This window comes from Barbus barbus (genome assembly GCF_936440315.1).
Source record: "Barbus barbus genome assembly, chromosome: 24".
Classification (NCBI taxonomy): Eukaryota; Metazoa; Chordata; class Actinopteri; order Cypriniformes; family Cyprinidae; genus Barbus; species Barbus barbus.
This window is the reverse complement of record NC_136752.1, coordinates 1884221-2028399: the sequence shown is the minus strand read 5'-3', so window position 1 is coordinate 2028399 and position 144179 is coordinate 1884221. Positions and strand designations below refer to the sequence as shown.

Genomic DNA, 144179 nt, shown 5'->3' with positions numbered 1-144179 from the left:
ATAGTGCACTATTTGAGGGTATGGGGGGCCATTTCGGATACAGCCCTGGTTTTTCTGTCTGTTCCTGAGTTTCCTTATTTGGTTTTAGCTCCTAGCTTGTTCATTCTGTTACCTCGTTAAGTCATTATTAGTTAATCCCTGTCACCTGTGTTTTGCCTGAGTTTCTTCCTATTTAAAGTCCCTGTTCTGTTCAGTCCCGGTCGGTTATTGTTAATGTTACTAGTTCCTACTTTATGTTATTAAACCTGTCGTGTTTTGATATTCCTGTCTGCCTGTCTCTTGTTCTGCCTGCCTGGAGGAATCGTAACAGGTGAACAGTGCAGGATGATTTGTAGTGCATGAGCATGTAAACATACATATATAGAGTCTTTTGTGGGATTATGTACACGCAGCAGTGTGTGTAAGTGTCCATAGTGCACATAGAGGAGAGTGTGTTACTACAGGTGGTTTGTACAGGCCCCCTCACCTGTGTGTAGCACACTTCCAATTACACAAAAAAAGTTCCATACAGTTTTTTTCTTTGGTGTGGTAAGGTTGGGGGGGGGGGGGTGTTTGGGGTGGGGGGTGGCCCATGTTTCAGGAGGTAGGGGTTTGCATGGGGTTTCAGAGGGGTGCGGGGTGGTTTGAGTTCAGGGCTCTCACAGCCTGGGGGAAAAAGCTGTTGAGCAGTCTGGCGGAGCGGGCTCTGATGCTCCGGTACTGTCTTCCTGATGGTAGGAGCTGGAAGAGATTGTGGGAGGGATGGGTGGAGTCCTTCACGATGCTGTTGGTTTTGCTGGAGCATCGTGTAAGGAAGATGTCCAGGATGGGGAGAGGGGCACCGATGATCTTTGCAGCTGTGTTCACTGTCCGCTGGAGGGTCTTGCGGTCAGCAGCACTGCAGTTCCCGTACCAGACAGTGATGCAGCTGGTCAGCACACTCTCAATGGTGCCTCTGTAGAATGTGATGAGGATGGGTGGAGGGAGACTTGCTCTTTTCAGCCGGCGGAGAAAGTGTAGGCGCTGTTGTGCCTTTTTGGAGAGTGACATGGTGTTGGTGGTCCAGGTGAGATCCTCTGTGATGTGCACCCCCAGGAATTTAGTGCTGCTGACTCTCTTCACAGTCGAGCTGTCGATGGTCAGTGGGGGGGTGGTCAACGGAGTTTCTTCTGAAGTCCATCACAACCTCCTTTGTCTTCTCCACATTGAGGGACAGATTGTTAGTGCCACACCATTCAGCCAGCTGTGCCACTTCCTCTCTGTAGTGCGTTTCATCGTTGTTGCTGATGAGACCTACCACTGTTGTGTCATCAGCAAACTTGATGATGTGGTTGGAGCTGAACTTGGCAGTGCAGTCGTGGATCAGCAGTGTGAAGAGCAGCGGTGGGTAAGAGCCAGGTGGAGGGTGGAGGAAATTGCATCGTCCGTAGAGCGGTTTGGACGGTATGCAAACTGGAGCGGGTCGAGTGTGTTGGGGAGGCTGGTTTTGATGTTATGCATGACTAGCCTCTCAAAGCACTTCATCATGATTGGAGTCAGTGCTATGGGACGGTAGTCATTGAGACAGGACACAGGTGATTTCTTTGGTACCGGTATGATTGTTGTGGATTTGAAACATGTGGGGACGACTGCCTGACTCAGCGAGGTGTTGAAGATATCTGTTAGGACATCTGTCAGCTGTACAGCACAGTCTCTCAGAACATGGCCAGGTATGTTGTCAGGACCCGCAGCCTTGCGTGGGTTAATCCTAGATAGGGTCTTCCTTACGTCGGCTGGAGACAGACAGAGCGCCCGGTCGTTGGGAGGTGTGGGCAGTTTTTGTGCAGGTGTGTCATTCTGCATTTCAAACCGTGAATAAAAGTGGTTGAGTGCATCGGGGAGAGATGTGTCCTCATCACAGGCCTGTGGCGGGGGCTTGTAGTCAGTGATGGTCTGAATGGCTTGCCACAGGCTCCGTGTGTCTCTGCTGTCTGTGAAGTGGTTGTTGATTTTTTTGGGCATATGACCGTTTAGCTTTTTTGATGCCACAGGACAGACTGGCTCTTGCTGTTTTGAGGGCTGCTTTATCTCCTGATCTGAATGCTTCATCTCTGGTCTTTAGCAGCCCACGAACCTCTGCTGTCATCCATGGCTTCTGGTTTGCACGTGTGGTGATGGTCTTGGTGACTGTCTCATCATCAGTGCACTTCTTGATGTAAGCAGTCACAGTTTCAGTGTACTCATGCAGGTCTGTGTGGTTGTTGTAGGTGGCTGCCTCTTTAAACATGTTCCAGTCTGTGTCCTGGAAGCAGTCCTGCAGTGCTGAGGTAACATTGTCTGGCCATACTGTGATCTGCTTCTGAACCGGTTTGGTGAGTTTGAGAAGTGGTCTATATGCTGGGATTAGCATAACAGTGATGTGGTCTGACTACCCGAGGTGGGGGCGGGGTTCAGCCTTGTAAGCGTTCTTAACTGTTGTGTAAACAAAGTCCAGTGTGTTGTTTCCTCTTGTTGCAAAGTTCACATGTTGGTAGAACTTTGGCAAAACTGTCTTTAAGTTTGCGTGGTTGAAGTCACCGGCTATGATGAAAAAGCCGTCAGGGTTCACTGATGGCGCTATACAGTTCACGAAGCGCGTCCTTAGCGTTTGCACACAGGGGGATGTAAACCACGACAATAACAATGGCCGTGAACTCCCGCGGCAGATAGAACGGTCGACACTTCACAAACAAACTCCACCAGCGATGAACAGTGTTTTGATAATACCGCAGCATTGTTACACCAGTCTTTGTTGATATACACACACAAGCCACTTCTGTGGGTCTTACCAGACAGTGATGAATCTCTGTCCGCTCGGAAGCTGGTTAGCCCGTGCTGCTGAATGGCGGAGTCCGGGATGTTGTTGTTTAGCCATGTTTCGGTGAAAACAAACACACAACAATCCCTTGCCTCATGCCGTGTAGACTGACTGAGTTGAATTAAGTCCAGTTTGTTTTCCAGAGAGCGAGCGTTTGAGAGCATGAGTGTTGGAAGAGCCGGTCTTGAGGGGTTAGCTCTTAGCCTAGCTCGTATACCTCCGCGCTTACCGCGCTTCCGTCCTCTCTCACACCGCTTGCGACGCTGCCTTGTGCGGATAGTGTCAGTAGGCGAGGCCGCGGTCTCGAGGTCCGGCTCCAGCAGTAAACAAAGGCCTCGTAGCTTCTCAGTAGCCGCCGGCGAGAGTTGTTGTTCGTTTGCGTTGCCGATATCCAAAAGGCTTTAGCGATCATAGATGTGTTTTGGATTGATTTCCTTTTGAGCTAGCGGTAATTTTACACTATTTGGAGACAAACAGACGTCATTAAAAGACATAAAAGCACCGTCTTTGGGACCCGGAGCAGCCGCTGCGACTGATCGCGCCGCCATCTTGAGTCGAGGAATTCAACAAAAATCACAACAAAAGAAGCTGAGATTTTGTGTGAACACAAACAGGCAACATCTGACTCATAATGCGAGATTAAGAAAAGTTATCTTTTGGATAAATGTTTCTCCCTTGACTCATGATGCTTGGAATTCCGATGGGAATCAGATATATGTGTTTAGCTCTGAACTAGCTCTGTCTCCGCAACAAAGAAACTTACTTTTAGCTGCTATCACTGCTGCAAAGAAAATGATAATCAGTCGCTGGGTTCCTCCCCATTCAATGACCAGACGTGTATGGGGCTTATCTTTGCTGGACATTGTTTCTGTGGAACTATATACAGCTCTTATTCATGGAGCAAAGACAAAAACTTTGAAGAACTGGAGTGCCACTTTTGACATTGTTAAATCTTTTGTTTCTTCTTTTTGATGTATAATTTATTTTGAATTTATGTATGGTGTGGGTCTGCCTGGTGGGTGGGTTTTTATTTATTTTCGTATTTTTATAATAATAAAAATAATTGTTCACAAAAAAGATATGTTTAGACACAGGTCAGATGTTCAGATATCGAATATGTATCTGATTTAAAACCACATTTGGAAGTGGCTCAGAAAAGATGCAAAAAAATAAAAAAAAAATCATGTGCTGATTTTGTGACCCGTGTAACACGTGAGTAAAAAATCTGATTTGTTTATGCCAGTGTAAACGCAGCCTCACGAGTAGGACATCCTTCATCCTGCTAAAGCTTTGTCATATGCCAACGGTTTAGACTGAATCAAACCATCTGGCAGACTGATCTGTATTATTTCACGAATTATAGATGTCATAGACTCACAGATTCACCCCAGTCAAGCCAAACATTGGTTTCTAACTCGTTTATGTATCTTACGGAGCTAAAAAGCTTGTTTTTCAGTAATGCAAGGTCAGTCACGTACTTGACTCTGTGAAGCAGGTGATGGTTTAAAGATCTCTCGAACATCCGGGACACTGTACGGTTTGTTGCGTTTGCGTAGTGTCTGTTTGAGTGTCTCCACACGTCTCTCCACGGCGGCCGCTTGCGTTCGGGTCAGAGTCGACAGCAGAACGATGCTATCCTCGCCGTCTGAAGCGGATTCGTCGAACAGCGTCGCAAGCCCCGCCTCCATCAGCCACGCCTCCTCCTGCTCACCCTCTGCAGAACACAACACAACACAACACAAATATATCTGACCCTGCAGCACAAAAGCAGTCATCAGTAGCACAGGTATATTTGTAGCAACAGCCAACAATACATTGTATGGGTCACAATTATACATTTCTCTTTTATGCCAAAAATCATTAGGATATTAAGTAAACATCATGTTCCATTGAGATTTTCTGTAAATTTTCTACAGTAGATACATCAAAACTTAATTTTTGATTAGTAATATGCATTGCTAAGAACTTCATTTGAACAACTTTAAAGGAGATTTTCTCAATATTTAGATTTTTTTGCTCCCTCAGATTCCAGATTTTCAAATATTGTTCTAGCCTAACCATACATCAATGGAAATATTATTTATTCAGCTTTCAGATGATTATAAATCTCAATGTCAAAAAATTGACCCTTATGACTGGTTTTGTGGTCCAGGTCACATATGAAAGATAAGCCTGGACATTTCTGACACACAGCGCTGGGATTCACACTGACACTCGCTATTAAACTCAACCGCACTCGCTTTATTGTATTCTCCTCATGAATGATTTAAAACCTCTTATTAATCACACAAGCGGTGCAGTGACATATGTAGCATGTGTCACATTGTGTTATTTTCATCACAGTCGTGGTGAGGAGGAAGGCAATAATCCAGTTCTGACAGGAAACAGAAATATCTCCCCTTTCCGGTAACTTCACAATTTAGACACTCACAGAAGTTAAGGAAGTCGCAGTTTGTTTTTCCTTTAGGGGCAAGCAATTCCCACTGCTGTCGCTGATCTCTGTCTGTGGTTTTTATTGTTCTTCCTGTAAGTTAAGCCTATTGTTCTTACACATGGAGGAACATAAACATAGTGCCACATACAGTGCCTCTGAAAAGTTTTCAGTTTCATATGTTGAAAATATTTAAACCTATGTTTCCTGCAGGTACCATAACACAAAGGTGAGAGTGAGTTTAATACTTGTATGATGTGTGTGTCAGCAGTGTGACAGAGATGTAAGTGCAAGTCATGTTTTAATCTTGCTTCACGCAGCATGCTGAACTCAGCAGAAAACATGTTGAAAATGTACAAGAAACACATCAGTTACCACAATCTTTTGCAATATAGCCTTTTACATGGAGCAAGGCAAAATAATGGAGCGAATGACTCACCACTTGTTTGAAAATTTAAAAAAAAAATACTTCTGTTGGTTTTAATCCACACACAGAGACACAAAAACTGTCTAATTAATCAATCTGACTAAATCCAGATGATTTAAGGCATTTAAAACAGGGTTATTATTGTAAAACTAAAACCATAAAAATCTTAGGGAAAAAAAACACTTAAAGGAAACTTTATTTCATTAATTACTTTCAAATAATATTATACAACAAAATAACTAAATCAATTAAATTACCTAAAAACTGTACAGACATTAAAAAAGTTCAATTGATCAACTTCATATTTTTTCATATTATTATTATATAAATTATTATAATTATTTATTTTCTAAATATTTATTTCTAATTTACTGAATATTACATAATTTCATGTCACCAATTGTTATGCATGTTTTTACTACATATTACAATTCAAAATATTAACAAAAACTATAATAGTATGCCAATAATACTAAAATAATAATACTTATTATTTCAGCTGCATTATTATTATTATCATTATTATTACAGCTGAACTTTGGGCTTTATGTAGATTAATCATCATTTAAATTTAAATGTGATACTCCTCATGTGATTAGTTTTAATGACATCATGGTTTGTCATAATTCAACAGCCAATAATTATTTTAGGTAATACTTCAGTTTGGGGACCAATTCTCACTATGAACTAGTTGCTTGCATCACTAGCAAATTGTCTGTGTATTAGTACATATAAAGCACATATTAATGCCTTATTCTGCATCATATTATAGATTCCTCAATCCGACCCCATACCTAAACTTAACAACTACCTAACTATTAATAAGCAGCACATTAGGAGGCAAAAGTTGTAGTTAATAGTTAGTTAATGGAGGGAATTGGTCCCCCAAACTGAAGTGTGACTCTTTTGTAGTTTTATGTTCATTTTTGAAGGCAGTCTTTAATGAAATGTGACCCTGGAGCACAAAACCAGTCTTAAGTCTCTGGGGTATATTTGTAGCAAAAATACATTGTATGGGTCAAAATTATTGATTTTTTTTATGCCAAAAATCATTAGGATATTAAGTAAAGATCATGTTCCATGAAGAGATTTAGTACATTTCTTACCGTAAATATATTAAAACTTCATTTTTGATTAGTAATATGCATTGCTAAGAACTTCTTTTGAACAACTTTAAAGGAGATTTTCTCAATATTTAGATTTTTTTGCTCCCTCAGATTCCAGATTTTCAAATAGTTGTATCTCAGACAAATATTGTCCTATCATAACAAACCATACATCAATGGAAAAATTATTTATTCCGCTTTCAGATTATGTATAAATATCAATTTCGAAAAATTGACATGTGACATGTGGTCCAGGGTCACAAATAATCCAGAAATGGTCTTATTTTCTGTACAGAGCTGGCTCTGTCAGGTCTGATGGTAGTTGACCCTTGTATTGCAGTTAAAGAGCCCCTATTATGTATTTTTGAAAATGATCTTTCATGCAGTGTGTAACAGTGTGTAAGTGAATGAAAACATCCTGCAAAGTTTTATATCTGAAAGTGCTCCGTGTATAAAGTTATTGTCTCTCAAAAGAAAGAGTCGTTTTTAAAACGAATCGCAAGCCGTCTCGTGTTGAAGTCAACATGAAACATTAGCATATTGCCGCACACTTGTTGGTCTTTTAGCGTTGGTCTGAATGAAAATGCAAATTCATTCTTTGCCATTAGGTGCCGCTTTTGGAGCTGTTTCCCTGGTAACGCTGTACACAAAGCAGCACTGCGCTCACAAACACTGCTTTATCAGGCATTACTGGCGAGATGAGATGAGACCAATCAACCAATCACCGCAGATTAGCGTCACGCAAACGAGGGGTTTGGAAAAATGAAACGTTGAGCGAATCGTTTGGGAGTCGTTGAGCAAGTAAGGTAAAAATAAATGCATATTATAAGACACTGAAAGTGTTTTTTGTCCTTGCATGCATGTCAACCTGTTGTTGGGGACTCCCAAAACCAAAATATGAACCTTTCATTACCCATAACAGGGCCACTTTAACGCAGTGCGGACAGGCGCGTCTTACCATCAGCCACCTTCAGCTGCAGGTCCTCCTGCGTCTCTGCGTCTCCGCTGCACTGGATGATCTCCACCTCTTTGAAGTAGTCCAACATGGCCTGCTCGTCCAGAGAGTCCTGGGAGCTGCAGCGCTGGTATGGTGCTTTCCCTGAGCTCGAACCCAGAGCCGCACCGGCCGCTTTCCCCCGCTGGACATTATACTGGCCGGTTCTGCGGCTGCGTGAACACAGAGAAAGAGACAGAGGTGTGAAATACACCACATCATCATCACATTCAGATGCTTTAATCACACTCATGCTCAGACCATCGCTGCGGTCTCAAACCCAAACACCAGCACTTCTCCGTTTGCACTGGACTCAGTGAATCATCAGCGTCTGGTTATAGTCTGGAGGAAATGTATTTCTAATGATGGAAACTTCATGATTGTAATGATCATTTCTGTTGACTGATATTCAGCACCTAGAGCTCGGGGCCATTTTTAAACCCTGAACACCAAGATTGCAAGATCTTTATTATAATGTTTCTTACAAGACAAATATTACATGGCTCATCAGGCTCAATTTTTTGTTTCATATTTGTGTACATTCTTTTTTTATCCTTATTTCTGAATTTTGGTGAAGCAAAGTTTGCACTAGAGATGCAACTAAACATTATGCATTTATGTTTGTATGTATTTATTTATTCAAAATCTAAAAATGCTTAGACTAAATATTAAAAAATATAATTTTGAAAATTATTAAATATTAATAATATTTAATAAGTTTGCACGAGGGATGCAACTAACAATTATGTAGCCCATTTAAAAATGATTAATTTTATTATATTATTTATTAAAATGTTATTCCACGTCCTGCCCAATGTTGTCATTCAAACGATGTCTGATATGTCCAATGCAAAGAAATACAGTGAATGTATCTATGCTGTTAAGCACCAATTAAATTTTTCTAATCATTTGTAATGTAGACGTTAAATTGAATCTATATTAAAAATGATAATAAAGAAAAACAAAAGCACAGACTAAATGTTACCTGATACAAGGTAGGAGAAACACACATATTCACTCATCTGAACACTGTAATTATATTACATTTATACTCCATTACATCACTCCCTTTGCTGTTACTGCTCTAGAAAAACACCAGTACTTAAGAAACCTTGACTAGCATTATACTGTAAGTGGACTTCAGGGAGAAATGCTACAACAGTGCAGAATATGACTCTTTGAGCCGTTCTTCTCATTCGATGCATGACACAGCAGGCATGAAGAGTCCCGCTGCTCACCCCGCCAGAGGGATCGAGTCCGGAAGCGAGAAAAATAAGCCTCTGTGCTATAAGGACATAAAGATGCCATTGTCAGGCTGATTGTGTGAGGCAGGATGGTTTAAACATGCTGCTTTATTCCCTCTCAGGATGAGCGTATGAAAAAATGCTCAAAGCTCAGCACTCTTCACTGGACACAGAACTACTGGACGTCGTGAAGCAGGTCATATCTGAGATTTCAGTACAGTGAGGGTATAATGGGGCGTCTGGAAAACGGTGAGTGAGCAGAACTGTGCTGCCAGGGACTCTCCAGTTTCTGGGTCACGGCCGCTTTAGGACTGAACCCGTAACTGTGCGTTACTGGCCAGTGGTGGACAAAGTACACAAATCAAGAGCTTGAGTAAAAGTGCACGTATTAATAAAATATTACTCCACTTGATGTATTGAGTACTCCTTTTCATTTTTACTTGAGTAAAAGTACAAGTAGCTTTTAATTTTTAATGTACTTAATTATTAAAGGTAAAAAGTACTGATTGATGATCATTTGAATCTGTGAGTTGTTGACTTGAGACCAGTGTTAATTTTGACAGCAAATTTTGATTCAGTTTTAGTCATATGAATTGTATTAGCTTTAGTCGACTAAACACTGAAAAAAATGAACATAGCAGGTCTTTGGAATGACATAAATGAAGCATGCATACAACACAATTCATTTATATTTCTGTTGTGAACATGCTTTAATCCAATTGTTCATATTGAGCGCTGAATGTACACATTTCTCTCACGTTGATTGAAATTGACTGAATCTAAAACTGAAATCAATGTAATTAGGTTTTGACACAACCGGGGCACTCCAGAGCAGATGGTGGCGGTATTGCATCATTGAGAGGGATGACAAACTGCCATAAAAAAAAGAAATTGAATTGAGCGCCAAACTGTGAAAGATTCAGCAGCTGAGCCAACAGTCGCCTCAAGTTCAATAATTTGTCTTATACTTGTTTTGAAGTAGGCGATACCCATTTTCGTAATGTATAACAATTACAATGGCCAATTACCAACACTTTAACACTCTCTGCTAGTTCATTAAGCATCAACAGCCCGTGGACAACAGTAGGCCTTAAAAAAAAAGTAGTGATTTTTCATTAAAGCAAATATACTTTCCTCAGTTAGTCAGTAAATTGAAATGTTGCTGACCGTGTGAACTGGCCTTCCATTTTAATCCCCATTTATCATAATCAGTGTCTCTGAACAAGCTGTTCACAGAATCTGTACAATGTGATGTCATTTTGCACAGGCTCCTCCCACGACTGTTGACAGACAATGGTGTATTAGCATTATTCAAGTAAGAAATGTCTTATTACAGCTACAGAAGTTGTTCAGTCCAGGGCAGTGAGTGATTTTCTGCTTTTATTTTATTGTTTTGGTCATATTAACAGTGTAGACAGCAGTAAATACTGTAAATTACGCTGCTTTCACTTAATAAGGGGCAGTCGTGGCCTAATGATTGGCTTCATCACTCTGTCTCCTCTCCACCAGTAAGCTGGTGTGTGGTGGGCGTTCTGGCGCACTATGGCTGCCGTCGCATCATCGAGGTGGATGCTGCACATTGGTGGTGGTTGAGGAGATTCCCCCCCTTCTATGTAAAGCGCTTTGAGAACCCAGAAAAGCGCTATATAAATGTAACTAATTATTATTATTATAATAATGGATAGAGTGTCGGACTTGTAACCCGAAGGTCGTGGGTTCGAGTCTCAGGTCCGGCAGGGATTGTAGGTGGGGCAGTGAGCCCCACCCATTATCCACCCTCAATACCACGACTGAGGTGAGACCCTTGAGCAAGGCACTGAACCCCCAACTGCTCCCCGGGCGCCGCAGCATTGGCTGCCCACTGCTCCGGGTGTGTGTTCACTACTGAGTGTACACTTGGATGGGTTAAATGCAGAGCACAAATTCTGAGTATGGGTCACATACTTGGCCACACACCACTTCCCCTTTCCTAATACACAGATCTAATATAAACATGCAATTTCTTTCCCAGCTGTTTTCTTTCTCAGACATAACAGACTGTGTTTTTGTAACTCGTATTTTTAACAAACTTGTTTGTCTTCATCAATTTGATAACAAACACGCGCTGCAAATGCTCACAACTCAAACAAATAAAGAAACGAGCTGCAAATATAAATATAGTTCATTTTAATTTTGTTGAGGTAATTTTGTTGTGGTTTGAGCTACTTTTGTGTTTCTTTATTTGTGTTGTGAGGATTTGCAGCGTGTTTTGTATTTGGTTGTGTTGCGAGTATTTGCAGCACATGTGCTGTCAAACTGAAGAAGATGTTTTATTTTGCTGGTGCTTTTACTATTTGCATGTGTTTTCTGAAGTTGCAGCGCGTTGAGCTCTCTCGGCCACCGTAGATACGGCTTTAAAACACTTTTTCAGCAAGATAGACATGATAATCAAAACCAAGCAGATGTTTTTTAGCAGAGTATCTGAGGTAGGAGGAGTAAAGACACAACCCTATTCTGGAAAAGGGGGCGGGGAGCAGCAGTTAATTTGCATTTAAAGAGACATGCATTAAAACAGTGTGTTTCTGCTTCCACTCAATATAGGCATTTTCAAAATGATGTAATAAATGATCTGTGGGGTACTTTGAACTGAAACTTCACAGACACATTCTGGGGACACCTGAGACTTATATTACATCTTGTAAAAAGGGTCATAATAGGTGCCCTTTAAGAGTACACTAGCATATAACAACTACCAAATGTAACTTCATGCAGTCTTTAAACAGAAAAAGACGCCACCCAGCCAGAACAAATCAAACATTTACTCTTTAACAAATCACACTTCTTCACATTGGTTGAGGTGAAATTGCATTTGCAGCCAGTCAAATAAAAGTAGCTAATATTGACATGTGAAAGCAGTCACAGTAAACACATGCATCTCAAATGAAACAAGAGGAATGCTTTTTCCCCTTGCATTTCTTCAACAACCCTTCCTCTGTCATAAATGTGGATGACGCTCGGTTGATGGTTTAGCTATTAACCGTGGGGAACGGAGCGGTCGCTACATGCTAAAGGTCAGACAGCACACAGAGCATTGCAAACGAGTGAAACCCGTGCCCTTGGCCGCAAATAAAGAAAGAGAAAGAGGAAAAAAAGGGTCAAGCGCCACCGTATTTCTCGTTTTATATACACAAACAAAAGAGGCAGAGCAGCAGACAGAACACTAATGTGTGTCGCAGTCTGAAGTTCAGCAGTTAAGACTCAATGGAGTCGAGTTGAGGGGCAAAAGCAATGCAGGAGTATGGGCTGCTATGACGACCAAAAGCATACCTGTGGAATGTGGCTGCTTGGAGACGGTGAGCGGCCATGTAGTGTTTCAGACAGAGAGGACGTGTGCATTCATGTTCAACTGATGAAATCGGTCTAAAAAGTGAGCTTTTGAATCACATTTAATGTGCATAATGCATTGCATTTCAAAGTGAAACTGAACATTCATCACAATATGATGATAGAGGATGGTACAGCATGGAATTTATTTTCACCTGTATTGCTTATGATGGTTATAAATGACCTTTGCCCCCCTTTTTTTCCATGAGGTGCTCTTTTGAATTGACATTGCAGGAATTCCCCCAGTGATGTGTTGTTTTCTCATTTTATTGTCTTATGTTATTTTTATCTTCTTTTTTCCCAAATAAGGGAATTTGTATAGTTGAATACATTATGTGGGTCAAAAAGCACTATTACTGTTTACCATGGTATTCAAAGCAATGAAACTGGTACTACATTGGTGGTACATTTTTAATGTTAAATGTTATGTAATGTAGAATGCAACCTACAACTTTCATTTTGGGAAACTATACATGATGCATATTGTGTTTTTGTGTTGCAGAATATTCTGTTTCACCCCTATTAAAATGTGGAAAGTTGGAAAAATAGGAAAGTTGAGGCATTTAATTTAGCATCAAATATGGTAAACCCAGAAGGTCACACTTTTCAGTTTTCATGCTTATTAATTCTGAATAAAAATAAAATTAAATGCATGAATAAGTATGTAGTCAAGGACAGAGTGCAAGCATGCGTGTCTAATATAATTCAATATTTTTAGCTAAGTAGAATCATGACTATTTTAATTCTAGTGTGGTCATTGGCCAAGTCTAAATCTATTAAAGTTCACAGCTGATAGCATTTTAATAACAGCACTTTTTGTTAACTCTTTACCACACGTATTAAAAGTAATAATTTAAAAAGCACACCATTTTAACTCTATTTTGGCTTTGTTCAGAAAGTATTGTGAAAGTAGCGCGTATCAAACCGAATCATGACACGAGTGAATCGTACACCCTACATTTTAGTGAATAAGGGTCGTTATTTCACTAGCGTATTACCAATTTAATAGTAAGAATTATTTGCTTTTATTCTTTTTCCATCTTTGCATGTGTTTGTTTGGGTAGTTCAGACATGTGTACTGCTGTCTGCATAAAGAAATCCACTTTCCATGTGTGTGAAACATTCAAAATAAACACTTTCCCTCGTGTTTTAGATGGAATAAGATTCTAATTTTCACCACGCATTTACATTTCATAATCAACACAGCTGCACATAATGGCAGTTTAGCACTGGTTGACTCAGCAGCTGGTCTCTGGGGATGCAGGTGATTTTAGAGTTCACACTGCTCTACAGGAAACAAGTCTGTTTTTGGCTATGGAATATGAGTTGGGCTTCCTGATCCTGCGGGAAACACTCTCAAATCCTGCTGCTGTGTCTACAGGAACGGCTCAAAATCTGGGTTTGGCCAGACTTGAGTCGGAGCGAGATCTGAGCCGAGGAGCACAGCGGTCTGATACAAGAGTGTGAACTTTATACTGTGTGTGTATTTGATGCTCAGCTTAGTTTATCACATCTTCATGTCAAATGCCCAAACACGGCTGTGCTGATCAAACTCCCAGCCGTCAGAGTTTACAGGTCTCAGCACGCTCAGTGCCGTGAGTGGAAACTATTTCCTGCCTACCGTTGTTTCCTGCAGGAAGAATTTAAAGCCGATTCTCAGTGACTGAATTGATATGCACATGCAGCATTTTGTGACCCTGGACCACAAAACTAGTCATAAGGGTCAATTTTTCGAAATTGCTGAATAAATGCGCTTTCCATTGATGTATGGTTTGTTATGATAGGACAATATTTGTCTGAGATACAACTATTAGAAAATCTGGACGCTGAGGGTGCAAAAAATCACCTTTAAAGTTGTTCAAATGAAGTTCTTAGCAATGCATATTACTAATCAAAAATGAAGTTTTGATATATTTACTGTAGGAAATTTACAAAATATCTTCATGGAACATGATCTTAATATCCTAATGATTTTTGGCATAAAAGAAAAATGTATAATTTTGACCCATACAATGTATTGTTGGCTATTGCTATAAATATACCCAGCGAGGGTCACATATTCTAATTTACATGAAACACTTCATATGAGCATCCACATATTACACGTAATCTCAGCTTTTATACTTTCAGGTGAACTTTCCAAAAGGTGCACAAGAGCTGTGTACTGTGTCAATGGAAAAGAGATAAAGGCCCGGCTATGATAACGCTTGTTGATTTTGTACCGTTATCCGCAGTGTGTACACTGCTGTATGTGTTACTAGACATGACAGTCAAGAGGCATCATCATCAGAGGCATCATCATCACTCACAATGAGCACAAAGCATGCAGCGCACGCTGAATTAAAGATTCATTATGCAACTGTACAGCCATACAGGACAGTCTAATGATGTTTACCAGGTCAGCACAGGTTAAACCATCAACACACACACTCCTCATGGGACATTTTCCTTACAGATCTCATGAACTACATCTGCACGAAGAGACAATGACCCCAGAATTACCTGATGATACTGTATGTTCATTACAGTGATGCCTCACACTGACTGACACAGAGTGTCCTAAAATCAAAACTCACTTGTTTTATTTCTATACGTCTTTAACTTTATACAAGCTCTTTATTCCAAAGATACTACAAGTTAGTCTGTGTATTCAGTAGCTGTAATGCATTGTAAGTTGCTTCAGAGGTATTGCAAGTATTGCATACAACAAAAATAAAACAGTGCATTGACATAAAAAAGGAAATTTACCTTTGGTACTTGAGTACTTTTAAATGCAAGTACTTTCACTTGTAATGGAGTAATATTTGACCAGCAGTATCTGTACTTTCGCTCAAGTAATGGACAGCTCCACTCACATAGTTAGGACCCTATGAAATGCTTTATTTTTTCTCAGCATGTGTTTTATTGTTACCAAATTCTGTATTTTAGCATGTCTAAATATTTATATGCATAAAAACTTAAAAACATCCTCAGAAATTCTGTGTTGTGTTTAATTTTTTTCTGGTTATTAAATGAAGGCATAAAACATTAACTTAATTTATATTTATTTACATTTATATATTTTATTTATATAATTATTGAAAATTAAACAAACTTTTTTTAGCAAACAATGGGGATTTACTATTAAAATTAAAACATGGAAGAAATGTGTGATTATTCCTTGAAAAATAAAGTACAGAGGTGCAGAGAACAAAGAATTCATATTTAAATATTCTTTTTGGGGCTTAATATTCAGATACTTGTCCATTTTGGGATTTGATTCAAGTGTAATGACCTACTTTTGATTAAATCATTCAAAACTTGACGAATTTTGTCGTGAGAATCCGTGTTATACAGTAAATTACAGTTTTATAGCTGGATTCCACGATTCTGTCTGAGTTTTTCGCATCGCGGAAACCACAGGGCCCTACACAGTATTCAGTTACAGGTGCTGTATGTAATTAGTTTGACTGTGTTTAAGTATAGAAACACTATAACATGTGTGCAGACATTTAAGAAACATGATACAGTACCTTTCTTAACGCTGCAGTCAGTTATTCTGCTTTGAAATGAGTGTTTTGTGTCAGAATGTCTGTTTTTGTTTTGGTCAGTGTGACTCCGCCCACTGAGAGTTTAACCAATAGTATTTTGACACCCGTGTTGCCAGGTCGGCTGAAAACACAGCGCATTGCAGCCATGGAAGAGTATTTTGTTCTAAGGCTCTATGAAATCACAATCTCTTTTTTTTTCCTTACTAAATTCTGTTTTAAATTTACTGGATTCAGTTTAATAGTTTAATGACCTGTCTAATCAATTAAATTAATATAATTTGAACTTTTCGCAATAATAAGGTTGTGTGAATTTTTTTTTTTTTTTTTTTTTATTCTATGTTGTTTGTTTGAATTTTTCTGGGTTTATAGTTAAATTGACATTTCTTACCCGGGTAATCAAATAAAGGCCTAAAACATTAACAATTCATTAATCTTTCACAATGTAGTCAAATGAAAATTTCACAAATTATTTGGCAAACAAAGTTCTGCACAACAGAGAAAAAATGTGTGATTTTCTCAGGGCACTTTTGTCTGGCAGTTCTCATCCAGTGGGCTTCATTTTTTATTTAGTTCATCATGTAAGAGTTAATCTCCCAAAAACAGAAAGGGTTATACTGTATATCACTCCAAAAACAAAATATCATATCATATTTTGAAGAGAGAGAGACGTCATTGGACTTCCTGACAACTACCCAGCAATGCTAAATATCACTGAGGCTGCATTACAGCAATGAACATCATCCGTGGGGAAACTGTCATCATAGCAATGTCACCACACACAAAATGTTAAATAGGAAAATATCAGTTTTCCTTTGATTTTGGGCTGAACTATGACATAAATTTGCAGCTTTGGATGGAAACCTGGCTTAACTTGTGTGCAAAATTGGATTATTGCATGAAACATTTGCAAATAAGCACTGTTTCCATCCAACAAGTCAAAGAGAACAAAATAGTCACTTCCTGATAAACTGGTACTAAATATAAAAGTAGGAGAACTCACTGAATATAATATTTTTTATAATAAATAACTTGTGCCTCAGAGCGAGCAGACGAAACAATAAATGCGGTCGTTGCTTTTGAAGGTGGATGCCTGCTGTTTGGGAACGCAGTTGTGTAAGAAAACTATACAGAAATACTTTAATGACAGATTAGCTCGGGCATTTCAGAACGACCATGACAACATTTCAGATGCTGTGCAACGCAATCAGTCCACTGGTTAGTCAGGTTTTGCCATCCCATTGCACAAAGTCACATGCCTTTTTTGATGTGCATGGAAGAATTTATTTGCAAAATGCATTCCCATTATTCGCATCAACCCTTTTTCACACAATTCAAAAACCACCTCAAGCGAGCACAAAATCTTTTGTGAATTAAGGGATTTTTTTCCCAAGATTTGGTGTTTCCATCACTCCTTTCTGATGCCATACTTAAAAATGTGCATAAAAACAGGGTGATGGAAACATAGCTATAGACAAGTCTTTGTGGGATTCACCCAAAAAGTCCAATGTTAGATCCAAATATAGAAGTGTCTTGTTTAAACATGCTTCTTCCATGCTGAATCTAAACTACCGCTCTGTCTGCAAACAACCAGCAAAACGCAGATGCTTGAGCAAGCAGGCCAGTTGGCAGAGCAGACCCACAAACACTCAAACAAAGACCCACACACACACACACACACTCAGAAACCTCGTCCTCAGGCAGCGTGAGCCGCTGAGCTCCGGCCGGCAGAATCCATGAGGGAATTCTGCTCGCAGCTGCTGAACGAGGAAGACACCTGCGCTCCATCTGAGGACACAAATAACATCCCGCTTCACGAGGCCTTCAGACAGTTTGTGTTCAAACTAGTCACCGACCGACGTGGGGCTTTCAGTGATGCATCATCATCAAAGCTGTTCAAATATGATGTAAATGGCTGCAGTGACAGCCGCAAAATCAGCAGCTGTGGCTGCCAGAACTTTACCGTAAAAGATACAGTAGCAACATTTTATAGTTTTATGGATTGTATTTAAATTTACAGCAAAAATATATATAGTTCAATACCTGACAAAACGCAGATGGTAATGAGAGGAGGTAAATACTAGAAGGTGTCATTCACACAAACACTAAACACCATCATAGTAACATGCATGACAGTAAAATAATGCAATAAACATTACGTTAACAACATAAAATGTAGATAAGACAAAAACTAGAGGAATGTAATAATTTAAATGAAAAACCATTCAAGTGTCACACAGGGAATTCTGGGGACGTCAATTTATGTTTTTTTCCACACTGTAAAAAATTACCGTGATTTTAACCGTAAAAAACTGTGAAAATGCTACAGTAACAACCTGTTAAATGGTTAATGGTAAGTAAAAACCTGTTAAATGTTAATGGTAAGTTCCTGTAAAATTTAAACTGACATTCCCAGAATTCCCTGCGGTGCATTTCAAATTTTGTTTGAATTTGATGTTATTCTTTGAAATAACAATGTTTCTTAGTTTATTCTTATCAGTTATGTTTATTAGGGTTGTATGTTACATCTAATGTTGTTAAATGAATGTTTATTGCATAATTTCAGTTTAATGTGTCTCACCATGTTGGTGCTTAGTGCTTGTGTGAATATATGTTATTATTTAAAAGTTGCTTGTTATTGGTGGTTTTGTGATTGGTTTTGGTTCATCATGTGACTTTCTCATCATCACCTGCATTTGGTGTTTATCAGTGTATTTCAAAAGTACAAAACAGATATCAGTACTTCAATAGGTTGGTATATTAACATTATAGCAGTTAATGGAATTACAGTATTTAACTGTAAATTTAAGTTAAAACCGTAAAACCTAAAATGTTGTTACTATATTTGTACGGTAGAATTCCTGCAACCATAGCTGCCGGTTTTTTACCGTAAATTTTACAGTTTTTTTTTTTTTTTTGTTTTTTTTACAGTGCACAGTTTACTGTAAAATTACATGAAATGTCCCATTCAAATAATCAGAGTTTTTGACCATATATTGTAAGGGCATTTACCATTAACCAATGAAAAGTCTTTAACCAGAGCATTTTTACAGTGTTTTCCCTGCTGCATAAATTACAAACATCTTCACAAGTTGAGTTTGAGTCAATGAACTCTAGTTCAAGTCCAGGATTAAGTTTGTAGACCATCATATTTTGGTTTTGTACTAAAACAGTTATCTTAATAGCACTTAACTTGTAATGTTGAGTAAGCCAACTCAGTATACGCAATGACAGATAATTAAGCTTAAGTGTCCTCTTGTGCCTGTATTCACACTACTAAAAAAATAAATAAATAAACACTTAAAAAGCCTTTGAAAAAGCTGTCTGTAGATTGTAGATAATCACATCTATTAACTGGCCACGCTGACGTGGTTATGGCAGATTATCCACTGACAGCCTTGTCAACTTTAAACATTTAATATTTGGATTGAATTTTAATTTAATATTTTGGTGCATTTCATTTCCATTTATGCATTTAAGTAGAAGTTTTTATTTAAAGTGACTTACAAATGAGGAACAACAACAGATTCATCATAAAGAGGCATTAAACGCAAGAAGTGCTGGTAATATGAAGTTTCAGACATTGTTTAGAATGGAACAATCTAGAACAGGGATTAGGCACAACTGAAAGCAACAACTTAATTTCAGGAATATAACATAAATCGTATCACTGCAATTCACTGCAACAAGAGGCTTATTTTACTAGTCTTGTTTCTAGTCAAAATATCTAAAAACTCATAATTAAGATGCATTTACTAGATAAGCAAAATTACATAACATGCTTAATCTTGTTTCCGGGGTGCATTTTGCTTAAAATAAATAAATATCTGCCAGTGTTTCAAGAATATTTTACTTCCCCCACTGGCAGATAATCGTACTCTTTTAACCCTGGAAACAGGACTAAACGTCTTGTGTCATTTTGCTTGTCTAGTAAATGCATCTTGTTTAGTTTAGTTAAAGATCTGCTGAGAACTGAAGGGTTGTAGTTGAATTAAACGAATAATACTGGCCGATATATCGGTCAGTCGATACTTAAAACAGCTCATATAGCAGTGATTAAAGCTCTCTGATACTACAAGATCCCTCAAAAGACCACCTACATATTAAACATAACCCAACCATCCAATTCAACCCATTATCAGGTTACCAAACTGACCAGCAGCTGTGCACCTGATGAACCCCTGCAGAGTAAACAGCTGAGGCTCGGACCCGTGTAAAGCGGTCTAGTGCTGGGTGTCGACACGCAGTTGCTATAACCAGTCATAATAAATGCGTTGAAGCGAGTCCTCACCTCGCTCCTGGAAACTCGGTTTGTTCTGTGCTGCTGATAGCTGGTAAGGCTTCGCTGTTGCTGGTGTAGGCGGTTAACACGACGCCCTGCTCGTCCTGCTGGCGACTCATCTTTAGCGCTGCATCATCGGGAAAGTTTCGGTGTAACTCTCCTCTAACAACATGACTAACCAGAGCCGTACAGCTCCGCCCCCGGCGGCGACGTGATGACCAATCCTAGTGCGGGGAAGAGTCGGCTAATGAATATTAATGACGTTAAGTAACGCTGACCGAACACGCCTTGCTGATTGGTTGAAATGCAGACTTTCTTTAAATGAGCAGGCTTGGTTCATGAATATTAATAACTTTACATAACCCGACGTTCCAGAAAAGGTTACTAGGCAACCTACGTAACGTAAATAATATACATTAGATATGTCTTTAGCGGAACAGAAATTAATTCAGAGAATGACGCGGGGCGGAGACTTATATTTATTTTTATTTTTTTATATATATATATTTATAATTTTTTTTTAAATGTAACCGGTTGTAAAACTGAAATCTATAATATTTTTAAATTTGACTTTAGTAAACTTCAGTCAGCCCCTCGAGAGATTAAGTCATATTTTGACACTGTTGCACAGAGCATCCCCAGTGATTTACCTAAGCTTGTATCTCAGATGCTTATTGATGTGTATTAATTTAACGACCTTGGTTCCATTCATTAATTATGGCACCTCATGTCTAAAACAGTCAAGTTGATGTGAAAAATAACTTTGAAATAAAGCAATATTCTGTGAGGCTGAATTTCAGTACAGTTGTTTCATGATTATAAATGAGATGAAACCGAAAATAAGGCAAGCTCACACCTGTTTAGAGATTTTCCAGTCAAAATGTTCTTCTGCTGATGTGCACAGTAAAGCCAGCAGCATGCAACAAAAGCAGCGATGCAGGTGTATCAGATGATTTGGTTAATTAACACACATGCATAACGTGACACTACAACCTTAAGATGTCAGGTATGAAGTTTTCTTCATTTGCCAGTAATTTGCCTTTTGTGTGTCAACAGTGTGCCCCACGGTCCAGATTAAATGACATCCTTCTCTCTGGAAAAAAAAGTGAGGCTGGTGGCTGTTTTTAGGCCGAGCCAAGAGTGAAGGGAAGGAAATATGACGTTGAGCCAAACGCTGGCCGCACAGGTACACTGGAAACCATTATTTATTTACTTTAGTTCCTTAACACTCTTCAGAACACAATCGAACACGCCTGCACGTTTCCATTACCATCACAGCACGTCTGTCTCTATATGAGCGCCTGCAAGCTGTTTCCATGTGCTCCAGATCAGACACTGAATAAAAGTGCATGTTTATTTTGATAAGCTGTATGTCAGTGTTCTGCTATCAGACACATCCAATGTACAGAAAACACATTCAGTCATACATGGTGTGATACTGATGCAAATAAAATAGTTACTAATTAAGCATTAGTTGAATTGTGCAATTTCTGCACTAACAGAAGGACCAGTTAAAGAGTGTTGAAGCTAGGGTGGTTTTTAGGGTGTTGCAATGTGATTCCTGAGTGATTTTCACTGTGTTGATGGCTGCTATGGCTATGTGCTGCTGCTGGTTAGGAACTGGTTCAAATCAAAAGAGTTGCTTTGTCTAAAATCACATAGGTGCTGCATTTGATGTGATCCTTAAAGTATGTGAGAAATGTGCACACATACTATAGCTGTATGTGGTGCAGACCCTTCACCACAGGATAAAAAAATAAAAAGGTACAAATCTTACTATTTTCTCTCAATTCTGTGAAAAAGTTTAGAATTAAGAGGAAAAAAAGTCAAAATTGTGAGATGACGATTTAAGCATTTACCTTTTTTTCACATGCATGGTGGAAACAGGCTTCTATACTGACTTACTAAATCCACTAAACTGGAAAAGTGATGTGACCCGTAACACTATTCACTGCCATTTACAAATCCAACCCTAATGAAAATTAACCATGTTTTTACTGCAAATTAAACAAAACAAAAACATGGTTACTATAGTTAAACCATGCTAACCACAAATTAACCATAGTTTAACCATGGTATTTGTAGTAAAACTGTGGTTATACAAATGGTAATCAATATGCCAAAAGCAGTAGCTCATACAGGTATTTGTCACAAACTCTTTCATGACTGCTGCATGTTTGGATAAAACACTCATTTGATGTGCTGCTTTCCTCAACAAGACACATGAATAGAGAAATCATTCATGTCTGAAGCATGGTGGGATTGTGGACTAAAGTTTAATACAGTACTTAGGCTCAAGGGCTTGGCATCGTTTAGGCCAGAAGTTGAGGTCTTGGGCAACACAAACACAGAGCAATGTTTTGCTAAAGACCCAGCTTCAGTCGATCAGTTATGGTGGGAGGTCAGATCCTGCCCTCTAGTGTTCAGACACACCTCTGCCAGTCTTTGTTTGACCATGTGACTTCACACAAGTGTAAAGCACACATATCCTGTAGATTTATCCCTCAATTCTGATTGGTTGTTGAGATGTTGATCCAGGAACATTTTGTACTTGTGAATAAATCACGTTCACCGTATAAGGATGCTAGATTCTGAAAGTTTCACAATTCAAAACAAATGTTTTATCGTTATTTCGTTAAACAATAGTGCAATCCATTGAAGGCACTGTCCTTCAGTCCCTCACAGCCTCGTTTTTATTCCTGACAAAAATGAAAAATGGCGTTACCCTGACTGAGGCCTGTAGACTTTCCAAAAACTAGGTACAAAATAGAGCTGGAAACTCTACAAAAATAGATTAAGGATTATGTTTATTTTTAACATTTACTTGGTAATTTTAGTTTAGGGACCAATTATTCTCACTTTGAACTAGTTGCTTATTAGCATGCCTATTACTAGCATATTGTCTTATTAGTATTTATAAAGCACATATCAATGCTTTATTCTGCATGAGCATATTTAATCCACCCCATACCAAAACTAACAACTACCACACTAACTATTAAGCAGCTAATTAGGAGTTTATTGAGGGAAAGGTCGTAGTTAATAGTGGATAAGTGTTCCCTATTCTAAAGTGTTCCCAAACCCATAAATAAATGTTTTAATCTACAATAAAGTTTCATCAGTTAACTACTTTAGTTAAGATGAACAATGAACAATACTTCTACAGCATTTATTAGGCATACCCCCGGTTTCACAGACAAGGCTTAAGCCCAGTCCTAGACTAAAATGTAAGTCTTGGCTGTTTCAAATTAAATAAACTTGCTCTGACTGATCTTAAAATACATCAGTGCCTTTGTTTTGTCTCAACATGCACCCCAGTAATGTTTTTTTCTAAGCATGTTTATAAAAATGACTTAAATGTCCTAATTGAACAATGGCTTAAGCATGTTTATAAAAATGACTTAAATGTCCTAATTGAACAATGGCTTAATCCTGGTTTAGTCTAAGCCCTGTCTGTGAAACCAGGCCTTAATGTTTATTTCTAAATTTACTAATACATGTTTAAAAGTTGTAGTTAAGTAAGTGACCTTGTATCTGTTAACATGAGTGAATGCACTATGAACTAACAAGAACACACTATTCTAGGCTCTTATGAATGCAGAAACGATTTCACTTCCTGTGTGTCTCAATTGCATGGAGCGCTCCATTTGTTTAATAGGGGGGTCATTATGCTGTGACAGGGTTGCATGATCAGTCTGGCACTCAGCTAGATAACACATTTCTGGTAAATGCACTTATTTAATTAAAAATGTATATATTTTTCTATAATATATTAAATATCAATCAGACGATTTCATAATTATTGCACCGTTTGTGGAAAAACAACCCTTCTTGTGGAAACTGGTCCAATGTTTCTCTGATACAGACACTAACAGCCAGTTACACAACATCACATCTTCTTTTGATCACATCACATCACAAGAGTGAAGGTGCATCTCCCAGATACAGCACATCTCATTGGAGTCTGCAGTTCAGTTCACCAGGTAGACGGGGGAACACCAAACACAGGACAGTGCTGCTCAAAATCTCAGGGTGAAACAGATACAGGCCAGATGAAGAATAGACTGAAATATTATCTGTTCATAGCAGAGGTGTCACGGCCTGCTTCCACATGCTATTGTGTTCTCAGTGAGCTCTTTATTGGCTGCTGTTTTTCACACGTTTCTTGTTGATATGTGTGACATTTATAACATAGGGGACACATATCCACTATTAACTAGGCCTTTTCCCTCAATAAACTCCTAATTAGCTGCTTAATAGTTAGTGTGGTAGTTGTTAGTTTAGGTATGGGGTGGATTAAATATGCTCATGCAGAATAAAGCATTGATATGTGCTTTATAAATACTAATAAACAGGCATGCTAATAAGCAACTAGTTCAAAGTGAGAATAATTGGTCCCTAAACTAAAGTGGTACAAAAGGTACAAAAAAATACCATCATGAAGTTATCACGCCACATTTCCATTTGCATCGTCAAATACATTCACGTTTGTAATTATTTCAACAATTGTTTCAGGCAGAGAAGAAGTTGTTTTTAAAACTGTACGACCACTACTGTAAAGAAAAAGAAGGATTCAGTAATATTTAGATTTACGTATCTGGATACATTTAAATGGGTCTGAATGTCTGTGCAATATGTAACAAAATACCAAAACAAGTGTCACCGATGATCGGAAAGAAAGATGCACAAACACACTTTACAATCTGCTGAAAACAACAGATGTTAAAGTCAGTCAGCATTGTCCCTTACGAAAATTAACCGTGGTTTTACTACAAATTAAACCTAAAAAAAAACATGGTTACTATAGTTAAACCATGGCAACCGCAAATTAACCATAGTTTAACCATTCTCTATGAACGTCATACTTCATGCATCCATTAAAAAATCACCAGCAGATTCAAACACACTCAGACTTCAAACATAATGTAGAAAAGTGAAGGGTAAAGATCCTGCAGCATTGACTCACACAGAGACACTTCGTCTAATGCACTGGTTTTTAAGCATGGCTCAAATATCCAAATGTCAGTTTGGGGCCACTGTAGGAACACCTCATGGTCTAGAGGAGGACCTCAGCGCCTCACAGAGAAGGGAAGAGCCAGAGCACTTACCAGAGCTGCAGGTAACACAGGAGTTTGGTCACCATGACCTCAGGCGGGTCGGAGGGGCGCTGGAGCCCGGCAGCAGCAGCACTGAGCGCTCCTCTCCTCCTGTGCATCAACTCATTAAATCATTGATGAAGCTTTGACACCCGGGCGCCTCCGGAAAACCTGACACAGACCGCACTGCTGCGCTAATGCACTTATTGTCACATTTGGGTTTAATCAGTTTAGTGTTACCAACTTATTTTCAGGCAAAGCTGCCGTTTTGTTGCTAAAAGTTGCTAAATGACACTGTGACATCATTGGATGGTGATGTCATTATGCAGCTATGCCGCAAAACTGCATCATTGCGTAGAATACACATTGAAATGACTCAAATTACTCAAAAATAATACAATTTGAAATATGGTCATTTTGATTTGTTTGTAATATATATATATAGGCCTATATATCCTCCTGAGACCCCCCCCCCCTAAAAAAAACCTTTTGTGAATTTAGTATTTTTTCATGTCATTACATTGTTCAGACCATAAGATAAAAATTGACAAATAAAATGTTTGAAAAATGATATTTTATTCATATTTTATTCGATGTCCTCTGTAGAGAAAATAAAAATAAAACGGCATAAATAGACATCAAAAAGGCAAAAACAATGGGATTTTGTTTTTTAAATCACCGATACATTTTTAGGTTTCAGGATTTTTTTTATACTAAACTTTATTTAAGAATGATTGTCAAATATGTTATAAAATATATAACAAAATGATTTGATATACCATTTAGTTTTATGCAATATGTGTGTAAATATTTCCATAAACTGGTTTTCCCATTAAACACAGTGTATCTATACTGTATCTAATTTGCATATTAATGTGTTGCTGTTGGGACAGCATGTTGAAAAAAGAATGGGAGTAATAATTGGCCAGATTTTCATAATAATATCTAATATTTCATAAGCAAATAGATATATAATTTATTTTCCTATTCAATTGGTATGTCTACCAAAAGGCGTAATAAACATGCTTTTAGTCCCGGTGTCCTCTACAGTGGACATGTATGAAATGATGTCCTGTCTCATAACAGGAAGTCATATTTAATGCTTTATAAATATAATTGCTTTATGACAAACAATTTGAAAATGATTCAGATTTAAATGACAATTACAAAATATAATCAGATTTCCATAAGGAGTTTCACTGAATTAAATGTATCCATCTTTAAAGAGCTAGGAGAGGGTGTGGTCCTGGTCAAACTTCCAAACATTTAGTATCTCTGTAAAGCCCTGAATGTGCTCTGTACAGGACATCCAGACTTAAAACTGTGACGTGTGGTCTCACTAAAATATAATGTCCACTACAGAGGCAAAAACTCCATAGCTGGGTCTCAGGAGGATATATATATGTGACCCTGGACCACAAAACCAGTCATAAGTGTCTTTTTTTTTCAAAATCAAGATTTATTTCCATTGATGTATGGTTTGTTAGGATCGTACAATATTTGTCTGAGATACAACTATTAGAAAATCTGGAATCTGAGGGAGCAAAACAATCTAAATATTGAGAAAATCTCCTTTAAAGTTGTTCAAATGAAGTTCTTAGCAATGCATATAACTAATCAAAAAAGAAGTTTTGATATATTTATATTTATATTTATATATTTAATGATTTTTGTCATAAAAGAGAAATGTATAATTTTGACCCATACAATGTATTGTTGGCTATTGCTACAAATATACCTGTGCTACTTGGTTTTGTGCTGCAGGGACACATATTAACATTTAATTTAAACTATTTGTAAAAGTAATAAACCTATAAACACATTTTTATTACATATTTTAATCTGCATTTCTGAATTAGCAATTATAGTTTAAAGCAGTGTATTGGTAGTAATTTAAATGCTACACTTTTAAGTAAAGTCCATAAAATTAGGGCACAGTGTACTGTGTTATCATGAAGGATTTTACCTGTATTTTAAATTGCACATTGCATTTTGATTTAGATTTTGTTCAATAGCTTATTCTTTTTTGTGTGGTTAAGAGGAAAGATGCATGTCTTTTTTATGAATTGAGTCACTTTTAAAAGGTGGCTAAAAGTGACCAAATACATAGAGTTTAAAAATAGCTATATTTGTTTCTAGGTGCTTTAAAAAACAGTTGCTAGGCAAATCTAGCAACAAAATTGCTAAATTGGCAACACCGAATCAGTCATTTTATAGCTGCTTAAGTGTGTTACGCTTATCAGAAAGCCTGTATCTGAAAGAGCTGATCATGTGTTGGATCTGTTTAGTAATGTGCACTGAGATCACTGAATAAACCAGATAATGGACACCGGTTCAGTTTGGTAATGCTTTCAGCCGATCTAAAGTGTTCCTGAGGAATCGTAATACTTCATGCACTTAATCCAAACCAATTAGAGGACAGCAGCTGTTCAGGATTACAACGAACTATAACTGCATCACATCCATAGTCCCTCTTCTAAAACACGTCCAGGTCGCATTTCACCACAAAATCAAGAGAGAAGCGATACGGTTTCATTGCCTGCTGTAGATTTCTTGCAGTGTGACAGTAGTTGAGCTGGTTTTGCTTCTCTTTGATACCGTAGGTCTATAGTGAGTCTCTTTAAATTCAAATCAGCATAATTACTGCCATGATATGTAAATACGTCACAGTTAATATATCATTATTCTCTCATATTCTTCTCTCATGAAAATCATTTTGAAATGAAATATGTCTCAGACATAGCTTTTGAGGTTTACCCTAAAATATTTACCTAAAGAAAACAATTACAGGTCCAATAAAATAAACATTTAACAATGCTGCTAATGGTTGCAGTTTTCATTACACAAATGTTTGTTTGTGGTTACTGATAAACTTATATTTGCCATAAATTAGGGTAAATTATTTATTTGATCATTTCAGAGATGGTGAGCCGCATTCATACACAGACTTGCAAAGGCTATGCATTCATTTTGATAATGGCTTGTATTAAAGGAGCAAGAGGTTTGTTGTTATCGCTCTAATTGCATCCTCAGGTTCAGCTCCTGACGCTTCTTGATTTGAGGGTTGTTGTAAATGAAGCCACACTACAGGACTGTGCCTCAAAACTTCATCGAAGGTCAAATTCAGATGCAATGGTCATTAATCAGCTGTCGGCGAACATGTCAAACTAGCAATCGAAGACTACAGATTTTGGCCTATGTCAGGAGGATCTTTTAGGATTCACAAAATTTGTCTCAGACAGCCACAATAATACAGAGTTCATCAGATTTAAACACCCCAAAATCTTTCCAATTCAAATCATTTAAAATATACAAGACATTGCTGTATACAGTAAGTGAAGCACATGTAAATTTGCATGTAAACACTGACAATAATATTTCCATCCGTTGAGATTTCACCATAGGATGTCACAAAAGGCCACCAAAATAACACGGTTTACTGGAATTAGTTTATCAGCATGAGCAGACAGTTTCACAACAAAATATTGTGTAGGAACAACAAAGCTATTTCAAACTACTCATGATGTAAAAAAAGAAATACAAAACTGAGAAAAGTTATCCCTGTACATGTTCCACAGCGTGTCAGAAATTCTGAAGATCTGCCGGATGCACAAAATTACTTCTGAAGAGTTTGTAAGCCAGGAGCTGCCCACCAAAGATCATCATCAATAACCCAGAGCCTGCAAGAGACCGCCAGCATTACATTATTACCAGTCTGTGATGTGTTTAATACAAGACGAGAGCCCTGATTTCACTTTAATGCATTGTCTCTAAAGCGAAATGATCAGGGAAAAAGCCCTTTGAGCTTTAACAGGGGTGTCCAGTCCTGCTCCTGGAGACCCAACACACTTGCACTCACATTTCTGAAAGGAATCTTTTTAAAATCGTCATAAATAAATTAGGATAGCCTCAGACTTGTCTTAAATCCCAAAGGTAAGAATGATTTTGTGAATTTATTGTTAATTAATTGTTGTAATTAAGTACTACAACGTAACACTACACTGTAAAAAAAATTCTGTAAAATTTACGGTAAAGAAACGGCAGCTGTGATTGCTGGAATTCTACCGTAAAAAATACAGTAATAACGTTTTAGGTCTTAACTTAAATTTACAGTTAAATATTGTAATTTCATTAATTTATATAATGTTAATATACCAACCTATTGAAGTACTGAAATCTGTTTTGTACTTTTGAAATACACTGATAAACACCAAATGCAGGTGATGATGCGAAAGTCACATGATGAACCAAAACCAATCACAAGCAACTTTTAAATAATAAGCTATATAGAAGGTGCACAGTGTCATTCACACAAACACTAAACACCATCATGGTGCGACTCATTAAACTGAAATATGCAAGAAACATTAATTTAACAACATTAGATGTAACATACAACCCTAATAAACATAACTGATAAGAAAAAACTAAGAAACATATTTATTTCAAAGAAAAAACATCAAATTGAAACAAAATTTGAAATGCACCGCAGGGAATTCTGGGAACGTCAGTTTATGGTTTTTCCCTGTAAATTGTACAGGAACTTACCGTTATACACAGGTTTTTACTGTAACATTTTCAGTTTTTTACCGTTAAAATCAGGGTAACATTTTACAGTGTAGCAACATTTATTAACCACTGACTTCAATTCAGAATTCAGCAACAACTCTACAAAAACCTCTTGATTGCCCAGATCGCTGCATCTAGAGACAGGCTCTTTGAAAGTAACTACTCAAAACTGTGGTCATGACTAAAACCGTGTGTGCGGTTATTATGATCATTACGGTAATCTGCAGGCGCTGCTAAAAGACAAGCCTTGAAGTATTTTTCATACCAGTGAATTCTTAGCAAGAACTGGCCTTTATTTAATCAGATTTAATCAGAATGGCCTTTATTTTATCTGAATATCAGACAAACAATATAAGATGTTCTTTAGAACATAGGAACTTAAAGAGGATTTTTTTCAAGAATTGCACTTAGGAACATGTTCACAAACTTCTTGGAAGTGATCTAAATTTATTTCTTAAGAAGTCTTAAGAAGTTTATTTCTTTTTGAGAATCCGGCCCCAGTGTGCTTAATTGGGATTGCAGCTAAACGCTCCAGGACAGGTCTGGACCCCCGACCTATAAGCAATTCAACAACAGACGACTGAGTGGCACTAGTGGTGCATTCACATGCTGTCAGAATTGTCAGTGATATGTGATGGTGACTTAGAAGTTGTGGATGATTGTCCCTTCAGACTGTACATTTTGGGAATAATTTGGATTCCAGAGTTACCAGATTTGATGACCCATAACCTTTCATAGAGAAAAGAGGAGCGAATTCAGCAGTGAATTCTTGGTAATTATTTATTTTCTTGGTCATATACAGTATTCTGTATGCTTAATTGGTTTTATGTGATGCTAAACTATATAACAGAGGCTAAAATGACAAATGTTTCAGGTACAAAACTTTTCCAAAAGAGAGAACCTACCGAGAGCAATCCACCAGTGCTCTGTCGAGGGAAAATCAGCCATAACTGAAACAAAATCACAGTGAAAACAGGTTCAAAAACCTTAAATATACTATTTTACAAAACATCATAAACACATGCATATCTTCAATACAAATATTATAAGTACATGTAATGAAAACTGTCAATAGATACAGTTTTGTAAACACATTAATTAGATATAAAAAAAATTGATTAAATTAATTGCAATAAATCACATCTATCGATCATTCATTCAGACATTTGCCTGCATTATTACATTTATATTAGATTTACATTTAACCATTTAGCAGATGCTTTTATCCAAAGCGACTTACAAATGAGGACAATAGAAGCAATCAAAACCAACAAAAGAGCAATAATATGAAAGTATATGCCTGCAGCATGACAGAGACACGTCACGTTTATGTATGGTATTGATCTCATATGTTCAGCAAATGTTCACTCTTAATCCAAAGAAAACATTTTTAAGGTCAAAGGAACTAAAAGAGAAAATTATGACTTTTTCTTCTTTTTTTAATTGAATTATTTCAGTCATCTGACCTGTGTTTGGTGCAAACACATCAGCTGCTGTTCAATGTCTGTAGTGACCAAGTACAGCCAGTAAGCATGGTAACTCGGATGATACACACAAGGACACCAGAAAGGAGCAAATCCATATGAATCATATCACTGAATGGTAAGTGGTTGCAATCAATTTATTTTAGCTACATTTAAATTTAGTTGACTAAATATCAACATTTTTTCATTTTTATTAAATATAGCTAAAATAAATTGTTTGCGACCACTTACATTAATCTTTTTTTTTTTCAGTGTAATGCGTTACCAGAAGTGTATCCATATAGAAGACACTAAACAGATGATTTAGACACTTTTCAAATTATAACTATAACAATATAACATATTATAACATATGGGTCATTTCTGGGATTCGGTCATATTTCAGTCCCCCAGAGTTTTTAAAGTGGTGGTTCACCATAAATGAATTGTTAGAAGCTTTTGACAATACTTTGGCATGCCCATTATAATTAATAACAATAATTACTGAATTTTAATCATTTTTAGCATAAAATAATGTCTTATTAAACCAAGCATTTTGTCATGTCCATGAGTCACTTAGAAAATTATTAACAAAATGTGCATAGTTTCTATGATTTTTGGCAATAATGTAAGCATTTATTTGTCTTCCTTTCTTTTTTCTTAAAAAAAGCAAAAATATTTTGTAAAAAAAACAAACTTTATAGCTATGTCTCTCAGTCTGAACTCAACCCCGTCACACTAATAATTCTATGCCCATAATAATTTCGACTCTGCTCATATGTGTTACGGGGCTGACGAGACGTGAGACATGCGGATCCATGTGCAAAGCTTTATTATAAAACATGGTCATACAGGCAGGGTCGAGAGACAGCAAACAGGTATGGCAGAGGCAAGACAGAGCAATCCGTGGAGCAAGCGTGGGTCAACGATCGGCGTACAAAATCCAGACAGGGCAAGGCAGAGAGAATAATCCAAGAACTCGGGCAGGGTCAGACACAGAAAGGAAAACAAGGCAAGACTATGAAAACTAGGAACGCTTTGTAAGGTAGCAGGCTAACAATACTCGGCGGTGTGCAAGAGCAAGTCCCAGGCTTAAGTAGTGAGTGGTGGTGATTGTGAAATGGTGATCAGGTGTGGGTGTGATAATTGAGAACAGCTGTGCGTGATTAGGGAGTGCAATGGATGGTGGGAAATGGAGTCCAATGTGCTTGTGAGTGAAAATAGTCACTGTGGTGAACGGGTGACCTCTAGTGGTGGTTGACCGGGAGAGCATGGACCAGATTCATGACATAGCCCCCCCCCAAGGAGCGGCTTCCAGACGCTCCTACACAATCCAGGAGGGCGGTGGAGCAGAGGCGGAACAGGGGGAGGGACGGAGGGCCAGGTCCTTGAGGAAGTGGGAAGACCGGGGATTGGGGCAGAGCAAGACATCCAGCCGGAACCGGAGACCAGGACAGAGCAAGAGCCCACCAGGGCGGAGCAGACGGACCAGGAGCCCACCAGACCCGAGCAGAAGACCACCAAACCCGAGCAGAAGACCAGCACGGCGGAGCAGACGACCACCAGTCCAGAGTAGAAGACCACCACGGCGGAGCAGACGACCACCAGACCCGAGCAGAAGACCACCACGGCGGAGCAGACGACCACCAGACCCGAGCAGAAGATCACCACAGGGAGGCAGACAGGGCAGGAACCCATGACAGAGACTGGGATCTGGGCGGAGCAGGAGACCCCCAGAGCCAGACAACTGACCACCACGGCAGAGCGGACTGGTCAGGAAGCCATGACAGGATCAGGGATCTGGGGAGAACAGAGACAGACACCACAGAGAGAGTCCTCATGGTCACAGGAGCCGTGACCGAGCAGGTCGAGAGTTCATGGACGGTCTCTATGGCTGTGGCAGGACAGGGCGAGAGCTCACAGACGGCCTCTTTAGCCGTGACAGGACAGGGCGAGAGCTCACAGACGGCCTCTTTAGCCGTGACAGGACAGGGCGAGAGCTCACAGACGGCCTCTTTAGCCGTGACAGGACAGGGCGAGAGCTCACAGACGGCCTCTTTAGCCGTGACAGGACAGGGCGAGAGCTCACAGACGGCCTCTTTAGCCGTGACAGGACAGGGCGTGAGCTCACAGACGGCCTCTTCGGCCGTGACAGGACAGACAGTGAGTTCAGGGGCGGCCTTCATGACCGTGACAGGGCAGACAGTGAGTTCAGAAACGGTCTCCATGGCCGTGACAGGGCAGACAGTGAGTTCAGGAACGGCCTCCATGGCCGTGACGGGGCAGACAGTGAGTTCAAGAACGGCCTCCGTGGCCGTGACAGGGCAGACAGTGAGTTCAGGGGCGGCCTTCATGACCGTGACAGGGCAGACAGTGAGTTCAGAAACGGTCTCCATGGCCGTGACAGGGCAGACAGTGAGTTCAGGAACGGCCTCCATGGCCGTGACGGGGCAGACAGTGAGTTCAAGAACGGCCTCCGTGGCCGTGACAGGGCAGACCGTAAGTTCAGGAACGGCCTCCATGGCCATGACAGGGCAGACCATGAGGTCAGGAACGGCCTCCGTGGCCGTGACAAGGCAGACCGTGAGTTCAGGAACAGCCTCCGTGGCCGTGACAGGGTAGACAGTGACGTCAGGAACGGCCTCCATGGCCGTGACAGGGCAGACCATGAGGTCAGGAACGGCCTCCGTGGCCGTGACAGGGCAGACAGCGAGTTCAGGGACGGGTGCCACCACTTCAGGAGGTTCTGCAGCGGAAGCCGCCACCTCTGGAGGCACTGGAGCAGACTCGTGGACAGGAGAGGCCTCAGGAGCACAGTGTGCAGCCCACACACTCAAAATGGCAACCGCCATAACGGGAAGTACTGAGGTCAGGGGAACAGTCTCTGTAACAGACAGGGTTGAGGCCCTGGGAATGCCAGCTACTCGCACTGACATCAGTGGTGGGTCCATCACACTGGATATCAGACAGGGAACTTGAAGGACTGACCTTAAATCCTTGGGTGTGACAGACTCTGGCTGGAGCACTGTGACGTGGTGTGACTCTGGCTTGACAGCGGAGATGTGAGCAGACTCTGGCTTGACAGCGGAGACGTTAGCAGACTCTGGCTTGACAGCGGAGACGTGAGCAGACTCTGGCTTGACGTGAGCAGACTCTGGCTTGACGTGAGCAGACTCTGGCTTGACGTGAGCAGACTCTGGCTTGACGTGAGCAGACTCTGGCTTGACGTGAGCAGACTCTGGCTTGGCAGGCATGACGTGAAGGGGTGCTGTTGCTGCCGCCATTTTGTGAGTGAGTGAGGTGTCGCGTTCCTCCGCGACACCCACAGTAAAAGAGGAGCCCACACACAGTAAAGCATAGTCCATAAATTGACTGAGAGATGAACGGGGACCCTCGCGGATTAACCTTGACCGGAGCGGCTGATTAATGCCTTCACAAAAAAAGTCAATAAGTGCGTAGTCCGGCAGATCAGAAAAATAGGCGAGGTCTAAGTACTCCTGAATATAATCCTCGAGCGGTCGCGAGCCCTGCTCGAGGGTTAATAACAGTCGTGCACAGTCCATACCTGGCCAATGTCCTCTTGAAAAGCCGCTGGATCCTTGTGTGGCCGAGTATTCTGTTACGGGGCTGACGAGACGTGAGACATGCGGATCCATGTGCAAAGCTTTATTATAAAACATGGTCATACAGGCAGGGTCGAGAGACAGCAAACAGGTATGGCAGAGGCAAGACAGAGCAATCCGTGGAGCAAGCGTGGGTCAACGATCGGCGTACAAAATCCAGACAGGGCAAGGCAGAGAGAATAATCCAAGAACTCGGGCAGGGTCAGACACAGAAAGGAAAACAAGGCAAGACTATGAAAACTAGGAACGCTTTGTAAGGTAGCAGGCTAACAATACTCGGCGGTGTGCAAGAGCAAGTCCCAGGCTTAAGTAGTGAGTGGTGGTGATTGTGAAATGGTGATCAGGTGTGGGTGTGATAATTGAGAACAGCTGTGCGTGATTAGGGAGTGCAATGGATGGTGGGAAATGGAGTCCAATGTGCTTGTGAGTGAAAATAGTCACTGTGGTGAACGGGTGACCTCTAGTGGTGGTTGACCGGGAGAGCATGGACCAGATTCATGACAATATGTGACATTATTTACCAGAAATTACATCATTCCGGTCTCTTTAATAGTGGTGCAGAAAATGAGTAGAATCATACTTTTTATTCATATTTGTGAGGCATATTATAATCTGGGATTTTAACAACTCAACCCCGTCACATAGATTTAAGATGGAACATGATTATTTATCAATATTTAATTTTAATCCATAAGTATATACAATGTACTTATTTTATTGCTGTCATATATGTGTCACGAGTCCGGGCCCTGCGCTTCTCCCTGTCGCCACCAGAGGTCACCATCTCCCTTCCTCCCGGACTCACCTCACGTAATCACGTACACCTGCCACATCACGTACACCTGCCACATCACGTACACCTGTCACATTACACACCTGTCGCGCTCATTACACCCGCAGCTGTTCCCCATCCCCACGGACTATATAATCTCCCCTCTCCTACCACTCTGTCTGGTTGCATTATTTGATATTTGGTGTGTGTAGATGTGTTGCAGTGTTTTGTTTCGAGTGTTTGCTCTGGGCTGGGATACACGCACCTCGTTGCCATTTTTGTGTCCCAGTCCTTTTATGTTTTGTTTTTTTGTGCAGTGTTGGCCTTTTTGTTTCTTATTAAAAGCACCTTACCTGCACTTGGACCCTGATCCGGTCTTTTCACGCCATTCCCGAGACGTACCGTGACAATATGGTCTACTCTTCTAGCTTCATGAGGAGCAGTGGGCATTTTGAGTGAAAAACCACAACCCTGTCAAAAATACATGTACGGGGTTGTAAACTTGTGACAGGGTTGAGTTATTTATATAATTTATCACGTTTAAGAATTTTAATTTATATATATATAATAGTCATGGTTTCAGTACATATACACTTACCAAAATCAAGAACTCGTATTTTTGTTATAAATATAATTTTTGATGTAATATGTCCACTTAAGCTTCAGAAGTTGCACCCACATTTGCAGCAGAAAGATAATGTTGGCCATGCAGATATGTTGACCCAGAAAGAAGGAGACAATATGAGAGAGAAACAAAACCACAAATTAAAATTGAATGCAATGTATCCCTTCCAATATGTTAGAGAAGACAATTAAGAATGAAAGCATTTCTTGCTGATTACCATCTGACATGTTAAGGACTAAAACAATAAAATTGTGGTTTTAGTTAAACTTCTAAATTATTATTGTTTCTTTATAAAAATAAAGCGACCATATACACACAATTTGTGTATTTTAGCTTGAATCAGTCCTATAAAAATGTGAAAATTATGATAAATGTTACATTTGTTATCATTAGATTGTTATCCGGCACACATGAGCAGTAGATGTCTGTGATTTATACCACGTTTCTGAGTAAAATCCCATTTTGTCCGTTACAGGGTTGAGAAAAAAAGGGTAACACTTTATTTTAGGGTCTCTTAACTAGACCCTAGTTAACTTATTAGCATGCATATTACTAGAATATTAGCCAGTTATTAGTAGTAATTAAGCACATATTAATGCCTTATTCTACATCCCTAATCCTACCCAATACCTAAACTTAACAACTACCTTACTAACTATTAATAAGCAGCAAATTATTGAGCGAAAAGCCATAGTTAATAGTGAATAAGTGTTCCCTATTCTAAAGTGTTACCAAAAAAAGTGTCTGAAAAACAAAAACAAAACTGAAAAAAAAGGTCTTTAATGCCTGCGGTGGGAAAATATGATTTTTGGAGGTGTGATATGTGCCTAATGATGGGGTAATTTGAATATGAATCGTATGTAGTATATTCCAAGTTGAAATGTTATCGAATCCCAGGAACGACCCATATGCAACCCTATTACAAGTAAATTGGCCCACAGTCTTCCATTGCAAGGACATTTCCATAAACATGATTTTTGCTCTTGACGAGAGATGATTTTTTTTCTGTGCTTGTTGACAGCATGACACAGCATTGTTTGATTTGCTCTCGTAATGTTCCTTTATCAAGCGTTCAAGGTTAACTGATCGAACTGATTTGATCAAGTCTTCAACATGTATGTGGATGTTCTCACCTGCTCCGGTCAGAGCGACGTGCAGCAGTGTGACCGTGATGGCGTAGTCCCAAACCCACTCCTCCACGATCCACGCGAAGATCAGACCGCCCAGCACATACGTCACCTCCGTGGAGATCACGCTCACTGCACAACACACACTAACACGTCTAACTATGCACATGATCAGTAACATCAACACTTACTCAACTGCACAGCCATATAACTAGACCCACAAGTTGCCATTTATTGGTTGTTATTGAGTGTTACCCTCTTTTACCAACAGCCATATTCTGTCTTAAATAACTTCCAGTTTCAATAGTTGTTAATGTACAGTATGTGTGCTTTAGCATCACTGAATTGTGTCACAATGTAAACATAAATCTGCATTATATCATCAGTCTGCAACCCTGCTCTAGACATCAACAATCAGCATCGGCCTGTAATCAGCACACAATGGTGAAATAAGAAGACATAATGCAAAGCTTGTATGACTCTAAGTGACAGTCTTGAGCCAGTATTTAGATGACTAAAGCTTTACACAACACAAACTATGTACTTTACATTTGAAGCCAGCTTACCTAAATATTTGGGACTCTGCCATGACGGTTGAGTTGTGTAGTCAAACGGTGCTAACAAGCTGTCCACCTCTTCCACCCTGATAACAACAAATCAACTAATTATTTCTGTGTTTAGTTCTTCAAATCAATCATTTTAATGAAGTTGTGTAAATCTTGTATGTTGTTTGTATTGTGTAATGGTGGCAAATGAGTGTCCCTTCACGGGGATTAATACAGTTTTCTAATCTAATCTCTAATGTGATGCTGCTATCATGTTAATAGTTTTTATGACTGCTATAAAGTTTATTAAAAATAAAGCAATTACAGCAATTGATAACTATTTTACATTTTTGTGAATTTGTGGCTAATTTGCATTAATTCATATAATCCCATTTGTATGTTTTCATACGATTTGCTTAAGCCTCACAGGTTTAGGGCTAGAGCTTCATGCATGCCTTAAAAAAACATACATATGAATGGTATGAATTCATACAAAATTGCACCTCATAAAACAGTTCTCATGAGATCAGGTGGAAGACCACATGGCTTATGAAAGTCAACACAAACCCATCCTGCTCTACTACAGTGAATATCATGCTTATGATTTATTCTTATGGTAATTTTGCAAAATTTAGGATCCAGATCTTACATTTTACATCTACTAGTTATTATAGTTAACTAAAACTAAAACTGAAACTAAAATTAAAACCATTAAAAAAATTTTCATTATTTGAAATAACATTAGTGTCAACTGATTTTAAATATATATATATTATTGCTGTCAAATGATTAATCACGATTAATTGCATCCAAAATAAAAGATTTAGTTTGCATACTATTTGTGTTTGTACTGTGTACATTTATTATGTATATATAAATACATACACATACAGTATATATTTAAATATATATATATATATGTATTTACGTGTATATATTTATACTGATATAATTCATATTATATATAAATATATATAAAATATAAACATAACTTACTGCATGTGTGTGAATTTATATATACATAATAAATATACACAGCACACATACATATATTATGTAAACAAAACTTTTATTTTGGATAGCACTACTATATATTTCAACTAAAGGCAATATTTTAATTTATTTGAATTTGATGTAATACAATAACTGAAACTGAAATAAAAATAATAAAAAGTATACAAAAAGGACTAAAACACATTAAAATTACACACACTCTCACACACATATATATATAACAATCTCTCAGATACAAAATCGTTGCTTGCACAAAATGTGAAAAAAAAAATAATAATAATCTAACTAAAAAAAAACTGCCCAGGCCCAACATGATAAACTGTTCATAGGTTGTACAGGAAACTGACAATTTTGTGAATGCAATGCATATAAAGAACAGCAGCAGTGATTTGGGACTAATATTACAAGTGTTGAGAAATACTGACGTAGAATATGTTTTTTCTGTACTACAGGAAGTCCGTAGACACATCACCACATAAGAGGCAGATGCACACAGAAAGACAGACAGAGAGAGAGAAAGAAGTGCTGCTCAACGTCAAAAATCTCACCTGAGAATGCCGATGCAGAGACTGACCACAATATAGTAGAGAGAGTAGAAGCACACCATACACATCAACAGATTCTGAAGAACAGCCTGACCACAAACACAACCACACTCAGTGCTTTCGGGAAACACAGATGGTATTATTCATTTAACGTGCTCTATTGCTGTAGAGGCCTGGACTATTCCTGTACATGGTCACTCTTTCACAATCTTTGCAGAAAATCTTCAGATTATTAAAGTCAAAATTGATTTCTGTAGCACATTTAAAAGCAACAGAGTTGCGCCAAAGTGCTGTACAACAAAACACAGTATATAAAAAGCATAAAAGGAAACATGCATCATATGAAAAATAAACAGTAAAAACATTTAACATAACAGATTTACATTAAAAGTTGTCTGAAAGTAAGGCCTATAGAAATACGGCTGCTGTTATAAATGAGCAACAGTGGATCCCTCAGGAGTAGATAACCAGACTTTACCCAGGTGTCTTGCAGCTTGCTGTTGATGGGCAGCTGGCCATGGCGTTTGATCAGCGTGGTCCCACAGCACCGGCAGCAGTAGTCCAACAACATGAATGGCCTGCGAGTCTCTGATCGGCGCTCTCGCAGGTAGCATAGGACTGAATCTGCGCATCTGTCATGGCTGCTCTTAATAAGATTAGCAACACTGTAAAACGCTTCTGTAAATCTGGGCAGGATAAAGCCCACCTCCAGGCCCAGGCTACACTAATTACCCACACACACTAAAAATACTCCTCGTTAAGTATGGCTGTACTAGAATACCTCACATTAGCATCCCGCTAGCACAGTCGGCTGTAAAAACATTGCTTTGCTTAGCACTGATAATAACTTACGAGCACATTTCAGAAATGGTGCAGGTTTCAGATTAACTTGGCTAAAACTATTTGGGCCTACTTGTTTAAAATAAAATCTGGGTCATTCCTGTTGGTAAGCAACTTTTGGATCATTTTTGAAAAAAAAAAATTAACGTGCTTGTGTTGAAATTTAAAGAATTATTTGTTTAAATAAAGGAAATTCGGTCACACTTTATTTTAAGGTCCAATTCTCGCTATTAACTATGGCTTTTGCCTCAGTAAACTCCTAATTTGCTTATTAATAGTTAGTAAGGTAGGTGTTAAATTTAGGTATTGGGATTAGGGAGTTAGATTATGGTCATGCAACATATGTGCTTTATAAGTATTAATAAACAGCACACATGTTAATAATAGGCATGCTAATAAGCAACAAGTTAATAGTGAGAATTGGTCCGTATACTAAAGTGTTACCGGAAATTCTTACAGCAAAAAAAACACAATTCTACCAAATGTAGCTATTTTCCATTCAACCCTCTGATCACGTACTACTGTGATTAAAAAAAAATAAATGAATGAAAACTGAAAATTTTGTCCACATGTTAAGTCAAAAGTATGTGGCCACTCCCTTGTAATGAATAAAGCAGTAAAGAACTTTCTCAGTGCTACACATACTTTGAGATTCATACTTTGAGTACATGTAGACATCATTTCTTGAGTTTGTGCAGAGGAACTAGGGTGGTCTGCACAAAGCCCTGACCTGAACACCTTTAGGATGAATGCTGACTGCAAGCTGGTCCTCACTGATGCTCTGATTAAACATACTTCATAAGCCTGGAGCTTCTTCTCTTAAAAATTTAATCAAGGGATGCCACAGAATAACCATTTTGGGTTCCCCAATGAACCTTTCAGTGCACAGTTCTTAAAAGAACCATTATATGTTTAGTGTGAAGAACATTTTAATAACCTGAAGAACCTTGTGTGCAACGGAAAGGTATCATGGATGTTAAAGGTTGTTCATGGACCCATTAAGGCCAATGAAGAACCTTTAAAGGAGCAGTTCACCCAAAAATGGGAATTAGCTGAAAATGTGCTCACCCTCAGGCCATCTGAGATCAGGATGAGTGTGTTTCTTCATCAGGTTTGTAGAAATGTGTCTCTGCATCAGTGTCTCAGCAATGGATGCTCTGCAGTGAATGGGTGCCGTCAGAATGAGAGTCTGATAAAAACATCACAATAATCCACTCCACTCCAGTCCATCAGTTAACATCAGCTGTTTGGACTCATTCTGACGGCACCCATTCACTGCAGAGCATCCATTGCTGAGACACTGATGCAGAGACACATTTCTACAAACCTGATGAAGAAACACACTCATGCCTTTGAGCTCAATTTGCAACATCAATTCTTTAGGGGAAGTTGTGGCCTAATGGTTAGAGAGTCGGACTCGTAATCGAAAGGTTGCGAGTTCGAGCCCCCGGCCGGCAGGAATTGTAGGTGGGGGGAGGGAACGTCCAGCGCTCTCTCCACCCTCAATACCTTGAGCAAGGCACCGAACCCCCAACTGCTCCCCGGGCGCCGCAGCATGGCTGCCCACTGCTCCGGGTGTGTGTTCACGGTGTGTGTGTGTGTGTGTGTGTGGATTTGTTCACTACTCACTGCTGTGTGTGTGCACTTGGATGGGTTAAAGGCAGAGCACCAATTTCGAGTATGGGTCACCATACTTGACAATACGTCACGACTTTTTTTTTTATGTTAGCGTGACACTGAGCCATTGCAAGTGGCCAAATGAAAACTAAAACCAAAACCAGCTGGCCGTGCAACACATGACTGCACTGATTATACATGATCACAGTCCTTTTAATAAAGTAGCAAATATATTTAGTCTAAATGGACTACCTGACAAACAACCAGAGTATGATTAGATAACTATAGTTAAAGGAGTGCACTAATAACATCATAAATAAATAAATAAGTCCGTCTCTGCTTGGTTGGGTAAGCTATATGGCCAGCTTATTTGATCATAAGTTTGTCATTTAGTGTTTTATCAGCTATAAGATCAATTCTACTTCGTCAGCATCCTTTATTTGTTGTGAGCCTGTTATTGTCAGGAAATGTGCATCATTCACACAAGCATTAAACACTTTCAACACATAAAGGTTTGCAAAAACTAACTCATTTTAAGACTGAACTTAGGCTATAATTCAGTATACTTTAGTTTAGTGTTGCTCAGCTGAATATGATTTATTTGGGTGTAGTTGAATATTTTTGATGTTATACAGATCGATGTAGTTCTTAACAGTACGGTGTAGCTCAAAATAGTCTTATGTTGTTCTAAATCCAACATTTCTGAAGAGTATAGGGTTGTTTTGTAGCTCTGTACAGTAGATATCTGAGAGCAGAGCACTGGCTTTCTCCATCTCTGCGCAATAAAAGCAGAACTGCTCGTATTTACTGAGTCCTTTCTGGACATTTAAGGCTGGGGTCGCACGCAGGAATTTATTTTTAGCAACAAAACAGCACTGGCGATGTTTTACTGCACCGGACCCGGTCGCCGGTCGCTCAGGGAGCCGCAGGCCGGTCTGAAGAGATCCGATGAATGGTTTCAGCGCAAAACTTTCGATCTTGTGATGATGGGAGCGCGACGGCTGCTCTGCGCATGCGCACTGGAGACGCCTGGACAATTTCTCAGTACTCGTGGGAGAATTTGGGTAAGAAACAGACAAATTAAAACAATCGCACGCTACAATAAACTGCTCGCCTCGCATTTTATACTCTGTAATAAACCTTTACGCGCCGTCTCAGACTTCCGCGGGAGGTTTAATGCGAAGCGATAAGAATGAAAGTTAGATTTAAAGTAGAAAACGCCTGGACGTGTCATCAATAATATGAGCAGCAGGAAGAGAGTAAGAAATAAAGAACAACGCTAATGACCGACACCGCACATACACGCAGGCGACAGAAGGGACTAAAGTGTGCATGTGCGGCTGATGCCAGGAATAAAGCATGTATTTCTGAGTCATAGTGTGTGTGTGTGTGTGTGTGTGTGTGTGCTGGAGACGGCAGGAACTGGTCGTGCCGAACAAAACACGTCTCGATCAGCTCTACGATCAGATCAATCATTCAGTTTAAATGTCATTGATCAGCAATAATGTCGCGATCCGCCAGCCCGTGTCTTTCAGTTATATACTGAATATATTCCTGCTCCGCCATCTTGAGAAACTGCCTTTAAAACACATTAAAGAAAGTGTTTAATATCTGATCCAGTGCAGTCTCAAATATATCAGCACAGCTCATCGACGACATTTAGGAGAAATAATAAATAAGAAGTGCAAACTATTTCATACAATAGAGATCAAATAGCACACAAACCTTGAAATAAAGGCGTTTAACAGAAAAGCCCTGCGCTGGAAAACTCAAGGTAGAAAATTAACATGCATTTTATTTTTTCAGCATCATCGTCGGCTTCAAATTTCATCTAAATCATTATTTTAAAAAAACTGTTATGCCGAAATATTGCACTTTACGTAAAAAAGTAAAGCATTTGCACGGAGATTTCAATTATTTGTTGCGAAAATTAACTTTGTTTAATTATATAACATCATAAATACCTATAAATACCAACTACTGCTGCAAACATCGCTTCGTGTCAGATATGCGACGGTTCTGACTCGGGTGTTTCACGCGAAGCCGTGTTCAAATCAATCAAAACATGACAAAATGTTGCAATATGTGACAATATCGCGTGCATTTCTTATTGATTTGATTGTTGAACAGAGCTTGAAAGTTTCCAGCGCCGCGGATGCACGGCGGACAACAGCGCGCTCTGCTGGCGGATCCGGGAATAACACACATGCGCTAGGCCTCATGCGGCACTCACACACACTCACTCTCTCACACACACTCACACTCACACACACACACACACACACACACACACACGCCTGGAACTTGCCTGTGTGCACTAAAGATGGCCTGTTAATGCAATGATTATGCCGTCTTCCAGGTTAGCTTGTTACCTGCTCTACAGAAACAGTGTTTGTGTCGTGCTGCTTCCTGCTTGTTCAAGGCTAACGCTGGCAAAAGAAGATTTGACATTGATTTGAAGGACAGATAAGAAACAATGAGTCTTCTTCTAATGTTTTTATTTTATGGATTATACATTCAAGTGAGTTTACTAATGCGTACTGTCTTAATGTACAAAACTGTAGTAAAAATGTAGTATTTGAAGAGTTCACATGCAAAAGCCATCTGAAATTTTCTTCTAAAATGATCTGTTTATGTTCAGTAATTTCACTTTAATGCAAGTGAAATAATTGAACATAAACATAGGAGTCTAAGAAAAATGCTATTTTTTCAGACGGCACTTTTGCATCTGAACTCTTCATTTGTTTAGATGAAGCTTGCTAATTGTTCTTTGAAGTAACTTGCAAAATAATTCTGAGTGTTTTAAATGATTTTACATTAGTATATGGATCTGTCAGGAATATGTCTGGGCCATATTTACCCCTAAGACTAAAGAAAAATACATTTTATGCTGATTTAATTGTCATTAAAATGACGTTGCAATGCAGTTATCTCAAAAAAGGCTTAAAAATTCTTCTTTTTTTTGGTATGAAATGTGAATAATGAGATTCGGTCGTTATGGATTCTGATATGAAGTTGCATGCATGTTTACATGCACATACAAACCTTAAATCACTACTAAATCAGAACTGAGCTTTGTTTCTCTGTAGTAAAATCACACAGAAGAGTTTGAGTGTGGTTTGTATTGACTTCAGTGGTATATTGTGAGTAAGGCTGGCGGTTGTGTGTGTTTCAGGTTAGCTGTGTGCGGGTGTGATGGAGTCGTCAGGCCCGAGTACAGCCGCTCCAGAGTTTGACGTGTACGGGGCGATGGACTGGAAGGACGGGGTGGGAACACTGCCTGGCAGCGAGCTCAAGGTTAGCAAATACATATACGCCTTTATTACACTGCCTTTATTTCTTACTTTGTATTTTTGTCTTGTTTTCTAGTACAAATATCTTATCATTCTTAAATCAAGATGCATTTATTTGACCGGTAAAATGACTTAAGATTTTAAGTTTTTGCTTAAAACAAGCACAAATATCTGCCAATGGGGTAAGAAAAGTAATCTTAATTCAAAGGCTAAACAAGATCATTTTTCTATTGGCAGATATTTGTGCTGGTAAGAAAACCATTGTTGCAGTGTATATATAAACTAGTGCTGTCAAACGATTAAATAATAAAAGGGTTTGTTTACTAAATATATGTCTGTGTACTGTGTATATTTATAATGCATATATAAATACACACATACTGTAAGTATTTAGAAAATATTTACATGTATATACATTTAAATTATTCGATTGTTTATTTTATACAAATATATTTAATATATAAACAACATATTTTTCTTAAATACGTGAATGTGTTTGTATTTATATATACATAAATATACACAGTACACATATATTATGTAAACTAAAACTTTTATTTTGTATGCGATTAATCGTTTGACAGCTCAAAACACAAGACTGAATATAAAGCTAAACGTGACCGGTTTACGGCATTAAATCTTTATGATGTTTTAATGACGGTCATCTGGTGGGAGTGTGTAGGTTGTACGTTCAGCACTGCAGACAGTGTGTGAGCGTCTCCGTTATGTGTGTTTTAGTTCCGGGTGAATGAGTTTGGGGTCCTGGAGGTGATAACGGACGAGATGGAGGAGGAGAGGGGCAAGAAAGCTCACGCCACCACCACATGGAGCGTCCCCACTGCTCAAGAGGGTAAACACCATCATACAGCATAGATTTCTGTGTCCTGACAGATCCCTCACATCCAGCCAGACACCTCTTTATGCCTCTTCCTTCAGGCAGACGCCTCAGAGCATTTAAAACTAAGTCTACACGCTTCCTGAACAGCACTTATTGTAGGATTCTGCATGCTCTTTCAACTCCTCTGGTGTCCATTCATCTCTATTTCACTCCTTGTAATTGATATGACATATACAGTGGGGAATAAATGATTTGATCCCCTGCTGATTTTGTACGTTTGCCCACTGAAAAAGAAATGATCAGGCTATAATTTTAATGGTAGGTTTATTTAAACAGTCAGAGACAGAATAACAACAAAATCCAGAAAAACGCATTTCAAAAAGTTATAAATTGATTTGCATTTTAATGAGTGAAATTAAAACCTGCTATTGTTAAAGTATTGTTAAAGTAAAAATACAAAAATGAAAGTGGAAACCTGCTATTGTTAATACTTCTGCCTGTTTTAAGCCATATAAATGAGTTTTGTGGTTAGAAATAAATGTATTTTGGTTAATTCAGTGATGTTAAATAATATTTTCAACTTGAATAATCCTATTTTTTTCAGTGTATAACTATGATGCTTCATGTATGTAAAATAAAAAAACTTAAGAGTTTACTTGCAGTATAAAAACTATTAAACTAGGCTAGTAGTTTACTGTGAGAGTACAAACAAGTACTATATATAACAAGTAAAATAACAGTATATTTATAAATTCATCTATAAGTTGTTAATAAAAAAAGGTTAAGCAAATTTGACAAGATTTTACTTGCTGTTTCTTTGTAATTCTTTGTCAAATTTAATAGCAAGATATAAAATAAAAATGTAGATGTAAACTAACTGTAGATGTAAACCAGCTTACACGTAAAATTACTCTTTAATAAACTAAAAAACAGGACCAATTTTGTTCACATACGTATTGAAATAGTACCCTTGCAAGTGTACAGTGCTATTTCTCTTCCATCTTTATTTGACCCTATAACTCTAGAACTCTCTATTCTAATTCTATTCTTTATAAAAAAAAAAAAACTAGCTTCTCTATTCTTTCATTTATTTCATTATATTCATTTATTATACAATTAACAAAAAAACAAAACAAACAAAAAAGGCCTCTAACCCTAGCTTGCTCTATTCTTTTTCTATTCTATCGGTTTTCTTTTTATTTATCATATAATAATTAAAAAAAAACATTATACATGTACTGCGTTAGGCTAACTGAGACTTGTTATAGCACTTGCATATTGCTCTTTTTTAATTTTGATTGCTTCTATTGTCCTCGTTTGTAAGTCACTTTGGATAAAAGCGTCTGCTAAATGACTAAATGTAAATTTATACTACTAGTATGCTAATTTTTTAATAATTCTGACATAAAAGTAATTGGAATGCTTGAACTTTTAAGTTTGTTTCAAAAACATTAATGTATCAATTTTTCGTAAGAGTAGTGACACTGACTGACAGTGGAGCAGATGTAGAGGATATTACTGATGTCCTGCGTGAAAGCAGGAACATCTGAAGATTCAGTAAACCCTGAGTCATTTAGTGCCAGGCAACAAGGTTTAGTGTATAATGGCATTTTAAATGGATCCAGAGACTTACATTTGAATAGAGCACAGGCTTGTCTGATATTGCAGGTGATGATTGGTTATTGATCTATTGATTATTTAATCAAAATTTGTGTTGATTTCCCTCAGCTCGCTCTGAGAGGCCAGTCTCAAGGGAGGAGACGGCGTGGGCCCAGCGGGGTCTGGTGTGTGTCCGCTGTAACAGGAAGGGCTCCGTGGTGGACTTCCTGTCTAACGGGCTCCACTGCAGCGAGCGCTGTCTGCAGCAGGAGCAGCAAGAGTAAGTCCTTCACTGCACTGCCACTGAGGCTTCACTATCACTGCTGATCATCCATAGTGTTACTGATGAGCTGAACAAGTGTTAAAGGAACACTCCACTTTTTTGGGAAATAGGCTCATTTTACAACTCCCCAAGAGTTAAACAGTTGAGTTTTACCGTTTTTGAATCCATTCAGCCGATCTCCGGGTCTGGTGGTAGCACTTTTAGCTTAGCTTAGCATAGATTATTGAATCGGATTAGACCGTTAGCATCTTGCTCAAAAATGACCAAAGAGTTTCAATAATTTTCCTATTTGGGGAGTTATAAAATGAGCCTATTTCCAAAAAAAGTGGAGTGTTCCTTTAAATGTGTTAAAAGTTTTTGAGCGCGTGTGTGTCGTCCTGCAGAGTTTGAACCATTCCTCAGATCATGTGTTGGGGGTAACGCATTACAAGTAACAAGAGTTATGCAATCAGATTACTTTTCCAAGTAACTACTAAAATAATGCATTCCTTTTAAATTTTCAATTAAATACCTGAGAAAAAGCAATGCAAGTTATTTTGTTTTCCCATTGATTCACTGATGCCTCTCCTGTCCCTGTGATGAGAGAAGTGAGTTGCAAAGGCACTTCCTCCTGATGCTTATTCATTTCACTTTTGGTGTGAAAGGGCCTTTACAGTTGCCAAAAATATAACTTTTGTGTTTTTTATTATTAAAAAACAAATAAGCTGCCCAGGTGACAACCCGTAATGCTAAACGTAAAATGTTACTTTCCATGAAAAGTAACTAAGTAACACAATTTGTTACTTTTTCGTGGAGTAATGCAATTTTGTAATACATTACTTTTAAAAGTAACTTTCCCCAGCACTGCACTAAAAGTGATCAGATGTGCCATTTACACCTGCTGGACCAGAAAACAGCTGAAAAAATTTAATGATATGATAAGGTCTTAAGGTCTTAAAAAGTCACATATGAAGGCCCTTAAAAAGGTCTTCAGGGATGCAAACTTGATTCTGTACCTGCTCAAACTCACCCGCTATCAAACGGTCCTGCTTGTTTTTTTATATGTGTGTGTGCTCTCTGATTTTGCAAGTTTACTTAGTTCTACACATTCGCAGATCTTTCCATTATAACAAAATGAAAACAAAAGCATACATGATGTACTGTGCCGCAATATTGCAAATATTTCTGTTTTACCATGAAGGCGAGCCAGTGGATATCACACAAGCAACGTGCAAACTTTGCGCAAGAGTTACGCTGAGTTTTAACCTCAAAACTCAGTAAGTCAATTCACTATACAGAAAGTGAAAGTAAAAAAATCTGACAGAGCTTAACGCTGCATTAATGGCGCATATTCTCTCAGAGACAAAGTGTGGCGAATCTACTTCAACTGATAATGGTATATAACTGTCTTAAATTATCTTTAATATTTCTCTTGTGGCCCGTATAGTGAAAAACATGAGAAGAAACATTTTGCGTTGAACAGTTTATTTTTGAAAATCGGTGCATGAAATAAAGCTGCTCTTAATTTTCATTGAACACTTAAAAAAAAATGTAGTGAGCTAATAACCTAATCTTTTATTATCGCGGCGAATTATTATTGCAGAGTTGCAAATCCCTGCCTAGTGTGGAAGAGCACAGCTATGGCAAGAGAACAGAAGAGCCTAGAGTGGCTCGTAAATCTACGTCATAGAACCTGATGAACGTGAGGGGCGTGGACCATCCCGCAGCGTAACGGATGTCCTGCATAGGTGCACCTGCCAGAAAGACCTTGGAGGCCGCCAAATTTCAATTTGAGTGAGCCTTGACCCCCATAGGCGAGTGGGGGATCAGAGGACTCATGGGCAATAGAAATGGCATCTACTAGCCACCGGCTAAGTGTCTGTTCAGAAGCTGGAAGACCTCTCTTAGGGGGACCATAGCACACAAGCAGTTGGCTTCACAGGTCATTGTCTAGCTCAGTTTAGTTTAAATAGTATCTGTGAAATCAAATTGACTATAATCGCTAGAAATCAAGTGTCCCCAACTGAGCAAGCCAGAGGCGACAGTGGCAAGGGACCAAAACTCCCTCTGTGACAGAATAGAGAAAAAAACCTTGGGAGAAACCAGGCTCAGTCGGGGGCCAGTTCTCCTCTGGCCAGGATATTATTGTTTATTTATTGTTTAATTATTCATTTAATTAAAATTTTAAATGTATAAATGTTTTTTATTTCTATTTTTATATTGTTGCAATTTCTAACAATAATAGTATTATGTAGTTAGGTATTTTATTATGTTTTTATTTATTTTGTTTTATTTTTATTTTTATAGTATTTTTAGTCGAGGTCTTCACTGGGGATATGTCCCCGGGGCTAATCCAGGTGTCCGGCCTCCGCCGACGATCAAGGCCGCAGACATCATCTCCCGGCGCCGATCCACCATCTGATCTGGACACGGACTGAGAAACAGAATAAGATAGAAACAGACAAATATTAGCGTAGATGCCATTCTTCTTACGATGTAACGAGTGCATCGTGTGTTATGAGGAGTGTTCCTGGTTCCGGTTGATCTAATAATTGCAGCCTAACAATCCTTTAACCGATTTGAATAAATACGTTTTTTATATCGACTATGCATTCCGTTAGTTTCTCAATTTGGTGTGTTTCACCAGGCCGTGAAGAAATATAGAGCTGAGCATCATCAGCATAACAGTGAAAGCTAACACCATGTCTCCTGATAATATCTCCCAAGGGTAACATGTAAAGCGTGAAAAGTAATGGCCCTAGTACTGAGCCTTGAGGTACTCCGTACTGCACTTGTGATCGATATGATACCTCTTCATTCACTGCTACGAACTGATGGCAGTCAGATAAGTACGATTTGAACCATGCTAAGGCACTTCCACTAATGCCAACAAAGTGTTCTAGTCTATTTAAAAGAACGCTGTGGTCGATAGTGTCGAACGCAGCGCTAAGATCCAGTAGAACTAATAAAGAGATACAATCACGATCAGATGATAGAAGCAGGTCATTTGTAACTCTAAAGAGAGAAGTCTCAGTACTATGATACGGTCTAAATCCTGACTGGAATTCCTTACAGATACCATTTTTCTCTAAGAAGGAATATAAATTGTGAGGATACTACCTCTTCTAGTATCTTTGACAGAAAAGGGAGATTTGAGATCGGTCTGTAATTAACTACATCTTTGGGGTCAAGTTGTGTTTTTTTAATGAGAGGTTTAATAACAGCCAATTTGAAGGTTTTGGGGACATTATCCTAATGACAATGATTAATTAATAATAGCCAAAAGAAGATCTATGACTTCTGGAAATAGCTCTTTTAGTAGTTTAGATGGAATAGGGTCTAACATACATGTTGTTGGTTTAGATGATTTAACAAGTTTATACAATTCTTCCTCTCCTATAGTAGAGAATGAGTGGAATTGTTCCTCAGAGTATCTATAGTGCATCTGATGCGATACTGTAGCTGACGGATGCATGGTTACAATTTTATCTCTGATAGAATCGATCTTGGAAGTAAAGTAGTTGATAAAGTCATTACTGCTGTGCTCTTGGGAAATGCCAACACCTGTTGATGCTTTATTTTTAGTTAATTTAGTGACTGTATTGAATAAATACCGGGGGTTATGTTTGTTTTATTTTAGAATAGACAAAAAGTAATCAGATCTAGCAGTTTTTAATGCTTTTCTGTAGGATAGGGTACTTTCCGGGTGAACGCTGTCGCTGTTAGCTGCTGCTGCCTAGGGAGAGAATTTTTTAACTTTACTATTTGTATTTTCATGCACTTATCACTGCATGAATACATTTATGAACTGTTTTAAACTGTTTTAAGGAGTCACACTGATTTGTGTATCTACACTGATTTGGTGGCTCTGTGTGCTGGTTGATCTGCGTGTTCATGCTCTCTGCGGTTGTTGGTCTGCCTGCTGGTTATTGACCTGTTTCTTCGTGGTACCTCTGTCACGGGGAACAACTATGAAGATTGAGTTACTGGTGTGGTTGAATTACATCTGGGTCGTCCTTTCTGCTGTATACCATTCTATGGTATGGATGATGCCCCATTACTCGGCGGCGGAACTTATTCAGCTCCGTTTGCATCCTTTTAATCTTCCATTAACTCTACATCTTCCCTCGGATATCGTGTTCATACCACGTCGGAAATATATACATTGTGGGTCTCGGAGTTATAACATTGATGGCTCAAGTCAGATACGGTCCTTTTGGTCATCTAAACCACGCTCAGTGAGGAGGATCACACGGACTGTTGATCCTGGTGTATTAACCAACTTGGCCAGATCGGTTGGCAACGATTCTGGTAGGGATGCACCGATACCACTTTTTTGGAAAACGAGTACGAGTACTTGCATTTCAGTACTCACCGATACCGAGTACTTAATAAAAACATGATTTCAATTTACAGGTAACAGCTTTAAAAAAACAAGGGACTAGTTTGGAATTAAGAACATTTATTTAAAATGAAAAGCATGTTGCATGCAACATATTACAGAATAAATAATTATAAAAAAAAAATTTAAACAGTGACAGTGCAACTCAAGTATTTTTTTTCAGTTTATTGTAAACTCTGCCGCTTTGGACAACACAAGGGGCATTAATAAACATCTTTGCTATTTAGTGCACAATATTTGAATAAACTAACAACATCCACCAACATAGAACTGTGGCAGTCAGTGCAACTGAGGTAGGTATTAACATCAAGTCTAAGACGACTCACTTAATGGAGCCTATTTAGAAAAAGTGAGTGGCAGATTTTTTTTTAAGAAAAGTAGCTTTTCTGCATTATCAGCAGTCAGCCTGTTTCTGTTTTCATCTATAATTTGTGACACTGAGCTAAAAAGCCTTTCACTTTCCACACTGCTACATGGGGCTGAGAGGTATTTATGGGCCATTTTAGCCAAAGTGGGGAACCTGATTTTGTTGACACCCCAGTACTTCAGAGGACTGTCTTCACGAGGGCTTGGGGCCTCTCCGAGGTATGTGTCGAGCTCAATGGCAGCACCTGCTGCCAGCGGCTGTGCTGCCTGGGGCTGCTCCTTAGCGATTTCTTCAAATAGAGTGTCCAGACTGCTGCTAGTGCTGGCCTGGGCCTTGAGGAACAGTTTAGCAGGAGGTTCTGCAGCTTCTGCCCGACTCCCCTCTGCCTCAGCTCTGGACATCATCTGCAGCTCCTGCTTCAGGTGCAGCTTGGCCTCCGGAGCAGTGTTGTTGGAGAAGAAGCGATCTTTATACCTGAACAAAATTCATGAATGTATTAATATGTGGAAAAATAGGACAGATTTTAGTTTCCCCTAAACCACTGTCACAAATGCCAGCCATTTGGCTTTCTGGTAGTAATAAGGGAAATATATTTCATATTATATATATTGCATACATTTGTATGTGTGTATTTTAGTTACAAAATATAATATAATATTTCAGATGGAAATTAATCTTACATTTAGTACTGTAGTTTATCATTGAATACCTATAGCACACAGACTTTACCTTGGGTCAAGTATGGTGGAGATGAAGTACAGTGGGTTGGTCTCGACGTCACTGAAGCGCTTCTTGACAGCTGCCAGTAAGGTTGCTTTCATTGTCTTGACGCCGTGGTGCTCGTCTGTTTCTCTGTTTAGAAGTCTCACTAGCACAGTCACAGCTGGGATGACATCAGAGGCTAGTGCGTCGTAGCTGCTCACTTTTTTAGTTAGTTCCACAAAGGGGGCGAGGATGGCAACAGTCTTCTCCATAAGAGCCCATTGGTGAGCGGTGAGATAGTCAGGGAGTTCATGCTCGGACACATACACCCCCAGCACTCGCTTTTGCTCAATGAGGGACTGGAGCATGTAATACGTGCTGTTCCAGCGCGTCTGTACGTCCTGCTGCAGTCTCTTTATTGGCTGGTTGAGCTGTCCCTGAATGTCCTCGAGGCGGGAGTAGGCTAAGGCGGAATGTTTAAAATGCCCAACTATTTTCCGCCCCACTGCTATAGCATCAGCTATGCTTCTCTGTGCTAATAAGTCCTCGTGAACAGCCAGTTGGAGCGTGTGCGCGACACACGGCAGACTTGGGAGCCCTGCGTCATTCATGGCTTTAGTCATGTTTTTGGCATTGTCACGAAGCACAACATGTACTGATGTTTTAGGTATACCCCATGTCTGGAGCATTTCCTCAAACACATGCGCTATAGCCTGGCTGGTGTGCGAGCCGCAAAATTGTTTCGCATGTAATATGGCTCGTTTCGGCGTGAAACTCTCGTCTATCCACTGGGAGGTTAGGCTAATTAGCGACACAGGGCTAACACTGCTTGTCCAAATATCCGTGGTGAAACTAAACGCAGAGGAGGCTTGCAGTAGGCTGTGGATATGTTTTTTCACGGAGTCGTGCAATTTAGGCAGCTCCGTGTCAGTCATGTAGCGGCGGCTTGCGACATCATATCTGGGCTCCAGAACATGGAGGAGACGCAGGAATCCCACATTTTCTACCTCCGAGAGTGGTTGGTCACTCAATGCAATGTAGTCGATAATTGCCTGTGTTATTTTCACAGCACGTGGATTGTCTCTGGACATTTTCTCTCGTCTTGCAAGAGTTTGCTGCAGCGTGGGTTGTGTTGGTTTAGCAGCGTGGGTAAACTCTTTGTACTCGTTGTCGTGTTGGTATTTTAGGTGCTTGATTAAATTACTTGTGTTAAATGCGCTACCTTTTGAGCCTCCTCTGGACAATTTTGTTGAGCACAATTTGCAGTCCGCCTTTGTTTTGTCGTCTTCATTCACTTTGAAATAGTTCCACACGGCTGACATGTCTCACCTCGCCTTCTCCCCGCTCTGAGCTGCAGCCGGGGCCTGGGGGTGGGCACTCGGCGCCTGTGATTAACCCCTTACATGCCGCTCAAACATAGACATTTCTCAGACCGTGGTATCGGTCCCCGGTATCGGGGGACTTTTAACGAGTACGAGTACTTCAGAAAATGTGGTATCGAGGCCGATACCAGATACCGGTATCGGTGCATCCCTAGATTCTGGTAAAAACAATTTCTCCTTTGGATTATTTAATATACGATCACTTTCCACTAAAGGACCTCTAATGTACGATCTGCTGTCTGACCGTAAGTTTGACTTTCTCTGTTTAACTGAGACATGGAAAAAGTCAGCTGACTTCTTTCATTTAAACCAGTCTGTTCCCCCAGGATATAGTTATGTCTGTAAATCCCATATTATGGGACGGTGAGGGGGCCTAGCGATACTTTATAAAGAGAAATTGAACGCATATCAGTTAACTCTGCCTGTATATTCTTCTTTTGAATCGCTTGCCTTACAAATTGATGGGGTAATTCCTACCATCCTCACTACCATTTACAGCCCTCCCAAGAGCAGTAATGCCTTTTTAACTGAACTTTCTGAACTTTTAACTTATTTATGTTCCATGTCTCCAAATGTTATTATGTTGGGTGATTTTAACATTCATATAGACAATGCCAGTAATGCATTTACAAGTGACTTTTTATCATGCTTGGATTGCTTTGGTATGCAGCAATTTAATACTCTGCCAACTCACTCTAAGGGGCATATTCTTGATCTTGTTTGCTGTTCTGGTATAACACCTTTTAATTTTACTGTTTCTGATCTGTCTATATCAGATCACCTGCTGGTGTCCTTTTGTGCCCAATTGGCAGTTTTTAAGGTAAATCCATGTCGCCCGATCACATTTCGGAATATTAAGAACATTGATGTGCCTTCTTTTGCTGATGAATTTGCCATCTTCTCCAGTAAATCGGATTTTTCTAATGTTGATGAACTGGTTTTATATTACAACGATGGACTGACTACGATTTTAGATGATTTTGCACCTGTGAAAATTCGAACTGTTTCATTTGTACATTCAGCTCCTTGGTTTACACCTGAACTGCTTGAACTTAAAACTAAAGGTCGTAGGTTAGAGCGTTTGTACATTAGGTCTAGCCTTACTGTTCATAAAGAAATGTATGCTGAACATATTCAAAACTACAAAAATGCATTGTTCAAAGCTAAATCTGATTATTATTCCAACATCATTGGAGTCAGCAATGGCAATTCAAGATTTCTTTTTTCGATCGTAAATCATTTTTTGTGACCTCCTGACTCTTTGCCATCTGATATGTATTCCACTGATTTATGTGACCGTTTCATGACTTTTTTTGAGTCTAAGGTTAAAAATGTACATCAGCAATTACTAAATAGTACATTCCACCATGATTCCTGTCAGTCTATCTCTTACGCACCTCCCCACTCTGTTTTTTCTACCTTTGCACTACCAACTGCTTCGGAGATAGTGGGTCTGATATAGATCTAAATCTTCAACTTGTCAGTTAGACCCTCTACCAACTCCTTTAGTAAAAGCATGTTTACCATCCTTGTTGCCATTGATTACTAAAATTGTTTATGCTTCACTTGTCTCTGGTTCTGTAACGTCATTTTTTATATCTGCTATTATTACTCCCATACTTAAGAAGTCTGGGGCTGATCCATTTAACTTTGATAATTTCCGTCCAATTTCAAACTTATCGTTTATCTCTAAGATAATAGAAAAGTGTATTGCAATTCAAATTCAAGAACATCTCTCTAATAATAATTTGTATGAACAATTTCAATCTGGCTTTCGTCCTCACCATAGCACTGAGACTGCTCTTGTCAGAATAACCAATGATCTGTTGTTGGCAGCTGACTCTGGGCTTTTAACCGTACTTGTCCTTCTTGATTTGACTGCTGCTTTTGATACTGTCTCACATGAGATACTTCTCGACAGGTTGGTTTCTATTGGGATCACTGGCACTCCTCTGTCCTGGTTTAGGTCGTATCTTTCTGGACGTACTTAATGTATTCAATTAAAACATTTTAGATCAAGAATATCAACAGTTACCACTGGGGTTCCCCAGGGATCTGTTTTGGGCCCGCTTCTTTTTATTATTTATATACTTCCTCTTGGTTACATTTTGAGGAAACATGTTGTTCATTTTCATTGTTATGCGGATGACACCCAACTTCACCTGTCTGCCAAACCCACTGGTTCTTTTCCACCACCATCTTTATCTAGCTGTTTAGTTGAAATGAAACATTGGCTTTCAGCTAATTTTCTGAAGCTAAATGGCAACAAAACTGAGGCCCTATTTATTGGCACTAGATCTGTTTTGTCTAAATGTAATTGTTTTTCTTTGTTCATTGACAATAATGCAATATTTTATTCTTCACAGGTTAAAAGTTTGGGTGTTGTCATGGATAGCACAATATCCTTTGAAACTCAAATTAATAGTATCACGCGGACTGCGTACTTCCACGCAATATTAACCGTCTTCGTCCCTTTCTTTCTACCAATAATACAGCAGTTCTTGTTCATGCTTTAGTTACTTCACGTATAGACTACTGTAATGCCCTTTTCACTGGTGTTCCCGCTAAATTGCTACATTAAGCTCCAGTTGGTTCATAACTCCATTTAATGAGCACATTTCTCAAGTTCTTGAGCAGTTGCACTGGCTTCCAGTAAAGTATCGAGTAGAGTTTAAGATCTTGCTACTTACTTACAAGGCACTTCAAAATCTTGCACCTCAATACCTTAATCAACTTCTTCATGTCTACACCCCTTCACGTGCTGTTAGATCCTCATCTTCAATTTCTCTTGTGGTACCTCAGATTCGACTAAGTACCATGGGTGCCAGATCTTTTAGCTATGCTGCCCCCCCCCCCCCCCCCCCCCCCCCGCCTATGGAATTCCCTTCACAATGATATTAGCAATAGCAATTGCTTGCTGACTTTTAAAACACGTCATAAAACATATTTTTATACAAGCTTTTTTATAATCTGTATTATTGAGTCTCTACTGCATTTTACTTGTATATGTACAGAGTTTGTTGTGTGTTTTTGTTTTATGCTGTGACTTGTATTTTTCATTTTGTGAGGTGACCTTGGGTGTTTTGAAAAGTGCCATTAAATAAAATGCATTATTATTATCATTATTATTTCCCGCCAAGCTATACAAAACACCTCTAATTTTGTTATTTCAACAACACTAACATCAATTCCAAGTGACAGTATTAAATCTAGAGTATGATGTCGACAATGAGTAGGTCCTGATACGTGTTGTCTAACCCCAATAGAGTTGAGGATGTCTATGAATGCTGATCGTAATGCATCTTTCATTATCGACATGGATATTAAAATCGCCAACAATTAAGACTTTATCTGCAGCCAGTACTAACTCAGATAGAAAATCAGCAAATTCTTTAATAAAGTCTGTATGGTGCCCTGGTGGCCTGTATACAGTAGCCAGTACAAATATCATAGGGGATTTATCAGTAACGTGTTTTTTCAGATAATGTTACACGCAGCACCATAACTTCAAACGAGTTATACTTAAAGCCTGCTTAAAGCAAATTTGGTCCATTTTTGGCCAGACAGAAACTGCTGTACACAGGCTGAATGTAAATATAAGTCTCTGTAAATCCACTCACTGACAGCAGGTGGCACTTTATATGGAAAAGCTGAATTACAGCAGATTCCCGTGAGCTCCGTGGACAAAGCAGTATTGCGATTAAGAACACTTCCTTTAGGTATTGGTACATGGAGCGAAGATGAAAACAAAATGCCATTGAATCGTTTATGTCAGTCAGAACCTTCAGAGGTACATTCATATCATTAATTCATTGATATATTCATTTGTATTATTCCCTTAGCACTCTTTTAAACCCTCCCAGCTTTTCCGCCCTATTTTCACTCATAACGAAACTACTCTGTGCGCTGTGCGCACGTGAGACAGTTACTTAAAACTCTCCTTTATGCTGGACAGTATTTATTTATCGTGAGTTGTTCAGATCGCGGTAATCGAATACGGTTTTAATGATAATTAAAATATGAAACGATAATACTAACCGTGGAGAATTTTATCATGATTTATCGTCAAACCAGTAATCGTTACATCCCTAACACTGTGTTGCAAAACAATGCGGTGCACCCTGCTCTTCCCCAGTAGGGGCCGCCCTCAGCAGTCCTTGGCCATGACTGTCAGGACCGCTTGGTCGAGGACTTCATGGACTGAACTCTATTGTCAAAAAGGCCCAGCAGAGGTTGTACTTCCTTCGCCAGCTGAGGAAGTTCAACCTTCCACAGGAACTACTGAAACAGTTCTACTCTGCCATCATTGAATCGGTCCTCTGCACTTCAATAACTGTCTGGTTCAGGTCAGCTACCAAATCTGACTTTAGAAGACTACAGAGTGTAGTCTGGACTGCTGAGCGAATCATTGGTACAATCCTCCCCACTCTCCAAGAACTGTACTTATCCAGAGTGAGCAAAAGGGCTGGCAATATCACTCTTGACCTCTCACATCCAGCACACTCTCTCTTTGAACTGTTACCGTCTGGTCGACGCTACAGAGCACTGCGCACCAGAACGGCCAGGCACAGGAACAGTTTTTTCCCTCAGGCAATCCATCTCATGAACATTTGAACCCTTAACAATAAACATGAAACACATAACACTATAATACATTTAATTTTATTTATTTATTCATTTTTATTTTTTAACACACAAACTTATTTCAAATTTGCACCTAAATTGTCTATTTTGTATATTGTGTTGTGCTATTTTGCACATTGTCTATTTTGTGCATTTCTACATTATTTTTATTTTTTATTATCTGTGTCCTGTCGCTGACATTCTGTCGCACTGTGGAGCTTCTGCCACTATAAAAAGTTCCTTGTATGTGTAAACATACCTGGCAATAAAGCTAATTCTGATTCTGAATTCTGATTCTGATATTAATATATTTTAGCGCAGGTCATTTTTTATTTAATTTAATTTAAATTTCCTTGTCTTTTCCATGCTTGGATATCACAGTTTCTAAATTTCTCTGACAAGTTTTCAATGACTGTGAGAACCTTGTGTTTACAACAATGCATTGCACTCAAGCTGAGCTTCCTTTTCTGTTAACACATACAACGGAAGCCATACTGCCTGCAATTTCCGTCTTGACTCATTTGATCAGAAAGAAAAATGTCAGGATGATTTCACACAAAAATAGACCAAAACACTAAACAACTGTTTAATTTCCAAGATGTTAACTAAATAACTGTAATAAGCTCACTTGACTGTAATTGAGCATACTACTATTTGAAATGTTTATCATTACATGCTGCATATTGTTTAACATGCTTTTTTTATTAAATCTGTCAGTATGCAGCGCACCTGCATTCCATTCTAAAAACACACTAAATTTAATTTCTATTTCAAATCATTGTGACAGGTCAGTCAATGCAAGTGTGTTTCCCATTGCTCACAAAGAAAAACACAACAACTGTTGCCCAGATCAACTGCTGTTGAATGTAGAGCTAATAGGGCTGCAGAATATCAAAGTTGACAATATACATATCTCCGTATGCATATTACAGGGCTTTAAGTTATGTTCATGATGATGCAGAGAATAAACTAGGTGTGCGGCTGGTGTGTGTTTGTGTGCATGTGTGTGTGTGTGCGTATGCGAGCAAAAGACTGACAGGGTTTCTGCAGGCTGTGTGAAAGCAAGAAGACTGTTTAGAGACTTTTTTAAAACCAAAAAAAAATTGTAAGGATGTAAAAATGTAACCTAAAGGGAAGAAAATATGTCAAGATGTTCTTCTCTAAATGTAAATGTCTAAGGAGAAACACAATGAGTTTTAGCAACACTTCTGAAAACACAACTTCCAACACAACACCATTACATTTTACAAAAAATAGCTCAAGGCTTGAATAGCTCTGCTCACAAATACTAGAAGATGGAAATAACTTTTACTGTTCCTTCATAACTTTTAATGTCCCTTCAGTGCAAATCACACTGCAAAAAAGGGATTCTGTTCCCCAGTATTTCTGTCTGGTTCCCATTCAGGAACTTGAGCTGCGTCGGGAAACGCTATGGGAACGCCTTAAGCGAGACCACGCTCTGAATCACGTGTAATCAGTCCAATAGATGGGCGAGACTTCACGGACGGGGTGACTTAAAAGCACGTATGGTGTAATCTGGCGTCGGCTTTATGTAAGCGCTGAGGAGAACCGCTGGTTTATCTCTCCGTGCCACCAAAGAGACCGCCCGTGCCCGGGCGGTCCATGGCAGCTCTAGTGGCGGCAGAGAGGCATCTTTGGTTGACCCTGTCCGATATGAAAGAGAAGGACAGGGTCTTCCTCATGGACACCCTGCTTGTGCCTTCTGGCCTGTTCAGTGACGCCGTCAATTCCGTCATCGACAGGTGCCAGGAGGCCCGTAAACGGGCCGCAGCGTTTCAACGGTTTCTCCCTCGCTTTTCTCTAGCTCTGGGGGCTGCTGGGTGGGAGAAGCCCCCGCTGTGTACCAGCTCCTCATACCGGGAGGCTCAAAAGCAGAGAGTCGTCTCTCGTGCTCCCCCGCAACGGGACCGAGATCGGCAGCGCTCTAAGTCCAAGGCTTCTAAGGCGAAGCCCGATCTGAGAGTCGTGCTTCTCTATTGTCAAAAAGGTTTAACTTCCTCAACTGGCGAAGGAAGTCCAACCTCTGCTGGGCCTTTTTGACAATAGAGTCTACGTGAATGTCCCACTTATAATCAGGTCCCCAGTGCATCTACCAACCAAGGAAACGTGAAAAAGATTAACCCAGTAACTTTATTTTAGTAAGCCTTTTTCTGCAAGCTTCTGAAGAAACGAGCGCGTCTGATTTCGCTCCCTTGGTGATGTGGCAAAGGGATCTAATTATAATATTATCGCTCCTTAATCTGTAAGTTTACACCCGCTGCGCCGTCATTTTGATTTTTGAAAGTTTGAGCAAAACATGCTAACTGTTCTGCCCTTGGCTTCACAGACGAGCACAGAACACTATTTAGTCCCAGCCTCAGAGGAGACAAGAGAGCTAGTATTGATTTATTTACTGGATGCTGCTGCCACACAGATCTAAACTAATCATGCAATTTATTTCCCAGCTGTTTACCTTCACAGACATAACTGACTGTTTTTGTAACTCGTGTGTGTTATTAACATAAACTTGTGTGTGAATGAGAACTTAGTTTACTCACATGCTGTGACAGCCGCTTTCTGTCCATGTGCTTTGGATGTGTGCACTCAGAAAACCATATATCAGAAGTTTAAACTAATATGGTTTAAAACGCATGATTTCAGCGCAATAAACATGATAATCAGAACCAAAACAGATGTTTTTAGCAGGTACGAGCTGAAATGGCGCAGCTCTATTCTGGAAAGGGGGCGGGAGCAGCAGCTCATTTGGATTTAAAGAAACAGGCACGAAAATCGGGGAAAGCCGATTAGTCACCAGAAGAGACGGACGGCAGCTCGCGTAAGCGTTTTGAATACTTGGTCGCAGTTCTGTTGTTTAAATTATTTACTTGCTGCTAGGAAGGAATAGTTTGTTTCCTACCTATTTCTACTCTGCATTTTCATTGAGGTTTTTATGTTTGACTGCACTTACTGGTAATTAGAATAATTTGCGCATGACTTCACGATTCAGTTAGGCTCATCAATGATTACCCCATCAACTTCGGTCAGAAATCTTGGTGTAGTCTTTGATGACCAGCTGACCTTCAAAGAGCACATTGCAAAGACTGCTCGATCCTGCAGGTTTGCACTACACAACATCAGAAAGATCAGGCCCTTTCTGACAAAGCATGCTGCACAACTTCTTGTCCAGGCCCTTGTTGTTTCTAGACTAGACTACTGCAATGCTCTTCTGGCTGGTCTGCCATCAAACACAATCAAACCTCTACAAATGATTCAGAATGCAGCGGTATGACTGGTCTTCAACGAGCCCAAAAGAGCGCATGTTACACCTCTCTTCATCTCCTTGCACTGGCTACCAGTGGCAGCTCGCATCCAGTTCAAGACACTGATGCTTGCGTACAGAACTACCGCAGGCTCTGCACCCTCCTACTTCCACTCACTATTACGAACCTACATCCCCTTCAGGAGTCTGAGATCTGCTAGTGAGCGACACCTTGTGGTACCATCACAGAGAGGCTCAAAATCACTCACCAGAACATTTTTGTTCACCATTCCTGGCTGGTGGAATAATCTTCCCACCCCTATCCGGAACGCCGGATCCCTGGCAATCTTCAAGCAACAACTGAAAACTCATCTCTTCCGGCAGTACTTGATTTAATCCTAAACTCAAAAAAAAAAAAAAAATCACTCTTTCCCTATATCTTTCTCTCCTTCCCTTACTAGCTTGTACTTATTTGAACAATGATTGAGACTTGGTGTTACGAGCACTTCCTCTGTCTGATTGCCTCTTCAAGATGAATTGCTTTTTGTATTCCCCAATTGTAAGTCGCTTTGGATAAAAGCGTCTGCCAAATGACTAAATGTAAATGTAAAATCTGAGTGTTTCTGCTTCCACTCAAAATAGACATTTTCAAAATGATATAATAAATGATCTGTGGGGAATTTTGAGCTGAAACGTCACAGGCACATTCTGGGGAACAGGCACATTGGTGCTGTCTTTCAGACCTTTCCACACTGAAGCTGTGTCACTGGAAGAAAACTGGATCCTTAGCTTATCGGAATAATTCCTCTTTGCCACTCTGATCTCCTTTTCCAGTGTGTATTTGGCCTGTTTATACAAGACTCTGTTCCCATTCCTGTAAGCATCTTCTTTGGCCTGACGGAGCTGTCTGAGTTTGGCAGTGAACCATGGTTTGTCATTGTTGTTGAATAGATGAGTCCTGGTAGGAATGCACATATCCTCACAAAAACTGATATAAGATGTTACAGTCTCTGTGAGCTCGTCCAGATCGTTTGCAGCAGCTTCAAAAACACTCCAATCAGCAGAGATGGAAAAAGTACACACATCCTTCACTTAAGTAGAAATATAGATACACGTGTTTAAAAATACTCTGATAAAAGTAGAAGTACTGACTACACTTTTTTACTCAAGTTAAAGTAAAGAAGTATGGGCTCTGACATTTACTTAAGTAAAAAGTACACATTACTACTACCTGTTTTAGTGTCATGCTGGTAACTGGACCTCACGTCATATTGACACATTAATAGAAAATAACTTACATTTAATATTTTGTTAGCTAATGAATATATCATGACTGAACAACCACCATGTGGAACAGGGCAGGACTGGGACAAAATTTTAGGCAAGGAAATCTCACACTCATCCAGGCCATCCCATACACCCACAGCAAACTCTGAAACCATGGATAACTCTTTTCCCATTTTTTTGTATGGCCATCACATTTAAAAAAGGTTTAAAACCTTAGACTGGGGCCATTCAGAATAATTAAAGGTTCTCTGTTGAACTGCACCTTCACTTGCATTTTAATTTTCAGTCTTTTCATTTTCCATCTATCTACATCTCATTTTGTGTGTTTACTTTTTTCACGAATTTTCTTGTACCTGCCACTTTTTCCATCAGCCATCTACAGTTATGAACAAAACTGTCTTCACCTTGTTGCAAAACAACCACCTCATTGTACTGTATTCTGTTTGCAATAACATAACTTTATTTTAGTTCAATTTAAAGTCAAGTCAAGTCACCTTTATTTATATAGCACTTTTAACAATACAGATTGTGTCAAAGCACTTAACAGTATCAAATTGGAGGATAGAGTGTCAGTAATGTATAATAATAAGATTAAAACCTCAATTTTCGGTTAAAGGCATTTCATTATTGAATTCAGAGATCTCATTGTCTAGCTCAGTTTAGTTTAAATAGTATCTGTGAAATAAAATTGACAATAATCGCTAGAAATCAAGTGTACCCAACTGAGCAAGCCAGAGGCGACAGCGGCAAGGAACCAAAACTCCCTCTGTGACAGAATGGAGAAAAAACCTTGAGAGAAACCAGGCTCAGTCGGGGGCCAGTTCTCCTCTGGCCAGGATATTATTGTTTACTTATTGTTTTAATTAAAATGTTAAATGTATAAATATATAAATGTATTATATTTCTATTTTTATATTGTTGCAATTTCTAACAATAATAGTATTATGTAGTTAGGTATTTTATTATATTTTTAGTTATTTTGTTTTATTTTTAGTTTTATTGTATTTAAGTCAAGGTCTTCACTTGGGATATGTCCCTGGGGCTCATCCAGGTGTCCGGCCTCCGCCAACGATCAAGGCATCATCTCCTGGTGCCGATCCACCATCTGATCCGGACACGGACTGAGAAACAGAATAAGAAAGAAACAGACAAATATTAGCATAGATGCCATTCTTCTTATGATATAACGAGTTCATCGAGTGTTATGAGGAGTGTTCCGGTTGATCTAATTAATGCAGCCTAACAATCCTTTAACGGATTTGAATAATAGAAGTGTAGTAGTGTGTTTTGTGTAAACCAGATTTAAAGAAATGTGTCTTTAATCTAGATTTAAACTGACAGTGTGTGTTTGCCTCCCGAACAGTGTTGGGTAGATTGTTCCTGAGTTTGGGTGCTAAATAGGAAAAGAATCTGCCGCAGTCAATTTTGATATTCTAGGTATTATCAAATGGCCAGAGTTTTGAGAACGCAGTGGACGTGGAGGACGATAATGTGATAAGAGCTCGCTCAAGTACTGAGGAGCTAAGCCATTCAGGCCTCTATAAGTAATTAACAAGATTTTAAAATCTATTCAATGTTTGATAGGAAGCCAGTGCAGTGTTGACAGAACCGGGCTAATATGGTCATTCTTCCTGGTTCTAGTAAGGACTCTAGCTGCTGCATTTTGGACCAACTGTAGTTTGTTGATCAAGTGTGCAGAACAACCACCCAGTAAAGCATTACAATAGTCTAACCATGTGGTCATAAATGCATGAATGAGCTTTTCTGCATTTGACGTTGAGAGCATAACGTTTGGGACGTTTGAGATGGAAAAACACAGTTTTACAGATGCTAGAAACGTGGCTTTCAAATTAAAAATTGCTATCAAACAGCACACCTAGGTTCCTAACTGATGAAGAAGAATTGACAGAGCAGCCGTCAAGTGTTAGATAGTGTTCTAGGTTATTACATGTGGAGTTTTTAGGTCCGATAATTAACACCTCTGTTTTTTCAGAATTTAGCAGTAAGAAGTTACTCGTCATCCAGTTTTTTTATATCGACTATGCATTCCATTAGTTTCTCAATTTGGTGTGTTTCACCGGGCCGTGAAGAAATATAGAGCTGAGTATCATCAGCATAACAGTGAAAGCTAACACCATGTCTACTGATAATATCTCCCAAGGGTAACATGTAAAGCGTGAAAAGTAACTGCCCTAGTACTGAGCCTTGAGGTGCTCCATACTGCACTTGTGATCGATATGATACCTCTTCATTCACTGCTACGAACTGATGACGGTCAGATAAGTACGATTTGAACCATGCTAAGGCGCTTCCACTAATGCCAACAAAGTGTTCTAGTCTATTTAAAAGAATGTTGTGGTCGATAGTGTTGAACGCAGCGCTAAGATCCAGTAGCACTAATAAAGAGATACAACCACGATCAGATGATAGAAGCAGGTCATTTGTAACTCTAATGAGAGCAGTCTCAGTACTATGATACGGTATTATTAATACTGTATTATTAATACAGTAGGCTATTATTAATCATCTGGCTGCTACTGCTAAGAGTTGCTAGCAGTTTAATTCTTAACTAAGTAAACAAACACAAAAACAAACTACAGCCTATTTACAAATGAAACTGACCTGCACTTGAAGTCATGTAGTCAGTAGTTTTTCTACTCTGATCCACTCCATTCTCGAGTCTCTTGCATTGATTACTCCAATAGAAACCGATAGAAACTTTTTAGCGGAGACGCGGAGCACACGCGAGCCGAATTGCGTTCCCAGTCAAGACTAACCGATTCATGATGTATTATAGATTTGATATCAAATGGTGATCCACCAAAACTAAAGTAACGAGCCTGGTTTGAAAATGTAAGAAGTAGAAAGTACAGATATTTGGGCAAATATGTAGGGAGTAAAAGTAAAAAGTATTCAGAAAATAAATAGTGAAGTAAAGTACAGATACCAGAAAAATCAACTTTAAGTACAGTAACGAAGTATTTGTACTTTGTTACTTCCCATCTCTGCCAATCAGTAAGGTCGAAACAGGCTGTGTAAATCCCGCTTTGCTTCATTAGTCCATCTCTTTACAGTCCTTAATACAGGTTTAGCTGATTTCAGTTTCTACCTGTAGGTCGGTATAAGATGAACCAAACAGTGATCAGAGAGTCCTAAAGCTGCCCGTGGGACAGAGTGATATGCATTTTTTATTGCTGTGTAACAATGATCCAATATATTACTGTCTCTGGTGGGACATGTAACATGCTGTCTGTATTTTGGCAGTTCATGGGAGAGATTTGCTTTATTAAAGTCCCCAAGAATGATTAAAACTGAGTCTGGGTGTTGTTGTTCTGTGTCTGTGATCAGATCAACGAGTTTCTGTAAAGCTGAGCTCACATGTGCTTGCAGTGGAATGTAGACACTCACGAGAGTGAACGAGCAGAACTCCCGCGGCGAGTAGAAAGGCCTACAGTTAATGAAGAGCGTTTCTAGATCTGAACAGCACATCTTCTCGTAACACTGTTACATATGTACACCACCCATCGCTGCGCGTTTCCCCCCATTGATTCTGCGTCGCGGTCTGCTCTAAACAGCTGAAAGCTCTGCAGATGAAGTGCGCTGTCCGGGATGGCGTCATTCAGCCAGGTTTCCGTGAAACACAGGGCAGCAGAGTTTGAAAAGTCCTTGTTTAACTGGGAAAGCAGAAGAAGTTTGTACGTTTTGTTTGGTAGAGAGCGGAGATTCACCAGATGGATGCTAGGCAATGACATTCGAAATCCGCGCTGTCTGAGCTTCACGAGCGCGCCAGCTCGCTTCCCCTGTCTGTGCGTCCTGAAGCATCTGAACAGCGCCGCAGCTCCGCCAACTACTATGTTCAGCAAAACATCACAATAATCAAAATCTGGTAGGAGATTTTGTGGTGTGTTCTGCCGAATGTTCAGCAGTTCATCCCTGGTGAAACTGATCGTGTTTGACAAACAAAAAACAGGAAAATATAACAGAAACACAAAAACAACTGGAGAGCTAAGCACAATGGCTGCCATGCGCGGAGCCAGCTTAGTATGTAATGTAATATTGGCTACATATTGCTAATAATAACATCCGTTTGTTCCTTACTCAGTCTGACCAATTGAATCGTCTCTATAATTGAGTTTAAGTAATTAGGGGACAAGCACTGAAGGTGCGTAGGCATCTATTGTATCCGTTATTGTTCTTCTACTTTTTCTTCCACTCTGAAGTCTATGGCATCCCACAGACCTGTATGGTAAAAAGTTATGAAATTTGGCACACAGACAGTCTGAACATAAACCACACCAAATTTGGAGTCTCCAACTCAAATTCTCTAGTGCCACCACTTGTCCAAGTTTGCACTTGCGTTTGTCTAATAACTTTTTAACTGTAAGGGCTAGACGTCTTCTAATTATATGCCTTAAGATGATCTGAATGCACCCTATGACATCTTTTTCCGTCATAAATTTTTTTCTGCCATTTAGATAAAAAAAATAAATAAAAAAAAATACTTTTCACACTCCTGGTAGACTGTAGGTGTTTCTCAAATGGAAGGCTGGATCCTACCAAGGCTGCGTCCTTCCTAGTTCAGTCCTTCAGAGTCTTGTAGGCTAGAGTCCTCATTGGCATATAAACGCTAGAATAAGACGGTCTAGTAAGTGCGCGTGGCTACGTCACATTTGTTCCCGCCCTCACCGTCACGGCACAAAAACACTAATAAAACTTAGTTTTGGAAAAAAATTTATTACAAATCTTTATATTATTTGACTTTCTATTAATGCAATACAATGAAAAACCATCTATAATCTCCCTGTGGCTTAAATTATTGGCAGTTTAGCATTTAGTAAGTAATTTACACCAAAACAAAAGATAACATATCCTTTCATGTCTGAAAAATTTTTTTTTTTTCTTAGATTTCATAATAAATTCAGACAAGCTCAGTACTGACTTGTTTTTCGTCAGTTTATTTTCATGAAATGGAATGGGTACAAAGGATTGTGGGTGATTGAAGGTCGCGGAGGATACATCCCATGCATCCTTCAAATTCAGCTGAATGAAGGATGCGAAATGAAGGCTGTCTTCCAAGGATCCTTCCGATTGAGATGACCTTCAGCGACGTTTGATGACGTGGCAGCCGAGATATGCACCCTTTGTAGGATGCAGTCTTCCGTTTGAGAAGCACCCTTTGTTTAATTTAGTGAAAATTGAACCACGTCATCTTCAGACCATGTCGACTAAAAACCATGGAATTTGATCAGTCAAATTGTATCTGAGTAACACACAAATGAATTTGTCAAAGAGCTTACCAAAGTAGACGTGAGGCTATATCTCTTCACTGCTATTCTATTCTGTCCATCAGAGTTTCAGCACAGTGCCACCTAGTGGTCAGTAGATATGAAAAATGGCTTTTATAACTTCTGAACGGTTTGTCCAAAAATTATAAGACTGGTCTCTTTAAATTTGGAGCAGCAATGAGTCGATGGAGTCGAATGCTACCCAATTTTCCCATGTCGGCCATTTTGAATTTTGAAAAAATTGCTATGATTTATGCATGCATTGCTTATCGTTACAAAATTTGCTATGTGTCTTTGGCACCATGCCCTGAAGAACTTTAAAAAGTTCAATTGCAGCACCACCTTGTGGCCAAAATGATAATGAAATTAAAGATCTAATAACTTTTGATTAATTTTGTCTAGTGCCATGATAGGTTTTGATAGATTCAGTGGATGCCTTGAACATTGATACCATTTATGCTATAATCGGCTGAACTTCCTGCCTGCCATTCATAATGCTCCTTTCTGTCTTATAACCAGGGATGCACATAAGTGGTACACAGGTGTGCATGCGCAACCAAAATAAAAATTGCACTGTGTAAATAAGTTCAGACCGCTCATGTGCATACTGACATGGTGGACAGCTGTCAATGTACAATTAGCATTTTAGATCGACAAAGTGTAATACTGTATGAGATTTCTATTTAAACTGAAAGCATAAATCTAGGCTATCCGCTGCCGTTTTCAAAGCACAATGCTAAACTGTAACCTTTCATTCGCTCTTCGTTCAGCAGCGCTCCAGCGCATATACTTGCCGGCAACCCGCCAAAATAAAATCTTGCTGATTTTAAGTTTGAAAATGCTAAAAATTCATATTGAAAAAAGTGAATATTATCATTTTATTTTTAAGTTTACTATAAAATAAGTGTATTTTTATTTAATACTCCCTTTTTTATTTTAATTATCACATATCATTATTTTGTTTGTTTATTATTTTATTTAAAAACTGAATGAATAAAGTGCTATATCACTATTATTAATTCATCTTTTTATATATAGTTATATTTAATGGGTCACACTATGTGCAGTGTGAGGACCAAACCAAATCTCCAGGTGCTCTTGTGAGAACCAGGCTGAAAAACTTATGTGTGCTAGTGATCGACCGATATAGATTTTTTTATTACCGATACCAATTATTTGCATGTTTATGTGCCCGATAACCGATATGCAGAACCAATATTTATTTACTGTTATGAAGTAAATAAATGACTGAGTGATGTAAGAACATACTTCACTTTGGTTTTTCCTCTTTTCAGTCGTCTTTTTTTTTTAAGTGTTGAAAATTATCAGTCTTTCATGTTAAATTTAATCTTCATATTACAACAATAAAAAAAACATTTTATTTATAAAAAGCATCAGCAGCAACAACACAAATATTAACAATTAGCAAAATAAATGTAGAAAGTGTAATGTTTTCAAATGGAGAAAATAAATAAAGGACAGGAGTCATATCAACTTTATTTTAAACTGTAGGTTTATAAGCTGTTTAATAGGCCTTGATAGAATAATTCACTGGATAATGTTAATTCACTAAATAATATTCTCTGGAATATTGGAATATAACATTATCATATTTTGTTGCATTTCTCAACTGGAATGTTATATCAGAATTATTAATAGTTTTTGTCCTTCTAGATTGTGAAATACCTGCGCTGACAGTGCGGTTTATCTATGCATTTACACAGAACTATACTCAAGCTGCATAAACTACATAACAGGCATTTATGTAATGCATCTAATTTGTGCATTAATGGCTGTTATGTTAAATAAAGTTTACTAACTACAGCAAATCAAGTACCTCCATGCCGTTGTTGTTGTCTCGTCTCCCCTCTGACACTCTGCAATGGCGATCCTGCGCGCAATTCTCAAAACACCCACAAGATGGCGGCATTTAGTGAATCCGATATTATAAAACCGATATCCGATCATGGTAAAATGCTTAAATATCGGGAAAATATTGGTAAATCGATATATCGGCCAATCTCTAATGTGTACCCCTGAATATAACTTCTATCTTTTAAAACTAAATTTTGTTTACCTCTAGTATAATTAAAGGGGTCATATGATGTTGATAAAAAGAACATTATTTTGTGTATTTGGTGTATTGCAATATGTTTATGTGGTTTAAAGTAAAAAAACACATTATTTTCCTCATACTGTACATTATTGTTGCTATTCTAAGCCCTGCCTTTCTGAAACGTGTCGATGTTTACAAAGCTCATCGTTCTGAGAAGCGAGGCGTGCTCTGATTGGCCAGCTATCCAGTGCATTGTGATTGGCTGAATACCTCAAGTGTGAGACAGAAATGTTACGTCCCTCACTGTATTGTGATGGCGTTTCACAGCGCAACCACACAAAAACAATAAAAGCCATTACAAACGAGGCATTTGTTGCATCCAGTGGGGACATAATTACTGATTATAATGACTTGTACGGTGTTTTTATGCATTGCGTATCATCGCGCCGCGTAAACAAGTTCAGGAAATAGTCCTCCGTGAAATGTGCTGCACACACTCTAATATTTGCGTTGTACTGCCCTGGAACAGTGTTGTAAACACAACTTAACCACTGATTTGTAGTTGCCCAAAGTAGTTTTGCTTTCACAAGGACATGGCGCCAGGCAGCAGCAACAACAATACTACATAATAGTTTCGCCTTCTTTCTTTGCGTTTATGTTTGGGCGGTGTTATGAAAATCTTCCCACATTGTGACGTAGACATGTGGGGTGTGTTTGAACGAGTCGTTTTAGGGAGACGTGGCAGAGTCTTAACTTTTATAAAGAATATCTCTTTGGTTTTGAGACTTTAGTCTTTGCAACTTCAGGGATCTTATCTAGATGCACAAACAGCTTGAAACACTCCAAAGAGAAAGAAAAACTTGAAATCGCATCATATGACCCCTTTAAGAAGGGATTGAAAACGATGCATAAATCAGTAATGTTTTGCACATGATGTGATGTTTACTAGCAAAAGTGTGTTCATGAATTAATAGTTGTCATAGATTTATAATATACAGAAAATTTAAGTAACAATATAATTTTTTTTACTAACACAAAAATGACTAAATGTAGATATTAATCACATTTGTGGTGAGGCTGGCGGTGCAGTTGCTGGCAAACAATCAGAACACTTCTATACTGTTAAGAGGCCACAGGATGTTGTGAAAGGGGTCTTCCTGTCTCACACAGACTTAACCTGTGCCATGCTAACCCAGAAAGAGAGAAAGAGAGTGACTTCATTAAAACAGACAACTCTGTGTGACATAAACACCATAAACACATTGTTTTCCTATAATTGATAACTACAGGACTTGTTCCTGATCACATGTTATATTGTCTTTCAAACTATAGTTGCTCTATACAGTAACAAGATTCTATAAAGAATCTTTAAAATGGCATTTCTATATCAGGCTGATGTTGTAACAGAATCTCATTGTCACAGCATGTAAATAAGAGTATAATGTCTTGTTATGGTGCAGAGAGCTGAAGAGAGAAGGCTCCAGAACAAACGGAGAGGCACTCGGGAAGAAGAGATCCCGTCTGACCGAGAGACTCGCTGAAGACATGGACAGCTCGATGGAGATCGCCGAGGAGGACGATGAAGACTATGTCAGTCTACTTACTTTTACTCTTCATCTTTTGTTTTCAGATTCCTCTGGCCAGTTTTATGGAGCAGTGATGTGTGGGAAAGACAGGTGGTGAAAAGGGGCTATTAAAAATGTATTTGTCTTTGAATCATTTGTTCAAGAGATTCATCCAGTAATGACACAAGTGAATCATTGAATCATTACATTCATAAATTCCATGAGATTTTGTTTACTTGTCTAATGTTTTTTTCTGCAGAATTGTGAGAGAACTACAACCTCCATTTAAAAATAAATAAATAAAAAGTCTCAATTTATCCAGTCGTGCAGCTCTATTTTGCTCTTAACAGCTCTTAATCGAGTTCAGTTTTTATGTAGCTGGCTGATTTTTGTTCATGGTATTCAGCCGCATTTAAATGTTTTGCAAAAATAGACTTTTTTTTTTTTAATCACATTGGAATCGAAACTGGGAATCGATAAGCAGAATTGGAATTGATGAAATGCAAACGATACCCAACCCTAGTCAGAGACTCTCGGAGCTGATTACACGAGATCATGTGTTTGCTTTCTGACAGATGAGATCACACACAAACTGATCTCATAGAGTAGATCTCATATGAAAAAGATGTCAGGATAAACTGTATGTTTCTGTTCTGGAAGCCACTGCAGTTTTCTGACCCTGGACCACAAAAGCAGTCTTAAGTGTAAATTTTTCGAAATTGAGATTTCTTCATCATCTGAAAGCTGAGTAAATCATCTTTCCATTGATGTATGGTTTGTTATGATAGGACAATATTTGTCTGAGATACAACTATTTGAAAATCTGGAATCTGAGGGAGCAAAAAAATCTAAATATTGAGAAAATCACCTTTAAAGTTGTTCAATGACCCTAACCCTAACTTCAAATGAAGTTCTCAGCAATGCATTTTACTAATCAAAAATGAAGTTTTGATATATTTACAGTAGGAAATTTACTAAATATCTTTATTTAATATCCTAATGATTTTTGACATAAAAGAAAAATTGATAATTTTGTCCCATACAATGTGCAATGCAATCTGGCTTGCTCAGTTGGGGACACTTGATTTCTAGCGATTATCGTCAATTTGATTTCACAGACACTATTTAAACTAAACTGAGCTAGACAATGAGATCTCTGAACTCAATAATGAAATGCCTTTAACTGAAAATTGAGTGTTTAATCTTATTTTTATACATTACTGACACTCTATCCTCCAGTTTGATACTGTTAAGTGCTTTGACACAATCTGTATTGTTAAAAGCGTTATAAATAAAGGTGATTTGACCTGACAATGTATTTTTGGCTATTGCTACAAATATACCCCAGCGACTTAAAGGAACACTCCACTTTTTTGGGAAATAGGCTCATTTTACAACTCCCCAAGAGTTAAACAGTTGAGTTTTACCGTTTTTGAATCCATTCAGCCGATCTCCGGGTCTGGCAGTAGCACTTTTAGCTTAGCTTAGCATAGATCATGGAATCTGATAAGACCATTAGCATCTCCCTCAAAAATAATTAAAGAGTTTCGATAATTTTCCTATTTAAAGATTGACTCTTCTGCAGTTACATCGTGTACTAAGACCGACGGAAAATGAAAAGTTGCGATTTTCTAGGCTGATATGGCTAGGAACTATACTCTCATTCCGGCGTAATAATCAAGGAACTTTGCTGCTGTACCACGAGTGCAGCAGGCGCAATGATATTACGCAGCGCCTGAAAGTAGTCCCCAGCAGCTCAGTAGCCTATGATATAGCTGGGGACTACTTTCAGGTCATTTTTGATGACCAAATGCTTATGGTCTAATCCGATTCAATGATCTATGCTAAGCTAAACTAAAAGTGCTACCGAATGGATTCAAAAACGGTAAAACTCAACTGTTTAACTCTTGGGGAGTTGTATAAAATGAGCCTATTTCCAAAAAAAGTGGAGTGTTCCTTTAAGACTGGTTTTGTGCTCCAGGGTCACATTTTACATTAGATTCCTGTTTTGATGCACGTGTGTGTGTGTGTGTGTTTGTGTGTGTGTATGTAAAACAGGAAGAGAAAGAGAGCAGGCGACCGGCACGTGGGGCGACGAGAGGCCGCAGGAAACGCAGAGGAGACGCAGCACTGCTCAGATACAGTGAGACACACACACACACACACTCATTTATGAGCAGCAGATGGCTGTGACACCTGTCTGACACTCCATGACACCTGTGACTGTTTCCCATGATGCAGCGGTTCCGTACGGAGGCAAGAAGAAGGCGTGGTGTTGGGCCTCGTACCTGGAGCAGGAGAGAGCCGTCGCTGCCCCCAGTAAACTCTTCAAAGAGGTGAGACAACACATGCTAGCGTTCACTGACACTGTTATGAAAGAACACAACCTTTGATTCCACTTACATACATACATGAGTATCTAGTGATGCACTAGCGTAGAGGTTTTGTTTATTGTATTTTTTAGGGCTGTCAAGCGATTCAAAATTTTAATCTAATTAAGTACGTATAAAATTTGGCTGAGAAATTACCCCCAAAAGATCATTTAATGTCATTATTGTGTTAAATTGGAAAAGGATCAAACAGACATTATAAAAATAAGCTTTAGAAATAAGTATTTTATTTGATTCAACACGGAAATTTTTACACACAAACTTGTAGGCAAATAATTAGTCAATGACGTTTTTTTAAAGACGAAACCGAGACGAGAACGAAACGAAAACTCGTTTTGAATGACAAAAACTATGACACAAATCTATTGATATTTTAGTCAACGAATAAAAACAACACAAAAATGGTAGGGAGGGACAATTTGGGAAGAGATTTATTCAGAATGAATCTGCTGCGTTGTTTGGAGGTTAGATGTGTACATATGAACTGTAACAGCCTATTGATCTATTCGGCATACATTTGCTGCACGTCTCATAAAATGTTCAAAAATGTCAATATCTGGGAGTAAGAGAAGAGCAGACACATGGATAAATTTGACAATGCAAAAGAGAACTCAATTTGGTCCCGTTTACGAGTGCACACACTGAAGCACCGCCTCTCCAGCGATTAGCCTGCTCTCACGCGCCTCATGAACGGAGAAGTACACACAAAATGATGTCGGATTGTCAGTTTTGATGGTAATTAACATAAACACACTCGGTTACGTCTTAGGTGAACGTAAACAGTTGGGAGAACATCGGACGTGTGTCAGTACATTGCATCCGAGCATTCGGTTTTAAAGGGACAGCAGCCTAATTTAGTTCCTATTGTCTGTGGGAAATATGTTCATCAAGCAACAAAGAAAGACAGACAAAAATCTCTCGCTGCTCTTGACTAAATCACTTTAGTAGACCTAATAAAAGATTAATCTAAATTAATTTATATAAATAAATATGTCTGCTTGAAAGAATGAAGAATGTGGTAGACAAGTTGTTATAAAGAATGCATAATTAGCCTATATAGCCATTGGTATTTCATTGAAATGAGAAGTGGTTTCATTTAATTTTAATATAAAGGCATGTTGCATGTCACTGCATTTAAATCGGTGTCTCTCATGATAAAACCTTAATATCAAACCTGTACAACGAGTTTGATAATTTTAGAGAACTGCTTAATGAATGCATTACACTGTAACTAAACCCATTCGATTTTAGCCGACTAAATTTACTGTAGATTTAGTGTACTAAAATCTTATGATATTTACCCCCGGTTTCACAGACAAGGCTTAAGCTAGTCCCAGACTAAAATGCATGTTTGAGCTGTCTCAACTGAAAATATTTTGCTCTGACATATCTTAAAATATGTCAGTGTCATTGTTCTGTGTCAAGATGCACACCAGATGCACACCTTAATGTTTTCTTCTAAGGCATTTCTGTAAAAGGCCTAGTCCTGGTTTAAGCTAAGCCCCGTTTGTGAAACCGGGCCTTAGTCGACTAAAACTAGACTAAAACAATTCAGATGACTAAAATATGACTAAAACTAAATGGCATTTTAGTCAAAAGACTGACTAAAACTAAATCAAAATTTGCTGTCAAAATGAACACTGTAGGCAACAATAGCCTTGAATTTATTTCCGAAGCTGCATCTGAACTGATATTTGTAAATATTTGCAGACCATTTACTGCAGCTCCAAAACAGTTTGGTTACCAACACTAAATATCGTCTTTTATGATTTGCAAAAGAAAGAAAGCCATACAGGTAAGAAATGAGATAGGAGTGAGGAGGAAATTTTGATAGAATTTACATTTTTGGGTGAACTATCCTTTTAATGTTTTTGATTGTTTGTTTTCTTTTTTGTAATTGATATGGAAATATGTTTTTTTTTAAACAGAATAATACTTTAATTAAGAAACTGCCAGCAGGTGGCGGTTGGGTTTTGATTAATGAGGAAGTCGCTGAGTAATTCATTAATTTGATTTGTTCAAACAGCTGATTCGTTCAGGAATGAAGTGAATGACTCTCTTTATGAATGGGCCTTTGAAGTTTCATTCAAAAGGTGGATTCCTTTAGAAGCGAAACATCACTGTTTGTTACTTGGAAACACACAACAGTTCTGCTGTGGCTTTATGGGTAATATTTTCATTGGCAAAAGTTAGAAAAAACACAATATTGTGTCTAAAATATAACAATAGTAACTTATTTATTGAACTGTTGTGTAAAATCAACGCCACATTTGCACTCGTGCTATTCAGAACACATTGCGCTCATTGCTAGTATTGCATTAAGTAAATTGTATGATATAAATATGAGACTAAAAACTCCTACAGGGGTGTTTTGCCCCAATGTCTTGAATTTTAGAGGCATATAACTGCATTCTATAGGCTACATCACACAGTGAGCTGTTGACCTTCATCATTTTGGTCATCAATTAATTGTATGAAATGTAATAAAAAAATTTAATACTTAGTCTGGGTGTGGTGTGCGCATTAATTGTGTTAAAAATTCATTTATGAGAAGTGTAAATATATTTTCGATCCATTATGAAACTGTGGCAGGACAGATGAGAATAATTCATGGGAAACACTGTCTAATATTAACAATACTTGAAGTATCTGGATCCTAACATCCATCTGTGTATATCTGCAAGGCTGAATAACAGTTAAATGTATCTTTCCACATAATTACAGATATTCTTGTTGCTGTATCTATTTCAGCTTGTTGCACATCTGTGTGTTCCTGAATGATCAGCGATTTTGAACAAATTGGTTGAGTGAATGATTCAATGACTCACACAAGACAGTGCTGCCATATAACTTAAAGAAAGAGCCACTGTAACTATATTATTATTATGATGTTAATATTATTGGCTGACAATGGCTTTTGTCAATACAGATTTACAAATACAGATTGCCAGCAAAAAGCTACAAAAACACTGTATGAAAGCTGCGTTACTAAAACAGACTATATTTATGAAAAAATATATGTATACATGCTATCATAATGACCAATTATTGGCGATTTTTCTGCCTTGCTGATATATCATATGATACATCATATTGGTTATTGGCTGTAACATAAAAAAACATCTCGGTTATGTATGTAACCCTCGTTCCCTGAAGGAGGGAACAGAGATGTACGTCAGAACTGACTGAATAACTGGGAATCACTTTGGGAGAACAATCTACTTCGAGTGTAAGAAAACAAGCCAATGCACATTGGCATGCGATAATTGCAACAGCTGCTCTGCACTACAGCGGGAGTATTTAATGAGCAGCAGGTGCGTCGCATATTTGCTTTTCCGCTGAGGAGCCGAGCTAATGACTCGGCCGTACAGCGGAGGTACAACGGCTATGGCGGCGGGACGTATATCTCCGTTCTCTCCTTCAGGGAACGAGGGTTACATACGTAACCGAGACGTTCCCTTTCAGTCAGTCACGTTCGACATACGTCGGAACGGACCGTCGAATTGTGGATATCTACCAACACGCCACAGTCGCTGGCCCTTCCAGCGCTCTGTTTGAGACTCCTGGACCGCCCCCAACTTGTCGGAGCGGGAGTCAGGGCTCTAAGCAGAGAAGGTCAGTCACTGCTGTTCCGCAAGACCCACTCAGTGTGACTCTGGGAAAGCGTGCCCTAGATGGGAAGGGGACGCTACGGAAGCCACATCCTGCCCATAGGAAGGTAACTGTGGTGGTTACTCATATGGACTAGCCAAGAGGGTAGTACAACATATGGAAGTCCCTGGGGTGGTTCCAGCCTAGTTCTAGGTGGGGAAGAACACCAGCAGAGATGACAGAGCGGGCTCTGTCGAGGGAAAGACACGGGCTAGCTGGACTGGGTAGCCTTCTGTGGAGGAATACGCATATGGGGTCACTGCCGGGACCGCACATATGGACACCCAGCCTAACACAGGTTCCACAATATAACGAGTGAAGGCCTGACTGCCGGGGGGTGACGGAGGAATTTACAGAGTTAGCCATACCTGGGGATCTCTACTGGAGCAAAAGAAGCACATATCCAGCCCCGCGGGCGGGAATGGCGTTGCAAGCCGACACTTAGAATGGATCCTTCGCACTACTGGCCCCTGGGGGTGAGTACACAGGAAGATACCAGCTCTACATGAAGGCTATAGAATCTAGCAAACGTATTAGGTGTCGCCCAGCCAGCAGCTCTAGAAATATCTGTCAGCGAGGTGCCTTGAGCCAGCGCCCAGGAGGAAGCAACACCTCTAGTTGAGTGTGCTCGCAACCCAAACGGGCAAGGTACGTCTTGGGATTGGTACGCCAAGACAATAGCATCCACTATCCAGTGGGCTAACTTCTGCTTGGAGACAGCCTTTCCCTTCTGCTGGCCTCCATAATAGACAAAGAGCTGGTTTGAGGTCCTGAAGCTTTGTGTTCTGTCCACGTACAGCCACAGAGCGCGGACGGGACACAGAAAAGCTTAGGGCTGGGTCTGCCTCCTCCGAGGGCAGCGCTTGCAGGCTCACTACCTGGTGCATGCAGGGCGGAAGCGGCTTCTCCACAAGCTGTGTAAGCCTTGCCCGCCAGAGAGGACGAGAACTTAAACGCTCGGGAGGGGAGACGCGGATTACCCCGCCAAGAGGGACACAGTTGGGACACAGTTGCATCGCCACAGACCGCTCCACTGTGGGGAGCTCCACGTACCCCTTAGCCGCCCTGCCATCGAGGGTAGTGAGGGAAAAAAAGGGCAGAAAAAGGTGCCTTCCATGATTTAGTCACTTCCTCATGCACTCCCGGAAAGAAAGGTACTGGGGCGGAGCGCTGAGAACCAGCACGGGCCACCCCAAGAAACCAATCGTCCAGCCGTGAGGGCTCAGGACACGGTGGAGGGTTCCACTCAAGCCCGACGCTCGCAGCGGCCCGGGAAAGCATAGCAGCCATCTCTGGGCCGGACTCGGGCAACGCTGCCACACCCGAAGTGGGCAGCACAGCCGAATCTTCATCCCCGGAGGACATACGCTTACCCTATGACGCAGCGATCAACATCTGGTCCTCCGGGGGAGCCCCAAAAGTGACGACTGGTACTGTACGAGGCGGATCAGCACGCCTTCTTGGCAACTCCACTGGAGGAGTAAGGAGCCCGAGGAGGTTGACTCGGCGGGGTATTCCTCACTGTAACCCTCAGGTCACCTAGGTTATTAGCCGAAGTAAGCGTCTTCTGAGCTGGCCCAGGAGAAGGACTAGATCGGGGAATATACGAAGGGACTCCAGTCTCCTCTAGATACTGGAGTCTCGACCTTAACACTGAGATGGTCATGTTCCTGCAGTCAGAACATGTACCATCCATGAGTGCCACCTCAGCGTGTGCGAGGCCCAAACACGTGAGGCAGTAATCATGACCATCACCGGGGGGCAGGTAGCGACCGCATTCAGTAGCACACGGTCTGAATGACATCTTGAAAAAGACACAGGGTCAAACCGTGTGTGCTCTTTTAGAAATTTGCTCTCTACTGGTGCTGAAACGCACAGAGAAATGGCTGCGGCTACACAACAGTACAAAAGTGAAAGCCTGTGTTGAGCACTCACACTCGTTGAAGACGCAGCTCTCAGCTGTATACACAACAATCTTGCTGAAGGCGCCCTCTCCACGAGCTGTGAGAACAGCTGTTTTTGCTCTCTCATGAGATCGCGACCAACACGGCCAGCGCCGTCACACCCGCACCAGACACGCAGAGGCTCCTTCCCAAATGAGCAGCTCGTCTTCCACTTCCGAAGAAGGAAACCCACGAACAGGAACAGCACATGTGTTCGGCTCCGAAGCAAAAAGCAAATATGCGACGCACCTGCTGCTCATTAAATACTTGTGCTGTAGCGCAGAGCAGCTGTTGCAATTATCGCATGCCAATGTGCATTGGCTTGTTTTCTTACACTCGAAGTAGATTGGTCTCCCAAAGTGATCCCCAATTTGTCGGTCAGTTCCGACATGCGTCGAACGTGACCGACTGAAAGGGAACTGTGAGATTTCAATTTCTTCTTTTTTAAATAGGGTTTCTGTGGATTTTAAGGACTTCTGTGGCCAAAAAATAGTTTTGTGCCTGTGTTGTTGGTAGATTACTCGCATTGTCAGTAGATTACTTCCCACTCCCGCCGGCACTTTTATAGGATTGCACTCTCACGCTAATTTGCCCTGTTTATTAAATCTGGCCCATGAAGTCTTGTTTTCTGAAAAATTTAAGAAAATGAAGTGGGTTTATGTTTAAAACATGAACAAATATCTGCCATGGGGGAATGAACACTAGTTTTCCCTTTGAATTAAGCTGATTTTTCTGAGCCAATTGGCAGATATCTGTTCTTGTTTTATTCATAAACACACTTTGTTTTGATCAGTTTCACAGAAAGCAAGACTGCTTATCTCATTTTTTTCTCCAGTAAATGTATCTTAATTTAAGAATCTTTAGACATTCGCACTGGAAGACAAGACACAAATACTGAGGAACAGCACTTTTTTGCAATGTGTACAGAGGGTTGAGTAAAAGTTGTTTCTGTATTCTAGCGGTTGAGAACTGAACTGTGTAAGCCATACGTTTCTTTTTCTCTCTAAAATGAATTAAAAATGAATGAAGATCGATTGAGACTTGTATTTCAAAACTTTGAATTGTTGCTAATACACATCATTGTCTACTCACTAGACATATACATTTAGAGACCATATTGACGCATTTTGTTCCCTTCAATTTATACACTGGGTAAGGAGTGTATAACTGGTGTGTGTGTGTGTTTGACATTGTGTGGACTGGCCTGCAGTGCCCACGATGGAAAAAATATATTAAAAATTGTAAATGATGTTTATCTGAAAGTGTAAGAATGCAAACAGGTTTTCTGTAAGGGGTAGGTTTAGGGTTAGGGTTGGGTCAGGGGATAACAAATAGAATTTTGTCAGTATGAAACTAATAGAAGTCTATAGAAAGTCCCTACAATTCACAGAAACAAACGTGTGTGTGTGTGTGTGTGTGTGCAGTATCAGTCATTTCCGCAGTGTAAGAATGGCTTCAGGGTTGGCATGAGACTGGAGGGTATCGACCCTGAACACCCGTCCATGTACTGCGTCCTTACCATCGCTGAGGTAACAACCAAAACACTAATATTATCTGAACATGAGTTGTAATGTGATATTTTACTGTTATGTTACTTTATATGATCACTTGTGTCCATCTTGTGGCTGACTCTTGCATATTTGCAGGTGTTAGGACATCGAATCAGACTGCATTTTGATAAGTATTCAGACTGCTATGACTTCTGGGTAAATTCCAACTCTCCTGACATTCACCCAGTGGGATGGTGTGAGAAAACCGGACACAAGTTGCATCCACCGAAAGGCAAGAGATACTAGTCTTTCACAGAACACCCAGAATTCAATTCAAGCAGCCAAATTCTAGTTTTGGTTGTAAAATATTACTATGTTTTTTCACTTTCATTACTAATGTAGCATCATGTGCTCACGTGGCCCGTATGGTTTCTGTGTTCCTGTAGGGATGAAGGATGAAGAGTTTAGCTGGTCCTCCTACATCAAACTAAGTAAAATACAGACGGCACCCAAAGCCCTGTTTCAGAACCAGAACATGGTGAGAGAGAGCATCACATGACCCCAGATGAAGCCATAGAAATGTGTCCCATTTTCCTCTAGATGACACTGTTTCACTTCAAATAATGAAGCACTTAAACTAGACCAAGGACGTCCACAGCACATTTAACCTGTTTTAACACTTAGCAGTAGTAGGACATAGAGACAAGTGAAACAGATTTGACTTGATTTTAGCATCAGGATTTTATTGCATTATGAAATGCTAAGATATCATTGGTTGATATAGTAATTCAGGAGCGAGTTAATCAGACTGAATGGATGTGCTGTGTTTTTCAGACCGTGACGCCGTCAGGGTTTAGGGTTGGTATGAAGCTAGAGGCCATCGATAAGAAGAATCCCTCGTTCATCTGCGTGGCCACGATTACAGACATGGTGGATAGTCGATTCCTGGTGCACTTTGACAACTGGGATGAAGGTTATGACTACTGGTAAATTCCCATCTTTGAATTCATGTTTGTATGCTATGCTCCTGCTGCGACTTCCCCTGAAAGAGAGCATATTTATCTATGGACAGGACATCATTTTACAAAGACGTTCTATAAGGGTTTTTTTTGTTTGTTTATCAATGCATGCAGTCTTTGTTAACAAGCCAAATGCACAAAAACTTGAAAGAAAGTGTTAAGTATGAAAAGTGATTTTTACTCACTAATTTTAAAGCACAACATTATTTCAACCCTGATGGTTTGGAAGTCATATCATTGAAATTCTGTTAGTATCACTCAGTTTTTCTCTTAATTTCACCACATAATCACTACACAGTAGTAAAAATTATTATGATTATTATAAAATAATTATATACAATTATTTTTAATTTAATTTCTTACTTGTCTTTAAAAACTAATCACTATAATAAAGTTCTCTTTTGATCTAATATAAGGGTGAACGTATGCATAAACATGAACAATACAATACTCACATTTGTGAACAACATGAAATCATATATTTTGAAAGTTATATTTATGGACTTTTTATGCCTTTATTGTGAGAGGATAGTCGATGCCGACATGAAATCAATATTTTAATTTGAATCAATGCATCATTTGGGTAGAGTGGCATTTTTTGTTCTATTTAACTCCTGCAAACATACAGATGCTGATGAAACTGAACAGGCTTAAATCTATCAAATGACTAAGTTGAGTATCTTGTTAATTATTTCAGTCATAAGTCATAAGGACACAAATGGGGCAAGTTCTCGTTCTTACAAATGACCCAGTTATCATTCTGTGCTGAGTGTGTGTCTTTGTGTGTGTGTGTGTGTGTGTGTGTGTGTGTGTGTAGAGCAGGCAGAATGCTTTTAACTGCTCATCAATTACTCAGGAGGAGGAGGATAGTAGCACAGTGAACGGCACACACTCTGTGTCTTCAGCTCAGATCACACAATCACATCTGACAGCTCTGTGCACTGAGCCGAAGAAGAGCACATCTTCTCCAGCCGTTATTATGGTCCCACAGTGCTTCCCGAGCATCTCATCCCCACATTTGTTTCACTTTATTCAAACAAATCATTTCAGGAGATCAGGAGAACTGCTGCCTGCACATAATTCTGTTTTAGCCATCATCTTACCATCAGAAACCGCATCAGATGTTGTAGGTTACAAGCAATCTGGGGTTGGTCAGCTCGACTCTAGAACTGCAGGAAGAGATTGTTAAATCACTCATTCTCAAGTAGTTTTGCTTCAGGACCGAGTAGAGACCCAACAAAGCACTTCAAATATTTATGCTTCCAAAAAAATCTGAATGTCCTGAAAATCCAATATTTAAATATATTAGCATTATCTGCCAGAACAGAACAAAGTACAACATTTGGTTGAATTTGGATGCTTTCGTGCTTTTGGAAGACATTAAACCACAGGAAATTAAGGGCCAGATTTACTAACAGCTTGCGCCAGCACAGATCGTCTTTTGGCGTTAAAATATACTGGAAGGATTTACTAAAGACGCGCAGTGAAGTTATTTTTGCACCTGATCTTATTGAGTATGCATTTGTAGGAGTTTCCTTTCAGACCCCAAATTTTTGGGTGGAGAGTATTAAAATGAATCACGCAACACAATTTACTAATGTTTGCGCTCGTCAAATTACCAGTATTTGCGCCATTATTTAACGGCCAAAAAAAAGCATGTCTTAAAGCAGGTGGTAATTTGCACTGCTCTAGGTAGATTACGATGGTCATTATGGAAATGAGATGTTGGGTCTGTGTTCTTTAATCTGCGCATTGTTAGTAAATCACCTCCCATCTGAGCTTTTATTGCATTGTGCTCTAACGCTAATTTGCCCTGTTTAGTAAATCTGTCCCTAAGTAATTATGATGCCTACAGTTAATGTAGATAGTAAAATGACAAGAGATGCATTCTTCCATTTTAAAAGTTGATTGGCAATCTTAACTGCACATAATTACTTGGTTATGATCAGAATTGTTTTCCCTTCTGTCTGTGACTGTCAAAAAAGATGTGTGCACCATTTTTTTTAGTTGTGACCCACTAGCGCGGATGAAATTCAAAACTGTGTTCATTTGTGTATTTCATTGTATTTTAATGCATGCATTGTCTGTCCCAAAAAAAGGAAGAATTTATACATTTTTCATGGGGAAAAATGGACTCTGCATTTAATGCATTCTCGCATGAAATGCATTAAATTGCATTAAATTGCATTTGTGTGTTTCTTCTTTTCTACAGGTGTGATGCAACAAGTCCTTACATCCATCCGGTTGGCTGGTGTCAAGAGAACGGCAGGACCCTCACCACCCCTCCAGGTGATGCAACACATCAACACAAATACCACCAATCATTCCCCTCCAAAACAGATTTTAAAAACACTATTATGCAATAATCTGCTTTAAAAGTAGTCTTTTCCAGTGTTCGAAAGAGAGCTTGATGTAGGAAGGAGAAAAGTTAAGTTCTGCCTGTTGTATTTTTAAGCTTATTAATTGCGGGCCTCTAATGAAATGCAAGATGATGTTAGTTTGTTGTGCTGGTTTAGATCTTAGCTTGTGAAAGCCATTCCAGCTGAAATACAGACTAGCTTCCAAGTGTCTTCAGAGGGACTTCAGTATGAGGACTGGTTTATTCTGACCTGACTTCAGACTTCTGCTGGGGATTCAGATGTATTATTAGTAACTCGGCCCCAGGAAAATCACAAAAGACATATTGTATATAGTTCTTTATTACACAGTTGTTTGCAAGTCAATTGCTGAATCAGGGTTAATTCACCCTTCCACAAATTAAGGCACTAAAAGGTCTTAAATTGAAGCGGAAAGTGTTAAATTCATAATTAATGCAGATTAATGAAGATGCGCAGTCTTGTTTTTTTGAGAAACTGAACCAAATGAAGAGAAATTATGCTTTAAACAAGACCATTTATCTGTCAATGGGCTATAAAACTTTCCTTTGAATTAACTTGATTTTGTTAAGCCCACTGGCAAATATTTTTAAATCACATCATTAATTCACTTCACTTTCAACTGTTTTGTGTGTGTGTGTGTGTGTGTGTGTGTGTGTGTGTGTGTGTGTGTGTGTAAAATGAATTAAAAAGTCATGTAGATTAGTTGCAAGTTGTATTTCTAAGCTTTGAAGTCTTGCTAAAAGTCATTGTGCGCTGCTTAGACATCTACATTTAGAGATCATGGTGACGGCTTGTGTTCCCTTTAATTCATTGTTTAAATTTGCTGTAATTGGTCTTAAAGGGGGGTTTAAAATGTCTTAAATTCACATTCATAAAACTTTCATAAACCCTGTTGTATTTAACATTATGTCATTCCTTATGTTTCATAGGACGGGACTTTCTCTCGTAAAAGATGTCCTTTCTTTAGATGTTTCATGTTGTGTCTCTATCACCTTAGTTCAGTATGTAGCCAACCGGCCACAAAGTCCACCCAAAATGATCTCATAATACAGCATAAAAACCAGTGAGCTCTGGGAAATGCTATGTTTTCATCAGTCCCTCAAACCTCACTCTCCATGTGCTGTAGAATACCCTGATGTGAAGAACTTCTCCTGGGAGAAATACTTGGCAGAGACCAACACATTACCAGCTCCTGCTCGAGCCTTCAAAGTGGTGAGTGCATGTGCTTATTGCCAAACATCTCCAGCCCCTGTGAGAGACCCGAAGCGCTGAGGATATCTGCCTCTCTCTCTCTGCAGAAACCTCCTCACAGTTTCCAGCTCAGTATGAAGTTGGAGGTGGTCGACAAGAGGAATCCTGCTCTGATGCGAGTGGCCACAGTGGTTGATACGGATGACCATCGACTGCGGGTGAGAAACTATATTTTGCACACACAATGCTGGCTCAGTGTGAAATTCCATGTTGGTCTAGAGGGGTCAGCTGGTTGACCTTGTTTTACATTTTAAAGCCTCACACATGAAATAATAGTCTGAAAAATCTCATTTTTTGAAATAGAACAGTTTATTGAACGTGTAGACAAAATATAAAGAAAAAGTGTGCTTTGTGTTGGTATATCGAGGGTGACCACTTGATTATTTCTCTTTAAAATAATGATTTTCCGGGACAATGCAGGGCATGTGTGAGAGAGATAAAGTTATTAGACCATAGGGTAACACTTTAGAATAAGGTTCCATTTATTAACATTAGTTGACTACATTAGTAAACATGAACTAAGAATGAACAATGCTTCTACAGCATTTATTAATCTTAGTTAATTTCAGCATTTACTGATGCATTATGAAATTCACAAGTTGTGTTTGTTAACATTAGTTAATGTAGTGTGAACTAACATGAGTAAACAATGAACAACTGTACTTTCATTAACATTAACAAAGTTTAATAAAAAGTGTAATAAATGCATTGTTCATTGTTTGTTCTTGTTAGTTAATACATTAACTAATGCTAATAAATGGAACCTTATTCTAAAGTGTTACCGACCATAGAAATAATGATGATGATTGGATGATAATTAATGGCAATTTTTTTAACAATTTTAATGCACAACATGGAGGCAAAGAACCACCTGATGTGAAGCGGAGCACATTAAAATTGTTTAATGCACAGCTAGTCATGCATTATCTCACTTATACCTTGGTCATTTGCCAATATTGATGAGTTAAAGCTGTTGTTTGCACAATTAAATGATGTTTGCAGTACAATATTCGATTGGAAGTGTAAAAAGGAAGGTTTTTTTTAGCCATATATGGCGAAAATCAGACACACAGATGAAATAGTGCGGTAAAACCACATTTATTTGAATGAATTAATTGTAGCATTGATTTGAATTAATTATCGAAAGAGAGAGAGAGGCATGCAAGTTGTGTGTGTGTTACCTGCGTCTGTTCATCTTTCTCTCTACAAACAGTGAAGCTGTGAGTTTAATTACTTCAAAAACAGTGATTTTACCTCCTCGTTGCTGAGAAATATAACACAGTGATTCAGTATTAAAGCTATTTTATTAACAAATGTGGTTGGGCAGTGTTAACAACACGTTTCTGTGCTCTTGAGTGTTTCTCTGTGTACGAGTGATGTGTGTGTGTGTGTGTGTGTGTGCATCAATGAAAGCAGCTCATTAATATAGAACGGTGATTAAACTGACTTGGATCTACCTGTGCATCATAATTTTAATCAGAATCGAGTATTCAGACAGACTCAATTTGATAGGCTACTATGTAATTTACTCTACAGGATCTATTCAGTCTACTAAATATAATCAAATGAATAACTGTCTAGTAGTTAAAATCTCATTTTATAAGTAATGACTAGCTCCATCCAGTCGCCATCAGTGGAAAAAAAAATCCTTTCTATGAATGTGCTGGTTGGTTATTTTCCCAGTCAAGCTAGGACAAATGGATTTTTAAATGGCAATCATATTTTTATTATTATATTTCTTATTGTCGTATTGTAATTTCAAGGAAAAAAATAATACATAATCCGGAATGCAGGACTCTGCTTGGATGGGCGATATCTTATCGTTTGCGATATACCGGTAAAAATTCACCCCACGATAAGAATTAGTCTTCCCGCGATAATAACGATGAAGTCTAGTTGTTGACATATTTCTGTGTGTGACATGAAATTGAGGAGGAGTATATCGCTAAATGAGGAGCTCGAGCTCCTTTTACAATCGTTAACTGGTTTGGTCAGGGCTGTACAGTGCACAAATAAATCAGTCTGAATAAATATATTACAGTAGCACGTGTGCAATACAGTTTTGCATGTGTATGAGCCCGTTTACAAACCTTTTGTCCAACAAAGATATCATTTATTGATATGCTTTTTCTCCAGATTAACTTAATAACATAGTCAAGTGTTTGAAATAACTTCTTTTTGTGACCAGACGTGGTTTCATATTACAGAATGATAGTGTTATATACAGTGATAAAGGCTATGTCGATTAGTATTGCATTATAAATATACTTTCCTTATAAAAATACCCAAGATTGAAGAACGTAGATAAACCATATATTTCATACATTATAAACATACAATATCTTATATATCGTATGTTTATTGTCTTCAAGCTTCATCAGTTAAAATTTCTCCGTTGTGCATTTTATTCAGGGATAACTGAATACCTTTGTCCATATTAGGGATTTCATGGAGCGCCATCAGTGCTATTACTTCTGCGATGCATATGTGTAGTTTCTGCTCAAGGCCGCCCTCTGGCTTCCAGTATGAATTAAACAGTCATTGCATTACGTGTGTACTCAGTAATGCTCACAACACCCTATTTGGGGTAAAAATAGGAAAGATAATACTTTTCTCTAAAGAAACAGGGTTCCCTTACCGTCATTGATATCGTTATCACAATAAATACCAGAAATATTGTGATATATTTTTAAACCCATATATACTGCTTAAGTTTTGCAGGATGCAAGACAAAGCTCCCAATTTTCTCCCAATCAGGCATTTATGGCTGATATATTATGGTATGGTGAGAATATGGAGCTCATTTCAGCTCTTTTTGATTTTATTTAGCTTTTTACAGATTGTGTCCTACATAGGGGCTGAATATGATCTGCTTCTTGCTCACGTATCCATGAAATCCACTCTGGATCAAAGCATTTCATCACTGATTTCTTGCTCATTGTGTTGTGCAGTTTTCCAGCATAATCGCTCTAATTGTCAGTGAAGATGCAGTAATGCAGTGCTGATTCAGCTGACGGTGATCCCATGACAGCATCTGATCTCTCAGCCGTCTGTTTGGGAGTTTAGAAGCGATCAGGATGAGTCATCTGTGCTTTTCCCTTCGTGTGGGCTGGAGGGAAGCTCTGCTCCATATAGAAATCTTCTTTTGAACATGATCTGTCAGTCCTCCGGCTGAGAAACGTCTGCTCTTCACACACATGGATGCGTGTTTGTACCAGAGCCTAATGCAGATTCTTGCAGTTGTTAGTTTCCAGTCGCCGCTTCTTTGCTTTTAGAAGCAGTGCTGAATGTTTCAGTTCAACACATCGCGATTCATGCCAGCATTGCTTTGGATTCAAAGTCCTGAAAAACGGCATAAGTGCTGATGAGCATTTCCTGAAAATCAACACGGAAAAGTCCGATTTTATTGCATTCAGAAATATTTCAAATGCTGGTAAATAAAACTTTTACTGGTGTTTAGTTCCCCTCACTCCACAACAAATCCTTCAAAATTACCAGCATTCAAAACAAAACAGGAATGAAAAATAGAAGAATAAAACAAACTGATTATAGCAGCATTCAGTAGAAACAATGTTTATTATAAACCCCAAGCCTAAAAAAATTATTTAAAGTGAAACTGAAACTACTGCTCTACAACTACATGTTACTGTACCTCTCTCAAATCCAAATGTGGGCACTTTGTGCATATTCTGCATGCTAGATATTAATTCCGAAACGATCAGAGCAAGACACAGTTTATACTAGAGATTGACAAGGTCAAGCATTCACAGCTGTTCACACTGAGTACAACTTGTAGACATACATTTTTAATGAGAGTTGGTTGTTTGAGGCAACAGTAACGATTGTTGGCAATGCATCAAAGCTGAGTCGTGACCCATATACAGTTGATTAGAAACACCTACTATCAACCAACAGGCCTCATTTCCAGGTGTTGCACGAAGCAAAGAGAAAGGTGATTTCAGTCAGGTCTCGCCATTTTTGAGTGTGTTGTGCAACAGGTGGTTAACGGTCAGCGTAACCGCCTGGCTGTAATTGCACATGTGGGATCCAAGAGGCAGCAGAATCCACACACATCATTCACACGGACCGAGAGAAATAACAGATGTCACTGTGTGTCTCACACTCAGGCGCAGAACTGTCAGATCTGCCTCCTCTCCCGCTAACGCTGTCTGTCTGCTCAGCCATCATTCGTGATCCTCCACAGAGAAAGCCAGCAGAGGTCCTTCAGTCTCTCTCTTAAACACCCAATCAATGCTCGGCTTACACGTGTTCATGTGTCCGAGCCGTATAGTGCACCATCTCCACCTCCAGTGCTGTTCTCTCTCATCACCTCTGTTCGCTGACATTCACCGGACATTTGTTAGATTCACCAGATGGATTTGTCGGATTCCCACTGCGTTTTAAAATCCCCCATCAATATTTCCTGAAGCAGCTGTAATTGACTTGGAGAAAATAGACCTTTACGTCCAGGTCTTTGATGGTTCTCTGCAACGCCCTCGACTGTCCCACAGGACAGAGACAAAAGGGTTTGATTTATTTGGCATGTCTGAATCAAACCTGTTTACAGAGTGTCTTTGATAGTATTTTAAAAAGTCTTAAATACATGGCTTTATAAAAATTAGAAGTTGTTCAAAAAAACTTGAACAAAGAACAAATTGCGTAGAACAAAGCCTAATCATTTTTTTTTTGGAAAGTCTTAATTTTAAAAATAAAGCAGAATCTGTACACTGTAAAAAAAATTCCGTAAAATTTACGGTAAAAAACTGGCAGCTGTGGTTACCAGAATTCTACCGTAAAAGATACGGTAGCAACGTTTTAGGTTTTACGGTTTTAACTTAAATTTACAATTAAATACATCAGTTAAAAAAATAGTAATTTCTTTAACTGATATAATCTTAATATACCAATTTATTAAACTACTGAAATCTGTTTTGTTCCTTTTGAAATACACTGATATCCACCAAATGCAGGTGATGATGAGAAAGTCACAAGATGAGCCAAAGCCCATCACAAGCAGCTTTTAAACAATAGAATATACAGAAGGTGCACAGTGTCATTCACACAAGCACTAAACACCATCATGGTGAGACTCATTAAACTGAAATATGCTATAAACATTCATTTAACAACATTAGATGTAACATACAACCCTAATAAACATAACCGATAAGAAAAAACTAAGAAGAAACATAGTTATTTCAAAGAAAAAAACGTCAAATTCAAACAGAATTTGAAATGGAATGCAGGGAATTCTGGGAACGTCAGTTTACGGTTTTTCCCTGTAGATTTTACAGGAACTTTCCGTTAACCATGTAACAGGTTTTTACCGTAGCATTTTCACAGTTTTTTACCGTTAAAATCACGATATTTTTTTACAGTGTAGATCTTCAGCAACAAAATGTAAAAAAAAAAAAAGTGCAGTATGAATCAGAGCTATTATCGTTAACTAAAACCAGTAATAAAATAATATCATAAAAAAAATATATATATACAGTATATGTAGATATAGATATATTTCAGTTAGTTGACAAAGCAGCGTTTCACAGTTTTGTTTAAAATGAAGTACTCCATTATTACAACTGAAAACTAAAACATACTTTAAAATATGCACATTTTTTATGTTATTTGTATTGTATCGCATCACTCTGGTTACATGCAATACATGCGTAACAATTTGAAGGAAGAAGAAGGGTTTTGTGCTAGACAGTCGTTTGACCGAGGGAAAGCTAACATTCAGGTTTTGGAACTTAAGTGTAAAATAGTTCAATATATTTTATAATGTAACATGACAAAGAAAACGTTAACTTTTACACTACAAGTTATGAGTCAAATCCTTTCTGCAATAGCCTTATGGAAATAGCAAAGAATAGAAAAATAATCAGTATCATTATATCAGTGATACTAAAATTACACTGATTTGTGAACAAAGCAAAAGGAATATGAGAGATGGAAATGGATGTAGTCATGGGTGAACGCATGCAAACTGGAAGGAGATTAAAAGAGAGAGACTGATGAGAAGAATGCAAATGAAACATTTCCTTATCTCAAACTGTCACGCAGTGAATCACAAAGCCAGTCTGGTCTGGATGGGCGGCACAAAGCCAGTCCACTCAGCCTCCACATAATGACTGTCAGCTGTGCTGTGAACACCACTAAAAACACCGCTTGCCTTTTTAGTCCGTCCCTGTTCCTGCTGTCCGGCTGATTTCCCAGGAACCCGTTTTATCGAAGTCCTGGAGACAGGCTGTCATTTAAGGGCTGTTGCTCTTTTCTTCTCATTGTTGTGATTGCAGCAGCTCTTTTCAAAGTGTTCTGAGAGTCTGAAACACAATATGACCGAATCACCCTGCCAGCCGTCTGATCGCTGCCAATGCTTCTTTAAGATTCCTGTTAAAACGTTAACATCTCTAGAGATGCACATGGCAATATGAAGATAATCTTCTCGAGGGACCATGAAATGCTAGTAGCCAAGCTGTTCCTGCTTTCATCTGAAGTGCCGCAGGGTGTTTTGTACCTTATGTCAGAATAAAATCTCTATTTATCACCACACAACCAGCTACTCTGGTATTTGTAGTGACGCTCACGCAGTGTCTCCAGAGAAAGACACCATGACCCTGCAGGAACAATTTCTCCTGGCCTTAGGTGTCTCGATTAAGGGCAGTCTACCAAGAGCAATGGGTTAAGACATGTTTTTTTGGGCTTTAAATAATGGCACAAATACCAGTATATTTACTACCACAAACCTTCGTAAATCACATTGCATTCATTTAAATCAGGGGCGTCAAACATACGGCCCACAAAGGTGTCCAATCTGGCCCATGAGATGATTTGAGCAATAATATAAAATAATAAATAAAACATTATCAAGTGTATTCTCAACAATATTTTATTTTTAACTAATTGCTCATTTATTTGCATTGATTTTATGCCTCTGGTCACAAACAGACAGCTCGATATGGATCAAGCGGCGCCACAATCTCCAGCAGCACATAACTGATGATAGCTGTGTTGTAATGATGCTTGTGTGGGAAGTATCTTGGTGATTTTAAAGATGTCTAAAAGAAGAAATTTGACCTGGTGTTTTTAAGGAGAAACGGAAAGAAGTGTATTTGTTCTGTGAGCTGAACCAGTCGCAACGTGTGGCTGTAGGAAAGTGCACAATATTAAATGACACTGTGAGACGCACTGGACAGTTTAGGATGGAAAAGTAGGTAAGATAGGGGTGTGCGATATTTGTTGTCCACTGTAATATAATAATTTTTGCTTTAATAATGTTTGAGCTGACATTATGTAACTCACTTGGGAAAAAACAAGCAAAAACACATCTTGTCTTTCACTACAGGATAAAGGCTGTTAGAATGCAGTTCAAATACAGTTTAAGATATGAAGGCAAAAATGCAATGTAAGAGTTTTTGTTTTTATGTTTGTATCATGGTATTTAAATAATATGACGCGAGTGAGGGTGTTGTTTTCCTGAATATCAGCGCGATCACAAGTGAATTGATTTTATGCAACAGTTTTATGCAAACAAGTGTATTAGTATTACTGTAAGTGAGTTTTGGTTTAGTCACAGTGTTGTCTGTTTGCTCACCGCAGTAGAACATTTGTGCGCCTCCAGCAACGCAGTGTGTTTTGTTGCTGAATGATTGTTTTCCCCTGAACAAATCATTTGAGTCAGTGATTCATTGGCCCCATTCATAAAGACAACCGTCACTAGCTTCGTTTCTATATACATCAGCAGTTTTGACCGAATCTTTTGAACGAATGAGTCAATGAATCACTCTTTAACTTGGACTTTCAGACACGTACTGTTGGTTTAGTTTCATATTTACTTGTACATTGCAGTCTTAACCCAAACACTTGGCAAAATATGGTGTAATTTTAAAAATATTGAGATTTTTTTTCAATATTGCACACCCCTAAAATAACTGAGCATCATCTTTGAAGAAATGTTTTCCTAGTTTCCTTGTAAATTATTTTGTAGTTTGTTTGGTTAGTATTAATGTATTTGTAACAAAAGCTAATTCAGTGCTAAAAAAGCTAAAATAAGTTTGACACCCCTGATTCAAATACTCTCCTCCCATAAATGTTGCGTCAGAAAGGGAGACTCTTTCAAATGCATATGCACTAAGATCAGCTGCAAAAATGACTGTGTTCAAGTAGTGCTGTCAAACGATTAATCGCGATTAATTGAATCCAAATTAAACGTTTTTGCTTACATAATATATGTGTCTACTGTGTATATTTATTATGTATATATAATGCACAAACATACAGTATATATTTAGAAAATATTTACATGTGTATATATTTATATTCATATAATTTATATATAAATTAGTGCTGTCAAACGATTAATCGCGATTAATCGCATCCAAAATAAACGTTTTTGTTTACAGTATACATGTATGTGTACTGTGTATATTTATTATGTGTACACACATACAGTATATATTTGGAAAATATTTACATGTATATACATTTATATATTCATATTATTATATTTTATATTATATATAAATATATTTAACATATAAACCTAACATATTTTTCTTAAATGTACACATGCATGTGTGTGTCTTTATTTATATATATATATATATATATATATATATATATATATATATATATATATATATATATATATACATAATAAATATACACAGTACACACACATATATTATGTATACAAAAACGTTTATTTTGGATGCGATTAATCGCGATTAATCGTTTGACAGCACTATGTTCAAGCCTTTTCTTCACTAATGTTTCACTCTGTGACTATAGTAAATCCTGCCAGTAGTTTTTTAACACCAAAAGCGGTTTCTGGTGCGAGCTGTTAGCAAATCTGGAGATTTACTTAATTCATTAAATTCAGTGAGGTTTATGTTTAAAACAAGAACGAATAATACACTTTACCAGGAACTTTAAATGTCAAAGATTTTAAGATGTATTTGCATAGTGCATACAGTAAGTGCTTAGTGTATAGTGCATCATTTGGGACACAGCTTTATTGTTTTTTAGCTTTAAAAATGATCTGCATTGCTCTCTTTTAGATCCATTTTGATGGCTGGACAGATGAATATGATTACTGGATCGATGCAGACAGCCCAGATATTCATCCTGCTGGGTGGTGCGCCAAAACCGGATATCCACTGCAGCCGCCCATCAGTGAGTACAGACCGATTTCACACAACCTTTAGCTGAGAGACAAGCTCGTGAAGGAACGGCTGTTGCAAATGTCACGCAGCAACACTTGAGGCCTTCGAAGACACTTGGCAGCATCACATGTATTCTTACGGATAAGATGGGCAATGCACAAAGAAAGTTTATTTTATTCAGTACTGCAAATATCAAAGAAATATTTGCATCTACTTAAAATGGACAATTTGTTTTATATCCTATTAAATATTGTGCAACATGCTAACATCTGACGCTATTGGAATTCAATGTTCCTCTCGTTCACTTTGTGTGACGCATGGAAACTGACTACGATTAGATCAGATGTTTTTGCACTAGGGTTTTTTGAGAGAGAGAGAGAGTACTGACAGTTTCCAACAAGATGTTTCAGTGATTCAGACAAAACATACTGTAATCCCAGCTCTAAATGCTGAGTTAATGGCCACTCAAACAGCGTTCTCTATCATCTGTAAATAGACAGACATTTTCCTCTTCATTTCATGGAAAATTGTAGCCGGTAGAGAGAGAATTATGTGGGTATAAAAGAGGAATGGATCAGTCCTTAACAGTCCTCTCTCTTCCTCTCATGTCAATATCTTCTATTAGCTCCAGAGGATGCTGGGAAAATGCTGTTGAACAATGAGCTTTTCTCCAGTCAGTCTTGCTGATAATCTTCTTCTCGTTCTCGTTCCCTTCCTCTGTGTCCATGGAAACAGATCGGAGCAATGTTTAGAAATCAGCAACTGGCATCCGGATGTGACCGACTTACTGAGAGAGAGAGAGAGAGAGAGGGGAACAAAACGAGTGTGAGAAAAGATAGAGAAACCAGGCACAGAGAATATATCCATCAGAGTCTACATATACTCTATTCTATTTTCTATATGTGACCCTGGAGAACAAAACCAGTCATAAGGGTCATTTTTTTTTAATTGAGATTTATACATCAAGCTTTCCATTGATGTATGGTTTGTTATGATAGGACAATAATTTGGCTGAGATACAACAATATTTGAAAATCTGGAATCTGAGGGAGCAAAAAAATCTAAATATTGAGAAAATCTCCTTTAAAGTTGTTCAAATGAAGTTCTTAGCAATGCATATTACTAATCAAAAATGAAGTTTTGATATATTTACGGTAAGAAATTTACAAAATATCTTCATGGAACATGATCTTTACTTAATATCCTAATGATTTTTGTCATAAAAGAGAAATGTATAATTTTGACCCATACAATGTATTGTTGTCTATTGCTATAAATATATCTGTGCTACTGATGACTGCTTTTGTGCTGCAGGGACACATATATATGAATCTATACCTGAGTCTATATACACTCTCGATATAAATTTATATGTACTCTATTAATAACTTTAATTACTCTGTCTTGGTTTTTCATGATTGCAGAAATGACTCCACAACTGAGACACAACCATAATTTCTATAAAATTGGATATAAATCATTTCACAAAATAAATTTGGTAAAGGTTTGTATTTTGATCTTTTGTATGGATTATTGTTTTTTTTAATGGATTTTCATATTTTATTTGAAGATTGAAAGTGTTTGTCAACACATGAAGAGTTCAGTGCCATTTGAAATTGTTCTTCTAAAAGGAACTTTTGTATCAGGCTCCTATGTTTAGGTTCAGTAATTTCACTTTAATCATAATGAATAGGTTCTTTTCATTGCCATTAAAGTGAAATAACTGTATCTGTATATTACATTTGATTTTGTTACATTTTGTCTCTATGAAGCTCATGTGTGTACTGTGTAATCACTTATACCAAACAGTCATTGACTACTCCATGTGTAAGCTGATACTGTGGTTTCCCGAGTGAGGATGATGTATAATGTGTGATGTGTTTCTGTGTGTTTTCTTCATAGCTCCTCAGGACATGTTTGATACGTCTGAGCAGGGCGGCTGTCCCACGCCAGGCTGTAAGGGAGTGGGTCACATCAAAGGAGCCCGCTACTCTGGACACCACAGGTCAGTGTGAATCTGTGTGTATGTTTATTTGTTTGACATCAGAGTTTGGTTAATCTTGATAATATGAACACTGTTTAAGGGTGCCCAAAAAGGGGGCAGCAGACCATTGGTTCATGATACAGTTCATGCAAACTCCAGTATAGTTTGTTTCTGATGTGAACTACTAAATGAACCCCTATTGCTGAATTATAACGTGGTCAAACTGTGCATTTCTCAACTCACTTTCAGTTTATATCTCATTTCCAATCGCCTTCAGCAGCCTTCTGCATTACATTTCTACATGTGCTATTCTCTGTTGCACTTCAGAAAAAAAAAGTGAGGCAAGAAAGCTACGGTATCCATGTATTTTGCCATCTTCTGCATAGTCGGTACCTAGCAACAGAGATAAAAAGCTGTTCATCAAATATGGCAAACATAAGCTCAAATGTGCTTGTGTGACATTGGTTTCCATGTGTCAAGCAAGCATGCGATGCTAATAGACTAACTCTACATGTTCTGTGTGTATCTGTGTGAATGAATGGCGCGGTTTCGTCTGATACACTGCATCTCAATATATGAGAGATGAACACATGAACTTCATATACAGAGCTGCTCTGAGAGTCACTTCACAAAGCTTTTTACTAGGGATGCACAATATGAAAAATGTTAACCGATATCGATAACCGATAATTAAGTCCTTCTCATGGCCCGGCCCGCATCTGAACTATAGCAAACATCAGTCCTGACTCTTCAAATGTTTTTTATTTTTTGTGTAAGACACCACAATACTTTGCAACAGAAATGGTTTAACAGAATTATGACAGAACTATGGTTTATCTGCAATTAACAACTCATTAACAACAAATTTATATTCAAATATTTCATGCATAAAGAAATGCATCTATTCAACGTTTTTAGTGCACGAGGATGAGAAAGTTATATAGTCTTTAAGTCACGTGTTTTCAAATACATTATAAAAAATGCATTGACATTTGTCAGCCTCAAAAAAAATGAAAATGTGCATGCTCAACAAAAATAAAGTGCATCCTCATACCAAGGTTAAGTCGCAGCACCGTCCCTCACTGTCATTTTGAGTTTTTTAATAGTAATAAAAATCATTTAGTTCAGTTAGAGAACAGACACTACAATTAAAACTGAACGCGGCTGCTCAATGCAGTGCACCAAACGAACGACAGTCGCGCATCACAGATCAGATTTCATTGATCACCTGAGGAGAGAGTCGAGCTGACTGACAAGAGTGAGGTGAAAAACACAAGACGATGGCAGAAGAGTTTCAAAACCAAATGTAAAAGCACCCGTTTTAAAAATATTTTTGGATTTTGAAAAGCCTGTTGACCTGCCATTTATCTAAGGTGATATTGGAAGGTCTATTTATTTATTTATTTTTAAACATTCGTTTCTCATTTAGCCTTTTTGGTTCCACAGTATTTTTATTTTATTTAAACTGTGATATTTTTCCCATTATTTTACATCAAGGTGTATGCAGTCCTTGCCTCAAAACTTTCCATCTCACTAATAAACGTTCTACGTTTTATAATTATTTCTTCCTCAGTCTTTACTGATTTTCAGTTTTGTATAGGCCTACCATGCATATTTAAAATTTGTAAGTTATCTGTTATTTTATATTAGGCATAGAGCATGGTGTATTTCTATTCGTTTTGTTAATAAAAGTTAGCTATATGTTCTATGTTGTATTTTGTTGTTGCTTGAATTGAATTCAAGCAATTGATGCCGAATTGCCGTTAATTTAAAAGTGAAAATAAAATACGCACGGTGCTTTTACAAGCTATTTAAGCAAAGGAAAGTGAGAAAACTCAAGCGAACTAAAAACAAACAACTGCTTGACGCCGAATTGCCACTAATTTGAAAGTGAAAATAAAACAAGCACAGAGCTTACAAGCTATTTAAAACCAAAGGAAAGCGAGGAAAAGAGAGAAGTGTATTTGCATTTCATTAATGATCACGTGACATGCAAAAAGATCAAATATTTACAATAAATATAAAAATTATATTTAACAATTTATAGTCTTTTATTTTGACTTTATAGATGTACTTTGTGTCATTACATTACTGGTGTTTTTAGAACTCTATCAAACTGAATGATGAATGTAATTTATAATAATAACAACAATACAATAAAACAACATCACTAATAACAATTATTATTATTAACTATAAATTGAAGACAGAAGGCATATTGCTGTAAATTACAAAATGAAAATTGATAATTATAATGATAATAGTTTTCTTAACATTACACAGCATTAGTTACAATACTAATATTGTCTTAAATTCTTTCTAAACATTCATACAGTCAAGCTTTTATTTTGAAATAAAAACTAATGAAATTCTGAAACCATTTAAAAGTTTATGCAATGTTGCAAATTATGTGGCTGTGAAAATAAAGCCTTAGTGCACGTTGCATTCCCAAATGAGACATTAGCAGCACATGCTAAATGGAATTAACCGCATTTTTCTTTTTTTTCATTTCTTTATTTTTTTATTTATTTTCAATCAAGTTGATAAAAACACCAGCTCGTCACACAGTGCTGTGCTTCACTCTAAGACGGGTGCAGAAGACTGTACTGTTATTTGATTGAATCAGAATCGTGATTATCACACAGACCCATTTATTTTAATTTGACTCTTGATATAATTCATTATTAACTTTTCATCAGCAAACACTGCCCAACTGAGCAATAATCAGAAGAAATGATTGCTAGTACAATTTAATGCCATGACTTTATGAATTTAAGACTTTCTGCTCCGATTTAAGACCTTTTTAGGCCTTAATTTTTGAAAGTGAATTAAGATATTAAGACCCATGATTTGATACAAAGCAGCTCCTGAACTACAGTGATAGATGAAATTGATCTGTGTTTCCTGGTGTTTCAGTGCCGTGGGTTGCCCGTATTCTGATATCAACCTGAATAAGGACTCGGTTCTGCCGGATCGCTTGAGCGGAGAGATGCCGGGAAGCGGAGTGGGTCGGCCATGCAGAGCAGAACCAAGCACAGAGATTTCATCTGACACTAATGAGTGAGTGTTCGTTTCTCTGATGATGGGATCTGCTGAAATATTTAAAATGCTCCAATGATGGAAAACCCCTTAAATAATATTTGGATGTACAGCACTGGGTGTCACGCAACTCCCGCTCCAGCAAGCCCAAACTGACTGGGAAAGATGAATGATTATCACACCACAACCATGACTGTGTGATGTTGAGAGCCATCTTTTCACACTGAGGGACTCATATGCAATTATTACAAAAGCTGCACACATTCATCGATGTTCAAGAAGGCAGTGAAATGCATGAAGAGCTGGGGGATGTAAACTTTTGAACTGGGGGATGTAAACTTTTGAACTTGAAGATCCATGTAAATTGATTTTACTTTATGGCTTCTGAAGAACAGTAGTAAATAAAAATAAAAACAACTAATAAACAAAAGATCTTTGTATAAATTCTGCAAGAGGTTTATATACTGGGAATACTATGCTAACTGTATATGATCGCTCCACATTAGCACATCATCTACATCTGTTCAGTGTTCAGACATGATTAAAGAGCAAAGAGTTTCGCCAATCATTACAGAGTTAATTTACATAGTTTTACAGTAGGTACAGTAGCAGAAACAGGCTGTTTCATTATAACTTTGTGTCTACAGCAGACAAGAGTGGCATTTTGCAATGCATTAAAACGAAATTACTTCCGTTATTATTAATGAAGCTGTCTCTCCTCTGGAGCTGTGCCTTTAGCTGACACTGTTTAAATACATTTCTTATTACCTCAGAGTCAGCTCATGATGTTTCTGGCCTAGTAATTTGAATGGTTGAATGTTGATAACCATGTCAGAGATGCATTCAGAGACTTCAGCTTGAATGTCAATTAAAGGACTTTTTAAATCTGAACAGATTTTAAACTCTAGGTATCATACACTTGGTGACTTAGTCAGTGGTTACAGAGGAAAAACTGGGCATCATGCACTAAATGACTGAAGATCACACACTACCTGTAACCTGGTCTTGTGTTGCTAGATCTTTGACTGAGAGCATATGGTTTGGTCTCTATAGCTGCTTCAGCTGGCCAAGAACAGCCACTTAGGTAAGAAGAGGTCATCTGAATGACATGTACAGCAACCAATAACAGTTTGTTTTGCTCACTGACATGTTTATACAATAACAGAGCAGTGTGCAACCATACTGTACATCATTCATTCAAGTTAAAGCAACAATCTGCATTAGAAACAAAATAGTTGATGTCTGTAAAGTTTGTTCTCAGAATCTTAATCTATCCAAAATGAATAGCATTGAATATTTGAATGGTCTGCTATTCCAGCCAGTTATTCCCGATACATGTCTGTTTGGAGCATGTTTCTCCTCTTTTTTAGTGCTCAAAGGCAATATATTACTAAACCCATCAGTAGTGATATCAGTGTCTGTACATTTATATTTCTGTTATATTTTTGTTTTTCATATCTTGTAGGCAAACGTGCAAAAACACATTCAGCCCAGTGCCTCAAACAAAACTCTATAAATGAATACCTTGAAATGTTTCTAAACCTCATAAACCCTTATTTATACTATATATATGTGTGTGTGTGTGTGTGTGTGTGTGTGTGTGTGTTGTCAAACAATTAATTGCGTGTTTACTTAATACATGTGTGTATACTGTGTATATTTATTATGTATATATAAATACAAACACATGCAGGTATATATTAATGAAAAATATGTTATGTTTGTGTTACATTTATTTAGATATAAGAATACAAATATATACATGTAAATATTTAAAAAATATTTACTGTATGTGTGTGCATTTATATATACACAGTACATATACATATATTATGTAAACAAAAACGTTTGTTTTGGATGTGATTTATTGTGATTAATCATTTGATAGCACTAATATATATATATATATATATATATATATATATATATATATATATATATATATATATGTAAAATTTGACATAAGTGTATAACATGGCCACTCAAATTATAATCTGGAATTTGAATATGTGTGCTTATTTGTTTATTTTAAGGTGAGCTCAGTGAAGTATAACACTTGCTATTGTAAATAAATTAGCATAAATCAGCATATTTGCACTTGATTTGCTTATCATATCCTGTCAGGCCCTGAACAGCGCACCTGTGCTCTTTGAGATAAAACGGAGGACTTTGTCACGTCTGGCCTCTTTCACACCTTCAGTGATGTGTTCATTTATCACCGTCTCGCCTCTGTTTCTCCAGCAAACCCGTCACCTCTGCCCCATCACTCCCGGAGAAACCCAGCACGGCAAGCGCTGCCATGGAAACACTGCCAAAGAAGCCCGTCGGCACGGAGACCAAGCGAAGGTTAGGCTCAGTCTCTCTCAGTGATTCATTTGGCATAAAAATTAAACTTTTATGTTGCTATTGTCATTAATGTAATAAAGTGAATTTTATTAACTCTCTCTCTGCCAGCGTTTTGTTAAAAAAAAAAGAAAAAAAAAGCTGCCAGCCCCAGCATTTTTGATGGCCCCCAAAATATTTAGTTGTATATCTGAACATGCAATATGGCAAACAAAAGAACAGAACCTTTGCTTTTCCCTAGTGAAAAATAAATATACCAAAATATATGTGAAATTCATTTATTTCAGTATATTTGCACTATATTTGCACAGTATATTTGAAGTATATTTGATTGTGTTAAAGTGGAACTATACTTCAGGTACACTTTAAATATATTGCATCTAAAGACAGAAGTTATTCAAAGATCATACAATCCTTATTAATAGTGATATTAAAACACATTTTAGGTATAATATTAAGAGTAGTACTCCAAATAAAGTTGAATTAAAATGTTTATATCAGTAAGTCTGATGTGTCAGTAGATATGTTAATAGATTTGAACTATACTTAGTATGAAATAAATGTATTTTAAATATATTATTCTTTACTAGGGTTATTTAAAAAAAGAAATATTTTAGTCTAATGCATTCTTATCAGCACTTGAATGTGGGTAAGTTTAATAATAATAATAATAAAAAAACAAGATAAAAAAAAAAAAAAGCTGAGAAAATGCTGTTTTTGTCAAAGATTTTGTCCGGATTGGATTCAGATCAATGATCAAAACATAGATAGTCAATTGCTTCCATCAATGCCCTCAAAAGCTTCACTTCTTGGGTCGACAATTCATTTGGTAACGTTAGGCGGTTTTAAAAGAGTTAAGTACAACAAAACTAAACCATGATGATTTCACAATTTAAAAAATATAAGAAAAAGTCATTATGTATTACAGTAATGAGAATGTCAGGGGAAAATGGTTTTGACAAGATAATGTCACATTGCAGTACATCCTCCTAACAAAGGCTTAATTGTCTATGCAAAAAAAAAAAAAAAAACCCTCCAGGTCTGGATGGATGCACACTGCTGTCCTCTGACACACACACACACACACACACACATGTTGGTTTTTGTGGTTTATGGGGACTCTCCATAGGCGTAATGGTTTTTATACTGAACAAACTGTGTGTGCTATTGCCCTACACCAACCCTACACCTAAACTTAGCCCTCACAGGAGACTTTGGGCATTTTTAGATTTTCAAAAAAACTTTTTATTTTTAAACCCATTTTACAAATGAGGACGTCCCCAAAGGGAGGTTTTTGGTTTTGATTCTTCTCAGTTGTGCTGTTGACATAATGACCTGTTAGTCAACAAGCTTCATTTTCACCCAAACTTGTTGCTGCAAACGGTGATGACTTCCACAGGAAGGTCCATGCCATCGCTCACTGTGTCACGACAGAGATGCTTTAAACAAACGCCTCTGAAGATACACGTTTATTTATTCTGAGATTGCATTTCTCCTGTTCAGCTGTTCACAAATATCCTTGAGAAATTTCTGTTTACTTTACCGAAAAGATTTGCATAATGTGCTTTATATTACACACAAAATATATGCAAAAATCATACTTCGGCTATGAATACTTGTTAGGAATTTTGTGCAAAACAGATCAGCTCATGCAGAATAGATGATCCTTATATGAGCTGCAGTAATCTTGACAGAAAGACACACTGTGTAGTAAGCCATTTAAAGTTGTGACTGCGTTCGAAATGGAATACTAGCTTGCTGTATACTGTGCAGTATGTGCTTTATACCGCCTACACAGTCTGATGTCACATGACTTTTCAGTGTTGCATGTTTAATTCACTGAGTGTTGTCACATGCAGAACTGGGGTGTTGTAGTCAATTTGTAGTTTGCAAACTACACGCACTACAGACAGCATAGTAAGAGTAGTATGGTAGTGCTCTATTCTGAACAGAGTCGCTGTCACATTTCCCATCTGCCTGTGCATCTCGCTCTAATGATGTCATGATGGTGTCCTCCCTCAGGGTTGGTCGGCCCTGTAAAGTTCGGAAGGTCGAGGAGCTGCCGCAGGAAGAGGAAGTGGAGAGTGAGGTGTCATCAGTCACCGAAACCAAAGGTAGATCTACGGTAGATTATATTTACGTGTCATGTGGTGGACGTCAGTATTGAGCCTTGAGATGAAAACAAGCATTGCAATCATGTTTGACGGAATCAGAATCAGATTTATCGCAAAGTATGTTCACACACAAGAAATTCATCTTCGTGGCAGAAGCTTCAACAACTGCAGCAAACTACAATACACAGATAGTAAAAAATAAAGAGGCATAAAGAGAAAAAAGATAAATGAGCAGCGTCATTTAAAGTGGTTTTAATAAATGTGCTGATAGTTACTGTAATGACAAAAATTGTAATAAAAATGAGAGAAATAAGGCGTTCAAAGCCTGATGGTTTAAGTTTAAAACATAAAAAAAACCTACAATTAGGAAAAATGGAGTTCAGGACACATGAAAAAAAAGGTTCTTCAGTGGTTCTTTGTGGTAGTTGAGGTGCTATATAGGTTCTTTGACTCGTAATCATAGGGGAACCAATTTAAGTGCTATATAGCATCTATAAAGAACATGTAATGGTTCTTCAGTGGTTCTTTGGGGTGGTTAAGGTCTTTAAAAATATAGGTGCTATGTAGCACTTGAAGTGGATCTCCTATGATTACGAGCCAAAGAACCACTTTTAGTGCTATTTAGCACCATTTTTTTTTAGAGTAACCAAATTACCCAATCTTGCTTCTGTTTTAAAGACATTTACTGTGTAATAATATCAAGAAGGGGGCAAACAGGTTTCATATACGAACATATGTAAAGTTTGAGGAAGTACTGCATCAAAAAAGTGCTAAGATCTAAATGAACTGGTTTTATTTAAGTCAGAAATATTATTTAACATCACTGAATCAAGCATCTATACCAAACAAATCTAATTTTTACGTGTTAATGGTAACAACTGCAGATCACCACGTTGTAGAGTGTGAAGAACACCCTAAGAATCAGTGTCTGAAGCATGAGAAACTCAGTGTTGTGATTCACAGATGAGCTGAAGTCACAACTGCTCTATTTCTTTCTCTGATGATGACTCACTTCTTCTCTCTTTCTGCCTTCCTGTTTCTTGCTGTGTCTCTTCCCAGAAGAATTGGTCTCTCCTCCTTCCTCTGTGGCTGGTTCTCTAAAGGTTTAGTGCCAATCACTAATGAGGAATAGGGCTGGATTCAAAACGCAGGTTCTTTGTTCCTCGGCTTAAAAGCTTTTGAACTCGGTCCGGTCACAGGCCTCAAAGACCGTCTGAGAATAAAAGATGAACCTCAGCTTCTGTACTTAGATGCATCGTGGGCGTCTGCCGGGGCTTGAGCCATGGATAATTGTAACATAAGAAAAAATTATGAGGACATTGAAGATCTCAATGGAGAAGAAGTTTATTGACAAAGTAGAATGCAGACATGTGGAATCACTTTTTTATCTTGCAACATTTTTTTGCACTTATTCATTTATTGGGTGCTTTTATTTTATGTGACTTGCACATGAATACAACATAAGCGTTTCATCCTGAGGAGGCAGTAATAGAGTAGTTCTGCAATGTTTTATATTCATAAAGAGAAGAGAGATGAAATGCACATTCTCTTGGGCTCATTAAAGACCAAAAGCAATGCTGCAATTTGAGTTTTGGTTGAGGATTACTGTAGTAATGCAGTATAGGGATGACGAGTTCAGACGAGGAGTTGATGAATGCAAATCACGACTGGGCTGCAGGGCTTGTGGATGCGACAGGTTGATGTGACTTTGACTAGATCCCCTGAAGGATCTACCTGTGAAGCAGGACTCTGTGATGTCCGGTGATAGGAGGATCTGGTGATTAATGGTATCGCGAGCTGCTGATAGATCCACAGAATGAGGACAGACGGTTAGGAGGCAGCTTCTGCAAGCCTCAGGGATTGTGTGTAGGTTTAGAGTGGGTTTAAAACAGTGGAAACACCCGAGCATGAGTGGGTGTTTTGGGGAAAAATGCCAGTGATGTGTGTGAGTGTTGGCCAAAAGCATTTGGACTGAACTGGCCAGGAGCAGGAGACTGTGTACACTTGTGAAAATATTGATATGTGTGCACATGGGTGCATGCTAGAATATCCGCACTGTTAATCCAGCCCTGCCCTGAAGTTAAATGAGACTGTGGAAGGTAATGAGTAAATGGCTCATTACCACTATGCAGTACATTCCCCATTATACATGCCTTGATATATTAAAATTAAAATGTTAAACTCATAATTTTTTTTCTTTTAGCACATAATCACACTTAGATGAGTCTGATGGTGACCCAAAAAGGAAAATTCTCACTGATAGTATTCGGTAATATTATCAATTTCTCTGCACTGACACTGAATTTGAACTGATTTGAGCTGGATAATGACACTGACTTTGCAGCATCAACACTGTTAGTAAACTCAGTTGAATCAACACTGAACTAACGTGAGCTCCATAATGACACTATTATCTTCTGTAGAGCTGCTTTACTGCTAAAATGAATTTGTTTCATAATTAAGTTTATATTAGTTATTTTCCCATTTTCTTAATGTGAAGATGCTTTGAAGCAATCTCTATTGTATAAAGCTCTATACAAATAAATGTGTTTTGGCTTTTGTACTGGCATCCCATAATGCACTCTGTGCTGAGAATGAAAAAGCACAGATACTCTTCCCTCAATAACGCAATTATATAAAACAAGAGACAGTACCTGACATCTGCACTCTCGTTGGTGCTTCATTTGTCTTTTTGAGTTTCACTTGTGAGTTTATGCAATTTTTCATTGGAATGTACTGGAATACATTAGAGGGTGATTTAGGAGAATTTGATCCAGGTCTAAAAGACGGTATTGCCACTTAGATATCTAGATGTATTCAACAGCATGTTTTTATGAATTCCCTTGAGGAAGTGCTTTTATGACAGCTAATGACATGGATAGAGCCATTATCAGAGACGATTACTGTGTTTATATAACAGGCATCAGATGGTGCCCACTGGCTATGTGCTCAACTAATTAATGTCAGAAAGTGAGCAGCCATAACCTCATAACTCTGCAGTGAATATTCAGCATTGACTTCTCTGGCTCACCACAGTGTCATTTAGAGAACTCTTTCAAACTAAAGGACAGTCATGAAGGGTGGTGTCACACCTGATCCTAACCCGAGTTCGATTGCTCCCCCCCTCCCCTAATGGCTTTTATTAAATAACAAAACAAAAACTACCCTTATGGGGGGAACACTCTGGAAAGGCAAGGCAGGATAGGGCAAGGCAAGACTGAAGAAGACACAACTAGAAACCAACAGGACCTTAGGAACTTTAGTGTGAACCCTGACACTAAACTAGACAGGAGTGCTGGGATCCAAACACCACAGTACGCACACACAACAATCCACATTATTGGAGGGATCAGGGAGGATCCGGTTCATCGGGAGTCCTAGTGGACGGCCAGAGCAGAGCCGGAGGGACAGACCACGGTTGGCTTCGGTGGGTCAGGAACAGTGTTGGGCAAGTTACTCTGGAAATGTAATTAAATTACTGATTAATGATTACTCCTTTTAAAATTAATCAGGTTACTGTTCTGATTACTTTTTTTCTGTACATCCATGAAATTTACATGAAATAGTAAGTTTTGTGTCGTCTAGCCACAACAACGCTCCCGATAAATATTTGTTATTAAAGCATCAACATTCACAAACCACTTTTATTTTTAACTAAATGCTAGCATAGGCTGCTGTGTACATGGTTTGGAATTGAAGAATTCCAGGAAAGAGCACTCCCTTTATCTCAATTCACAAAGCTCTATTATAACTAGGGATGCACCGAATTCAGATTTTTGGGAATCCGAAACCGAATACCGAATCCTACTCGCATTCTTAGTTTTAACATCGGCGATGTTGTGTACTGCTTAGGGTCCTTGCCACTAGAGGGCTGCATTGGGATTGGGACCCAACGCAAATCTCGCGGGAGCGGGCGGTTTGAACTTTGCTGCGGGCGGGAATGGGCGGCTAAAAAAAAACACTGCGGGATCGGGAGGTAACCTAGCGACATGATGTCATTGTCAACAAAATCAAAGTACTTGAAGTCTAAAGAAACTCGCGGTAGCCTAAGCGTTTTAGATGTCCCCGATAGCCCAGGCTATATTCATCTTCCCTACCAGTGCGTCAGAATACATGCAGGTCAGGGAAAGAAACAAACATGAATCTCTTTAATAATAGCAATACAATACGTTTTTTTTTTCCTGCGGGACGGGAGAAGACACAAAATCAATGCATCTCTGTTATCGTGCGGGAATAAATTCTCAGAGTTTTGCGGGTGCGGGCGGGAGTGGACATACATATTGCGGGAGCGGGCGGGAGTGTAACACGAACGTTGCGGGAGCGGGCGGTAATGGTCAGAAATTCATCGGGGGCGGGCGGGAGCGGGATGAAGAAAACAGTCCCGCGCAGGGCTCTACTTGCCACCACGAGACAAATTGGCATTGCAAATTGAACATAAAGCTCGACTTGAATCGCCTTCTTTTGGTTGAAAGTACTGCCAAACAAAACTTTTTTTGCTTACGAGTTCCATTTTCAGATTCTTACAGCCTACTACATTCGAACGGGTCCTATGTAAACACCTTCACGTAATCAACGGCCGTGTGACGTCGTAGCGCAAGTCTAGGGTTCGGTTTCGGTGGAAAATAAATCTAAGGTTCGGCCGAAACCGAACCCCGTCAAAAAGCCCAGGATTCGGCCGAATCCGAATCCGAATCCTGGATTCGGTGCATCCCTAATTATAACACAACGGATATGCATAATGAATCTTTCATAATGTCTACAATCCATGTGCTATAATGAGAGGATTCGTGAGCATGCAAATTTGAGCGCTGTGCAGGAACTCATTTTGAATGGTGAGTGGATTCTAATACCTCTGACTGGGCAATGCGTTCCAGAAATCAACACTGTTCAATCCTGCAAACACATATTATAAATAGAAACTATGCTTGCGCTTGTTAATTGTTTTTATTTTATATGAGATGTTCTTGTTGCTTTTGTGCAATGGATAAATACTTTTTTTTTTTGTTTTTAGATATTTTATGTTTAGAAATGTTTATTTTGCAGGAGTCCCGCGAATAATTTTATTCTCCAGCATCCCACACACTCTACGCACTCACCCATCAAGTCTTGTCCCACGCCGCACTTGTCCCGTTGGGTCCCGCGGGAGTGCAGGTCTCTAATCCACTGCACTAGACTCGGCGGTAGAATTGATGCATTGTTCTCTGCGCCCGGTTCTTTCTCCAGTAGTTTTACTGTGCCGTGATGCCCTTTCAGGTGTTTTTCACGGTTGAAAAGGTTTTATTTTAGGCTAATTGACAACGAAAAATAAGGTTCTTGCCTTTGATAGAAATAAACTCAAAATAATGATTGTATTTCCACCTATAGAACACATGCTTTCCTCTCACCATTCTGAGACAGGGAGAGCAGGCTGCAAAATAAAACCAACACTCCTTAAGGGGAAATACTCTGGCAAGTAGGGCTGGGTAATTTTCCCATTTTTTTTAGATTAATTTGAATGTAATATTTTGCCACAATTTTATTTTTTAGAAATCTAGGAATCGCAAATCTGAATAGAAATATTACCAAACGTTGGAATTAGACACTTTGACAATATGCCAATATGCCACGGTGATTAACCGTTCACGGGTGATGCGCTTATTTCGCTAGGCGCCATTCACACAGAATGCGCTTTTGTGTTGACAAAGATGCGACACGGGCAGTGGAATAGGAAAAACCTGCAAGAAGATGGGAGTGAACTTCTTTTAACTTAAGCACCACGTTCATAGAATGCCGTTTCATGCACAAGACGCTGCAAGATGCGAGTGTATGTATGATATTTTATGTTTGCATCATGGTGTTGTTTAACAGAACATTTATAGTTGATAATAGTCTACTTGTGTTATACCTTAAATCATTTAAAATTTGAATTACCTTGACTTTTGAGATTTTTTTTAAAGCATTGTCCTCATATTTCTGAACACGTAATATGTAGAAGACAAGTTTGTACAATATATAGTTGTAGTTCATGCATCTTTTCTGCAAATATATTTAACAAGTGATTTGTTTAACATTTACATCGTTGACAGCTTCATGGGTGGTGCACTTGGAATATTTATTTTTTTAACTAGAGGGTTAATAAAGAAAAAGTTACTTGAATCATGTTGTAGTTACATTTTCAAGTTGACTAATTAAAAATCGTAAAAAATCGAGTTGGTCAAATGCTCTAAATAAATCAAGATTTTAATTTTTTGCCAAATCGCCCACCCTTACTGGCAAGGCAAGGCAGGATATGGCAGGACAGGACACAACACAAGGTGGTGTGATGCGGAGGGACCAGGGAGGATCTAGCAGAGCCGGAGTGACTGACCACGGAGGCTCCTGTGGTTTGGGAACCCCAATGGAGTGCCAAGGGTGGTTCCGGCAGGAAAGACCAGGATGGCTCTAGCAGATCAGGAACCCCCACAGATAGCTAGGGTGAAAGGCAGAACGGATTCTGGGACTGCCTCTGTGGCTTTGACAGGGAGAGCGGGCTGCAAAATAAAACAAAACCTACTCCGTAAGGGGAAATATTACAGCAAGGCAGGATATGGCAGGACAGGACAAAGCACAACTGTGAACCAACAGAATCTCGGAAACACCAAACAAGCAGGAGTGCTAGGGTCCGAACGCCATGGTCCTCACTCACAATATATCACACGGACCAGAGAGCACACAGCCCAAACATGCCTCTTGGTGGATGGCAAAGGTGGTGTTGGTGGGAGGGACCAGGGAGGCTCTGGTGGGTCAGGAACTCCAGCAGCTGGCCAGAGTGAAGCACGAGGAGGGCAGAACCTGGGGCAGCCCTCCAGGGCTGGAACGAATTCTGAGATTGCCTCTGTTGCCGAGACAAAACAAAAAGTATGGGTAGTGGTTCCTAACTCTGAACCCAGCCCCCCCCCCCCAAACAATGAACTTGCATGTCTTCACGCTTTGCTACACCAGACTTGTTGCGGGCCTCTGTCTACTGGCACTCTGAGTTTGAGGGTATCATTGGCCATTTGCCATACCTGTTTACATCAAGTCCTACCAATTTCAGAGCAATCTCAATCGTTATATAGAGAAGGTGTGCTTCCAAGAATACAAAAATACAAGTAAACAAAGCTCCTACAGACTAGAAGCACAGCATCTGGACGGGACCAAATGATATGCTTAGAGTCTCTTGTCCAATCGTGGCATTTTATAAAAGCAATATGCTACTCAAGGCCATGCACTTGAGTATTTTACCAAAGTTAGGAGGGTTCATATTGTGCTTAACCACCTTACATGTGTTAACATCACTGTAATACTGCATTACCACTCCTTGGCTAATTTGTAGAACCTCACAATTGACTTCTTATTTGATATATGTGCAGACTGACCTCGTCTCTGAATCGAATTGTTCTTTATTGCCATTGTATTGAGAAAAACACGTGTTCTGTTTGTTTTTGTTTGCACTTCAAAGAAGGGCTCTGTCAGAGTGAATTAGCCATGAAAGGCAGACAGTGGGGAAGGGTGTTATCTCAGTGTTTGGCCTCCGGCGCGGAGCACAACAGCTTCTCAATGCTGTGCACGCCACTCCGTGAACCAGTTTTACCAATATCTGTTGAGAATGTGACGCTCTCTGGGTGAATTTAAATGGCTTTTTGCACTCTTGAAGGGTGCACTCTATTCATAGGGACCTTCTGAACAAAAGCGAAAAAGAGCAACTTCAACAAAGTGAAGTGTACAAAAGAAGTAATTTTCTCATTCATCATCAAGGTGGCGATTCCAAGGGGAACTTACTTTTACTTGGGACTACAACGCCCTCAAATGTCTCTTGTGCACTATTTGTTTAGCAAACATCACTCAATTAAACAGGTCAATGTTTGTAACTGCAGCCGATTAGACCTGCTGATGTCTGTGATGTCAGCAATAATTATCAAACAGCAATAATGCTAAGAAAACTGAGAAGAATCACCTACTGCTCCTGTCTGGGGGAAAAAAAACTTATCTTTACCTGTTTGTTTTGAAGCTATATAGAGTTAAAGCTTCTTCACTATAGGGGTTGAACGACTTCTGATTTTTTAAAGTCGACTTTTTTTGTGATGAAAGTCGAGTTGATGTCGATTAGTCGCTGATAACGTCATTAATGAATAAATAAGTCTGGAGCTGTAACAAACACCTTGTGCACAGCTATGACACAGTGCTGCCCACATGACTATTGCTCCTATAACAGCTTATTTTTATCAGTTCTTTCGTCTTTGGATCATTATATTTCTCACAGATTTCTGCTCGTTCTGAATCAGATACAGATAAGTAGCACAGTATAGATTACACTCATATGAATGAATGCATTAGTGGTAGCGTCTCTCTACTAGTAGTGAAGCTGTGGGATTTAGTTATTAAGAAATATATGCTTGAACTTTTCAGTTTCTAAGCTATTTTATTGAGAAGTCACAGAACAGTGTTGACAATATGATCGCTGGAAGGATTCTGTGTGCGCCATCTGCGGGTGATGTCTTGTACACACTACATTTATTCATTTAGCTGACACTACTGTCTGTAGTCTATGGCTGTATCCGAAATCGCCCCCTATACCCTCATTCACTATTCCCTACATTAGTCCACTCATACAGTTGAAGGAGTGAATGAAAACGAGTGAGTGAATTCGGACACTGAGTGCACCGGAAGAACTGCCGCTTTTGCATAGTTTGCTTGCTGTTAAATAATCATTTGATACGGGCAGCTCCAGTAGTAAGATTGAAGGATATATCTTGAACTCTGTCACGGAAATTATGTATAAACCCTAATAGTCAATTTACAACTAATTTTGTACCTTTGTTGTATTACACCGTGGACGAGCGCTTCTAAAATCAACGAATGGATGATTCAGCTGTGGGCGCCATCTTCTGGTGAGACGCGGGAATTCACTCGGCGCGCGACTCTCGCAGTGCATTCTGGGAATTATCTAGCCGTTGAGTGTACATCGGTTGTACACTCGTTTTTGCGGTGCATTATGGGATTGAATGAGTGCACTCGAGAACATCCACTATGGTTTCAAACACCACTTAAAATGGCTGTCCCCTCAAATAGTGCACTTGAGGGTATAGGGGGCGATTTCGGATACAGCCGAAGTGTGTGCTACAGTGCAGCAGCTCATTAGATTAGAACGCGATTAATTTGCCTGTACAATAAACTGTTTAAAACGCGCATTCTTCTGTTCAATTTCGAGCATCCAGTAATATAAACACACGTCTTGTGGAGCTCTTTCAGAGTATGAATTAATTTGTCATTTTAACTGTTTGGAAACAGAGCGTAAATGTGGATTTCTTATACTGTTGCGCCCTCTATAGGACCAGCGACTAGTCGACGTCAAGCCAAAAGCGTCATGGCAGAGCACTGAAGTCGACTAGTCAGTACAACCCCTACTTCACTGCATAGTTTTGTGTTGCTTTTATGATTGTAAATCTTTATAATTATATTATAATATTATTTAAAGTAATTAATCAGTTCAAATGAGTGTTTAGTAGCAATTTTTTGTATCAAACTTGGTATCCATAATTTTCACTGGGACTGATTCTGAACACTGAGATTTGTATTGTTAACACTGCTAGAAATGATTCTGTGTGTTAGCAAATCAGCATGATTAAACCTAAATTACTGACTTTCTTTATGATTTAATGGAGACTGCACCCATTAGTCTAGACGAGCATAACCTTTAACATGTATAAAGTGAGTACCTACATTTACATTTATACATTACATTAATAAATTAATGCTGATGCATTTATTCAAAGGGACTTGCAATAGAGCTGTGAGAGTTGGTCTGCAACACACATGTAACAAGACTTTTGTGCTTCGTTTGCGCACGATATTTTGCCAACCCATTTATTTATTTTATTTATATTAGGTATTGTCAACATTAATGTATGTTGATTATTAATATCTTTTATATTTAACTGTGGACTCTCATTTCTGCCTGAAGCAGTAATAATGATAGTATTTTTCTCTAACAACGATACAGCAAAAACAGTGCAGTATTATAAAAAAGGGTTGAATTCATTACTTGACAAAAGGAAAATAATCTTTATTCATGTTGCTTGGAAATGCAAACCTACTTCAGCTCTGAATTCACTTTGTTCTGTTATCCATCTTGTTAGCCAAAGTGTAAATGCTCACCTAGTGTAGGAAATCAAGCCTTTGTTGTTGTTTTTCCATTTCTGTGGACTCAGTGCTACTTTATACTGCATATTTATCTATATGTGTTTCAGCCTATACAGCTGTCTCATGCTGAACCAATGGTTACTGGTTACTGTATATCTCTGTTATCCATGTTCCAACCAGAGTTTTAATATCTTACCAGTATTGCAGAGGTTACGCCTGGATTATAAAGACATATTTTTGTCTCACTTCAAATTGAATATTTATCTGTTCCTATTATATATTCCTAGCATATGCAACAATTGTTTTTAGTTTTAGTGTTTTACATTTTTTGGACACAATAGTTTAATATTTATCAGCCATAACATTATAAGAATAATGATTGTCTAATGGATTTCAGCTAGAAATATTATCATATTCCATATTTCCCTGTATACTCCAAAGCATTGTCTGCTGTACCCTGAGTAGGGCAGAATGATGTGCAGTTTACTATGGAATTGACTCTCTCTCTCTCTGTTTCTCTCAGATCTGACTCTCCAGCAGGCTTTGCACCAGTCTGTATTCATGCCGTGTTCCAGCCCATCTCCCAGCATGCCTCACTGCTGGGATCAGCACAGCAAGCTCCTTCCAACAGTGGCAGGCATCACGGCCAGTAAAGTGGCAGCGTGGAGCGTGGATGAGGTACACAGAGCTCCCGCTTACATCTGTATTTCCCACTTGCTATTCAAATTTTGTTGAATTAATGCAAGTTTTCTTTTTAGATGAGTTTATTTGTTTTGGGCTCGGTTAGCTTCAGCTGTTGCACCTCCTCCAATCCTCATTGTTATTCTGCAGGTGATCGGGTTTATCCAAGGACTTCCAGGATGCGAGGAGCAAGTGCGCACCTTCAGAGAGGAGGTAAATTATTCCCTTTAATCACGAGTGGAATCAGAACGACTAGTCTTCCATCATGAGGTTTGGCAGCTGGAGTAACTGAAGCATTTTGGGAACAGAATATAATGCATAAGGAAGAGAGCATGGGGCATGATAGGATATGTGAGGAGATCTCATTGAAACCATTTATAGGCATGTCAAGTCATCCCACGTCACAGCATCATGCCTGTTTCCAGCTAACAAGAATGATAAAGAGGCCAGAGGGCTGCTGCTTTAAATAATCCTGCTCTCTGAGCTGCTGTCTGTCTGCTCTTCTGCTCTCATTTCCCATCTCTCTCTCCTCATGTTCGCTTCTGTGTCTTGTCCTGTGTTTTCTAATTATATGTGCAAATGGGAGCTGCATTAATGAGTCATGTCATACATTGGGGTGTAAAAGTCTCAGAGCACTGGTGAACAATATTCTACTTTGTGTTCTTTTATATTATGAACAGTTTTTTTTATAATGTAAAATGCTGATGTGTATTAAAACAGCACTGGGATGTTTTACTTATCTCTGTTCTGCTTATGACATTTAGGCAAAATAAGTGGTAATATTGTGTTTAAAATGTAAGTTACTTAACATTAACCTCCTGTTTATTGAACTGTTGGTTAAAATCAATGTCACAGTATCGGCATGAGTTTAATTACCTGCAGCCAATCCATTCCACACACATGACAGATTGTGAAAATGCTTTAATTGCATGCAACTTTTTCTTTTTAAAATATATAATATTAGCATAACAGTTTGAGTTTAAAATTGCATTTCCCATGCATTTCTGAGTTTAGTATTTGTTATGTGCCCTTTTTAATCAATGGCAACAGCACTCGAAATGTCTTGATTTGTGAAATAGAAATTTGCAGAATCTTTCCTTTTCTGTCATAATTATTTATATTCAGACTGTAAAATTTCTAACATGTTGTTTATTTCCAGGCCCCAGACTTAGACTTTTACTCTTAGACTTTTGAACCCCATGAACATTTATCTGAAAAGATCTTATAAGATGACAGCAGCTTTGGATTTACTGAGATTGCACTTGTCTCACATAATCACCCGTTCCATTCATTCATTGTGCTGTGATCTCATTAGATTTATTGCAGTGGTCTATCTAGTGATATGTTTAGTGATATGTCTTCCTCTCAACTGAACCTTTAAGTTGAAAGCACCACTTAAATCTTCATTTGAAACACTGTGTCTATGTTGAAAGTGACCAACATCAGTCATGGTGCAGGTGCAGCAGCTGGATGTTGTCTACACTGGATGTGTCAGTGTGTAATATGTAAGCTTGAAGAGAGCCTACCTTATCACACGACTCTATGGAATACTTGATTCTGATTGGTCAGTCGCGACATTCCAAGGTATGTTATTCCGTGATAACAACCGGTAAATGCTGATAACTCAGGCTCATCCGGTTAACTGCAGTCGGTGCTATACGCTTGCTTGGAATAGTTTTTATTTGTGGATGCTTTGTGTTCGCTTAGCGAATAAAATGTTAATACTCAAAACAATATTATGTACAATTATTGGTCCCACTTTATATTACGTGGCCTTAACTACTCTGTACTTACATTTAGTACAATGCACTTATTGTATACATACATGTTTTTACATTGTGCTTATGTTTTGTAATTACATCTGTAATTAATTTCTGTAATTACATTTATAATTACACTGTTGTCCCATCCCTTACACCTTAACCCACCCTTAAACCTGCCCATACCACCAAACCTGTCCCTAACCTTACCCGTATCTCATCTCAATAGCAGCAAACGTGTTTTGCAATACAATATGACCACAATAAGTACATTGTACTTATTTTTGATGTAAGTACATAGTAGTTAAGGCCAACTAATATAAAGTGTGACCCTATTATTTTAATTATGTCATCCTGGTATCGCGGACTTGCTCTCTCGTTTCATACAAATGCAGTTGATGCCATTTTGCAGCAATTGTTTTGTACACTATAATGGATTATAAAATAACTAACAAACTGGTACGATTTCTTCTTCAACTGTTTTCTTTACAGAATCTTTGCGTTCTAGTCATTTAATTCAGAATCAAGTAACCGTGTAATAAGTGGGATAATGTACATCCCGTCAGTTGTCATCACTGAATAACCTCCTTCAGTGCGGATCACCCTGTCGGGGATTATTCTGCGATTATTCGGCTGGATGTGCATTATCCTTTACTGAAATAATAATAGTTCATTTTCAGTGGAAATCCACTGGTGTAAAAATGGTGTAACGAGGCACTTTCCTGTGTGAAAGATCTGCTTATTATAAGGGGAGGATGTGGTTTGTCATTGCAACAGATGCAATGGTGTTACTAATTATAGGCTAAAACAAGAGTTCTCCTGTTTGCGTAGTTTAAACGTCATCAGCACCAGAGTACATTTCCACATCGTCTCAAACTTCGCTTTCACACAAGATAGTGCTGGCAGTATGACTGTACAGTATATGCAATGGAATGGCAGAGATGTGGAAATTGCTAGAGATTCTGCCATGCTGTTGATAGCGCGGTACATGTATCTGCATGGCCATAGATTTCAGCACCTGCTGTGATGCCAAAACCTGGAAGACTAATTCTCCATGTGTTCCCTCCAGATCTTCCTATTGGTTTTTATAATGGTGTTTTTCAATTTATCAATAAAACAAGGTCTGTGGTAAATATAAATGAAAGGGGCCATATGATGCGATTTCATGTTTGTGTTCGGAGTGTTGCAAGCTGTTTGTGCATATATAAGATCGATAAAGTTGCAAAGACTAAAGTCTCAAACCCAAAGAGAGATTCTTTATACTGTAAAAGTTAAGACTCGTCCACACCTTCCTAAAATGCCTCATTCAGACATGCCCCACAAATCTACATTACTGTGTGGGAAGATTTGCATAACACCACCCAAATGTTTACGCAAAGAAAGAAGGCGTAACTTTTGCACACCGCACTTTTCAGAATGATGAGCTTTGTAAAAAATCGACTCTACAACATCACTTAAGCCGGGCTCACGCTGTGCAATTTTTAATAGCAGAGGTGTAAGGTACTTGAGCAAATGTGTTACGATTGAGCACAAGTAGGAAACAGGCAGTGGGTCCAAATGCATTTTAAGGTCATTTAATGATAACCCACAGAGATATACGTCCAAAATACATGACAGAACCGAGAAAGGATCACAAGAAATAGAGGAGGTAACACTTATCAACAACTCACAAAGACAATAGCAAGGCGGTGGTACAGAGGCGGATACAGAGGGAGGGAAGGAGGGCCAAGACCATGGAGAGGCACAAGAGGCAGAGGCGGAACAGAGGGTGAAGGCCACGGATGAGTCCGCTGAACAGAGGGTCGAGACCAGAACAGTACCAGAGATGAAGCTGAGAGAATTAAAGGCAATGACCATGGAGAAATCAGCGGATTAGAGGGCAGGGACCAGAGTGAAGCCAGAGGTAGAGCTGATTGAACTGAAGGCGGTGGCCATGGTGGAGTCAGTGGAGCAGAGGGTAGAGACCAGAGTAAAGTCAGAGGTGGAGCTGATTGGACTGAAGGCGGTGGCCATGGTGGAGTCAGTGGAGCAGAGGGTAGAGACCAGAGTAAAGCCAGAGGTAGAGCTGATTGAACTGAAGGCGGTGGGCACGGTGGAGTCAGTGGAGCAGAGGGTAGAGACCAGAGTAAAGTCAGAGGTGGAGCTGATTGGACTGAAGGCGGTGGCCATGGTGGAGTCAGTGGAGCAGAGGGTAGAGACCAGAGTAAAGCCAGAGGTGGAGCTGATTGGACTGAAGGCGGTGGGCATGGTGGAGTCAGTGGAGCAGAGGGTAGAGACCAGAGTAAAGCCAGAGGTAGAGCTGATTGAACTGAAGGCGGTGGGCACGGTGGAGTCAGTGGAGCAGAGGGTAGAGACCAGAGTAAAGTCAGAGGTGGAGCTGATTGGACTGAAGGCGGTGGCCATGGTGGAGTCAGTGGAGCAGAGGGCAAAGACCAGATTGAGGCCAAAGGTAGAGCTGATGGAGCTGCTTGACCAGAAGGTGGCGCAGATGAGACAGATGGTGGTCTGGGCGGGGCTGGAGGAACATATGGTGGCTTAGGTGGATCCGGCTGGATCGGTGGCCAGAGTGAAACTGGGTCTGGTTTGGGTTCGGCGACCGTACTTGGTTCTGGAACAGAGTCTCGGACTGGACTTGGCTCAGGATCAGAAACTTGAAATGGACTTGGCTCCGGAATGGATTCTTGAATTGGAATGGGTTCAACAACTCACAAAGACAATAGCAATCCGGGGCTTAATATACACAAACACAGGACCAAAGAGGAAATGGAACACAGCTGAACCAGGTAGACACTAATAAAACACAGCATGATGGGAAATGGAGTCCATGACCAGAACAACAGGCAGAAACACAAAACACAGGAACGCCCTCTAACGCCTCACAGTGGTGCAAACAACCGGGCGTGGCAAAATGTAACTAATTACTGTGCTTAAGTATATTTTCGGATATTTTGTAGTTGTACTGAGTACCAAAGATATTCGCAACTTTTACTCTCTACTTCTACATTTTTTTAATGAGTATCTGTACTCTTTACTCCACTACATTTGAAATGTGCTGCAGTTACAAATTACATTTTGCATGACATCTAGCTTTTCTGCAGCAGTTTATTTCTGATAAAATGTGTGATACACATGATACACATTTTAGTGCCAACTACAGGGCACTGAAAGTACTATATCTTGTGCATTTTGCCCTTACCCAAACTTGTCAACAAGGCTACTTTACATGGATGTAAGTTCCTTAACAAGTAGTTGCATCACAGGTGTATTATTTATGAGATGAGGACATGACTCCAGCCAAAACCAGCACATCCAGTGCAAGAAGACTTTGACTTTTTACTTGTACTTAACATTATTTTATCTATCCGTTATACTAAAGAGACCTGTTTGAAGGACATTGCTTTTTTGTTTGTTTTGTTTTTGCAATTTTGAGGTGTTCAGTTTTAGTTTGGTTTTAGAAAATATTGCTCTCCTCACAAATCAGCTCTTTCGTGTTTTTGTTGCATTTCCTGTGCCTTGTCTTGGGCTTTTATGTCTCTTACTGTCTCTCGTGGTGTTTGTAGTCAGTTTGTATCATATCTTGTTCAGCTTGCTAGCCTCCAGTGTATATATACAGCCCTAGTGTTTCTTTAGTTCTTTGTAGGGATTCACGATATATCGTCCACCATATCGGTATCGGCCGATAAATAATGCATTATTTCCTGCAGAAGCACTTCAGATGCGCACTGTTCGCCATGATGGTTTTTAATTGCTTGAAATATTATTGGAATCACTTCGAAAAGGAAAATACAGTGCAGGGCAAGTCTGTCATATTATAATGAGAACATTACTGTTAAATAATTAATGGAGTCTTTATGCGCCCGTGTTTTAATGTGTTGTGATGGGAAGAGCGCATCCACGGAGCTACACATTCGTGACTAGCACAGTTAAGTTCGCTTGTGCATTTGCAGCCTTTTGTAAGTTTTAATATTGTGTTTATTTTATGCATATATATCTGATTTATCTCATAGCCTATAGAATTTGTTTGGTTAAGTTAATAGAGCATTAATAGATCGCTTCTGGGATCATCTTCATGTGATCAAACAGCAGCGCACAACATTAATAGCTATATGATTGGGACTATCATATATATAATGAGAACATATTATTATAAAACATTGAGAATTCTTTGGTTTAATTTGTCATATTTCAGAGCGTTGCTGCGGGAAGAACGCATCCACAACAGAAATTACACATTCTGGTTAGCACGTCACTTAGTTCGAGTTCACTTGTGCATTTGCATTGTGCGTTTTGTACATATAAGTTGTAATATTATGTTTATGTTGTATAAATTGCTGATTAATCTCATATATGATTTGTTTTCTTGAGTTAAATAAGCTGCCAGCAAAGCACTTCAGTTGTTCATTCAGCTCTTCAGTTTCAGCGCATGCAGCTCGAACAGCAATGCACAACATTAATAACAATGATTGGGACTATCATATATATAATATCATAATGAGAACACTATTATAATAAAACGTTGTGAATTCTTTGGTTTAATTTGTCGTGTTTCAGCGCGTTGTTGCGGGAAGAGCCAAGAGTGTGTCATATCTTATTAGCGCGTAACTTAGTTCAAGATCACTTGCGCATTTGCGTCTTTTTGTGCATATATAATTGATAATATTATGTTTATGTTGTATAAATAAAAAGCGATTCAGTTTAAGGGTGTTCATTCAGCTCTTCAGCAGCCCACGCAGGTAAAACTGCATGTTGCTATTTGAAACAGTGGTATTAATTTAAGATACTTCTTTTTCAAAATCATTGATATATTAATAATAATAACCACCACTTTTATTTTTATCTTATTATTTTCATCAACAATATGGTTTAATTAAAATAATTTAATTGTCGGTGTGGAGGCTATTCCGTTAAATTTATTCATGGAACATGATTTGGAATTTTTATTTTTTTACATAAAGTTGTCCAGTGACTTGTTTGCATTATTTAAGTATTGTTTTATTTATTTGTAATGCTGCCTTTTTTTTTTATTCATGTTGAAGTGTTTAATGACTTTTAATGGTGAGACTTTTTTTGTAATAAAATTTGTATACAAATTTGGATTTAGATTTATCGGCCAACATGTCGGTTATCGGCTTTCATTTATAAAGAATTATCGATTATCGGGATCGACCAAAATTTTCATATCGGTGCATCCTTAGTTCTTTGTGAGTTGTTGAATGTAATGGTTGTCTGTTTGCCTGCCATTCTGTTTTTTGTTCCTTTTGGTTTTTGGCTTCTTGTCTATTCTAGTTTTTCCATTAGATCCTTGCCTCTGCCTGTTTTCTCCAGCTTCTCCACAACGTTACAGTTTTTGACTGCAGAGTCTATTTAACCAGTGTATATTTGAGCCTATACAGTCATGGCCAAAAATATATGATTTTTTTATCTGTTGGTATTTGATAGAATCCATGATGCCATGTGTCTAAACAAGATGTCCAGGACCTCCAGCAGAAATATAGGCCCACAACATCAAAAATACAGCAGTATATTTCATTGTACACATGGGGTACTTTTTATCCCTGTGTTCACCAAACCCATCTTGAGTGTTTGCTGCTAAAAAGCTCATTTTTCAGTTTCATCTGATCATAGAAGCCAGTCCCATTTGAAGTTCCAGTCATGTCTGACAACTGAATGCTGGAGTTTGTTTTTGGATGAGCTAGACTTTTTACCTCCCAAACCCCCCCCAAACAACATGTGGTGATGTAGGTGCTGTTTGACAATATTTTTGAAAAAAAAACAGAGACTCAACTATTTTCTGCAATTCTCCAGCTGTGGTCCTTGAAGAGTCTTTGGCCACTCAAACTCTCCTCCTCACCGTGCATTAGGACGATATAGACACGCGTCCTCTTCCAGGCAGATTCTGTTGATTGGAAATTCTTAATTATTGCCCTGATGGTGGAAATGGGAATTTTCACTGCTCTAGCTCTTTTCTTAAAGCCACTTCACGAATTTGTGAAGCTCAATTATTATCAAGATCAAAGAATACAGATTTTAGCCTAGGATTATAGGAATCTTTTAGGATTTTCAAAATGTGTCTCAGACCACCAAATCGTGGCCAAAATTGCACAGTGTGAGCTGGGCTTTACACACATCCGTACTGAAAACACACATTTTGATTTTGAACCAGTTATGTTTGTTTCATAAAAACATATATGTGTAATAAGTAACTATATAAGAATGTTTGGGGGTTGAGTTTGTGTAATTTACGTCGACATCAAAACGTCCAAATATCATCTTTTTATGTTTATCGCAGACCTCATTTTACACATAAATTAGACAAACCACATTATAAAAGCCCAGAGGAAAATCTTGAGGAAACCTGTGGTGAATTGGTATTATTACTTTTAGATTACCTTTATTGCCATTTCACCTGAAGTTCATCTTTAAAAACACTAGTATCTTAAATAATTCTTAAATATAAACTTTAATAAATTTCAAAATAAACATAAATTCTGCACATTATAATATTATGATGCCTAAATTCACTTGTGTGTTCATTTTAATTTATTTACACAAATGATAATTTTAATATTGTCCATTTATTGTTTATCATCCATTACATATAAAATAATAATCAACTTCTTGCATCAGCCAGAATTTTAACATGGTGTATCTGTAATTATCTGATCTTTTGGATTGTGTCCATGAAGATCAAAATATGAAGAGAAAATAATCAAATGACATGAAGAACCTTTCATTTATGCAGTATTTTAATTTCTGGATTATACAAAATTATACTTTATTATTATTTAAGATATAAGACATTTTCCACTGAATTTCAATGTTTCATATTTTCAAATAACTATATGGTGATTATAAAGTCCCAGAATTTCATACAATGCCAAATGTCTCTGTTTGTGAACAGAAATGAGATGTTTGTTCTGTTGCATGAATTTCATCAAGCAGTAGTTTAGGACATACTGTTTTAACACTGTTGTCGAGCAAAACACCTAGAAATTACACCGAATCAAAGAATTGCAGAGGAAATGCATCTTCTGCTCTGACAGCTGTGTGTGTTTATCTGCTAATTTATTGTTGTTTGGTTTCAGCAAATTGATGGCGAGGCATTCCTGTTATTGACGCAGGTGGACCTGGTGAAGATCCTCAGCATTAAACTAGGGCCGGCTCTCAAAATATACAACTCTATACTAATGTTTAAAACCACAGAAAACTCTTCCTGCAACGAACTCTGACCAGACAGACCGACAGCCAAGAGAGTTCAGAACTGCTTCAGTCAAAGGGCTCATCATGAAGATTCATACAGCAGGCACCACACTACTATACATGAGCAACACGATGTAGATAATGTCCGAAACAGCAGGTAAAGCGCATATAATGACATTCAGAATTCATTCATTCAGACAGCACAAGAACGTATCTGCGCTGTCAGTAATAATCATATTTGTACGCACTTATTAACTCACATGATGATTTCATGTAGTGCTCTTTCATCATAGTGTCGGTGAGAATGTATATTATTCTGAGGGGTTATTGGAGCACTTGCGTTTTTCTAAATCCAGGTGCTAAAGGAATGCAGCAACATGCACTGAAGAGCTGCACAATGTCTGCTTTTGACGCTCGTTGTTTCCGTTACAACTCATATTGATATTTCTCCTTAAATTCATAGCTGTATATAATTTAAGTGTTTGGAAAGGGTTCTGGATGGAGGACTAGCAGAATGGGGTCACTCGGATCCTATTAGATTTGTTGTTTCCAGTGTGCTGTGATGCCGTATTAATGCATCATGCCACAGTCCTTAATTACGGTTACAATCATAGAAGCGTGGCGCTCTTTCTTGATTTGTTTTGATACGATGGATGTAGAAATCGAGATCGGAGGGTAAAACTACGCTCAAGGCACAAATAATAATTGGGAGAGCCATATAGGTATTTTGTGATAGAATGTAACTTAATATTCAGAATTCCTTCATGTGTTCAGTGTAAGAAGAAAAGTGTAATTTTTCATTAATATGCAAACGCAAATATTAATTTTATTTCTGTTGTTGAGGTATGCAGCCTTAAAAATACATGAAATTTCCCATCTATTTATTTAAGTTGAATACTTTGACTATTTAAAAACCAATGTGCTGAACACATGTCATTGTGGACATGTATGTTAACAAACCTAAACAGCCTGTGTTGAAATGCTGTTTTTACTCACTTTTTAAAATGAGTAAACTCACTGCACTCGGCTCTGTGATTTCCCTTATTCAAAACTCATTTATCATGTCAATTTTCTTCATGCCACGAGAGCGTATAATGAACTGTTAGTTTGGGGATTTAAAATTGAAATATAAAATGTGTAAATAAGCAATGGTTTAGAGTGGAACTGCAGAAACCAGTGGACGGACTACTAAACTTCACTGTTATTAATTCATGAATAAACTTTGCTGATTGAAAGGTCTTCGTCCACACAATTGTCTTTTTAATGATTGCATGATTAATATTATAATGTGCCATTTATTTTATTGCAGGTTTATTATTTGTTAACATTTGCATACAATAATGCAGTATACCTCTTTAATTGATTTGCCAATGACTTATATTGTGTTGAGCCCAGGAGATGTTGACAAAGTGTTGAAACGTGATGTGCTCAGTAATGACATTCTCTAGGGATTAATCTATATTAACAGACATCTACTCCTGATAGGGCAAGTCTGAACGTGACTGTTGTTGAAATGAAGCTTTGTATTCATCATTTCACTTTATAAATCTATAGATTAATGCTTTTCATACATTTCACCTAGATTCATGTCACCACTTCCTCTGTTATCTACAGTCTTGAAGATAAATTCCTGCTGTTGTAATCTTACAGTCTTGATTTTAAGGGAAATATGTGTGCTTTTAACACTCAAGGAAATCTGACAGTATGTATGTTGTAATTTATTCATGCTTCATCAGAGCCGTAACCAGGGTTTGGGTTGGATTGTCGAGAATTGTACTATAATTACACCTACAAACGCAACCCATTCAATACACTACACATAAACAGAGACAGAGACAGATATGTAGCTGCTTGTGAAAAACATTTAAGATTCACAATTTACAGACAAGGTCTGAACTATTTAGGTGTACATGCTATTTGCTCATTTTAAAGTAGTGTCAGTTTAAGTGCTGTTGATGCAAATAATTGGGTGGGAGGGACTGCACCTGTTCTCTGTCAAGCCCCATTCACATTGCCAGTGTCTCACAGCGGCATTCATCGTCACACAACATTCCCTAAACAAACCAGCAAAATCATCTGTGTTGAAGTTTTCCTGCCTTACAGTACTTTTTGTTTAAATTTTTTCAGTAAATGTGTTTTTATTTTCCTCTTTTTGTAAAGCACATTGGATAACCTGGGTAAAATTGCCATAGCCATTACCAACATGTCAGACTGAATAATTTATGCAGATGCTCAAAGGAGGAGTTCCTGTGGCCGAAAGGGACAGAGCCTTGTGCCCTTGCATTGATTACTGCGATCTCAATTGCATTGCGGTCAAGTATAAATATCCTCTTTTTCTGATCTCACCCACCCTGGAGCTGCTGAGGGGAGCAACAGTGTTTAAAAAGCTCAGCCTTCACAGTGCTTATAATCTTGTCAGAATGCAGAAGGGAGATGAATTGAAGACCGCCTTAATAACACTTACAGGCCACTGTGAGTATCAGGTCATACCATATGTCCTAGTCAACACTCTCTGTATTCTAGTGGTTAATGAACAAGGTTTTCTGAGACTTCTCGCTATTCTAGCCAACACTGATATCTTCATTTTCCCAGCGACAAACTCCATCCATTTGCTGCCTTCTCATGCAAACTCCTCAGGTAAAATTATGAGATGGGCAGGAGTGACCAGGAGTTTTTTTGCCATCAAGCTGGCAGTGGAGGAGTGGTGCCACCTGCTAAAGGGTTCCTGTCACCTCTTTTTAAGTTACCTATTGTCTGGGACAGTGGTTCCCCAACCTGGTCCTGGAGCACCCCCAACAGTACACATTAGGGCCTTTTGCACCGCGGGAACCTTTTCATAGTACGTGAACTAATTGTGGAACTACCCACTTTTTGGCGTGTTCTAGGAACTCCATTTGGAGGAACTAACTTAGCTCCTACTTCAGAGTAGGGTCTAAAACAGTTCTATAGGTACAATCAGTGACGTAAGTGTACGCTGACTGGCTAAACGCACACGAAGCACCGGTTACCCGGCATATTTAGAATGCCATGTAAACCTATTTACTCCACGAACATGGAAAACAACGATAACGGCATTTACCTGTTGTCTGCGGTGTTGTGTTCTTTTCTCAGCTTCGATGATATGTAACACTGAAGTTGTTATAAAAAATGTAGTCTCTTTGCCCAACTTTTTGCCCTTGCAATCGCATAAACTGCGTTTGCATTCCATCTCCGTTATCACAAAACCCACGACACATCAAAAATAGCTCAGATCATGGCATCCTCCATTCACCGGTTTTTGACGTTTGTTAATGCCACGCAAAAAGACATCGCTGTCGGCCGCTTGAGAGTTCCTGCTGCCGGTGTGAATGCAACCAGGAAAACAGCCTGAGGGAGAAACTGGTTCTCTAGGAACTACCCTGCTGGCTAGTTCCTAGAACTAAATTCCTCGAACTACACGGTGTGAAAGCCTCTAATATGGATGTTTTCAGTTCTATCCCAAGGACTGGAGTTGAGAACCACTGGTCTAGGGTCCAAGAACATCAAGGTGGATACCCTCTCGCGGCTTCATTCCACTGACTTTTCTGCTTAAGAAACTGAAATCTTACCTGAATTTATCTCCCTATGATTACCAACCCTATCCAATGAACCCTGGATGGCCAGATTGCTGAAGCCCCAATCACAGAACCAGCCTTGCAAGGGTACACTGGAATAATAAAAAACACATTTTCACCTCACTGTGGCCAACTCTGCTCTATTCTATGCACTCTGCCCTGGGCAGTGGACATCCTGGCATCAACCCAACCCTATCACTCTTACAGAATCAATACTAGTGGCCCAGTATGTCCCAAGAAGTCTGCTAAATGAATAAATGTAAATGTAAAGGTCCTTACACACTGAGTCCGAAATTTTTGTATGTTTTTTTGTATTCATTATCCTAAAAATTTGTCATGCAAAGAAATCTTGCACACTGAGTCCAATGCGTATTAATTAATCTGTTGTGAAAAAATTCGCAAAACAGTACGAAATGGAGTCTTCAAGCAGTGAGGATGATTTTGTTGTCCTCTCACTTCTTAAAAAGAGAAAAAGAAAGGAAATATTGGGTCCATCCAATCCTGAGATTCCCCCTCCTTATTAAGGAGCCGCAGGATTATCACGGGCGATTCAAAGTTTACTTCAGGATGACAGTAGCTCAAGTTTGATGCTTTGCTAGCGATACTAGAGCCACATGTTAAAAAGAAGACCACTAATTTCTGTGAACTTGGTGTGCTAGGATCTTTACAGTGCTTTGTGTGAAGTAGATGATTTTCACAATCGCCATTCTGGATTTTGGCTTTCGCTTGTATGGTGGCTCTGAATTGTGAAAACACCTCTCAAAATGCTTGCTACGGATGCGAAAAAACGCAGAAAATCGAACCCGATCCAAAAAATTTTTATGACAGACAAAAGTTTTGGGGGCAGTGTGTAAATGTTATTGACATAACGTGAGGTCTTCTTTTTTTTTTAAAAAATGCGAAAATTTCAGATCCAGTGTGCAATGACCTTAAATGTAAATCTCTGGTCACACATAGAAATTGACTTCTTCACAACTCTCCCTTTCTCTAAGGACCAGTGTACTTGTCACTGTTGAATGATTCTCCAAGGCTTGACTGGTCTGTCTTAAGAGTCTTCTTACTGCACTAGAGACCATCATGGAAGCCCTGTAGTAAAATACTGAAGAGTTACAAATACAGTTGTCTGACCACTGTCCCCATGAAAGGTAATCTTTTCCTGGGTCTGTGAGTGGGTCTGTTGGATAGGAAGATCCAGGAGATTAGAGACTTCCTGCAGACATACTGCCATGAACACCAGCACACACATACCTCCTGGAGTGGATGCTGAGAATCATTCAAATGCATATTTAGCTTCTAACCACCCTGTTTCCCTGGTCACTGGTCAGAAATGTCAGGCTGACCTACACAAGGAGAAGGTCGGGCTCTCAACAGGTGACATCCGTTTCTGGCTTCCCTGTCCAAAGTTAAGTGCCAGTTAGACAGGCCCTTTCACTATCATCGAACAGATCACAGATCACTTGCCGGCTCCAAATGCCACCATACCACAGCATTACAACTAGCTTTCTTATGTCACTGTTGAATCCTCACCACAGTTCTCCACCTCCTTCTACCTCAGAGGATCCAGCCTTCACTTTAACATCTGTAATGTGAAATGCATACTGTACATTGCTCAATAAAACTATTCTTCAATGACAATTTGTCCTCAAAATTTTTAATAACTGTTTTATGAAAGCAATGTTCATGTGCTTGATTTATTCTTCTAAAAGCTTGAAATTTATATTATTACCTTACCTTACATTGTGAAGGGTTTGGCACTTATAATTTCATCAGCGAACCAGCATTGCCATGCCATAATTTTCCTGCTACACCAGTAATAAGTCACATGGGATTTAGAGCTCAGGTGATGGGCTCGAATTTGTTCTGCAGACCCATGAACAAAGATGACAGATTCCAAATAGCATGCTTCCCGAGGGTCTTGTGCCAGTGGAGCAATTGCCATTGAGATGTATGTGAATACTAACAGATAGTTTTCCCTGGGTTTCATAGACCTCAGTGACTGTTTTGTTCTATTGTATGGTGTATGCAAATGAATAAGTGGATAATGTAGTTTGGATCTGTGCTCAGGGTGAATTTTCTGGCACACTGATTTGGTAACCTTCACAGATGCACAGTTAAATCATAACAGAGTCTGTGTGACATAAGGCATGCAACTGAAACAATAACAGATTAACTTACATATTAGCATGCAACATAAAGTCTGTCTGTTACATATTCAGTAGCATAGCAAGAGTCTTTGGTAGCACTTTATTTTACAGTACGTGTACTTCCCTGGTACATACATGGTAAATATCTTGTGCCTACAGGCAAGTGAGTGGTAACACATGGTACTTACCTGAGGTGTAAACAATAAGAAACACGGCTGTACTTAAGAGTCGTACATGCTTGGTAATTAGTTTGTACATACAGACAAGTGTGGGTAAGAACGGTCACTTAGAGGTAGTGCCCATACATGGTAACTAATTAGATACTAATTTATTTTACAGTACACATACTGTAAAATAAAGTGCTACTGATTCTTTTTGTTAACTGAAAACTAAGCATCAATTCAGACTGTAATGGAGAGCTCAAAACAAGAAAACATCATATATCCTTCAGTTTTTGACTGCAAAACGTCTCAAATGTATTTGCTCCATTTAGGGATTTATTGACATTCAGCATTGTACTATTAAGAGCCATTAGAAAAGGAGCTGTGTGGCCCATTTATGAGCGGGAGACTGCACAGTCCCATTTCACAAAACATCAGAAATACTGATTCCATTTACACTAACTAGTCCTGCATCATCCTTATCATAACATTTATCACAGAGAGCGAGTAGACCGCACATAGTAGCTGCAGAAAAAGACTTTGTGAGTTCAAATCATGTTTCCTCTGGATAAACTGTTTTCTTTCTTCGGCGTCACGGCAACATGCATCAGCATCTCCATGGAGACCTCACATTCTAAATCTTAATGTTCTGAAAGGCTGCTGGTGACATTCAAACCAGCTGGCATGCTTAAAAACATACCTAACCAGCATATGCAGATTTTTTTCAGCAGGGACTGTAGACAGTTTTTACTCAGTGTATGGCAAAAATCTGCCAGCTGTGTTTGCCAGACATTTACAGTAAAATACAGTGACGATGTTACAGGCATTATGGGGTGGCGACTGTATTATGTCACTGTTTTTCATGTCATTAAATGATAATATTTAAATAAACCATTCTCTCAACACTATTATGTCCAAAGTAAATGTTAAACCTAACCCTAACCTATAACATTAGGCAAAGGGAACAATGGAAGGCTACACAATGACTTCACAAGTTCCAGCAATTGATGCCAATAATATGAGGGTAATACCAGGGTAGTCTTATGTAGACTATACGTCAGAAGGTCTTGTCCATACAGCAGTTTATTCTGGTCAACAACAACTGCTTACTGTGACAGGAAAGCAGACTGGCCGGCATGTAAAGCAACCAAGCACAGTTCAAGCTGTTCCTCAGTGCCTTTTAGGGGTGCAGTTATCTGAGATAGATTAAACCTCGCTGTGGAAAGAGTCTGGGAGAGTATTTCAAATAGTGGTGCATCTTTTAAAGATGTGTCACAAACCTTGCAACCTTACATTAATAGAGATTATTTATTTAAAAGCACTTGCTTTATGATCTCAGTACCTTGTAAACAAGACTTTGGTTCCAGAATGACTTTTTTTTTTTTAAACCTGTGTGCCATTTTTTGTCTAAGTTATTTAAAACCATCCAATCAGAATAGGAGGGCCAGTGTCCAGGAGAGTTTAGCTCCATCCCTAACCAAACACACCGGAAAAATCTAACCAAAGTCTTTAGGTATAATTAAAACAAATTAAATAGTAAATGTAATGCCTTATTGGACACAATAATAATAATAATAATAAAAAAATCATATTTTTTAAAAAGAATTTTAGAAACAGATTTGCACAATATTGTGCAGTAAGATATAAATATAAAACATATAATTGCAACTCCCACATCACTACCTCCTACAGCTTCTGAATAACAGCAATTACCATAATTTAGATTTCTAACTTGTGGCAAAGTCCCTGTGAAATCTAGCACTTGTTGTGAATCAGGAGGATATATTAGGCATATATATCTCCTCAGTTTCATTCAGGTAACACTGAATGTATGCACACAGCTCATGGGCTATCTGGTTGTTTGTTGCTGTTATTTGCTGTTTCTTCCATTGGTTTACATTGCGTAACCTCCACCGACCTGAAAATAAACCTTGCAGTTGCGCACAGTCTGGTGTAAAGAAGATTCATTACAATAATCTTCCAACAAATATGGTAAAGTACCTTAAAGTACCTTGTGGTTATCCAAATAACAGGTTAGATTGTTTTTGTTAAACTTACTAATAGTTTAACAGTTTCATGTTAATCTTTTTTTCTGTTAGGTTAACATTTGTAAATGACTGCAGTTGTCAAAATAGCAATGTCTCCAACTGTTTTTTTTTTTTTGTTTGTTTTTGCATGTGGAAAATATGACTTGCCTTTTCGGATTGAAAACAGATGGTATTCCATGGCTGGTGTTCTGCCGGAGCAAAAGATGTTTTGAGGAGAGATGTCCCAATGTCTTAACATGTGACACAGATGCACATGTGCTGTGATGAGAACTGACACGCTGCCTGAGACCAGTTTCATCCGTTCACACTGCAGCCCAAATATCTCAGCCAGCAAAGAAAAGAGCAAGGCAGTGAGAGGAATGCATTAGGAAGAAGATATGTCACCCTATCAGAGCCAGAGTGTGGTCTGTTTGTACACTGTATCATTGTTTTGTGTTGACTTTGGCATATTCTAATAAACCTGAAGAGAACTATGCATTAGCATTCCACTACGTCTCATTGCTTAGCTGCCACAAACAGCTCTAGATGTACTGTATGCAACCTGGATTCTGTCATTTTTTCCCTCATATTTTCTTCATTAGCACATTACAAGCCACTCACCTGAACCATAAATGCCATAACATGCCTGGTCACTCGAAGAACTTATTAAGTTGAGTATTCTAAAAGCATCTGTTATAATATAATGAAATAGTAGCAATTTATATTACATCTCAATGAAGAAAGATTATTTTCTCAGAAATAATGGTGTAGTTACTGCATCTACCAGCAGGTGCTGCAAGACAAACCAGCCAAAACCTGAGCCGCAGGAAAACTTGTGATTATTGCTTTCATTACTTTTGTGGTTGTTTTTATTGCTTGTGGTTGTGATGCTTGTGGAAACAGCAAAGTGTGTTTACTGGTAAAACACCCTTTGGTTGCCAGTCTTTGGTAATTTTACACTGATGCTGATATCTTGACTCACAAGAATAAGATGTAAATGCAAAACTCTACTAACTATAACTAACTTTGCAACTATATGTCAACTAGCAGTCATTAGAGTATTAGTAGACTGTCTGCTTAACACTTTATTTTGATAGTCTATAACTATAAATACAACTGCAACTATGTGTCAATTTATTCTACTAACCTTAACCCAACCTAACAGTCTGCTATTACTGTAATGAGTGATAGCTGACAAGTAGCTGCAAAGTTAATTATAGGCAGCAGAATGTCTAAAGTGAACTATCGAAAAGTGTTACCAATTTGTATTTCCTAACAAGCAAATATTAAGAAATGAATGATAGATTTATTCTATCATTGCACACTGCTTGTACACCTTGTGTTTCTCTGATATCAGCACCCCCTCCTGGACTGGAAGTACATCCCTCATTACCTGTAGAAAACATGATGAAACTAAACAAAAACGGTAACAATTTATTTTAAGGTGTCTATGTTACACTTTACATGTACTTACTATTATAATAACAATAAATTATGCATAGTTGCATGCAAGTAACCCAAAGCCAAACCTTAATCCTAACCATACAGTAAGTACTTGTAGTTAATTAATATTACTCAGTACTTAAATGTATAATTACACTGTAACATGGACACCTTAAAATAAAGGGTAACCCAAAACACTCTGATGATACTAAAAACACATTGAAGAAATAAAAAATGTATATATAGCTCATACAATGAGAAAACCCATATTACATATTTTGCTAAACAATACGTCTGTTTGTGGTTATTATTATTGTTTAATTCAGAAAGAGTCTTAGGTATTAATGCTGCTTCACACTACTTAAAAACCTGAACCAAACACTGTCTTCCAATGGTTAAGGATGGGTGTTAACTCTGTTGGTGTTTGTGGAGGCAGTGTGAACTAGTCTTCTGGTTGTTTATGCAGTGGCTATTCACCAATACGTTCCCACAAACACCTTTTTAAAGATTTTATATGTGTCTGTCACCTCCTAACTCCCCTGTGCTGGCACGTAACATAAGACACTGCTGGTGTGATAGATGAATCCTCGCGTGTGGAGGGTAATCCATCTGTGGTCTGAATTGTGGTCACACATTATGTAACAGAAAACTGTTGGAGCAGCATTTAACACTGTCAACACATTATAATGCTTTTACCTTACATAATCATATTCAAAATGAGTTAAAAACTGAATGACGGTATGCATGTGGCACATGTGGTTCTCTGTGATGAACTAATGTAAGAAGCATGCATGCATTCCTCCACAGTGAACACATATCTGGGATTCATGACCGCATCAGGCTTTCCACAGCTGTTTTAAAATGATCGTCTTTTCATGAATAATGAAATGAGAGAGCAAACACCAAAATCCTGCGTCAATGCAATGGTGGGATTCCTTTTTTTTTCTTTTTTTTTTACCCAGCATGTGCAGAAAAGCACTCATTAATTGAAGAACATGCCTATTTTTAGACTCTCTTTGACTATAGTGATCACACCTACGCTGTCTGCAGTGTTAGATTCATCCTTCACTGCTCTTAAGACTCACGTCTCTATCCACCTCCTCTGTGATGCTGGCTGAATTATACGCTTGTGTAGGAAATGATGTTGTAAGGTGCTCGTGATGAGCATCAGAGCTTCCTACATAAGCTCAAAGGCTTACTGCACATTCTCCCAACAATTAAATCTATCATCGAGTCATCTGGTTTTAACGCTTTTACGAGGGATTTTTCTGGAGCAATTCACTTAAGAAATAATCTTAATCTTAATCTTCATTACTTATATTTTATCAATGGACTTTATTTCTTTCCATGGAGCACAAAAGGAGATGTTAGACAGAATATCTAAGCTGCTCTTTTCCATGCAACAAAAGTGGATGATTTATGGTACCACCAAGCTCCAAAATGGATTAAAATTAAAACACAATAGAAGTATCATAAATAAATATCGAATGTATCACTCTTGTGTAAAATGTTGCTACTCACTGAAAATGTAATTCTCCACTATAGCTCTCAAATGTTATTCTCACATCCAAGTTTGCATATTGAAACTTGGCACGTCATGTTTAGTTGTGAGCGGGGTGGGAAAATTATCACCGTCACCAGCCAAATGTGAGAAATGTTTCACAGGGGCAGGTAATTTTGCCTTATTTACCAGCCCGATGTGTCAGACGATTTGTGTTGGATTGGCCTTTGACAATAAAATGTGTTCTTGTTGAAGTAATGGATTTAAGCACTGACTAGCAAAAGCAGAACCGGGTTCTTGTTCACTTCACATTTTGGTTCTTGAGTTTAGTTATTTTTTAAAAAAAAAATTGTTTTGTAATGCTTTATACATTAATCATTTTCATATATGTGACCCTGGAGCACAAAACCAGTTTTAACTCGCTGGGGTATATTTGTAGCAATAGCCAAAAATACATTGTATGGGTCAAAATTATCCATTTTTACTTTATGCCAAAAATCATTAGGATATTAAGTAAAAATCATGTTCCAAGAAGATATTTTGTAAATTTCCTACTGTAAATATATAAAAACGTATGCATTGCTAAGAACGTCATTTGAACAACTTTAAAGGAGATTTTTTTGCACCCTCAGATTCCAGATTTTCAAATAGTTGTATCTCAGCCAAATATTGTCCGATCCTAACAAACCATACATCAATGGAAAGATTATTTATTCAGCTTTCAGACGATGTATAAATCACAATTTCAAAAAATTGACACTTATGACTGGTTTTGTGGTCCAGGGTCACATATGCAGTAAATTATGTTATTTAAATAAAAAATTCTAAGAATAAAAATGGTTGGCTTTTGATATTTGAGTAGCTGGCGTGATGCATCTTGATGTGACAAGTGTAAATATGTGAGTATGTGTGAGTGAGATTTGACAGTCATAAAAGACAGGAAGATTATAACTGAACAACAAATTATAGTTCTTCTATCAAAAGCTATTGTATTAGAAGACTTTTTATGGTGCTTTTTGAAGCATCACCATCCACTTTTGTTGAATGGAAAGAGCAGCTCAGACATTTGTGCTTCTGTTGTGTTTCATGAAAGAAAATAACACGATCAGAAAATCTTTAGGGTTTATAAATGATGAAATTTCATTTTAGATGAACTATTCTTTTAATAATAGTTTTTTAAGCTGACTGTTCTCTGACTAAGTCTAAGGCTTAGTGTTTGAGAATCTAATCATGTAATCCCCTAAAAACACTTTATGAAGCTCTGCAAGTCTGCGGCTTTAAATGCTCAAGCTCATTAACATCAGATGGAGTCTGATTGACTTTCAGTGATTTTATGATTCATCATCTTACAATCATTCCTCTGTGTCGTTATCGTTATTGCTGTGGTGTGAACTTCCCCACATAGAATTAGAATGACAATTAAAACTTCATAGTTATCATCCTTGTTGTGAACAGCCCTGAAGACTGTGAGTGTGTGTGTGTGTGTGTGTGTGTGTAATATACTCACCTGAAACATCTGTTGTGATGACAACACTGAAAAACACATTAATACAGCAAGAGTATGTTGTAGCGCACTACACAAGCTCCAGCTGCCTACGCTCCGCTTGAATAAAATATTCATCAGACAGACTACGCAGGCTATGCAATCTTCTTCATGACTCCAATTTTGAGCAGAATCCAGCTATGCTTTCATGAAAACTTTTTAAAGTTGGATTTTTAAAAACTCCTGTTTATTTTTCCTCCGTCTTGTTTGAGGGCAGAGACATAGTCGTCCCTGTGTTGAAAACCAAAGAAAACTCATCCCAGATGTGCAGTTTTCCTTCTTGAGGTGCATGCATGCATGTACTGATGTTAGAAGAGAGGACAAAACATGTCATTTTAACAGGATTAAACTGCAACGTATGCTCCAACCAGAAGGTTTATTAGACATGCCTCCCTCTTGCCGTATAACAATGCTTTATTTCCTAAAAGCTCATTGCATCCCTGTTAACCAGTGTCAATCAAATAAACAAGGGCCTCTGAGAGCTGTGTGTGTGGGGCTGAGCAGCTCCAGAAGTGAGTGGCACTTCTCCACAGCAGGAAGACACACACAGACAATTACACTAATTCATAATTGAAATTAAAATAGTTAAGGGTTGGAGTCGACAGCCTTGTGGGCAGACATCCGACGTGTGGTTTTCACTTTGCTTGCTGTCAATTCTCTGTACTGTTTTGTCCCAATTCATTTGTTTAGTCTGTTAAGTGACACAATGAAGTGACATTCGTTTGTCACTGTTTCTGGGTCAAAACGCTCCTTCAGATGCCAAAAACCAACAACGAACGCTGCTCATATACACTTACTATCTTAAAGTTGTGCTATAAATGAAAAGTACTCCTAAACGGCTGCTGAGAGAGTGTTCTCACTTCAGTGTTCGACACGTTGCAACTTAACAGATAACAAATAACAAATCTTTAAAAACTGTTAATGAATTACAAAATATCTAATCATAAGGGTGCACAATTTAATAGAATAAAATTAGCACGTTGTCATAAATGCCCTTGTTAGAGAGTGAGAGACAGAAAGAGCGAGGAGAGAGATTATATATCCATGTGTGTGAGAGAGAGAAAGCCTTGTGAACTCAGGAAACCAGAGAGATGCCGACATCTGTAGTCTTTTAGATAAAGCATTTTAGTACATTAACTCTTTAATCGCCGTGTGCAGGAGAAAACCTGCCTAAGGAAGCCCTGTAAGATAAGGAAAAAATAAGTCAAATTTAATGAATTTCCTAAAACTTAATATAAAGTGAGGACTACGTAATGGCAGTGAGTGGCTGTTATTTTTCAATAGTCCAAAATTAGACCAATAAAGTGCATCCACCCTTAATAAAAACTCCCTCACACGGCTCCAGGGGGTGAATAAAGGCCTCCTGTAGCATATTGATGCGTTTTTGTAAGAAAAATACCCATATTTAAAACTTTATAAACAGTCATTTCTAGCTTCCACTAACTGTCGTGTTCATAACAGGATGCAGCATAAGCTCGGCTCGAGGATGGCTTGAGGGTGAGTAAATTATGGGTTAATTTTCATTTTTGGGTGAACAATCCCTTTCAGAAATAAGAGAAATAAGTAATGAGGTAATTTACAGTATCGAGATTAAATTAAATATGAATTGTTGGATCCAAATAGAGGTGTGTCCTTGTTCCAGCCCATGTCATCCAAATCTCACTCCAGTCAGTTTATATTTCTATCTAATATGGAAAGTGACAGGGTTGTCATATTTTGGCAGGGTAACATAGTTTATCTTCTGTAAGATTTTTATGACAGTAGCTGTGGTTGTTAGCCTACAGAAATATGTACGTCCAGGAAATGATCATGTCAGCGTTGTTTTCCAGTAACATAGGTATAGTGTGTTTGCAAGATTTTTTTTTTTTCAATCCCACGCAAATTAATTATTAAAATTCGCACTCTATCTCTGTCTCGCGCGCGCGCTGTCAGTGTGCGTCATCTGGAGTGGCGTCACGTGGGAGTACAAAGCCAGCGCTCGCGCTCTGCGCGTTACAAATGATCCGCGCGTCGGTCTCGAGAGGAGATACTTCACAAAGAACACTGCTATTTCTGATTTACTAAAATCATACAACCAAATATGAGTGACTTTTACTTTTTGTGGACGTGAACTCGTCTGTTTGTTAGGTTTATTCAAGCATCTGAGTGAAATGACGGATATCACGCACGCCTTGTACCGTTTATTATGGATTTATAGACTAGAAAAACGCTCGACCGGTGGACTGACAGGAAAGAAAGGGAAGAAAGAAAGACTAACTTGTTCCGTTTTCGAGATATTCTCGTCCAGACCCCATTTTCTGCTCGTAAATCGCGAGGTTTGTCTGGAGCGCGTATCCAGCTGAGATGGAGAGGATGAGTCGCTCAGAGGGAAGTTTTCTCTCCAGACATCCAAACAAAGAGAGTCTCGTCTCGGATTATCAAACTACAGACAATCAGCTTTCAAAGCAAAGTATTGGCGAAAGTGACCTGCTCTGTGAAGCGGAAACATGATGGTGCGCGTGAGATCTGCTTGTGCGTAATGGACACATAGCATCAGGAGGAGCATCTCAGCACACAGGTGTGTATCAGCATCGGTCAATAAAACATGCATGCTAAGCTTTAGCATTCACCGAATCGCACACCAGTAGAATACTACATATTTAGTGAATGGTTTTTAGGTTACAGCAAACCTGTTTTATGTTGTCATTACGCACAGATTTCAAATGCATTACTTGACTTCTGTCATTTTCTAACAAGCATTTTTATCTACTTACGTTGAAGTGGTTCTGTTTATCTGAATGATGCGATAAAGGACCATGTTGAGCAGGCTTGTTAAAGGTCAGCATCTCTCCATCCGACAGACGAGCAGATGAAAACAACACCAATATTGGAGAGCATATGATCGATGTGATTGGGCCGCTGAGGACTTTATTACTTCTGCCCCCCCCCCCCCCCCCCCCGTTTTGTACTCTTGATATTTTAGTGTGTATCCCCTTCCTTTGTGTCTCTGTTTTGACTGCATTTTTTGCCAAATTAGTGATTTTAGTTCATGCATTTGCAGAAACATGCTTTGTGTTACAGTCACACTAATTCATATATGTGTGTCTGTGGGGGGTGGGGAGATTGTATCTATTTTGCACTCTTGATATTTTAGAGTGTCACCCCTTTATTGCTGTGCACTTTGCATCTTTCTGCATCATGAATGATTTGTAGATTGTACACACAAAAAAATTCTCTGTATTTTCATATTTTTGCATATTTCCCATTCATTTCCAAAGACGGTCATTTTTGGCCACCAACAACACAAGTGTGACTTTTTTTTTTTTTACGGTCATTTAGCTTTTTTAAATCAAGTCCATGATTTTTTAATTTATTTATTTTTTTGTGGTCACATAGCAACTGCCATAAAAATCACAAGTTTTGTACCTAAAATGACCGAATAGCACCAAAGTGAAATGTTGTTTTGCTGTGGAGTAACTGTGTATGGCTCTGTCTTAATTTCATCTCTTTGTTGGGGCCTAGCTCGACAATAAACCTGTAAGCTTTTACAGAATTTTGGCAGAAAACTGCTTCTCATTACAAAACTGGTTAAATGCTATTTCTTTCCGTCCACAAAATTTTTGAAATTAAATAAAGTTGGTACACTTTAACAGCAAATCCAAACTGAGCCACCCAAAACACTTTATTACAAGCCGCATCTTCAAAACTTGTGAACACTGTTTCATGCTGAGTTTAAATGTGAAACACACCAGTGCAGAAAAATATGGCTTAAACCAGCATTCTGATATTGGATAATTATGCCACTAGCCAATTTTTCATCTGATTCTCCGTCATAAAATCATTAGGGCTCATCTCTCAGTGCTGAGTATTAACAGGCCCAAGGAATGGTTCATGTTTCTGCCTGGTTTTATGTTTTGCACAGAGTTAAGTGTTCTAACCTTACAAAGCAGGAATCTTGAACCCCACTCATGGAGACACACTGTCCTGAAGAGTTTAACAAACCTGCCTGTACTTTTAAAGAAGTCATGAAATGCATTTTTTTTTATGTTTCCTGAGATGCATTATAATCTGAGTATTTTTTATATCAGTCATATCAAAATCAGTCATAGTTTAGATACTAGATACTTTAAATGGTCATTTTCTACCCTGATTGTAGCCTCTGCTTTGAAGGCTTCTTTACACTGTTAAACTTCAATGTAAACACCCACTGTTGTGATTGGCTAATATCATTGCATATGAAATGAGTGTTTCATGTGGAACTCTCTCAAAAACTGTTTTTACTATAAGAACTAATAGTGAAAAGTGTTAATTATCGTATTATGTTGCAGTGCTGCACTGTAGCCAAACAAAAATGTGTCTGCTGAACATAATGCAATGATCTCCTTAATGCCACTTGATTTCTGCACTCTCAAATACTTTCATCATAACTAAACACAATGTGACTCACTGAGCAGTGTAAACTGAGTCATTGAATATAAAGGGAGTTTTGGTAAAACTGCACAAATCAAATCACTGATAGACTCGATTATAAAGAGAACGATCTTGTTTCTGTTTATTAAAAAAATCGCAATAACATACTATTTTCACGCTACTAACAGAAACTGTTTCCATCACCCTGTTTTTGTGCACATTTTGAAGTATTTCATCAGATACAAGACATGGAAACACCAAAAAAAACGTAATTCACAAAAAAGGTTTTGCGCTCGCTTGAGTTGGTTTTTGACTTGTGGGGAAAAGGGTAAATGCCAATCAGTGTTGGGTGTAACGCGTTACTAAGTAACGTGTTACTGTAATTAAATTGCTTATCCACTGAAAAAGTAAAGTAAGGGATTACTGTTCATTTTTAGGTAATTTAATTACAGTTACTGATAAAGTACTTGCGTTACATACAGTAAATAATTTCAACAGTTCTAAAAGCAATATTGAATTTGAAATCTAAATTTACCGTCTAAAGATATTGAATGCAGCGGCTTTAACCCTCCGCGTGGGGGTGCGTTCACTTTCAGATTTTCCTGATTCACAGAGAAACCTTAAATACTCAAATCAGGGCCGGCACCAAGAGGGGGCATTTGCGGGCAGAGTTACGGTGCCCCCCACTTTCCATCCTCTCCCCTTCTTGCTGAACGTGATCGTTTCGAAAGCGAAAGTGAAACCGGTAAAACAGCGCACATAAGAAAGCGATTGCACGCTTTAGCGAGCGTCAGAAACTGCACGCAATCACAGATTGCACGCTTACCATCCCACCCTGAACCCCCACCACCACCACCCACCACACACACACACACAAAACGTGATTTGTGCCCCCCCCCCAGAAATTCAAATGCCCCTCTGATGGAGGTGCCCTGGCGCCGGCTATGACTCAGATACATATAAGACTAAAATCAATAGAATCTAAAAATCTTGAAGTGTCTACTTGACACTTGAACGAATTCAAATTAAAAACTAATGTTTCTGATCATGCAATCCGTATGAAACTAAAGCAAGGTACAGTCTTTCCCGTGTCTGAGCTCATTATATGCAGTCACCTGCGTGCATATGCCCTCACCTAGATACAAAAAAAAAGTAAAATATTAAGAAAAAAAAAAATCATCTAATATTCATCATTTTTGAAAGAATACCTGCTATGAGAAATTTACCTCATAAGAACAGCGCGATCTGACATTATGCAGCAGAGAAGATCATTTCTGTAATTTATTCTTTCCAACATTAGTTAACGTGTTATTTTGACATAAACCTGTACAGATTTTACTAGTTGGGCTTTTCCTGAACATCTTGCCAAACTGAAATGTATTGTTTAACTTTTAAGCCTTTTTGTTATTCAGATATTTTGTATTTCTATTTGTTAACCAAAGGTGGTTAAATTTTTTTCATAAAAATGTTTAAGTATTACAGTTGTTTTAAAGCTAAAAGGCTAAACTATTCTATGTTTAATTTCTGAGTTTAATTTCTATTAAGGTTTATAGGGATTTTAAGATGTAGCCTAATTAGCGATTTGAATAATTAAGTTACTTATTGAGTAACTAAGTTACTTTTCAGATAGAGTAATTAGTAAAGTAATTTAAATACAATATTGATGAAGTAATTAGTAACTGTAATTAATTACTTTTTGAAAGTAACTTACCCAACACTGATGCCAATAATGGGAGCTGGAAACGCATTTGCAAAATAAATTCTTCCATACCAAAAAAGTCATGTGACTGCACTATGGGATGGCAAAACCTGACTAACCAGTGGACCGATTTTGTTGCACAGCATCTGAAATGTTGCTGTGGTCATTCTTAAATGCCCGAGCAAATCTG

The 144179-nt window shown here is 38.6% G+C and overlaps 3 protein-coding genes across 4 annotated transcripts in view; 1 reads left to right on the top strand and 2 right to left on the bottom strand.

Moving 5' to 3' along the window:
- The window catches only part of LOC306844120 (rho GTPase-activating protein 18-like), a 38896-nt gene extending 18505 nt beyond the window's left edge, over window positions 1-20391 (bottom strand). The window contains exons 1-3 of the mRNA XM_079376041.1: window positions 20199-20391; window positions 7738-7946; window positions 4294-4529 (exon numbers count right to left, since the gene is read on the bottom strand). Of these exons, the coding sequence (XP_079232167.1) occupies window positions 4294-4529; window positions 7738-7946; window positions 20199-20308 (555 nt within the window). The 5' untranslated portion in view covers window positions 20309-20391. The remainder of the gene's footprint in view (window positions 1-4293; window positions 4530-7737; window positions 7947-20198) is intronic.
- A 7786-nt stretch (window positions 20392-28177) lies between these two features.
- Window positions 28178-40190, bottom strand: LOC306843850 (putative transmembrane protein 244). Its single transcript, XM_079375540.1, has 6 exons — window positions 40047-40190; window positions 39572-39657; window positions 38031-38107; window positions 37471-37596; window positions 30760-30804; window positions 28178-28965 (listed from the first exon to the last, which is right to left on the bottom strand). Exons 1-6 carry the CDS (start codon window positions 40137-40139, stop codon window positions 28868-28870), a joined length of 525 nt encoding a protein of 174 aa, XP_079231666.1. The 5' UTR covers window positions 40140-40190; the 3' UTR covers window positions 28178-28867.
- Window positions 40191-42836: 2646 nt separating this feature from the next.
- On the top strand, window positions 42837-126735 carry LOC306843466 (lethal(3)malignant brain tumor-like protein 3). 2 transcript variants are annotated; one of them, XM_079374988.1, is made up of 22 exons: window positions 42837-43089; window positions 45201-45322; window positions 46057-46168; window positions 47885-48035; window positions 72841-72970; window positions 75004-75088; window positions 75187-75281; window positions 82354-82458; window positions 82576-82711; window positions 82866-82957; window positions 83254-83405; window positions 85651-85727; window positions 86943-87028; window positions 87115-87225; window positions 96124-96238; window positions 98131-98233; window positions 101129-101272; window positions 103493-103597; window positions 105617-105708; window positions 116372-116526; window positions 116680-116742; window positions 125375-126735. In XM_079374988.1, exons 2-22 carry the CDS (start codon window positions 45221-45223, stop codon window positions 125516-125518), a joined length of 2355 nt encoding a protein of 784 aa, XP_079231114.1. In that variant the 5' UTR covers window positions 42837-43089; window positions 45201-45220; the 3' UTR covers window positions 125519-126735. The 2 variants fall into 2 exon arrangements, with proteins under 2 accessions (XP_079231114.1, XP_079231115.1); XM_079374989.1 differs by lacking the exon at window positions 42837-43089 and adding an exon at window positions 44210-44546.
- Window positions 126736-144179: the final 17444 nt, after the last annotated feature.

What these genes read in the sequence shown, in the direction of transcription:
- LOC306843850 (XM_079375540.1), bottom strand. Translation starts at nt 40,139, where the DNA reads ATGTTGTTGGACTACTGCTGCCGGTGCTGTGGGACCACGCTGATCAAA. An exon ending in CGTCGCTCTGACCGGAGCAG is followed by an intron (nt 30,805 to 37,470) that starts GTGAGAACATCC and finishes ATTTTGTTTCAG; the next exon opens with TTATGGCTGATTTTCCCTCG. An exon ending in GCACTGGTGGATTGCTCTCG is followed by an intron (nt 28,966 to 30,759) that starts GTAGGTTCTCTC and finishes GGTCTCTTGCAG; the next exon opens with GCTCTGGGTTATTGATGATG.
- LOC306843466 (XM_079374988.1), top strand. Translation starts at nt 45,221, where the DNA reads ATGGAGTCGTCAGGCCCGAGTACAGCCGCTCCAGAGTTTGACGTGTAC. An exon ending in CTGCTCGAGCCTTCAAAGTG is followed by an intron (nt 87,029 to 87,114) that starts GTGAGTGCATGT and finishes CTCTCTCTGCAG; the next exon opens with AAACCTCCTCACAGTTTCCA. An exon ending in CGGATGACCATCGACTGCGG is followed by an intron (nt 87,226 to 96,123) that starts GTGAGAAACTAT and finishes GCTCTCTTTTAG; the next exon opens with ATCCATTTTGATGGCTGGAC.